Source organism: Amphibalanus amphitrite, unplaced genomic scaffold, assembly GCF_019059575.1.
Source record: "Amphibalanus amphitrite isolate SeventyFive unplaced genomic scaffold, NRLGWU_Aamphi_draft 000544F_arrow, whole genome shotgun sequence".
NCBI lineage: Eukaryota > Metazoa > Arthropoda > Thecostraca > Balanomorpha > Balanidae > Amphibalanus > Amphibalanus amphitrite.
This window is the reverse complement of record NW_024882038.1, coordinates 106,524-228,419: the sequence shown is the minus strand read 5'-3', so window position 1 is coordinate 228,419 and position 121,896 is coordinate 106,524. Positions and strand designations below refer to the sequence as shown.

Genomic DNA, 121,896 nt, shown 5'->3' with positions numbered 1-121,896 from the left:
GTGTGGGTGGTCTCCCGATGACCGGGGAGAGGGAGGAGAGAGGGAGAGAGCAGGGAGGAAGTGACGTAGCTGTGGGTCACATGATTAGCGAGGTTCATCAGTGCGGGCATGTGGTGATGGCTGGGCTGTTGGGAGTTGTTCGTTCCTCTAAGAAGACGACGTTTGAAAATGTGCTGAAATGTTCTGACATCTGGGCTTGTTTATGCCATCGAACTACAGACCTATCCATCCTGCATCTATTGAAGTGAGGATAAACTCGACCTTCTAACTTTATAGAAAAGCTACAATGGTTACCGTACAGATATCTCTCAATCTTCTTCTTTCTCCTCGAAAATCCCTTCCTGTTTGCGCCCCTGTCCCGTCGTTAAGTGGAGCATATAATCGAGGCACGGGTCACAAACATTCCTCCAACCTACAGACCACGTCTCATCACTGAACGCGCTCGTCTGGATCCTCAACTAAGCGCGGCTCTGAGACAGGGGAATGTGCCGTCAGCCAACAGACGCCGGTTCCTAAGTACTGAGACGGAAGGAATGCTGTCGAACGAGACAGGCTCCATTTTCTGGTCAATTTAGATGCTTCCTTAGACATTTGCCCTGGGGATGTTTCGCTGAAAGTCCGAACAGTTACAGAAGAAGATACCTTACGGGAAAGCCTGACCTGATAGCTCGCTGACATGCTATGACCGCGTAACATTTGAATAACTGCAGTCACATTGCTTGCATTCACACTACCTAATTATGCTGGAACAAGTCTTAGTCAAGCCAATAATATTCGATGCGTAGTTATTCGGCTATACGGCTATACGGCTATTCGGCTATATGGGAGCTTCCCGCATAAGATGGGTTGAGGCATGGAGGAGAAGGCTTTGACTATCCTGAGGATGGAAATGACGGAATGGTGCAGTTATGATCAGCCTTTTTGAACCAAGTAGTTCGATGGTTAATACAAATATCGACAAATAGCGATCATGTTCCGATTAAAATCCATCGAAAGTTCCAAGACAATACATCCGCTAAATCGATACGAACAGACTTGAAATTTCGCCCATGTGTTTCTTATAGGTACAACTCCCGAGGACTACAGCCCACACTAGGAGCATCTCCCCGTATTTTTCTCGGCTGCCACCGCCCGTGCTCGACGGGCACCCTCAGTATGCAAATGGGCCGAGGTGCGTTGGCCGACCGGCCCGCCGCACCGACCGTAAGGTCGCTCTCCGGCTGGAATGTGAACAAATTACACCCTTGGTGCTCCCGACCGGGCCCGGTGGACAGAGGGTAGAGAGAGGAGGAAATGAGGAGAGAGCGAGGAGGAGGGCGAAGGACAAATGAGTGGACCAAGAGAGAATGGGAGGGAAGAGGGGGGATAGGATGATAGGTAGAGTGGGAGGTGGGTGAGAGTGGTGGAAAGAGCGGAGACGATTGTTGGGCTCGTCGAATGGCTTCCGAAACGTTGATCAGATTTCTTACCGGAGATCGATTATGGAAAGATTAATGGAAATGGGTTGGCTGTGAGGATGAAAAAGAAGAGTGATCTCCAAAAGTTTAGATTCGCGGTCACAGTCTCAAAAACGCCGTGAATATCGAGATGGGCAGGTGCAGTGCAAATCACAAATGCAAAGCATATACTCGGAAGCTGATCGGCCGGAAAACAAGCAGGCCAATAACCAGCTGAACCGAATCTGAATACAAATTAGGAGTGAAATGAAGTAAACCGAATGATCCGTCCTCTTAGTCTTCACCATCAGAACCAGCTGTTTTTTTTCATCCAGCTTCACCATCTAATCCAGTTCCCTGCACGAACTGGCGACTGACCTCACAGACAACCCGTGGAGGGCGGTTCAAAGGAGCATACCCTCCGCCGGACGACTACTGGCCATCGAACTGTTCAAAAGTCTATCCAAAACAGCGCGAGAGGCAGGGGTCAAGTCGAAGCTGGAGTGCACCGACCGTTTTCGAACCAAATGCCAACCTTATCTTCCCGTCCCTGTACGCGGCCTTTACATTGCTTATTAGTCCGAATAAAGGACCTTGACCCAGCAAAAGCGGAGAGCAAATCAAAGAAATCGCAGAAAAGATATAAATCTGTAGCTGTGGGATGCATACAAAAATCTTCCAGAAGTTCGGCTAAAGCGGCAGCGACGGAACACCTTCAATTGAGGGGGGGGGGGGCACTGCCGACTTTTGGTCCCATTCTTTCCATGCAACGCCCATAGGGCTAATGTTAAAATGCCAAAATCAAAGGGCCAGGGGGCACGATGCCCCGGTGCCCTCCGGCCTCCCCGTTCCGCTGCCTATGGGCTAAAGCCTTAGCCACTCACCAACCACTGTAAATACCTCGTTGCCCTATCGACTGTCCATTGTCCATAGGAACTGCCGGCCAGTCGCTCTAGTTTCTCCGCTCGTAGTGGAAGCCAACTGGTCATCATGTGAGCTAATGATTCACATAACAGGGCCTCTGCTGACCTCCCTATGACGCACATACCTGACCCTAATGACCGTACTGACGCATCGGTAGCTCGAAAATGGGTGATATTTACTGCCACCTAGTGAGAGCCATCCGAAGCTAAGGTAAAGATCGGCTTGAGCCTCTAGCCTAGAGGGAGCGCTAGGGTTGTTCAGCGACTGAAACTGGTGGCTTAGTCGGCATTCAGATTCTAGAGTTACTTAGAAGAGGCTAGTGCTCTTCTTTGAGACCGAGAGAAAGAGAGAGAGAGAGAGAGAGAGAGAGAGAGAGAGAGAGAGAGAGAGAGAGAGAGAGAGAGAGCCGTTCGTACGTTCCTCCTCTGAAGACTGACCTGACAGTGAGGAGTGCTCCTCGGAGCAGGCCGAGCATTGGCACGGCTCGGCTGACCCGGACCGCCTCCTCCTCCTCAGACCGGCCTCCTCCGGACACTCCTCCGAACTCCTGAGGAGGAAAATAGAGACATATTAACTCCATAGACACTGATTGGTTCGATCTCATCGTTTGTTGTTGGTAAGTTCTTCACCATTATTCATATCCCATTTTATTTTCAAAGCAGTATAAAACGTACTATCTTTGCTTGTCGGAAATCTCATTTTGTCCGCTACGAACGACTGCACTAAAGTAACCTAGCCTGCCAAAAAGGAACATGACAACATCAGAAATGAAAAACGGCCATGAGGAGCATGCAGTTAAAGTTGATAAAATATGATTGGCTGAATTTGAATACCTCAGTAACAGAATGGTATAAGAAAAATATCTCAATTATAACTTATTTCCCTTTCATATCGCCTCACCTGTCCGTTCCAACAGCCCTATCGACGCTGCGAGTTCTGGCCTTCCTCCTGGCGTAGCTGCCCTCACGGAGTCGGGCCGCCCAGCGTCCAGAGGCCACCCCCGGCTTCCTGCGCTGTCCGCCCCCGCTGTCATTGCTGTCACCGCTGCCACCGCTGTCACGCCTACTGTCACCTCCGCGAGGGATGGTGTCTCGATCGGAACTGTCCACCAACCCTCGTAGCTCGTCCTCCGTGTAGAAGTTTGTGTAACTTCGTCGCAGGCAGGCGTAGGAATCCGCTGGGGTGTTTGAAGGCTCGTGTGGTAATGAGGCTAGTTGAGTATGTGACGTCATCGGTGGAGACTGTGACGTCAGCGGTGGCAGGTCGGAGGAGGCGGGGGAGCAGTTGGATGACGTCACAGGTCGGTGGGAGGACACAGTGACCTCTGGAGGGGGACGGTAGGCGGGGCAGGGGGTGCGCACCGGTACCATGACACAGTAGCCCGGCTCCGGCTCTGGTCCCAGCACCGGCTCTGGCTCCGGGCTATGACTGCGCCGCCGAGGGCTCGATTCCCGTCCGATCCAGTTGTTACAGAGGTCTCGTTGTGCTAGTTTGCGGGGCTGGGCGTACGGGGGCTCGTCAGGAGCGTCTCGAGATCGTGCAGCGATCTCCTCGTCGATATTTCGCTCGTTATAGGGCTCATTGTTCATACATAGCACGTGGACCCCATTCACGTAAACTTGCGTGGTAGCCCCGGAGTCGGCGTAGATGGCAGCACCAGGCTTTGGCAAGGTTTCCGTGTAGCTGGGATTGTAGATGACGCTACCATCGCCGTCATAGAAGGCATTATCATAGGTGTCGCCTCGGTCGAGCGAGTCCTCATGTGGCGAGTATGAATCATCCCCATGCCAGCTTTTACGCGGTGGACCGACCCATATCGAATCCACAGGTGGATGTGGCATCGTTCCATTTACCGACACCGGTCCATATCGCTCAGCGAAACGCGACACACAGTCCTCGACTGCCCTGTCCTCTGGCGGCAGTTTGGTGACGCCGTAGTTCCGTCTGCGGCCGCGACGTGGCAGCACCTGTGTCTGGTCGGCGGAGCTGGGTCGGGGCACTGTATCGTAGAGCGGCCCGCGCTGACCGCGGTACAGCCAGCCCGTCTTCATCCCCTCGTCTCGTGTCTTGCCCCGCATCTTCCGTCGGAGGCTCACGGTGCGTTGTAGCACCGACGACACTGGAACAAAGGAGAAAAACAGTCAGATCGGTGACGAAGATTCGTTTATAGGTACCCGTTTACCCGTCTATACCCATGTACCCACGTGGCTACATATTTCCATAAATGTAGGCAGGACACGAAACTGCAGACTATACCTATAGTTGACCTCTGGAAATAGTACGACCGCACTTTTGTCGCGCTACATTTAGGCTTTCATTGGCTATTTCCCGGGCGGATTTGAAAATAAATGTCATCAGTGTGTCAAAACACGAAAGTTTTCCAAGCTTGAAGTGAGGCTAGCAGTGCTGTAGGTAAGACACGGCGGCGACCCGAAAAGGCGTTTTATAACCCAAGATTTTCGACATTTGCACCGTCCTACAAATTATATCCTCTTGTGTGTCAGACGAGGAAATGGTAAGATTAGGATGAAGGAAAATGGTTACAATAGTTTATTTAGTTTTATTTGTCCATAATGAAGTTGCGTTCTTTTCCAGCTCCAAACTTCATCTTCGTGTTCATCACCATCATCTCTCGCAACAACATCTTCATAAGCCATCCCAGCAGAGCATAGAACACGGATGTAATTAGTCTAATTGGCCCACTGTGCCGCTGCCCATCAGCCGCAGTTATACAATTTATCATCCCCTCCCCCCAGCCTCTACCCGCTACAGCCTCGTCCCAACCCACTCAAGACTTTCATAACAACCGTGTCTTGGGGATAACTAACAAGCTTATCCACGCCTCAAACCCACATGGTCCACATCTCAAGCCATGCAGGTTCCCATGGTTTGCCAGTGACAACTATGTAGAGCACCGTCCTAATTCCCCAACACAGTTGTGCAATTGTTCAACTGTTCACTGCGTGAGACACCTTGTGAGGTGCCGTGTCCAAAGTGCGTGCATGCGTCACCGCAACCTTGTGCTTGCTCCACGACCTCTGGACCATCATCCCACCCTCATACCCACTTTGACCCCCCCCCCCCGGCCCCCTCCACCGCCGCCGCAGCAGCAGCAGCAGGAGCCTCCCGCTGGCCCGCAATTACTCGTTCAGCTTTCGCGGTGCGAGCAGTGCACTCGTATGCGAGCCTTCTCGGAATGAAACTATGCCACTTGGGGTCAAACCGTACGCCAGGCTAGTCTGGGCGGTTAGTCGGAGGGAGAGAGGGAAGATGTCGCTGATCTGTTCACTAGAGCAGCAAAAGGTCGCCAAGAGAAGTGAATTAAACGTTTGAAGGTCAACACGAGAGATGACCATAGAGCTTAGAGACCATCACAAGAGAGTCACCATAAAATGTGATCTGTGAGTCGAGAGGTCAATTGTAGATTGGGAGTCACATGTCAATGACGTTAGTGGGTGTCAAACCAATCTGAATTGCCTGACTCAAGCAACGGCCCAGGCAGCTTTGTAAACTGTAAAATGCAGCACAGTAAATTGTGCTGCTGTTACTGCCACCTCGTTGTTGGTGTGATGTGGCTTATGACCTCAGATATGTGGTCGCATAACTCGCAGCTTCCCACATTGATCGTATCTTCACTTGGGCTATGCTTGCAAGTTGCAACCACCGTGACAAGTTTATGCATTCAGAAGTTCGTTGTTGGTTTATTCTTAGTCTACATGTTCACTTAACTCAACGTAAACATGACATTTGACAACGGTGAAACGTGTATCGGAAATTACGGTCAAAGGTTTCACCATCTACATATTGGGGTCGTGGATCTCGCATAATTATTATCAGAAAGTGCATTGGTACCATGTCCGTACTGGTCAAGGCACATTGTTTATTGTTGATGCATGAAAAACTGCGTAGAAATTACGGCATCGCTTTCTTTCCCATTCCGTCGGAGCTATAACTCAGGTTGGACAATCATGTTCTTTAAATTCTTATGTTACCATAAGGAAAAGGAAATCGAAGAAGCAGCACATAGGCCAAGCTGTGTAAAATTCGCACATCCCCAATGAAGTTCAATGGTCAACAAAGTGCCAGCTTACTGAGTAGCGTTCTCAGTTCTGACAAAAAAACGCATCAATAAAAAATCAGAACATTCGCACATCTTCGAGGAAGTCGGTTCAAATCATTGCCCGCAGCCACACCACCTGGACATAGCCGCCACCCCACACAGGCATGGCAGACTGCAACCGTTTAGTTCATCGCTTCCCCCTCCCCCTTCCATTTGTTGACCAGATTGCAAGCGTCTGGGCACCACGTGACTCGCTTGTCAGCTGTTACCCCCCCCCCCCCGAGCAAGCTCGTGCGGGCGCGACGGTTAGAGGGGGAAGGGGGGAGGCAGACAGCTGAGCATACGCCTCAGGCCACGCTACCGATTTAGCAGTGTCTTCCTTCACCGCCTTACTTCCACACACTCTCGCACGAAACCCTGAGGGTAAATCTGGCCATACAAGTCTGGTCGCTGAGCGCTGGGCACGGTTAATGCCGCTCCGCCCGGCGCTGTGGTTTCCTGTCATTATGTCTGGGTAATTACAGAGGGAGAGAGAGCGGGCACGTGCTCTCTGCGGGCTGGGACGAGAGGCACCAACCGCGGCTACGGGCTGGAGCGGCGGGGTGGGGCGGGGAGGGAGGTTTGAGACGTAGAGTTCACGGCCAGAGCAACACTTCTGCTTCTGAGACAAAACGCTTCTGCGGAGCATGGGTCAAACAAGCTTGTATGCTCTAGTTCACGATAAAAACAAAATGTTTGGGATTTTGAATGGTTCACTTGATTGATCAGTATAGTGAAGCGGCTAGAAGGAGAGGGGAGGGGAGGGGGGGCGGGCGGCTAAGCCTTTGAACCGGACCGAGAGCAAGACTGAGCTTAGCTTGCACAGAAGTCTCCAGTTACTACCGAATGCTTCACCCTCCTCCCCCCTTCCTCCCCACAACAGCTACAATATGTTCATATTAGATTATTAAGATGGCCACAAAAACTTCTGAGTCTTCTGAGTCGTTCTCGGTCATTTTGGTTAAACTTTATATTCAATGTAACAATCTAGTAGGCATTGTTTTGTCAAAATATAACTGACAGCTTCTATGAAAGGGTCGTTGCCCTACTGCTTACCAGCGTCACAACAGCTCACGGACATCTTACTCGATTCCATAAATAACTAAATATATTTCATATTTTACCTGCAGCCACTACCGCCTTTGATGTCTATGATGTATGCCTGCGAAAACAACCTCGCGCGGTATGCTTAATGCTGCATCGTAAATTATGGGGTCAGAGGCTAACAAAATTCCCCTGCAATTAATCATGTGTGGTTGGTATTCTATCAGTTTGCTTTAATTAAAATAATAAACCCACAAGAAGGCGGAAAAGGTACGCCACGAGTATGAACGGCATTCATGCACGAATGACCTGACAGTTATATCATGTTGGCAATATAAACGCTCCTTTATTGGCGATCGTCATGTGTCATCATGTCAGCGGCCAGCGCTATTCAAAAGGAATTGAAGCTTTACATTGAAATAGCATAGCTACACTACAGCCCTAATATAGAGGCACTGGAGTATAATCATATAATTAAATTTAATCCAGTTATTTAATTTATTCCTGTTAACAGGAATAAATTAAATAACAGCTGTTATTTAAATACAATCTAATCGAAAATCGTGTTCGTAAGACGGTTTCAACGGGGACGAGCTTCACTTTTTCACACGGCGAACCTCAAATAAGGCCACGTACTGTCCCATTAAATCCACAGAAAATTAGCTATTCAATGCGACGTCGAACTGAAGCCCCGACGTCGCTTCTTTCCGCCTCGGGGTCCGTCAGTGTCCCACGGCAGAATTATACGGCCTGAGAGCCACGGCTTTGTTTTCTACCATCCCCAATTGCCCAATTAGGGCGAGTGCTGTTTTCACGCGGACTACCTCCCCTGCAGGACTTCAGTCAGCAGAAAGCACACCGACCGCCGCCAGTGCTACCATATGACCGGTGGTGCTGCCAAATTATACGAATTATGTGCAGCCAGACGCTCGGCGTTATGCGTTCCTCGGGGAGAGCAGAAAAACAGCAAAGCTGTGATGACCAGAAGTTGCCCTGGAATGTGACCTTGTGATTGGGGAAACAGGGCCGCTGTTGATTTGGTAGCACGTAATTAGGGCTTCTGCTGGTCTAGGAGGAGAGGGAAGAGGTGTTTTTCTCACCGGCGAAGGCGAGCCTACAGGAAGTGGCGAGGGAAGTAAAAAAGATGAACCAACATAGAAAAAGGTGTGATGGGTTTCACAGAAGCTGAAAAAGGCGATAATGGACACGTGTAAAAGAACACACCACCGAAGCATTTTCAACACAAAATAGCCAACAAATTACCATATGAGTAGAATGTACGTTTGCTTATCCAGCAAATCGTTAACGAACTGACAATGCCGGAATAGTAATTTAACTGGTCTATGGCACATTGTTCCTTTTACCGGTGTTTTCACGCACTTATCACCCATCTAATGAACCCCTTCGAATAGAGACAATACACCATCACCCTGAGGATTCCACCGACAAGCTGTCCCTTACTCCCCATTACCATATCGTAAAGTTCGTCCAGTCCCAAACTCCGCTAAACGATGCATTGTGTTCGTCGTTTGAGAGACCATTGAGTTTATCATTCAATCGCCACTGAAGTCTAGCCAGCCTATCCTGCCGAAAGACCCAGTAAATGTCGTGCCTACTTGCTATCGACGCATGCATCGATGTGTCTTTACGTGGTGACCCAGCGCGAACTCGAGAGGTTACGCGCCCGCCGGGGTTGGCCGGATCACGGCGAGTGCCCGGAGGTCCCCAGAGGTCCCTAAAGGTCCCCACGGGTCACCTGAGGTCACCAGGGGTCACCACGGAGCTGGCAAGTGGCGTCGGTCGGGCGGTCTACGCGCTCTCGGCCGCACGCTTTCTAATGGCGACGATAATCATAAGTGTCTCGTATAAATCGGCCCCAGGGTGCAGCGGAGACCCAACTACGGTATCGGATCTGGCGCTGGCATTGGTGAAGTTTCTGGTTACTGATTCTACAGGAGTTGGGAATTTTAGCTGTAGTCCCAAGCTGAAATCAAATATGAACAACTGTCTCTACGTATTGGAGCTGGAATGTTAAACGAAGGCAAGGTAGGGAAAGGTGTTTGCTGTTTATGACGAAAGGGAGGGAACTTGAGATGAAACACAAGCAGCCATTCATAGTCCAGATCACAGAACAAGATTACCTTGCCAAGCCGCCACTGTGACCTCACCCGTCAAACTGCTCAATGCTTGTCAAAGGAAGTCGAAGTGACCGTATTGTTTTCATTGGAAACGAAGCCTTCTCGAAAACAACACCATTTAAACCAAACCAATCACAGAGGTAAGCAAGACAATGCAGTACATTATCTTCGATCTCGTCTCAGACTCAGGCATTATCTGACCCAGCGGGACAGAAGACGTCTGGCCAATACGTCACGCGTTCGGCTGAAACTGACGGGAAAGTCGCACGTTCTGCGTGACAACTAAAGACGAGTGATCGCACGCGAGGTTAGTGATCATATGGAGGGTCGCAGCCATCCATCAAAGCTCTAATAACGAGACACGCTTACTTTCAAACCATCTGACGTCACAAACGCCAGAATCGTGTACGAGAGAGTACTTTGTGAATTCGACGTAGGACGCGGGTCAGCCATGAGGCCACCATAAATGTTTCAAAGTTCGTGGCGTTTTCTTTTGAAAGTGTCCTCATGAAGTTTCCTTTTGGGCGAAAATGTTGAAATATGCATAAATTTTCAGAGTTGGTAAGGACACCAACATTTTAAGCGAAGTTAAATTTTAAGCGAAAAAGAAATTTTACCAACATAGTATTATTTGACAAGATACAGCCAACAAACTGCCTTACACACATCAAACATCGCGTGTCCGTAGATCGGTCGCGTCGATTCGTCAGGTTTGTTTAGCATTCATCCCCAGATTTGTTTCGTTGTGCCATTTAAACGCGACTATCTTTCACAACTCAGCGTATGTTCTGACTCGCCGCAGGGTCTCAGCTGTAATAATGCCCGTGAAGCTCTGTTATCTGAAACGAATTAGTGACAGGTCTGGACCAATTAGGACCAGATCGACTTCACAGTCACGCTATCGGCTCATTGGTGGATCATGTGGAGGTTCTGGAAACAAAACACGGGAACTGATGTCCCTGGGAGCGAAAGATCGAGCCTGATCATACCAGCATGTGTTTAAACATCGTGGCTATTTCATCACCATGAAATTACTCTGTATAAGTGCGTCTTAGCCAGATCATTGGTACAGAGATTGCGTGCTGAAAATGAACGCTGCGTGCAGTGATCCATACACTGGTTACATTACTCATAAGTGGGTGAAAACCACAATGTTGTGATATTGGAAAGTTCTTGGAAGCATCCTGTTTATACAAAGCCATCATCACAATATTCAAGCATTACCTACATTAGCTGCTATCACTTACATGCTGCAATTTTCTGTGAAACTGATAACCCAAAGGCGCATTCTAGTCTTATCTTCCCCGAATCCCACGTTTATAATCTCGTATTACTCCAGATTCACATCAGATTATCTATCACCGCCCACTGATCCCTGAAGTGAGGGCGGCACCCACCTGGCCGATCTAGACTCACGTGGGCACGTGCAATCCATCAGACCTTCCCGCGCTATCCAGCACCGATTAGGACCAATAATTTGATTACACAAACAACAAACCCGTGTTTAGGGTGTCGTGGGTCCGAACCAACCGAATAACGGAGCACAAAACAGCCTGTCTTGTGTATATTTAGTGCCATAGCATGGGCGAGGGGCTAGCACGCGGGCGGCGCGACTGCGGGGGCGGGGGCGGGGCGGGGGCGGGGGCGGCGGCGGGTCGACCGTGGGAACCCAGCAGTGCCGTGAGGTCCACTGCAGCGTCTCAGCACGGTACCCAAATACAAACCACAGTCAAGCCCGTCAAGCGTGACCCACTGGTAAGGAGGTGGGCTCAGGTACTGGACGGATGTGGGAAGGGAAAAACGAGTCCGTAAGAAGGTTGCTGTGGTAGAGGAGCAGAGATATCGACAGATATGATCGTGTATTATTGCAGTTTATATTATGTGATCTTGCATAACCACAGGAAAGTTAATGCGTATAAAAAATACGCAAGTTTTAGGAATGAAAGTGATGCGCACATTCATTGAAATACGCAGCGTAGTTTGAACATGCACGTTGTGTATCCAAACAAAGTAGCATGTTAGAGTGGCAAGGTTTCGGGAAAGAAAACAATCAAAAACTATCATTAGCTACAAAAGCATAATGCGACGGGCAGTTCAAAATGAAGCCAACCCGATTCTGACCCTTCCCCACAACGGCAGCTTTTTCTCATCAGTCCCGGATGGACCCGGACCATCTCTCCCGATTACAGGACATTCAGATTTCGTCTGCGCGGCTCGTCTTAATAACCAGTCAGCGGGAGTCCCTTCATTCTCCTCACCACAAAACGGTGAGCGTCGGCCGCAGCCCCCGCCAGCTCCGACCCATCACTGCGACAAAAAAACCTCCGCCGACCCACACAAAGGCTCGTTGGGACCATCAAGTGACCATTGGGTCCGCATGCTTCCGGAAAACCGATGACCTCCGCCTGACCCTGAGGCGCTTCAACAGCGTGACCTGCCGGCGCGGCGGTGCGCGTGACCTGGGGTCACGAGACAGTGCCCCCGGGCGGGTCGGGGTCGGGAGGGGTCACCGGTACGCAGCGGCCGCCAGAGTTGATGAGTATTCATGAGGTTAGGCCGTGTGCGACTGGGGTGGGGCCGAGAGCTAGCATATCACGCGTGGGTGGGACCAAACGTCCCAAACTGTTTGCTTGGCGTGTAATGAATTCGGTTTGGGGAGAGATGAGGTCACCTACAACAGTTTTTGAACGTAAGTAGGTAAGTATGGCGCATGTTTGCCATATATTTGGAAAATGTAAGAGGCAGGAATGCTCATTTTGGCTATTTTGAGATCACGAAGCTCTGATTCAATTATAACCAGACGTTAACATTCACTCAACATTCAAAAGCTAGTCACGATTGCACGTTTGTTTTCGTTCATGAGATATGTAAACGTAGACCAAACGGTAGCAGTTTCCACTCACTATGTCACTATGGGCGGTGCGACCGCCCAGGCTGAGCTGTGTGCTAAGTTTCTGTGGTTTGGTTGCAACTTGCAGTCCCCTCGAGAAGCCAGTCCGACGATGCGCTCTAGCAACGGCATGCAATCTCCCACACTACGATACGTTCATACGAGCATGCTAAAATGCAGTCACCCAGCCTAACGATACGTTTATGTGCTAAGATACAGCCAACCAGCCTTGTGATATGTTTGTGTGCTAACGTGCAGTCACCCACCAAAGTGATACGTTTATGTGATAAGATGCAGTCACCTAGCCCGATGATAGTTTCCTGTGACAGCATGCAGTCACCAGCGATGCAATACGTTTATGTGCTCAGATGCAGTCTCTCGATACGCTGATGTGCCAAGATGCAGTCACTGAGCCAGCCCGGTGATACTTTCCTGTTCTGAGATGCAGTCACCATAGATGCGTTTATGTGCTCACATGCAGTCTCCATGCCCGATGTATTTTTATATGAAAGAAAGCAGTCACCAGTTATTATATGGTGAGTCACCAGTGCTGCGTTTCAAAGACGCAGTCATCAGTATCTCACTTTCCTAGCCTACCGGAAACCCAAATTAGCCTTCCAACACCACTATTATCTTGAAAAAGCCGACAGTAAGACGGATGCGTTTCATCAATTCAGGCCGCCAGGCACGCATGTTTCATAATATGTAAATGGTTAGTGAGGATTGAAAGGGTTCCGCTTCAGTCATTCACAGATAGGGCGGTGCACAAAAGATGTCAATAGTGAAGGATGTTCGGTCGAAAGGTGATCAATATCAATCAGGACTTGTTGAAGATAATTTTCAGCCGTCTCAGTAGTCACTTTGTAGACTGATTTGCAGACTATCATGAATTTATCGCCTTTCGTGTGTTTGCATACCATCCCTCCTTCTTCTCTCCCTTCCTACTCACCACCATCATCCGTCTGTCTCTCCCTCTCTCTCTCTCTCTCTCCCTCTCCCTCTCTCTCTCTCTCTCTCTCTCTCTCTCTCTCTCTCCCTCCCCCTCTCTCTCTCTCTTTTCTAACCACGCAGCTCGCCACGTGCCGACCCTATGCAAGTAGTTTTTGTGACCTGTCCCAGATACTCCCAACGCCACCCTATCCGCTAACACCCCTGTGACGGATCCTTTGACAGACCGTGACACGCGAGGATCAGTTGACAGAACGTCACGTGTTACCAGACATAGGTGTAGTTTTATAATGAGTCATCGCGTATGATCGTCAGCAAGATCGTCAGTGACAAATACTATCGGTATGAGGATGAAGTGATGCGATATCTTGTAATGTCTGGGCATATGAGCCGGAGCGGCCTTTGAGAGCGAGGACAAACTGGTGTTTACAGATGTAACACATAACGGACAAGATGTTACTCGTGAGCAGCGCACCGGCTCTTTCATTCTTTGATGAATCAGCAGAAATAAACGCAGAAATAAACACACGTTTCTTCTGTCTTATTTGTTGCATGTCCTGTAAAACATCCAAATACTCGATATATCAATGTTTCTTCGCAGAATAAAATAATTTATTCGCAGAAGAAAATAAATCAACTGGTCTGGAAAGCTGTTGACGTCGATGTTATCTCAAACCATGCCTACATCTCACCGGAAAACTTCAAAGTAAGTCCTGGTCATTGAGTGTCTGCTCAGCTTCTCGAAAAATTACGACATTTGAGCTCTTCAGTGTCGGGTTTTCCATCGTAGCTGCCCGTCATTTCTCAGCACTTCACTTGGCACATCCGGTGATAAGTGTCAACATGGACTGAGCTCACGATGTGAGTTCATATTAGGATACTTTTTCAGTCACTTTGACCACTATCAGGTCATGAGTCCCCGTCATTTCCGTAGCCGTCGCAGTCACCCAAACCCCGATTCACCTCTGCTTCCAATTTCATCCCCATCAATCGCAGTACCCACCAACGAATCGGGCTTCATTTGAGTGGAACAGAGGAAGAAATGAGCATATAACAGACGGGCAGAGACGCACACAGGGATAGAGAAGCAGCCAGACAGACACACATTCATACATCCGACAGACCAACATACAAGGAGACACACGGACAGAGAAAGGAGCAGGACAGAGGGAGGGAGGAGTCTGGCCGGCTCGTTGTGTCCAGGAACGATGGACGAGCCAGCCTCAGACCCAGCCCAGTCCAGCCCAGTCCCGGCCCAGCCCAGCCCAGGCCAGGGAGGCAGGTAGGCAGTGACCGATGTGGTTCCCCGGGCGGTGGCTGGCTCATTACCGCCCTAATGTGACAGTAGGAAGCATACGGGGGCAGAGGGGAGAGGGCAGGGCGAGGAGGGAGGAGAGTAAATGAGATCAGATGGAGAGAGAGGTCAGCGCGCTTTTAAATGGCAGTTCCGTGGGGACGGATGATCGGTACAACTGGCCACTGCCTGTAAGAGAATGACGGAACGAGCCGAAATGTGCAGCTGCCTCTCCTGCCAAACCCTTCGCGATCTTACTGAACGCTCTTCACGTGACCGCTTCTCTTCACTAACAGCCTTCTACTCGTAGTTCTCCTGCCTAGCAGCTAAGTTTTCCAGGGATCACTCGTCTCTAAGGCACCGCTTCTCGTTTCTGACCCGCATTCTCGCCAGTCCAGTGAGTTTGTGCCGCCCCGTTGGCTCTCAATAGAGGCGAGCCGGGAGACGCTCACGGCTTATTTCGAAGGAGAGCTGGTGGTGGGACAATCTACAGTTGAAATGCTAAGATGGTGGGGGAGATATAGCGTAAACGGCCGGTTATTGGTGTTGGAAAGAGGAGATTCGAATGTGAGAGAGTGAGAGAAAGAGAGGGAGAGAGAGGAATAGAGAATGACAGGGAAACATAAATATGGAGGGTGGTATAGATGAAGAGAGAAGAAGGAGGGAAAAGACAATAGAAACTGACACAGATACAGTATGAGAAAGGTAGCCGAAAAGTGAAGAGGACATAAGCGGTGGGATACATAGTACACACCATAGACTACAAGAAAAGAGGATATGAGTACGGGAGGACGAGGGAAGAAGGAAGAGCGAGAGGGAAGAGATAACACATCCTGGATGGGTCGGCATGCCAGGCCTAAATGAAGACCCATGATTTCGGCCCCGGCTATTTAATCACGCTCGGATGAAAAAGCGAACGGCCACATAAATGTCATCATCAGTGAATAATTATAGGCCGTGGCGATCTCACCAGAGGATCGCTCGCGGGACAAAAGCCGACGAAATTTCATCCGTGTCGTGACACTTTCGCCAACAATACACCACCAACAGGCGGGCTCAGAGCGGGCATAAAGGCCTGGAATGTGAGGAAGCTGAGTGAGCTACATTGCTTAAATGGAGGAACCACGAAAGAAAAACCACGAATCACGGACCACAAAGCACTGCTAGCTACTGCGTACTGTACGCAGCAAGTGTAAGTTTGCATTCATGTACAGGGTGTCCCATAAGTTCGTTCTCACATTATATTTGCATGCAAAACAGAGTACATTGCGGTTTGATATTATTTATGACACGTCAATGTGCTCCTCATTTCATGGGCAAACACATGAATACATGCTGCGGCATGCCAACCAGCATGTTTGGCAGCCTAGCAGGCTTGAAGTTGGCCCATACTGACTTGACATTCGCCGTGAGCTCCTGGAGGCTGGAACAGCGCTTCGCTGCGACCAGCCACGATTTCAGTATCCCCAACGTATTTTTATGAAATTTGGATCCAATGAGTTGCCTGACATGTGATCTTGCGACAGATGCCTGTCACACTCTTCTGGCACCGCTTTTGAGCTTTCCTTGACCTGTTCGCCGATGCAGTGTCTCGCTTGAAGATGGGCCTACGACCTCCCGGGTGCCATTTTCTCCTCCAAAAATGTGTTCATATTTGCGGTTTGAGTTAAGCTAGAGCGCTGAGATTCCATCAAGATCTTCTTGGAGAAGCATTCTGCGTCCCAAAACTGTTTCTGGAGTACCAACCGCATCCTGGTCAGCGTCTGGACGCCTATAACCCCACACTACCATGACCCTGGCCTTTTGCATAGGAACAAAGCGGGACAAAACGGAGGCCTTCTCTTTCGCCTTTATGGGACCGTTTTAGGATTTTGACGAGTGTGTCATCTCGAACATGGAGTAGGTAGTTCAGGTGACCACATTGATGTCATCGGCCCTCCAGATTTTTAGCCTCAGGCGTAACGAAGCACATGCTTGGCCATTTTAAGACATTTTCGACTGTTTTGAGTCCTCCGGTAAGTCTTAGGCTTAAGTCACCTCGAGTTATGTACCCCGAAAAATGTTCTTCGACAGCTGATAATCCATCCTGAAAAGCCAGCCTATCAAGTTTCAAACATCCTTACCTTTTTGACGGCCACTTTGACGCCAGACAGTTTTGGCCACATGGCTCCTTCCTGAGGGCTGACTGGAAACAGGATAAACTTGCAGTTATTGACTCCCGACAAATCATCGGCGACCCTTGCTAACTGTGCGTACAGTTAGCGACAGACATTGGCTACAGACTGGGTGGCTTCCATAACCCTCAATCGTCACGAATGGTCACGTGCCGACTAAATACCGAGACGTGCCCGTATCGGAGACCTCTATGTTGCGGCGTTAGCCGTCTCTATAGGAAGTTGACTCTCTAGCAGAAACTATTTTGTTTAGAGAAATAAGTTACTGTGGAGCATACTGCTACCAGCCATGGCAACCACATAAGCTCAGTTACGAACCAAATTCAGCGTGCCTTTAAGCAAGAGAGCCTTTCAACGTAAAATTTAGGTGAGAACGAACTTATGGGACACCCTGTATGTGTTACAGGGAGTTTGAGAAATCAGTGAGTTTGCAAACTCCCTAGTATTGCAGTGTAAGTACTTCACTCCAATGTCAGAGAGCTCTTGAAAAGCTGCACGGGATTCGGTAGCTCTCCCGAGCTGCAGTGATGCACTTATAACCCGCCGACAGTGCACGCAGCTCTTATCAAAACCTGCGCGAGAGTCTGTCCTCTTTTCAAGAGGGCTTCACAGTCGGGACAGAAACCTGTCCTTTTTCAAGAGGATTGACACAACGCAAACATCGGCTTGACCACACTGCCTTTCATTCCAGCCTCGCACCCACCCGCGAAGCCTATTTTCCAAGAGCACCGTTCCAAATGTATGCCAATTTTCTCGAGCAGCTTCCCCGTTTCACGCTGCTTCTGTGGACGTAGCATTGCAGGAACTTGCCTCCGGCCGACAACAGGCCGTCATCTGGAATGAATGACCGTTGACGGCGTGCCTTCGGCATCGTGTGACGTGCCTACGGCTACGGCGGCGTGCCGGTGCGTGGCTTCGACCCCGATGTGAGGCGCAGCTGCCCGGGGCGGCTAACTGTGCAGCCGGTTACCGAGAGGCTACGAGTTGACGGCGGCGGCGCCGTAGCGGCGGGTGGGTGGTTGTGGTGGGTGGGAGGTGGGATGGTGGGTGATTGTGCCAGTAGTGGTGGGTGACGGTAGATGGGTACGGTGTCGATGCAAATGCAAAATAACGAAACAAAAGCACGCTGGACTTGGTGAAATAATTAATTACTCGGGAATCCCAAGTTTCTAGATTGAATTAATGTATGTAGACATTCCTCGTGCTCAATTGAGCATCTGGTAGTCAGATTCAGCGATATGGTGTCTCTTCAGGCAGAAAATGTTTAATTTGAAATGCAACGCCACACCTATGTCCCAACTTCCAGCAAGATAAATAATCAGTCATTTCGAAGCCTTCCAAACACGCATTCGTCCAGGAATGTTCAATACCTGAAAACTTAATATGCACCGCGCGCCAGCACGCGTCCCTTTTTATTCCATCATTCATCAACGTAACCTCTTTCCAGCGCGTTTTTCCATCGGTCAGCTGAATGCCTCACCCAGCTAAATTTATGCCGTGATAATTCCTAGCATTGCCGACTAACACACCAAATGACACACTCACGCACGGCTCAGCACAATAACCTCCGACTGTGCCCGACTGTAAACTCCTCTATAGCGCGCGCGAGTCGAGTCGGACCCTCCTAAACCCGTTCCGGGTTCGTACCGAACACCCCGACGATCAGTCTCGGATAGTTGATAGGCCATACGTGCGCCGACCAAGGCGGAACCGGCCACTTACTACAAACCTGATCGCATGGCACCACACCGCGCCGCACCACGCTGGGCTGGGCTGGGCTGGGCCGGGCAGGGCCGGGACGTGTCGTATTGGGCCCAGGTGTCCCAGTAAAAACAGCTTCGCCTCAGGCATGGCATCCAACAGCCCGGGTAGCGCACGGCACTGGAGATAGTAACTGAGCTCCAGGCGAGGTGTGGACGGTGGAACGCGGGGCATGTTTGGCCTCAGGGTATGGGAGATGATGGGTAAGGCGGAGGTATAGTACGATACCGTGCGGTGTCTGTCAAACGTGGACAGTTGACCCAGATGTGCGGGGTTTCACACGCGTGCAACACATGCAGGTTGGTGCAAAGTGTGCGCACAATATTGCTGATGGTAATTGACCTCACGCAGCCTAATGATGACGCATATTGCATAATGTGCATTGCACAATACATGCAGCACATAATTCAACACTGGTATGGGTCCTATTACCAGTAAATTCGATCAATCGAGCTCGATCTCGATCAAACGCAGTCCCAAAGCTCGTTTTTGATCGGATGGTGATAAGAAGTGTACTTCATTGTGCTGCTTTCATCATGACAAATGCGTCTGGCAATAATCCGATTACAGTTTACACTTCGTTTCAGAAGAGACGTTAGACGTCATACGTTGGAAGACAGTTGAATTCTTCAAATAGTTTCATTCAAAGAGTCGTTGTGACCCATTGTCCTGTGCCCTTGTTATGAGGTCTGAGAATAAACTAGCCAGAGGACCACTCATAGGGCAAACGTAGGAGTGCCAAGACTTTTCATTGCTCCTGAAACGTGAACCCGGGGACGGAAGAATGGCATTACGTCCCTTATCGATAGCGCATTCCTAACATGACGTCATCAATTTATTCGATCGCGACTACCAAGCAGACAGCTCGGAATAACTGTTCGAAAATGAGCTTCGCTCACGCATCTGGTATCGGGATGCTCCCTATATGGAACCGTTTCGATGATTTGGAAATGCTAATGGACAGGCCAGTAATGCTGCCGGCATATGAGAGCGTCAGCTCTACAGGCATTTAGCACGATATATCACATTTGAACATAGATGACTAGTGATGAATTAGCATAATGTCACTCCCTGAATGATCCTTTTCATAGTTAGCACTCAGCGTTGAAACTATTGGCCTAGCTTTAAATGTAAAACAGCAATCTTCGCCGACAGACTACACACCAAGCAGCATTACCAACTGAAAATTCGTGATACTGTTAATGCTTTCAACATAACCTAGCCGGCGCCCTGGTCATGTTCCAAAAATATTACCTTCTTTGTGAGACTAGTGACCACAAATTAGGACCAAGGACTTTAGAATAACGCACGGGATTAGACTAAACGCAGCTACCTACCATCTAATGCGTGGGTACAGAACAAAAAGCATTCAAATACCCCTCCTTTTCTATTGTCTTTCAGCCGCGATTATTGCTAAGTATGCTAATTGTACAATCTCCCCAGCACCTCCAGACATATTCAGAAGACCGCCTTTATTCACGTTCGGTGTCGGTTTTCCTCCGATCCATCTCCTACCCGTCACGGTTATGTGCTTTAGACCAAGATTCATGCATAGCCAGACCCCAGACGATTCCCACGTTACTATACCCCACACATGCGAAAAGCCCAAATCATGAAACCACGAGCTGAAAAAGAAGGGCGAATACAGCACTGCGTGCCTAAGGTGATCAGGAAACGGGCGGGCGGACGATCTGGGCCAAAATTACCGTCGAAAGGAAACCCCGATGGCTCTAAAGCATGATTAATTCAACGCCTAATGAATAGTCACCGAATTGAAAGGCGATTTATTACATCCCTCAGGCTGGTGGTTAGCTAAGATCTCGGACCATATTTCACGGTTTCCTCGGATCTGATAAAATTTCACCCATGTGTAAGCATATGGCATTTGGGACGCTTAGTGAGCGTCTGTGCATCATCATCATTATCATTAAGACCTGAGGTCATGGGTCGTGCGATACTGGGGAAGGAAACCTCTCTAGACCGGTAAAAACGAATGCTAAATGATGTACGGAAGATTTTCAGATATGTGATTGATTTATGGTTAGGCCAATGTGGAACACTGGCTGCGATTGACGTGACTGACGTGAGTTATGGTTAACTTTGGACACGAATATCAAGTTAGATGTCTTAATAGATTTCTCCATTATTGAAAGATTTTATCGAAAAAAAGAAAAGGCTGAAATAAAAAGGGTCGCCGTTTTTTGCCAAAATTAGGCATTGAGCCAGAGCTTAATTTCTTTCATGATGACACAAAGGGATAGGGCACACCTAAGCGATAGAATCCCAGCACCCTTAAGGGAGATGACAACAGCACCCTTCTAACCGACTACTCTAACAACCCCTCTCACCGACTTCTAACCGCCACTGCCCGGAGCTACAACCCACCGTCACCCTCTGACCCCATCAACCTCAGTAACCCCGCTCCCCTCCATCCCGCCATAATGGAATATATCCTGCTCCGGCCACCAAATTTGCATTCTTCCACACACCCCAGCCCTCACAACAGCTGTTCGCCTGTGCCTCCCGCTCCCTCCCCACGAGCACCCCTCCCCAGTCTCCGCTACCCCAAACCCCGCGGCAAGGAAGTCTTCAGTTAAGCGGCGATCAAGTTGCATTTTGACCACCCTGGCCTTTCCGGTGGTGTTTGAATTTTGATCTCGCTAACCAGCTGGGGTGTGGCTACGAACACAACACAGCTGGTTACGACCAACGCCAGGGCGGGACACTCTGAGCCTGTTTGTTTGTTCCCGATCCCGTTTCTGCAGTGGGTGTGTGTCCCGATGAATATGGAAATGGATCGCGCGACGGATCTCTCTCCGCGCTGGCTCGAACAAGAAGTGGCGAAAACAGAAGGTCAGCGCCTCACGCGAGCCGAAGATTAACCTGTCAGTCGCCAACGAGACATGGCGGAAAGTGACAAAAACGGAATTGGCAGCTGTGGGAACATTCTAATCCATTTTGATCAAATGCCAGATAAGTCAGGAATAGAAGGTGAGGAAAGGTTATCTGTTGACGAAAAAAAACATTAATTTGGAGGAAGATATCCCGCGCCCCGCTGGGGGGGGGGGCAGAATCTGCCCCCCCCCCTCCCGTTTTTCGCCAATAACTTCTAAACGCGTTACGCCAGCGACGTCAAACTTTCAGTACCTTATCATACATCAATTTGACACGTTCCCTGAAAATTTGAGCGAAATCCGTCGGAAAATTTTTGAGAAATTGATGTTTTAGTGACGTCATGTTCGCCATTTTCGCCTAAAAAACGGCAAAATTTCAAACGCCGCTAACTTCTTCATTTTTAAAAGGAATCAAGACGTAACAAAAAAGGTTATACGTGATTCTACTTTGTCTATCAAATGGCTATCTCGGTTTTTTGAAAATTTTGGATTTTGGCCAAAATTTTTCCAAAAAACTGACTTTTTTGGGATCATATTTATAAAATCCAAAATTTTGAGTTTATCGAAAAAACCGGAATATATGTCAGAGAAGTGGTCTATGTGCACCTACATACCAATTTTTAGAAGAATCGGTTCAAAAATGTGGGAGTTATTCAAAATTTTATGACGTCACAACACACAAAAATTTTGAAAAATGATTGTTTTGGAAGTTCTAGACCTCGTACGGAAATAAAAATAGCACCATTCGATTCGCCGTGAAAAACTGCATCGGATAGACACCTTTTTAGGCCTTAACAACCAACTTCAAAATTTGACCTCACTTGACCTGACCTTGACCTGACCTCGACCTGAAATTCATCCAGAGGTGGTCCATATCACTTATTGAGTGTGCCTATTGAATTCCATGAGTAAAATGACCCATAAAACATGTGTCGCACCTGCCCTTTTCTATATTTTGTTTTTGGTGACCTGACCTGACCTGACCTGACCTTGACCTTGACCTTTGAATGACATTGTGTGCAACGAATATTGTCTTGGTAGTCTAAGAACACGTTTTGGGCAATCAGTCTCAGTCCATTCTTCGGCAACTACGGTGCAAGGCCAATACTGTAGAAACTTGCATTTTGTACCCTTGACCTGACCTTGACCTGACCTCTGACCTACTTAAGCAAAAAAATTTGGGCTCTTAAGATCCGCCTTGTTGAGAGCTTTCGATTGCCGTTTTCCCCGTCTTTCTACGACCATCGGTTCGGAAGTTAGACAGGGGGGCAGAATCTGCCCCCCCTAGCAGGGCGCGTATGGCTGAATAGCCCAGCGGGGCGCGGGATATGTGATAACCGAAGAGCACTTCAAAAGAGGTGCCACACAAACAGCCGAACTTTTTTAATATCAAGGAGAAAAGTGATTATTTGCTGAATGGCCAATGGCCATGAGAAGTGATCGAATATCTCAAAATGCTTACGAATTTTGTTATAAAATCCCTACCATTAGTTAAAATGAAAGGAGGCACCCGTGTTCATGATCCATTGTCTAACTAACAGTTTGTAACTACAGATGACTTCTCGATCAACTCAGTTATGTACTCCTAATCAGCCTGACCGATAGAAGAGCCCATACACACGCTCCGTATCAAACTGTTTCGTAACAATTTAGATCAGACGAATTGATTAACCACGGTGTAGAAACCGAAGTCGGTTAGAACCAATACCGTTTCACGGCTGGGACGTGTTTTGACGAGTGAGTCGGGACACATCTAATCCATCTCGGGAGGTTATCAGTAGCACTTTCACTGAACCGGGTCCTGAGCTAGGAACGCAAGCTATTCAATTAGTTTGTGTATCGATGACGATTCCGATCGGAATTTAAACAAGTAAACTTAGAGCCCTTACTAATCCGTCTACACATATAGGCAGGCTCCTTCAAATGCTGTCTTCCGTTCAGCCCTATAACCTACCAAGCAACGCAGATGCTATTTTTGAAGATTGAACGTTCACTGAGCTCCTCTGAACCCGTCGTCTCCTCCATCCTTATTCCTTACGCCATGCGCTAGCCGCCGGTCGCTATTCCGGCTCTCCGCTATTATTCGCCTGCCCCTATCCATCGTCACCAAGCGGGTACCCGTGAGCCAGAAACTGAGACACTCCCTGAACCATATCCCGCGCACCGACGGGGGTCTGCGCCAACTTCGCACCGACGGGGGGGGGGCGGATGACCGCCCCCCCCCCTGAGATCTCGAGAACGAAGCAAGATAGCGACAAGCGGTAAACGGCATCAGATACGCACGGACAAGGTCTACAATTTTTAATTAGGCCATTTTCAGGTCAGGTCAAAGATGACGTCACAGGGGTCGAAAAAGTCAAAATGGCGGCGCTTGATATGGATAGAGTTTTTCTCGAATAACTTTCGAATTAGTCAAGATAGGAACAAACTAAGGGCATCTTCGTGATCCTCTCGTCAATCCGCATCGAATTTTGACCTTGACCTCGAAAGGTCAAGGTCAAAGGTTGACCTCAGGTCACGTGACCTCGAGGTCATCATGTATATCATTCGATGCGTCTTGACGAGCTGAACACAATGAGACCATCTGCGCGGCTGTATCTTGTTCCTGTACGGAGTTATTGGCAAAAAACCGCTGGCGACCTTTGATGACGTCACATGACCTTATAGCTGCCCAACAGCAAAACAGACCTCAAGGTAGTGAAGGTTGATTTTATATGAAGTCATGTATGGTATTTGGAACCATTCCGACCCGTTTTAGTGGTAAAAACAGGGAGTTGATTTTTCCCCCATTGACTTATAATGGGGAGGTCGCGAAATTGACCTGACCTTAGGTCACCGACATCAAAATTCCGAGATATACAAATTGTAGCTACTAATTACCTAATAACATCCTGCGACTTTCAAAGGCCTCCGACATCTACTGTAGCTATGGCACGGTGACAAAGTTGCAAAAAAGTGACTTGAGGTTGGGTCATTCAAAGTGACCTGGTGACCTGACCTTAAAAGTTAGGAGGTTCAAACTTGCACAACATGTGTAAAATTGATGAGAGAATAGTCGCACCCAAATGCTATCCGCGAAAAACCTCAGGGGGGGGGGGTGGATATCCGCCCCCCCGTCGGTGCGCGGGATATACATCAACCCCCAGTAGACCCCTTGAGGTAACCGAACCATATACGGCGACACCCGGTACCATATGGAAGCCAGCGACAATAATTGGCTTTTCTCCAATTTACAAATGTGGCGCGCCCATGGATAGCTCCATTATGGAAATGGCGCGAGCGGGGCGGTTCTGGCGGGAGCGGATGGCGGGTTCGGCGGGGTCAGCTGAGACGGAGACAGGGGGTACGCTTACCTCACTGCGGGAGGCATAGTGACCTGGCGGGGGGAGAGGGAGGGGAGGGGAGGTTCTGGCACGGGGTGGGTAAGTATGTAGATTGGGTTACGGAGATGAGTTTGAGGTTGAAACTCGCCGAGCGATCGTGAATGAATGGCTGATCTGGTTGTATTGGTTGGAAAGTAGGCGCTATTTTGGTGATATGAAAGCTTATCCAAACACATAAAACGGCAGATTTTGCCTTGGCATAGGCGGGGTTTCACGGTGATGAAACCCAACTTATGATAAAGCAAAAGAGTTTTACCCCAGAAACTAATTAACGTAGTCATGTACTGAATGAAACCATCATGCACGAATGCAATTTTACAGTTTCCACAGCTTACCCAGCCCTGTGCAGTTAATCACACTGTGCCACTCCCCAGGTCAACGGGGGCCCACGTAGAGCCGGCGGCATCCCACGCCGTCAGCTGACCTGACCTGACCCCAGTGACGTAATCAGAGGTCAGACGGAGTCGTGGACCCTCCCGGCCGTCACGAACACCCATCATGGGACGGGAAGGCCGCGGTCGGGACCGATACTTATCAGGTTAGAGGAGATTTATCGGGTGCCGCTGATGGACAAACTCTCACTCCGGGGAGGGGTAATACGGGAGAGACGAGAGTAGAAACTGTGTTTGCGTGGTGGGTTATCAGTGCCCCGAAGCTGTGCAGAAGAGGGAGAGTGTCTTCACTGCTCTTTTAGATGTTGAAGGTGGTATGGTTTTGTCACCCAAACACTAAAACGAACGCAGTAAAGCAGAAACAAAAGAGAACAAGATCAGTACTGTTATTCTAGTGTGGAAAGTGCTCGTGAAAGTGTCACATGCGAGCCAAAAGTGTCAACCTTAGCGCCAAGACTCCAGTCACAGCGACTGAGAGGTACTCACCAGGATTGAAGACCATGTCGCCTGGCGGGGTACTTGACCCCGGTCAGGTCACGGGTCACCTCTGTCCGTGACCTGGTGACCTCAGAGTGAGGCTCACTATCCGCACCCGCTCTGGCGCGACTCTCTTCCACTCCACTCTCCACTTCACTGTCAGTCCTGTGACGGTGGCTCACTGTTAACAAGTCTTTTCTGTCTCTCCACTCGCACACTGAATGCTCTCTTCTTCTCACTTTCTCTTCGTTTGAGTCTGTGTTTGCTCTCCTCTTCTTTGGTCGTGTGTCCTCTCACTTTCGGACCTTAGGCGACAATGTGAAGAAGTCAGAACTTGGCTTGGCAGAGCTATATCGGACTGTTACTGACAGAGCACTAAGACAGGACTATATCGAGAAAATATAGGCCTGCGTTACCAGACAACGTAACTCTTTTTGGTTTGAAGACTTATTATTGGTTTGTTTTCCTTCAGAAAAGATAATTTGCAAAGTTTAATACCATCTACCAACCAGTAAAACAATCAAGACCGCATGAAACTGAAGAAAAGTGTTTTATGGTTGCTTGCATCTCGCCCGTTTCAGCACATACCAGTTATTCCCAGGACTGACTGCGAAATTCGAACACACACAATACAAGTAGATAGCATTCAACAGCATAACTGTAAACCGTTACAAGTCTGCTCACGCTTGAGAAGTCAGAGACAACAATGTAAACCATTGTAAACACTGCCACCGACGCTAATTTACTAGCCGAATCTCAGCAAAAATCGTAATCAGCGCACTAACTATGCCACTAATGCCCATTGTCCGACATTGGACTTGTTGTTACACAGATGACGTCATACAGCCCCCGGGCAACAATTAGCCGACAAGCCTAGTCTCAAATCAGCAAACATTTCTCACACACGGCGAAACAAACTCGGACACAATCGTCGAGCCATGTCGGGTCCGTTAGAAAATCCGCGGACACGACGGCAGAACTGTGTCCGCGGGGGCGGTATACGGACGGTAAATGACCGAAATTTGTGCGAATTAGTAGACAGGTGGTGTTTAGCGTGATTGATTGATTGACAATGTAGGGAGGAATATTCTGATTTAGAGAAAAGCGACACCTGGTGGCCCAGAATACACGCTATAGGAAATGGTGAGGAATTGAAAGCTGATCTACATAGTTTCTATCGTGTGAAGATACAAGTTTTGGGTAAAAAAAGCACCTCATGCTCGTCAAACACACCAGATATACAGCTGTCTCTGCGATGAACTAAGCGAGTCATTCTTTGTGATTTATCTGAACAAATCACCGACAAATATCCAACGTAGAAACTAGAAGCTCATGAAAGGAAGGCGGGACCTCGACCAATTCCACAACAGACTCGTCGCCTTTTACGGTGCTACATCAAAATCCGACAGGGCCTCATCATTTCCGCCAGAGTGTATCAAAGGACGTCTATTTACTGCGCCTCGCTGTCTCTGATTTTGGAAATGTTATTGGCAGCGAGCATCCATCTAAAGCAGACGACTCTAGTTGAGGTATTGTGACTTAGGCTCCTCGGGTGATATGAATTGTGAAATGACCGAGCATCTGAGTTTTGTTGAATGTACCAAGAGTTGTTTCCCCATTGAGGCAATACAAGATAACAAGTACCCGACGGAATAGCAAGGCAAATGAAGCTAAGTGACTGAAAGCCCGATGATTTCATACATGCATATAACGTTACTACCTATTGGATAAAACTGCGTGCACTGCCATCACAAACTATACGTTAACTTCTCACTCCTGCATCTCTTTCTACCAAAACCACCACCGCCCTATTCTCACGGCCCACCTTCCCAAACCATCCGGGGCACCTCCCAGCCATCATCGACCAACAGCTGTGCTGCGTCCAACGACAGAGAACAGCTGCCGAACCCATACCCAACCATAGCCGGGCCCATCCCACACCCACTAATCGGCTTTCACGGCTCGACGAAACTAAGCCACCGGAACAAAGGAGAGCGAATGGTGGACAGGACGGAGTGCCGAGCGGATTTGGGCGCGGACCGGACATCGGATGTTGGAATATGGATCGGGGATGTGGGGATTGGGTAGTTCTGAATTGATTCTAAACAGCAGGGAGACTTGGCGGTGGAATGAATTACTGACACAACCAACAGAATTACAGATGATCGCCATTACAAATTACTTGGCCCGCGTGAAATTTGAGCAAACTGTCCAGCAGCATTTTAAACAGAAGCGGTATGTTGCTCTAAACCGATAGGTGCAGTTCCGCATAAACTCGAAGCAGAGTGGAAGCCAACGGCTACCAATTCTGATCATGGCAAATCACATGTTTGGCCACCGTGAACACGGAAATTTGTCAAGCTCACAAACCATTCTACCAACTCAAATGACCATGTATGCGTCTTTCAGCTGGATTTCCGCGTTGTATAATACCACCATGACTACAAACTGAAAAGCGGCGACTACAAACTCGAATCGTGCTCAGAGTCTCACCAACACTGTGATCGTGACAGAGCAGCAGCGGCAGGGGTGTTATTGGAATCTAAACGGTTCGCCAAACACCGTTACAACGAAATTACCGGCCTCTCTGAGATGCAAATCACGAGTCAGAACGCACAAGTCACGGCCATCCCTTGGGATCGCTGAGGCTGCCGTTAGGTGGTTAACCGGTGGCATTCAGAAAATGATCGCGTGATGTCAAATGAAAACGAGATATTTTCCAAGAGTCATCGCGAATATAATGTCTGGCATGTTCATGGGTCGCTAAAGGGTACGTTGTAAATTATTCATTCTCTGAAAAATACATCAATAGCATCTATAGCATGATCATTTTTACTGGTTTGCTTTCGCTTACCAAGCGATTCACTCGCCCATGTTATACGCATAAAATCGACAGCTCAAGCAAAACTGCACACAAACATTCCGGTCAGTGAAAAACTTGCTACATTTACTAAATAAAGCACTTGTCTAATAGCCCTCGCATTTTATCTCTCCTCCCTAACACCCGTAAAGCACCCGAGCCAAGTCCGTTCGTGTTCGTGCTGTACCGGAAGCCCCGTCTCGTGCGTCACTGTTCTGTTGTTGTGCCACAGGCTGTCGGGCCACTTTCTCTGGCCGCATGGGTTGGTAATGAATACCATTACCTGCCGGGAACGGGTTCGGGTGAGGAATACAGTGAGAGGGTGCAACGGGAGTACCTCGGGAGGAGAGGTAGCGCCGGAAACGAACCAGTGCAGGCTGGGTAGTGAATGAAAAGGTTTGGAGGAGATAGAGAGATATGGAAGGTGAAGAACGAATATTTGAGACACCTCCAAAAGCAAAAACACTATGGATGTGCTTCAGACCGTAATAGCTCGTTCAATGTCTGGCAAAACACCCCGATGAAAAGGAAAAACAAATCAGGACTATGCGATCAGTCAGTTGAATGACATCACATATTCGCTTCCAGAGAAGTCTAAATTCTGATTTGCATTAATTAATTGGACCTTCTCCGTCATTGAGCCGTCAAGATCATACGAACTCTATATAACAGATGTACCCAGAAACGAGATGAATGAGCAGAACGGTGGATCTATAAACGAAGAGGCCCTATATGATCACTGCTTCCGCGGAATTTCAAACCTCAGCCTCACAATACCACCCTCCTCCCAACAGCCAAAGCCATCCGTTAGTTTCCTCGTCCGGTAAAATTCCTCAGAGCTTCCCTCCGGCGGAGGCGGGGACAGCTGACAAATAGAGCCATTGACGACGCACTCAGCGCGCCGCGTTAGCCGCACCGCGCCGGGCCGCGTTAGGACTGTCCCAGCGGCGCCAGACTGTCGCCACACGGAATGGCAGGACCATACCGACCCACAAAGGCCGGAGGAGGTTTATCTGAGGTAATTTGTCCAGCGGGGTGAGCGAGGATAATGTGAGGGAAGCCCCGCGGTAAAGTGGTAGGCTCGTACCGTTTGCGTTTGGGATGGTCTCCGCTCGCAGGAAGAATCTGTGCTGGGGAGTGGGGATAGACTAGTGGGACGGCATTGTTTAAAGTGGAGCAGAAATGTGCTGCCAATTATGTTAATAAAATCAAATAATTTACCAAGAACATAAAGAAAACAAACGGTATAGCAATTCAACACCAGGTCAAGGCATGGAGTCTTCGGGATAACTACAAAACTTCTTTACGAACTGAAATAACATCACAAAAGTCTAACTGATATCATGTAAAACGTATCGACTCACATAGCGCCCCTCTCGCATATTCACAGGACCCTCGACACAGAGGTGAGAGTTGGCCAAACGGCACTGCCTGTGGCGGAGTGCGGTGACAAAGGTCAAGGGTTCGAGGCCCGCCGGCTGCATTACTTTAGGGCACGCCTCTCAGTTGCGGTGGCTGTGACCTACTGAATGTCATTTACCGGGATGACTCAATTGGGAATGGAGTGACAGTGCGTTATGTAGATGTCATCTGAGGCAAGGTTAGGTAAGGCAAGTTTCCTAACCTTGATCTCGCTATCATCGTCGTATAACCTTTACGTACTTGAGAGTGATAAGGAAGAAATTGCAAGGCGCATTAATTTATGGCATAACTACCGGCACGCATCGTTTGCTCTACTGTGCTGACTGCATATATCGGAAAACAGACGAGTTCTTAGTTCCTACAATATTTCAGAGGAAATTCGCATTATATAAATAATGACTTTATTTCAAAACAGCAGTCATAATTCACTCTCACACGACCAGAGGCTTTGAAAGGAAAAAAATAACTCACACTTCATCAATTTAGTATCATGAATATTCAAACTGATACATTAATCTGATAGAGCGTGTGGCGGCTGGCGATGCGTTGCTGTATTCTGAAATTAATTTCAATGGCAGAGAGCCTACGCAATAACGCACCAAATCGTCCTCACGCATGAATTCGTGATTAAACAGCGTACCGTTCCAGAAAGACAATTTGTCGTCACTCTTTCCGTCAAACATGCTAAGCCGGCGATTTAAGTTTCCAACTAAAGGGTAAGGCAAATTGATGTCATATGAGTTTCCTTGGTATGTCAATTAAGCTTGAGAAATGTGCGATTCAATTAAAGACGTTCAGCACTTATATATAGCTCAAAGTGTTCAGTGTTCACATATGGAAAAAACATGGACTCTTCTTCTCATAACTCTGTAATAGATTTGTATAACGTTTCAACTCGAATGAAAAAGTTTGCCAGGCGACAATAACATAAAACAACATTGATTTAATAAACAGTCCGATATAGCTGCCAAGCCGTTCTATACAACCAGCAAATGTCATATTCCAGCTCCCATCGAAGTTAAAGCTGACCAACGTACCGAATCAACCCATCGTCTCTTCAAGAAGTTCTTGAAAAAGTGTTGCCGTGAGAGTTCCTGTCAGCTCACAAACACAGCACGGTGGTCCTCCAACACACGCACGGGCTCTCCTGCACTGACCGCGCCTGACCCACCCCCGTCGCTCGCGCGCCGAAGCAGAAGACTGAATCTACTCAAACGCCCACCGGTCCTAGTTGGTCAGGCCGCCGCCAGGGGCGCGAGCGGCGCTAGTGACGCCGAAGGAAGCAGCAAGTGGTGAAAAAAGTGTTCGGTGTCGGCGAAAGACGTATCAAACCCAGGGCAAACAGTATGATGATATTGGCCTAATAGTTTGTATCGAGCAAAACGACGGGTGGTCCCAGCAGTGGTGACGGAAATAATGTCACCTCGATTTGTAAGTGAACAGAAATAATTTAATAACAATATATAAAAAAAACCTCAGCAGCGGGAAACGAAAAAAATTAGAATGAGTGGAGTGGGAGTTGGGAACTAGGCAGATAATGCATGACTGCCTATCCTCCCGGAGTTCTTCGAATTAGACACCCATCTTTCATAAACATCCACAAATGGCAAGTCTGTGATTTTTGTTATATTATTGATGCATCCTGTATTAAATCAGACACAATTGCTATCCATCTAAGTAACGTAAAAAACAGAAGGAAGGCAACATCTTGCAGACAGCCAGACCGCTGTCAAAGGGAAGCGTTTCGGCGAAAAACCGTGACAACGTCTCGTCAACAATCAGCCAACTTCCTTGATGACAGACCCGGGCCATAAGTCTCCACAGTAATGTCTACCTTCCCACCCAAGTCGGGCTAGTGCGGCCCCGCGACTGCTTCCTGTCTGAAGCACGTTTTATAACAGTTAAACGCCGAGCAGCTAACTTTGCGGTCGGGCGGTGCTCACGACTTGTGGAGTAAACATGACGGAGAGTTTAAAACGATGGAGGAACACGGCAAACGAAAAAAAGTGATGTTGAAAGGCTGAAGGGCCCATTATTTCAGGTTGACCTAGTTGAGCGATCTATTGACCCTAGTTTAGCAAAAAGTAAGTCGTAAACAAATTAGAGATTAGGCCAACACTCGGCAGCATGCAACTTAAGAGCATCCATGGTTTCACACAGTTAACTTTCTTTGGCATCATGAAAACGCAGAGGTCTTCTGTGACCTCCATGGTTCTACGAAGCTCCCCTTTAAGCCATACTGTCTCACAGAGCCTTTCTTTGAGCCGCCCCATGGCCCCACATGGCTGCTCTCCAAACCCCGTATGTATTTAGTGGCTGAGCTGACGGTGTCTATGAGCGTCATGATCCCACATGGCTCTCCTCTTCTCTAAGTCCCATGGTCCCGCCTGGGCCGTTCACCGATCCCCGTACTCCCACCCGTCCCGTGTCTCTGAAGACTGAAATGTGCCGCTGTGTTTATGACTGACAAACAGACCCTCACACCGGGGGCTGACCCGACCGGACTGTCTGCCTGTCCCACTGACGAGCAGAGATTGGAGACGAACGCTCAATGGGGAAACCAGGGAATACGCGAAGTGGGTAGTACTGCGGCGTTAGAGAAATATCAAAAATATCGAACGATGGAAAACTTATTTCTTTCGATCGATCTATCAAGCCAATACGTTTTAGAGGAGGTACAAATATGGTCAAAAATAGGAGTAAAATGCGATGTGTCTTCAGTCACGGAGACGATGTTCAGCGCTTTTACGCGGGTGTAGGATCTAAAGCGGATGGAAATTAAACGCCACAAATTTACGTGACACTAAACTGTGCGTCCAATTAACTAAGTATGCACATTAGTAGACATACTTTACCGTCTGGCACCGCCTAAACCTCGCACAATACCACCTCTGTGTCATATAAAACCCACCACCCGTCCTCAGCAACTCATTGCCAGTTCTCAGAACCCTGTCATATATCCCACACATCTCACACTAACTCACACGCTGCTCACTCTGCTCACACAACTCACAGAACTCACAGCCGGAGTGTGATATCGTGACAGTGAAATGGCTGCAGAGAGACTCCCAGTTGAATCATTGCCGCCTGCAAGGCACAGACAGCGACTAATTTGTCTCAATGACGGTCATAAAGGCGCGGTTTGCACGAGGAAAGTGACTAAACGAAATTCGAACGAAATAAAGAGGATGAGAAGCTCCCACGCAGGCCCATGTCACTCCACTTTTGATGACATCATATGGGGGCCTCAGGACAATAATGGCGCGGCGCGCCACAATCGCTTCAAAGCTACTTGCCAACAGTTGCCATTTTTGAAAATATTATTTTGAAATAAAGTTCTAAGTAATAAAAATATTGTAATAAAATTGTTGGATAAATCGATACCATATCTAAAAACTTACTGAAAAATGATTTATTCATAGTAAAAATATAAGCTCGATGCGTTTTTACGTTGCTTTCCTGCAACTGCAGAGGGTTTTTAAATCGTCTATATCTTCAAAACCGGCCATTTCTTAGCATATTGCTGCTCTTTTTTATCGCTAGAAAATTAGTTGGACTTTCCAATAACATCAATGGTTGAGCGATATGTGTAGAGTGTCACCAACAATCTTCAAATGAAGTTAGTCATTTTTACGTTGTAAAGGAATGGAGTACCCCTTTCGAGCATCAGGGGTGACGTCACTCAGGATCTGTCTCTGATTGGTCGGCGGGGGAGTGACTGTACCTTCTATAGATGGCCTTGCTCCCACGTAGCATCTGTTGCCGCATGATCACTGACGGATGGATGGGACGGTGAGTAGCGGCGGCAGAGATCGTCCCAGTGGGACGAAAATGTCCCGATGGGACAGCCCGCCCTGTCGCTCAAACGGTCACCAGGGAGGGTGAAGTCCAGAGAGGGCATTCCTCACCACTGGTTGTCAGGTGAGGTGACATTCAGCACGGAAAGGGAAGCGTGAGGGGGATGCGGGTGCCAAGTGGGCTTGTCCTGGGGAAGAAAAGAACTGATGCGTGCTGAGGTGGACTGAAACTGCAGGAATCTGACCAAGAGACAGAAATGAACAAAAAACAGTGATGAAAGAAAAGTTCATGTGCCCTATCATTCTGAGTGTAGGTACTGAATGTCATTTCTAGGGCGGTGTTCACGATACTTGCAGATTCTGTCCGAAACCTGCCTCCACATCTACATACATTGAGAGCGAGCATAGCTTCACATTCAGCCACCAAACGCAGATCTCAGACCCCGTCATCAGCAGGTGGAGCTCTCACCGAATCTCGACTCGGATCGTGGACCGTACCTGACACCTGGCGGCCGGACGTGAAAACACTGTGTGTGGTTGGTCGACAGGTGGCGCGCGGTACCGAACTTCGCTGAAGTCTTCTCCGCCCATTCATGAGCTCTGGCAAACTGGTCGCCGAAATTATAATAGCTGAAAAATAAGTAAGTTTAAAGCGAATGCGAAGAAAGAGCCAAAAAAGACAAAAAGCGAGAGACAGAAAGGACGGGTAGAAAGAGGAGGAGAAGTCAGGGAGAGATAAGGACCGAGGGATATTGACTATAGGGGGAGAGATAATAACGATGGTCACCTATCCGTGCTTCTATCCTCAGGATACTGAAATCCTTCTCCTCCACGCCGCAACCCCCTCCGGGCTGGACAGGCAACTTTATCTCATGCGGGCTGCTCCCTTGGAGCGGCACCGCTGCTCCTGAGGGAGCGCACCCCGTAGCCGGGTGCAGTGAGTGCCTTGGGGCTGGATGGCCTGTCTTCTGGACGGGCTCAGCCCCGGCGACTCACTAGGGTGCCTGCCCAGACCAATGTCTCCCCCTAATTCCTATCATCCTTCCGGCTCTGCAATGGTCTTGTCGACCGAAAGGGCCTAACCCAACAAAACAAAACAACAAACAAACAAACGATGGTCAAGGTAAAATTTTCCACTTTTACATCCGAAATTCGGCCGTTTTTATATAATTGTCCCTTCCAAGAACAGCCATCACCCGTGGAGCTCGCCAATAATTATCACCATTTTACCGTTACATTTTACGGCTACCTGTCACTTGTCAGCCTATTTATCTATGTCTGTCGCTAAGAATATATCTCCTTCAGACAACCCGTTCTAGCTGAGTGAATCCTAGTACGTCGTTTGATTGCCCACCTACGTTTAAATCTTCGTCTGACATCTCTGATTGAACGCGATGGTGTTCGATTTCGTCGTCATGAGCCGTTAACGGCGTGATCGTGACTCCATAATCTATCATAGTTGGGTGGTAAATGTGTGTACAGTGGTTAGTGGAAGTGTTGATGGGAGTGTATGGACACGATTGTTCACTTAGCAGTAATGGGTTAACGATGCTTGCTGTTTTATTTGGGTGTAGTGCCAGTTCGATTGAAGGTAGAACATTGTCTCAATTAGGCTGAGATGGGGTACCGTTCGGGAATTATTTCAGTTCCTTTTGCTAAGCTGAGATAACACGCCCTAAAGTGTAAAGAGGTTTGCAGCAAGGTGCTTCAAGTGTGGCACTTGTAATCAAGGTGGTCGTTTTGATCCAGACTTACGAGTCTTTCGCCTGCAATAAACCAATTAAATGTGAAAGTAGCGACCGATGTCAATCACGATTGCAAAATGTCAAGAAGGGCATCGAATAAAAATCCCAACAGCTGGGCTTTAGCGCAACCACGTGCGCAGCATGCATTACAGTGCACCGTAAAACCATTCAGGACACGCATTTATACAGCTGGTGATAGTAAATTTCCCAAGAACATTGAGGTCTCCGTCTACGAAGCTTATAAAATGGCCAATTGCTTTACGTTACAACGTCTCACAGAAGTGCGTCGTTTTTACACTTTGATAAATTAAATCGAAAGGTAAGCTGAAGCAGCGATGATTGTGTGCGATTGAAGCATTAAATTCAGGCATATTTCGAAGTTAAAGAAAACCATACGAGAATAGGTACGGAACAAACAACACGATACCGAACGTTGAGACTGCAGCGCGCGAGCAGTGGAGACTGCATTGGACAGTTGGACAGTATAAACATAACACCAGTACATATACCGGTGACTGCGATGGAAAACAGCAGCATATCACCAACTATTCGCTGTTCGTCAAACGTTCTCTTGGTGTGTCTGCATTGATACTGCATTGAATACTGCAAAGCCCTTTACTCATAACAGCACTTCTGCAAAGCCCTTTACTCATAACAGCACTTCTGCTGCAAGAGCTGCGTCCCACACTCCAGTAAGATCCGTTTTAGCCGGTCTAAAAAGTCACACATCGGCTTCTTTGGCAGTCCTTTTCCGAACCGTCTTGTACCCTCTCAGCCCAGCAGGCTGCCGTTTCTAGCGCCTTGGTTCTATTATAGCATAGCTTGGTTCTATAGGCAGTTTCGACTGCAGTAAAACGCAGCTGTAAAACTGAGCCCAATTGATCGTAACTCACGTGAGATTTGCAACATGTCACCTCGAAACTATCACTGAGTTCGCTCGGTCGGTGCATACACCGTGAAACCTGAGCTGGATGTAGATCGAGATACGAAGAGAGATTCAAATAAACAGCTCTTGTCTCGCTCTTGTGAATCAGTGTATGTGAGGGAACTTGAAAATTGTTACCAGCTGGTGAGATGAGGAATATTTATTCAGCTTATTCATGAGACAAATACTTTCGTCGTGTCTAGCACCTATAAAATGTTGTTTTGCAGTATAAAGAACAGTCGTAAAAAGCTGCAAAGAAGCATAAACAGCGCCATTCTAAAATCATTCTACCCAGGTTTACACACTATCAGCAGCCTCCAGTAACCGTTTGCCACTTGAAATATTGAATGATTCTTGTATGCTGACATAATAAAACAAGCTCTCATGATTTGACCTGTACTGAACCTACAGGCTACAGCCCGTCCAAAACTGGATGTCAGGAAACGATCCAACTCATCTTGTAACTAATCACCGACTGCCACTCAAGAATGTTGTCAACTGACCCGAAAATAGCACTGCGGCAGGGCCAGACGGATATACGTTATGCGATAACGGTACAGCCCAACAACCCGCACAACTTATAAAAAGAAAAAAATCTGATAAAAAACACCCGTGCGTTGCAGCCGTGAAGCCGATTCAGGACTTGAGCCTGGAAATATGTGTAAATTTAACACCGCAAGACGGGTGCTTGTCCGGGCGGTTGCTTTTAAGTGTGACCCCGGATAAGTTAAATGACCCCGGACAGCGACCGCTTAAAGGTCATGAACCAGGCAATGGTCCGTGCAGTGGTGACACAATAACTAAGCAGGGATGATTTACCTCTACTGGAATGTGTGCGCTATGTGACCCCCGTGCTGATGCGTTTTTTCGTGCATGGGCTTGTACTGCATGGACCTATACTATAGCAAGTTGCTATAGGTACATGTAATTCAAGCCCATGCACGAAAAAACGCATCAGCATGGGGTATGAAAAGTACGTTTTAGGATATTTGCCTGATGTTGCTATTAAAACGTACCTTTTGTGTCACTACTGACTTCTACTTAATAACAGTGGTGGCGGAACACCTCCAATTAACGGGGGAGGGGGGCACTACCGACTTTTGGTCTCATTCGTTCCATGCAACGCCCATAGGGCTAATGTTAAAATGGCAAAATCAAAGGGGGCATGCACGGTGTCCCGGTGCTCCCCCGTTTCGCCGCCTATGCTTCATAACGTTCGTTGAAAGCTCGGCTTGGACAGGCAACTGTGGTCTTTGGGAGATTCAATTCACATCTGTATTACATAAAGTGATACATGATTGTGTGCCACTCAATGATCATATGCATCATAGCATTCTTCCCTTTAACAGCTTACAACGAGCAACAAACCATCATCTCATGAAACACAAAGGCTTCAGCACAAGCAAACAATAAATAAATAAACCAAATCATAATATTAAGACATCAGCGGTGCAACATGACATGTGTCTCTCCAAACTAGAATCTCCCCTTGCACCGCTCCGATGGCTACAAACCTGATGCCAACCCACCCGGTCGAGACACCGGTGTTATCTCATTGCCTGGGCCTCGTGCTGGGTCACAGCAGAGGTCCTTCACCCGGCAAACTCCGTGGGTGACACTGCGGGCCCCACAGCGACACCACAGCGGCAGCGAGCCGCAGCGTCAAATCTAATCCGTCCACAAATGACTTAGTCGGTCACAACAATCCAGTGTTGGCGGCGGAATTTCCAAGGGTTTAGCCCAGGATGGAGCTAGGCCTCAGCTGAGGAAGAATCAACTGTTGTGAGGTCCGAGGATTGGAAACGACCGCCCAGACCAGCTACTTGGAATGACGCTGTTTAGCATGCTAATACCATTGTTGAAGAAGCATGCTACATGACACAGTTTCGTGTTATTCGTGTCGAGACAAATTGCATTATGATAGTTGCAGTAGTAGCCAGATTGTGGTATGACAAGCATCATTGCAGAATAATAGCCTGTAAGTTGCTGCAGTGAATTATGTTATGATTCGTTTGCTTTGCCGCAATCACAACCAAACAATCCTACACCAGAAATATATATATGTTACACAAATAGTATGAATAGTATAATGCAACAGAGCTAGTCATCATTCGCCTAAGAAGCGGGTGACTGGTAAGGATCATAACTCTAAAAACGGATGCAATTCAGACTAGGCTAAAGCAAAGAGCGTTTGAAAGAGAAAAGAGAAAACAGAAAATAGCTTTTCACTTTATCCTCCATTCTGCATTTTTGACGGCAGCCAAAAGCCCTTCAAGTATTTGCCTTTTCAGTAAGGCAATCTCAGCTTGGAAGCTTATAGTTCAATTATTTCGAGCAATAGGTATCATCTTCGGACAACAGAGTATTCACGCCACCTTGCCGCCTCGTGAACCACGATAATCAGTCTCCGACTTCCTGCACCCTCCCATGACCTCCCTACCCTCCCCCCCCCACTGCAATGAATATCTCCCTCCCTGGTGGTCGCCGCCCCTCGGTGCAGGTCCCCAGATGCCGCAGCTCACACCCCAGCAGACTGGGTGGGTGCCGTGAGCCTCACCAAATGCCAGTCACCGCCCGTAATAAGATCATTTAACGCCGGCGACGATTAAAACAGGCTCTTGCGGCGCATTTGTCGCCCCTGTGCAGAGGCGGAGTTAGCGTGGAGAGTGGGTGGGGTGCGACTGGAGGTTTGTGAACAGGGCTCTTCACGAGGTAGGTGCTTATAATGGGCGCTGTCAGGGATGATAATGACAAAATATTGCCCAAGGATTGATCAGCATGAACCTACCGACTCGCTTCTCTTCAGAGCTTACGAAAAATAAAGTTAGCGTTGATCCGAAATTAGGCATGCCATGAGAATATCATGACGTCACTACTAAAATAATTACTTTTGAACACTGATGAAAATCGCTGAGTCCTGAGCAAAATCTTACAGGACAATGATTCTGAGGTCTTAACAATCTCTTTCATTCCAAGGCGCTCTACTAAACTTTTTATCCAGTCACCTCCAGTGTCCACTACAGCATCCAGTCACCTTCCGTCAGAGTCTCTATCCCATCTTCTCTCCTCTGAACACGCCTCTGTTCTGCACGTGTACACGTGCAGGTCATTGCTCCCTCGCAGCACAGCCACAGGTATCACTGTTCACTGCACTGGTCCCTGAAGCATCATCTTCCACCACTACATAACAATGCGGGAGTGTCATCATGATGAACAAGAGTGTCTCCTGATGAGTGCCAATGATAGCTTTGTAAGCGAACATTGACGCAGATGCCGACGCCGGCAAAGCTCCCTACCAAAGGAGGGAATGTTTGTAAAACAGTCCCGGCCCGGGCGGAGTGTGATGTTTGTAACGGAGGCAAAGTGGTACAGCGGTTTGATGGGCGGTGTGATTGGTTGGTGGTTTGGATGGTGGCGACACGCATTAGCCATTTGAGGAGGGTGTTTTGGACTGGGGATGCCGCTGAGGCGGACAGCAGCGGAAGGGACTGCTAAAGTAACTGACAGACGTAACTGCAAGGCGGGGATGCACTTAAGGCTGAAACAGACTCTTTCCGCGTTCAGGAAATCGCATGCGAGAGCCTATTCAAATACATTATAATTCTTCTCGCATTAATCGCTTGCGGGAGGTGCGTGCGATTGATGCGAGCGTGCTTCCATGTATTTGAATAGGCTCTCGCATGCGATTTCCTGACTGCGGAAAGAGTCTGTTTCAGGCATTACACACGGTGTTCGCAGCAACACCAATACAGTTTTATGCGTAGACGGAATGTAAAAGGAAGGAATGTAAAAGGAATGTAAAAGGAAGGAAGGAAAGTGCGGCAGATGAGATAAATGTTCAATATATTATACCATACTTATGAATTGCAGTGGAGAAAGAAGCAATTATAATACCTCTGTCCAATATTGCTAGAGGAAAGAAGAAAACAAAAAGCGCAGGGCGTTGATTGACAAGTATTGAATCCAGGGTTGCATTGCCCAAACACATCACCAACTCGATTCGCTTTTCGAGAAAATAATCAAATTATCAGTGCGGCAGTTAACATCAAGTATGTCAGCTTATATTTACATTTAGACCGTCCGACCACGATCTATTCCTGACTCCGCCTATTATCTGGGACGATCGGTCACCGTCAGGTAAGGTGACGCAGCTGAGACGAAACCGTCACCCATTCACTCTCCACGTATTTGTCTTGTCACCCTTACCCTGGCTATGTTACCTGGCCCCTGGGACTAGAATTATCCCCATTACCAGCCTTGAAATAGCCGTTTTTGCTTGATGAGTTCGTCAGAATGTGGCATTGCAACTGAGGTATGGACTGTTAGATATGGAGTTTATTGTTTTATCGTGAGTGGATCACAAAAACTCGATGCTAGAGAGCGGAGTACATTACTGTCAGAGGGTTGATCGACACTTCCCTGACGCAAAGTTTCTGTAAAGTGATACCCTGAATTTTTATTACTTCCCGTGCTCTCGCATATCGCATGTCAAAGGCACACACGTCAGGGGCGGATCCAGAAAATCTCCAAGGGAGGGGTCATTAGAAACCAGGAGGCCCCCCCCATAATCCCACCTGTTGGAGGCCCCATCTTCCCACTTGTTGGGCCCCCCCCCCCAAAAAAAACTGCGTCTATTGAGCTTATCTAGCTGTTCAGGCAACATCTCAACATCTGTGCAGGCTTGGAGGCCCTCTGTGCAGGTTAGGAGGCCCTGTAAAAGTGGTCATCTCTGTGAGTATAAGAGACCTCCAAGTTATGAAAAGCTTTACCAATCTTCTAACAAAGAAGTCTTCTCAGCTAGTCTTCTAAGAAATAACTAAGTGGGTAGGTTAAAAAAAAAACTCATCGGATTTCGGCCACTTTTTTTTCAGGAGGCCCCTTTTTCAGCTTTTTAACTTTTTAACTTTTTATTTTATTTTTGAAAAAAATCGGCCAAGGGGGGGCCATGGCCCCCATGGCCCCCCCCCTTGTATCCGCGCCTGACACACGTAACACGAGATCAATGAAAATCGCCAACCCATAGAGAGCAAAATAGAGCCACAAAATCGTTACTGCTATCGCCTCTAGCGACGTCCCTGACACCGCCCTTGCCCCCGTTCCCACGAGACCTGCTCTCCGCCCCTCTCATGTGTCTGTTACCATCAGTGCTGGCTTCCTTTCATGGCCGCAAGTCAGCCGAAAAGCCGTCCGATATCAGCCGCACGGCGCGGGTCGGTAGGGATCACATCACTCTGATTTCACAGGGAAGTGACTGGGCGAGACATCCCTCCCTAGCAGGGCGGATATGCAAGTAATTACAGCCCGGCAAAACATCGTGGTGTAGATTGCCAAAGTAAAAATACCGCTGTTGTGTGCGGGTCAGGGTCTAACAGTCTACAAGGATCTAGCAGCCTTCTAAGTGTTAGGAACAAACAGTTTGATGCAATACGATGTGGTAATGTTCGCTATGAGTCAGAAACGCCTGGTGAGCGATGAGCTAAGCTGCGCCATCAACTGCAGATAAGTGGTGATAAAACTAGTGACCGAAATGGGCGCTCAATGTCTGACGAGCCCTATTAGCATAATAATGACTGACGTTTATTTGCTGAGCAGTCAGTAGTGAGTCAAATGCATCATCAATCAAACCTGCTGAATGCTGGGAGGCCCGCAATATGCAAGTACACTATTCTGGGAATGAGAGAAATTTGCATTCATGTTTTAGTCATTATATTGCATCATCCAATGACATAGCTTTAGCCGTTCTCCGCCATGAAAAAGTAAAATCAGATATTTCCAGCACAATCAACAACAATAGCTACAAAACTGCGATAATTCATTAAGTAATATTGAAAAATGCCTAAGCATTTTCATCAAAATCCACTGACGATTCACGATAAAATTTCGTAAATGCTCCAAACGTTTTGCCTCTGTCACACACACGCAAATAAAATCAGTGTTCTCTTAACTTCAGTCCATCATGAGATTCACACAAACTGGGCTAAAATTTGTCTAAAAACACCTCCCTCGCCACAGTGTGTGTGGCACACACACTGCCTCGCGGCAGCCCCGTGCGCTACCACAGGGCGGTCCACCAGTCCACAGTGGCCCTTTTTCAGAATTAGCGCGCATAAATTCAAAATATTTTTTCTCTTCTTTTGAGTAAAAAGCAGTCTAATCGTGTGCAAAACATTCCAAACTATCCGATGGTGCCATTTTTACCTCCTAAAAAATAATTATTTTTGGTAAAACTGACCGCGAAATCGAAGTTTGTCGAGAGGCGCGCGGACACCACCGGCGGACCCTAAAAAGTAGGGTGAGATTAAACATCAATTTGTAAGACTTCCGATGAGAAAATATTAAAAATTAGTGGCATGGCTGTGAAGCTGAGTTTACGTAGAAGCCCTAGAAACCACTATTTTCATTGCATAAACTTAAATAGACCACTTTTGCCGGATATTGTGAAAACAATAACAGGACAATTATTAACTGGAGATGGCGGCATACATATGAAGCTTTATGTTAAGTAGAACACTCTGGAACATGTCGTATAATGCATCGTTCGAATCGCCGATCTCTTCTGACCATGTCCACCAAAGGGCATCGCGCCATTTTGCGCCATTTTGCTTCTACGGTGGATAACGTGAGCCAGTTCAGTCCGCGAGCGGCTGTGGCTCCTGGGGCATTCCACGTCAAATCGAACAAAAATCGGCTGTTTTGCACCTTACCATCAGCGATTTCATTATAAATTTGTGAGCGAGTTCCTGTGTGGCCCCGGACATTACATTGATGTTTTTTGCACATTCTGACCACAGGTCTTCTAAATATAGGGCATCAAATTTTTACAAAATGTTGCATCTTTATATTTTTGAACGACCATAACTTTGGTTGTACTTGTTTGATTTGAATGAAATAAACCTTACTGTTTAGGTTATTTCTTAAGCATTTGTTTAGAATTGCACCTAATTAAATATTTGACCTTGAAATTTGCTTAAATCTGTTCTTAAGCACAAATATTGAAATAGCAAAAAACACGTCACCTTCGATTTGGCTCATTTTCATATATTTTATTGCCTACCATATTCTTAACAACCTGTGAAAAAATTAGAGTGGGCCATTCATAAGTTTTGAAGAAAATTGCACATATGCAAACGTATGTTAGCACGCGCAGTGGAGGGGGAAGAGCGAATTTCGCCCACCCCTCCTGTTTTTCGCCAATATCTTATAAGATTAATGCGAAATTAATTATGGCTACCTGTCAAGAATTGAATTGGACATCTCAGCGTGCAAGCAATAAGAAAATCGGTTCACAACTGTTCTAGTAATAGCGGTGTAAAGTGAACATCCTGTCGCCGCAGCGACGCGGCGACTCGGCAGCCGGCGCCGACCGCTACGCGCCGCCTGAATTGTAGACTGTGCCGGGACGGAACGGAACGGTTCCGTCTTTACATCGCGCTCCCTGTCCCTTATACCGCTGATTACGTTCGATTCGCGTCAAATTTTGCGAGAAGACCAAAAAATGTACAGGCAATCTTATGGTGAAAGAATTTTGAAAATCGGTTGGTAAACAATTGAAATATGAACGTGTAAACACAAAATTATGATTGCTGCGTTTCCCGCATCGGCCGAGCCCGCCTCAGCCGGCGACATGTTACTCTTAGCAGGCCTCTAACTGCCATATTTATTATTGGATTAACTAGAAATTCCTCACACATACTAAAAAAATGTATGTTCTTTCGTATAGTGAAGATAAAAAGACGTGAAGATATCGTTGCGTGATAATGTTTTCGTTGAATTTACTTCATGATGCATTTCCACACGGCTCAAAATTCACCGCAAAATACCGTTTGCCTGAGACACTTTTACTATGGAACGTGAATGCTTGACTACGATGACTATGCATTTCCATTTTCGCAGAGTTTGGGATATCACTAATCAGCAATCATTCATTTCAGAAAGTGTACACAAGCAAGCATGTCTTGACTCTGTCTTTCAAGGTCACGCGCGGTTGCGTGATGTTGATGCATGAAAACGGCGTTTGCCGCGAAAGTTATGAATGGCCCACTCCAATTTTTTCACAGATGGTTAGGAACATTGTGACGGACATAATATGTAAAAATTACCCAAATCGAAGGTGACGTGTTTTTTGCTATTTAAATTTTTATGTTTTAATTCAAGTTCAAATGCATTTCAAGGTCACTTCAATTTAATTTTATAATTAAAAATCAAAGCCTTATCAATTGCCTATAAGACCCTGTTAATATCATTTTGATACCAGAAAAGGAACCAGAGTTATAGCCATTTAAAAAATTGATGTGTGGCATTTTTCGCTATATTCGATGACCTATATCTCAGCGATACGTTATCAAATTTCGAAAATATTATACGTAACTCAGTTTTGAACCATGCCCAGTCTGCCTACAAATTTTCAGAAAAATCGAAGGGGATGACGGATTTCGGTGTTTGATTTGACGTGGAATGCCCCTCCTGTTCGATACGACTAAGCTCATTGACCTGGCTCGAAGCTGATGTCACCTGGTGTGCGCCTAAATGTGGCTGGACTTTTGCCATAAGATGTGCTAATTGAAATGTCATGTAGGCATAACGCTGTGCCCAAGAAAAACTGTCCGATTTCTTGTCGCGTTTGATGTCCAAGCCGCACAAGTCCCGTGGTCGGCTTAAGATCTAACGTTAAAAGCGCCTATGTGTTTGTATTGTTCGCGTCGCGCTGACCTTAGTTGATGCCCGGCCGGGGCCGACTAACGGCGGCTGGCAACAGCTGTAGATGCGGTCACGTGACGCCCTGGGGCGTCCTGGCGGTCAGTGCAGCGCAGTCGGCTGGCGGGCTTGCCACATTTGCGTTCGGAGCGGCCTGGGCCGGCGGGCGAGCCGTGCGAACGTGCGCCAAATCTTGGGCCGAGCGGCCTGTCGCTGTTGGGCCGAATCTCCTTTGGCAGTTCGTTTCTTTTCTTCTCTTTGCATTGGCAGGGAATACGTCCTTGATCACGTGGTGATGTCTCAGCACCACTTTCAGGTAACGTGGGAATTAATGCGTGCTAATTCTGAAAAAGGGCCACTGTGCAGTCGTGTGGTCCCGTAATTGACAGGTGTCAGCTGGTGGTGACTGATGGCCAGTACCCGTCACAGGTGTAAATAGCTGTCATCGGCTGACAACTGCGGATTGAGTCCGGGTTGATCCGGTGTCAGTGACCGGGAGGTGTCCGTGTTTCTGAGCGTGACGGGGTGCAGGGAAGGCTGAAGGAAGGCGGCTGGGAGGCACAGACGTAGTGCAGTAGGTGCTTGACAGTCGTGTGGTGTTTGACGTGGCTTGGGATAGACGTGGTGGTACTATAAATGTTGCAAAGGCGTGGCAATGGAAGCATGGTTTTACACGCTAAGCGTGGTGCACACCTGGCGCCACCCGTAAAGCAGTATGACAATAAAGATGCAGAAAGGTAAAGAAAACTCGGTATATCCTTGGTTCATTTTTGAAATATTTATTGATACTATGGTACTGAGGTTTTTCAATTATCTTACGAAGCCAAAACAATCCTCGCAACTTTAAGAATGGTTGGATGAATGATATCAAGCTAAAAAAGACACTGAACATCTAGATTGTCCTTGATCTATGCTAATCACAACGCTACCAAAGCATGCCCAATGTCAAGTGAGAAAACATTTGGAATCCTGGAGAAATCAAGGACATTCTCCGGACCCTCGGGTGCGCTCTGAACAACTCTTGGTATCCGTTAGATAATCATCTGATCTGTCTCTCCTGTTCTCATTATACTCCTTCACAACTGATCAAGTGATCAGCTGTCGCTATGAATGTGAGACTTTCAGCGACTGGAGGGACGTCAGCTATGTGGATTGTGGAAATACAATGTGGGTTGTGGATCGTTGAAATACTGCTGAAGACCACCAGCAGCTGTGGGTTATAGCAGCTGCACCACCCCACATGCTGCTGTGGAACTCGGCAGCTGCGTGTGTTTCGTCTGACCTTTTCACCCTTTACTATTCGTTTTTAATTATATGTACAGATAAGTGGTGTTCCTTCGTCGATTTAATTATCTAAGTCAATTTGAACTAACCAAAACACATGCCGCTTTCTGTCACAACTTTCACTGACTATCTGTGCACCTTTTTCTAGCACGGAACTTCTCACATCATAATAACCGAAGGTTTGTTGTCAATAGTTAAAACACTATTCTTTAGAATTGTGTTTTTCTATTGAAATAACCGAAGGTTTGTTGTCAATAGTTAAAACACTATTCTTTAGAATTGTGTTTTTCTATTGAAAAACAAATCTGAGTTCCCTGACAATTTGGCAAAAGCTGCCTGAGATCAGTACAACTTGATGCTCTTGAAAACGGCTGGTCCAAATATTCTGATTTTTTCAGGATTTCTAGTGGGCCAGGTGATCTACGTTCTGGTATGGGTCTCCCCTCCGCGGACCATCTGGTGCACGTGCCACGTGACTTTAAAAATTCCCGTGTTAAGCCAATGGGGAAAATGAAAAAATGCGTTCCACGGCAGATTGCTCGAAAACGATCCAAACGACCCCCCATTTTCTTACATGCAGATCAACCACCATTCGGTGCACTACCCATGGGTATGTCGCAAAGTGGCCGGAAAAGTCCAGAACCACGTGCCACGTGCCGTTGAAAATGACCCTGCACACCGGAAATTGGGACTTTTGGTCATTTCGGCGCACCCATGATGCATACTATGGCGTGGGTGACCAAACAATGGGTGTCATCCGGTCGGCAACTGTTTAAGGTGTCGTCCAGTGGGCCAAAGTGGTAGTTTCAAACTTTTGGGATCCACCACTCTGGGGATTCTTTTTGACAATATAGGGGAGAGTGGGGCAAAGCGGCCACCCGGGGCAAAGCGGCCATCCATCGTTTTAGCCCTCCACAGCTGGCGTCAGTTCCAATTTATGATTTCCAATTATACTTCTCTTTGCGGTCGTTCGAATGAGCCAGACCGGAGTTTCAGGCCCATCGCCATTGTTCTGTGAAACACGGAAAAGCATTTCTTGCCAGGTTACCAATTATGTCTACAATTTTTAAATGTTATTTTATTCCATAACCGTTTGGAATTTTTATAAGCGTTTTTGTCCATGCATTGCGTGGTTATCGTACATGCCTTCTACCAATTTTAATGCTTTTTACCCCACTAATAGCTGAGCTGGAATATTTTTGTCTCGGACGGTATGCGCGGGGCAAAGCGGCCGGGGCAAAGTGGCCAGCCCCCAATTGGCCATAAGTTGTTTCCATCTGGATAAAAACATCATTTATATTCAAATGTGTCGTCATGCATTCATCTTGGCCACTTTTCGGTTACATGAGTTACCAAATTATGCAATTAAATGTTTTTCCAAGAAAATTCTTTCTTTGTTTAGCAATAGGTGGGAAGATAACAAAGTAAACATCCATCTTCCCTTAAACCTTGTCACCATCAAATACCCTAGTCGTGCATGAGGCAACTATTCTGTTTCTCATATCGGGACTTGAGAAGTCGCCAGTGGCCGCTTTGCCTCAGGGATGGGGCAAAGTGGCCAATATGCTATAGGTTTAAAGTTTTGTCAATATCTCCCATATGTGAACGCCTTTGGAAATGAAACGCAGTTGGAATAAAAGACAATTTAATAGGGATCACATTGGTATAGAAAGAATCTTTCCAAGTTTAAAAATCAAGCGTCGGCATCGTTAGAAACGTTAGGGTGGCCGCTTTGCCCCACTCTCCCCTACTTACGTTTCTTGGCGCAATGTTCATTCCACCCAGCCGGTCGTCAATGCGTTAGATGACCCAAATGACGACTGACCTGAAGGAAGTTGGGGGCGAGGAACACGCACGTGCCATCCGTTTTTTACTCGGGCGCTTTCATCTAGGAGATTTTTGCAGATACGTCAATGCGTTAGCTGACCCAAATGACGATTGACCTGAAGGAAGTTGGGGGCGAGGAACACGCACGTGCCATCCGTTTTTTAATCGGGCGCTTTCATCTAGGAGATTTTTGCAGATATCTTTTTGATTTGTGAAAATGACCAGCCTAGCGGTATGCCAGCCGCTGATAAATTATTATCTTGCTGCGGCCGGGCGCTTATTTGCGGTGTTTGCGTTTGGCGGCTGGCGGGCGACTTTTAGTCGTTTTCGGTTAGCAGTTAGCGTCGGTGCGGTGCGGGCGGTTTTATTTTTTTCGGCGTTTCGGCGTTTTTTTTGTGTGGTTTGCGGCGGTCGGGTGATTTTTTGCCGTTTGCGTTGGCTTTTCGGGCGTGCGTTTTACACGTTTTGCGGTGTTTACGTTTTGCGGCGGGCGGGCGTTTTGTGTTTTTTGCGGTGTTTGTCTTTGGCGGCGGGCGGGCGGGCGGGCGGGCGATGCGGCCGGTTTTCTTCTTTTTTTGCGTCGTTTGCGGTGTTAAATTTGTTTGCGGTTGGCGGGCGGTTTTATTGTTTTGCGGCGTTTTTGCGTTTTTTATTTGCGGTTTGCGGCGGGCGGGCGTTTGTTTATTTTTTGCGACGTTTGCGTTGGCGTTTCGGGCGTGCGTTTTGCGCGTTTTGCGGTGTTTGCGTTTTCCGGCGGGCGGGCGTTTTTCACAATTCAAAGTCCAAACCTTCGGGCCACAGCGCTCCTCGAAAAGCGCTGCCCTCGAGTAGCCGAAAAAATCCACATTTTTTCTTTTATACCAGTAGTTAGGCAACATTCATTGCAAGCCAAACGCCAACTTTGACTTCCTTACACCTTACCCTTCCCGATCTAAACACAGCACCTCTGCTCTCTAATGACTGACGTCATCTGAGGGCCCACGCCCCCATTTTTCACGCGCCGAGGCGGCGTGCCGGGGCTGAGACTAATGAATGGCCTGCCGCGCCTCGGCTCTGTGACGGTGCCACTCACAAAGGCCGTGACGGCCGTCCTTACAATGGGACTGGATAAGAATGGGCGCGGGCTGGGCCGTCACTCCCACGCCAGGGATTAACACGGACGGTAGTTTAAGACTGGTGGTGGAACTAATTGTTTGTGAACCGTGATGAATCACGGAATACTCGGCGAAATGCTTCAGAAATGAAGGCTGTGCTGGGCGTGTGGGAAATAGAAGACGCCTCAGTGGTTCGGGTGCACCCACGCGGCAAGAAGAAAATGAATTATTAATCCAATTTCCATGAGAACAGAAGCTTCAACACTTCGTTTAGCATGCCACTGTCGTTCACTCCACGAATATCTGCAAGTCTGATATCTGCAGATAGGTATTTACCACAGATACCTACAACGCTTTCGTTCCTTTTATGCAGAGGTCCAGCCATTCATATAGCTCGTTTCGCAATAGGTATATGAATGACTCACAAATGATAACAATCTCCTGCACCCCATGCATGTCCCACAGTTTTGTTTCTAATCTGCATAGCGGGAACACTCGTGACCCCGTGTCAAAAATGTTTATGTCTCCATAACGTGTCTTCACGGCTGTCGCGTGCTTGAAACAATTGCAAGCGCATTGCAAGCGCATTTAGTTGCAATCTGAGAGCGAATCAAGCGTCAGCTGTAGATGCTACAAAGTGAGAGTGCTGGAGGTTTCTAATGGGACACAACGTTCGAGCATAGGCTGAAACTGTGGAACGTTTTCTCCCTTTGCTGCTGCTGGCGAATAGTTTGGGGGCTATTAAATTCAATTACGCCATGGAAGGAAATCGAACTGCTGTGAGCTGCCATGGACGCTTTACATATGCAGATACTTTTTATTTCAACGGTTTCCTCTACCAGTGACTACATGCAATAACCAAAATTGAAAATCATATAGGAGACGTTCTGAGAACTTGCTCAATAGATGTTTCATGAGCTCCTTGACGATTCGGCTTCGGACCAACACTTGCTTTTGCACGAGAAAACATCTGCGTTCGTCATCCCTAGCCTACACACAGAAACCTCGGCCCGCGAGCCAAGTTTCCGATCCACACCCAGCGTCTGGTTCACCTACTTGACCTTCCGCGGACATTGCTGATGACCCCTGGCGGCCCATCGCGGCAGAAAACTGTCCAAAGAATGTCTACCCACCCGCACGGACACATGAATACTGATGAAGATAGCTCAGTGAGGCCGTCAGCTCTCGAAAGGCAGCCGGTCCCGCCGGGTCAAAGCGCCGAGCCATGTGGCTGTGAATGTGGTTATGTAGTGTCATGGGTGATATCGCGCCTATTTTCGGAAGTGATGTGCATGTCATCGCTGTAGATGGTAAAGCCGACTAAAGGGGACTGTTGAATGGTGATAAACATAAAATGTAAGTGGACATAAAACTCAGTGTCATGTGGCCATGCGACATAGATTAATGGTATAAAGATATCAGTTTACTGAGAAGGGGAATACTGTGATTCACTCTTCCAAGAAATGGTCGGAAATACAGTCTTTGACTTACAAAGCTAATGCAATGGCAGTACTGATACTGTTTTCAAAGCCATACCTACATTTACTACACACGTCAACTTCATACAATGCATGAAAAATGCGTTTGAATATTCGAGATGGCGTATGCTTACAAACACTTCACAAACTTATATGTTTGCCGTGCGTTCAACTCGACTGCCAGTTGCGGCCACTGTCTCGTGTCCTGTCATTTTTTTTTTATAAATTTAGTCCGAATGGCTGAATGGGCGGATTTGAGGAATCAGAGCCCGCACTAAGCATAGCTTGTTGTGCTGACTCTGACCCCACCACCCGATCGCGCAATTCCAGTTGTATGGCAGAATTTTGTCCGAACGTTTAACGTGCCCTCACGACTGGACACGGTCCCCTCCGCTCACTCACGTTACCTGGCTTCTGTGCGGCCCCTGCCACAGACACGCACGCCATTACACGTAGGAGCTAAATGTGGCCGCCCGCATTCCAGCGGACATTAAATCCTCACCGGCTGGGCCGTGCGGAGACAAATCCCTCCAAATCCCCCTGCGCCAAGAGCTCTGTCCCGCTCTGATCCATAAAGAGATCTGCTGTAAGCTACTTGACGTCGCACAAAGAACATTACGCAGCATGCGGCGGCACGAGGCACAAAAGCACGCGATCTAGAGACGAAAAAGTCACCGTCTGGCCGAAAAACTTGCCCATGAGCGGACGGAGCGGACAAAAGTCGCCAGGGTCGCCAGTAGTTACAAAAAGTCACCGATGATCATGTTTCAAATGAATGGAAGCCTCCAAACACGACTACCCCCGCGCCAGTAGCGGCGGAACACCTTCAATTAAGGGAGGGCACTGCCGACTTTTGGTCCCATTCTTTCCATGCAACGCCCATAGGGCTAATGTTAAAATGCCAAAATCAAAGGGGGCACGGTGCCCCGGTGCCCTCCCCGTTCCGCCGCCTATGCCCCGCGCCGCTCATAAAATGATAAAACGTTAATGTATCATCCACCGCGTAGAACCCCGTCATGCAAAGGTTAGCGGAGCGTGTGGTTCGCTTAGCAGTAGCGACGCTGTTGTCTCGAACGGACACGACACTGCGGACGGCCACGGCAGCGCTCTGCAGTTTTTGTGGTGTGCGAGACAGCGGACCCGTAGACGGATAACAGTTTTTGTTGCGGTGAGCTCAGAGGTTCAGATAGTACGTCCACCAGCTAAGTGCACATCCATCTTTGTTTCGTCAACTTCGGCTCAGAATTCTCGACTATGTGGTCTCGAGTTTGAAAGGGAAAGGAAAGATGTGTCATATTTTCAAGTAACTATGTTATCTAGCTTTATTTTATTGCACAATGCACATATAGGTTATCACAAGCCGACTGTAGCCCCAGTTAAGACGACTAAGGCTAATTTGAAATTATGATCGAGCAGCTTATCGATTGTCATATGTAAAATTTCGACCTGCTAAGGCTATTCACAATTACGGTTACGGAGCTTCTCTTTACCTGCTGTTCAAACCCCGCCCGTTGTGTTGGACGGTTAGCCGTTCCAGCCCCATGCCTTGGCGATGACTAAGCCAGGGTTACCGGCAGACTGCATAAACGATTAGCAGGACACTGGTTGTATGGATTGCAGCGGAGACATGTGACTCGCTTCATGGGCTCAGTCAAGCGGGAAGGGAGGTCATATTAGCGTTGGAAGAGCGATCCTTTTACTATTCTGTAATTGAATGAGCTTTTGATATTTAGTGCGTTGGTCATTTTTTTATTTCTGAAACATTATCATGCTACATAATTCATTGAAAACGTATGGCGATATGACTTTTCTGGTAACCTGATCACCGACCTGGCCTTACAGATGACTGAGGAGGACTCTTGCGTTCATTTGAATAGCGCTTGACGCGTATAGCTAGGTGGCCCACGAGATGAGTAATAATTACAAGTTTGAATCGCTTGGATTTTCCAAAGACCAAAATATGGCCCGCTATCTGCTCGCTAGCGTGAGGCTCAATTTCGTCAAGTTACCCATGCGTAGTGAATGGTGGAACATTCTGCACTTGATAATCAACTTTAAGTACCCTTTTAATCTATTCATATTACAAATAAACGCTCCCGTATTACTAAAATCATGCATGAACTCCCTGATTTAAAAGAACTAATTAGGCTAAATGTGTAAAAACAGCACGCTTCAGCAAATATAACAATCACCCCGAATTTTACAAACACCAGATTCGCGAGGTATTTCCACGGCCCGGGTTCACAGCCTGTCAGAACCGTCATAAGGTCAATGAGGCGTGGCACGTGCTCATTTCCCGTGACCGTCAATAGTCCTGACCCACGAGCTTCAAACTCCCGTCCCGTCAGAAGCGGCAGGCATGCGTGACATTTGGGCTCGCTTGCAGATCTGCGTTAGCTCTGAGACCGCAGTAACTCGCCCCAGGGATAGCCTTGGGGTGAACCTGAGGGTTCTAGCGAGACTGGCGTAATTATGCTATTGAGTTACCTCTGTTCAAAGATGTCCCGAAAACAGTTACAACAGTTACAGGCTTCCCCAGCCGTGAAAAGGTGCAAGAAGTTGAATAAGATGTAGCCAGGGTCGAGTTTCAGTTCACTATACGGAGATACCGTGGTATCAGATCAGATGTTAGTTGGCTCTTTGCAATCTGAGATAGGTATAACCATAGACCTCTGTACACCTGGGCCCAATCTTACCAATGCCGTGAATAGGATTTGGCAGCACTGGCCGGAGTTTACGGCACTGATATCAAAGATATCCTTCTTATTTACATCCAGCTAATCTTGTCCAATGATTTTGATAGCGTGAATGATTATGAATGTTGCCTGAACGAATGAATAAGTGAATGCGGAATAGTTCTGAATGTTACCAAATGCCGTGAATGCGCATTCACGGCATTTGGTAAGATTGGGCCCTGGTATGGTATAACTATGGTAAATACAATGCAGCAAATCCTTCATAATTTGATAAAAGTTTAAATCGACATGGTTTGCTGCTTGCCAACTTCACTACGTCAGTTTTTGTGTAGTGCACAATGACGCAACGCATACCATTCTTTTTCTCGTTCCATCCGCTCCATCATGGAGCAGAGTCTAGGCAACACTTGAACATCATAGCACGGCATGCGACATCACGACAACGCCTCACGAGTCACGACATCGTGTCACGATTCACAATCGCTCCTTTTTGACGCCCCCACTGCTAACACGAAAAGCCTTTAGTTTTCCGTTACACCAAAGGAGACAAGATAGGACGTGATGCAATCAAGAGCGACGAAACTCATCGACGTAGGAGGTGGTCACGGGAGATAGGGTGCAAATTGAAGCGGAAGTACGGATATTTTGTAAGTCACGAGCTGTTTCGGCAGCATGCTGAGCGTGCCATTTTTTGCCATTTTTGCAATGTTACCAGCGATCACCAGCAATTTACAGTAGCTGGACTTGATGGAGTTTGTAGAAAAGGATTGGTTGTATTTGGGGCCTTGAATTGGTGACTTTCCGACGGTATACTGCAGAAAATAAAAAGCAAATTAATTAGTGTTTTGTTTTATCAGCAGCAATAAGAACCTCATATTTGCGTCAGTGAACAGCTATCCACAGAAACACTTCATCTCTTCACGCGAAGAAGTTCCGTTTTCTCACCCGATCTCGGCCGGCAGAAAATATGTCAGTGTGCCGACCAGCTGTCGAGACGCAGTCTCAACCAAAAGATAGACACGATACCGAGTCACGGTTCTGTCACGGTAGGCCGGCAGAACAGTTTTGTTACCCTTCGTCACGGTATGGTAGACACAACAGCCGAGCCAACTGTCGACTAAGGCAGACGACAGTGAAGCCAACTGTCGATTGGGCCAGCAGCCACCGACCCAACTGTTGGATGCATTGTCAGCCGGCCCAGCTACCACCAGACGCAACCGTCGGACGACCCAGCTGTCAGTTTATCCAACTGCCTCCTGACCCAACTATCGGACTTGACTTATCTGTCAACTGAGCCACACCACGTGGAGAAGTAGTGGCATTTGAAAAGCTGTTTAGACTTTCTCTGATAGGCTAGGACAGTCTCTGTACAAAATGGTTGCCCCAATAGCTGTCTAAACTAAATACATTTGATTTGTTTAATAGTACCCTAGTAACACAGTAAGCAGCCATCAATTTATCTAAATCACCTAAGCGTAAGACGAATATCTAAAGACATCTCATTGACGGCTAAGTAAATGAACAAACGTAGCCACTGCCCAACAGACTGCGAGACGTTTTAGGTCAGTCTCAGTTCACTGGGGCGTTAAAAATGACACGACAACGCGCCGCGACAAGCATCACCAGAATCTGAAGGAGCCGGGTGGTTTTCTTCAGCTGATTAGTAGTTAGACAGGTTATCGTGGAGCGGAATGGTTCCTATCACAGCTAGATCTGTGTCTGATTTGTGTATGCTAAAAGACACCTGTCAATTATTCAGGGACTGAAATATTTTAGGTGAGGCATTTGATGGTGGTGAAATTGACTTGTGGAAAAGATGAAGCCGGAACGCCAAAGCTACTGGTCTAATGTATATTTATTGTAGGCATCACGAAGTCTTGTGAAGCAAAGTGACTTCATTTGCACCCCGTCGTGTGTATCGTGATCTCATTTCCTGCCGTGAGACGCATTGCCCAACTACATAGCATTGCCGACACGGAATTGAATACATGACACAGACACGTGGACGGTATTTGCACGACACTGAAACGATGCTGCAATGCATTGCCACTGCATAACATTGACAATGACGCAATACTGATTGACACTGACACAGCAATAACATGGCCAAAACACGGCACTGACCAAGCAATGGCACAACCGAAACACAACACTGACACAGACTGACACCGCCAAAACACGACACAGACACCTGTTGACACACCTCTATGCTCCCCCTGCTGAGCAGATTCGACAGAGCGGAACTCACTACCGATATGCAGCCGACGCCTTATCAAGACGGACAATCGCCGGGCCGGATAGGTGACTTTAGAATGGGGGATACCGGTATCTCTCGGCACCTCCTTTTGAGATGGACGGCTGGACAGGATCGTGTGGTGTGGGGAATGAGAAGAGAAGGCACGAGGAAGGGGTCAGAGGGTACGCACCCAGCTCGTTGGAAGGGGAGGAGGAACATGGGAATCAAGTAACACTTCTCGAAAGACTACCTGAAGAGATGTGTCTCAATGATGTCAATGGGATTCTAACACATCCCACTTACAGAAAATACCGTTGGTATAACGGAATGAATTTCGTCTTGTCTTCAACACCATCACCCAAATCCTTTCTTTCCACATTACGCACAAAACCACCATGTTTCGGAGACCCGTTTGACCCCGGCTGAACGGAGCAGCTAGGCCCGTCAGCTGCGCTATTGAAGGACCTGTCACGGTTCGCAAAGCCACATTTATCTCCATACAGCTACACATTCCCGTCTATGGAGAGATGTTCTGACTGACGTCCGATTCCAGCGTTGGAGATTTGCTGACGTCACATACGGCCGGCGAATGACCTCATATCGGTGAGTGACGTCAGAGTTCGTCGAGAAGTGACAGGTAAGGGAAGTTATAGGTAGCAACGTTATCGCAGCTTGAATAGCTTTAGTTGGCTTCAAGAGCAACATGAGCCTTTCAGCCTTTCATGAGCGTTCAAGAGCAGCATTCGTGCAAAAGCAGACGAAGTTAGCTCGAATAAATGTGATGTGAATAGGTGTGATAAAGGTTGAATGCAGCGCATTAGTTGTGGTTTTAGATTAACACCAAACGCCTACCTAATACTATATTAAGACGTCACGTGATCTCACACCCAGTGTTGACCTCATACATATGACGTCAGACATAGCCGAGCATCGACCCCCATGACGTCATTGTTCCTCCCGAGATGACCAATCTCCCAGTGCAGCGCCAAATCGGCAGACGCCTGCCCAAATTTGATCACTTCAGGAGGAGATACGATGTCGTCTGGAGGAGCGATTACCAGCGATATCCGTCTCGAGTTGACAGCCAATGTGTGGTGATGGACAGATTGAGCCCATCCCCGCTCAAGGCGGCTGGACGGTGATCAGTTAGACTCGTGTCAGTTTCATCAATCAGGCAGTGTCATGCTGTCAGTGGTTAGATACGGGTCACTGACCTGACCTTGGTGAAGACCAACGGTATCGCACCAGTCCGGAATCGAATGTAAGGGTTGCTATAGTTAGTAGCAAAGGGTTGCATAATGTCTAGTCTACATACACGTATATCTCGGCTGTTTGACGGAAAGCGATGCATGAACAATAAGGTATCTATATCGTATCTGAAGCTCCCGTCTACTCTCTTTTCAGTTTATAGCTAAATGTTTAAAACAATATCTCATAAATGCATTAGAACACAGGTCCATCACTATAGTAAAGGAATTGTTCTTGCAAGAAAGCGCACTGCCACATTTCCTACAGTACTCTGTCCCAGCATCAACCGCATATCTCACGCATCATTCCACGATCTCCCATCTCTCGAGATCTTTTCGACAAAACAGCCATCACCGCTCATCCCTGACCCCTCATCAGTCACCGTCCCATCACCGACCGAAGATCAGACCAGTCACTGCGTGACCTTTCATTTGGTGACATCTGGCATAGCTATGCACCTTGAATCGTTCTGGTCTAGCGACCAGCGACCCGCGCGTACTGTCATTTGGAGACGGTCGAACTCAGATAGAATCGGCTCCACGAAAATATGGCTGACGGGCTGATTTTGGAGAAGATGTGTTCGGGGGAGAGACGTTGGTGGACGGTGGACTGTGGATAGACGATGGACATAGTCTATTGTCGAACAGATCACGGGACACAGGTCACTCGATCACCAACAGCTGATTTTACCTAAAATTAGCTGAACAAATGTGATAGTAAATCAATATGCTATTTTGTTCAAAGTGGTGTATGTAGTTATAAGAAAGATAAATTGCGGGCGGCAGCGATCAATAGATTGGACCTCTGGCAGCTACTCTATTCTGGTTAAAACCAACATCACCATTGTCAATACCTCTTCTCAGCCCGGAGAGCTGTATAATATGCAGCGCGTCTCGACATGTTAGAAAGGCTCAACCACACAGTGTTTAGAAATAGCGGTTAAGTCATAAAAAAAAATGTTTTCCCTTCAGTAGTTAGATAATAAGATGCCAATGATGATCATAATCCCGGCCATAATGTCCAGACTCAGAAATGACCTACAAAAGTAATCACTTCATTCCCCTCGATACCGCAGAGAGTGTAAACTGTCGGTTTTCATATGGGAAAACGTTGGTAAACACTCAGCAATCATGCATGAGAACAAAACCATTGGGCAGCCCTATGGGATCGCCCTAGGGGTACCATTGGGAGCTCACATGGGAAAACCTATTGGAACACACATGTGAACATCCTTGAAACCGGCCCAGGGCAACGTGACTGGGAATAGGGATCGGGGAAAGGGAAACTGCTAGTTTGCTCTATACCTCTAAAATACATAACTTGAGCTGTGTTACTGCCTGCCTTACTCTATACATTGCTCAAGGTCGAGCTGTACTGCTCAACGAGAGTTGAGTTGTGTTGCTGGCTGGTTTACTCTAGAAGACTAAAACACATGGGTTGAGCCGTGTTACGAGCTGGCTTGCTTTAGGACACTAAAATCAAAAATGCATGAGTTGAGTTGTGTTACTGGTTGGCTTGTTCTAAAAGTATTAAATACATGACCTGAGGAGTGGTAGCGCCTAACTTGTTCTGGAAGCCTAAAATACGTGAGCTGATTTGAGCTAAATGACGTGAGTTGAGCTAACGTTCGGCGGCGTCCCGCACCCACCTGTTTCCGGGTTTCCGCTGTCGTTGGACGCCTGAGGACTGTCAGACTCTGCTCCCAGCTCGGAGAACGCCGAGTCGCCGCTGCGCCGACCCGTGCTCAGTCGTCGCAGGTCCGGCGTTGACCTTGACCTGACCATGCGCAGCTGACCCCGGGCGGTGACCGGCGCGGCAGCCGGAGGCGGCGAGGGCGGCGCCGGCTCCTCGGCCGATTGCCGACGCTTGCGGGTGGTAGGAGCGGGGTCTTCGTGAGATTGAAAAGATAACCAGCACGGTGTCCCACCACCACCAACTCCACCGCGGAACTGACAAAAGAACTCTGGTCTAGCCCGGAACGTCCGTAGAAGTTCTCGACACCAGAGCATGTGACGCATTTGGCGACGAACATGACGCTCCTGCGACGAGACGCGCCGTCGCTCTGGAGAAGGCTGACGTGTCGCTCCTGATCCTGCCTCCCCTGACACTTTCTCTGGAGCTGGTTTCCTTGCTGCTGACGAAGTTGCATGTGTATCTCCTGAAGGTGATGAAGACGGTGGCAGAGAAGTTGCTTGAGAGGATGATGGAGCTGAACCTGCTTCTTCATACTGCTGGTCCGGTAGAAGAATCTGATCTGCCACCACATGATGCTCTCCCACTATTACACGTTCTTTCATCGGCACTCTTTTACCACTAGTCACTCCTGGGCTACCAACTTTCACCACTAAGTTATCACCACTTTTCGCGGCCGGACCTCGCGTCCTCGACATCGCACCCACCTCACGTGGGGAGTGAGGTTCGGGCACCTTCACTTCAGCATGTTCACGGAACACTACTCCACGAGCTTTGGTGGGGGAGAGCGACCGCCGGGGTGTCCTGTCCGGATGCTTTGGCGTCGAGTCACCCGCCAGCATTGCGCCGAAAGCCAGCTGGAACGCAGAGAAAACGGTGGTTAGACGCTTAATTGGTGACATCACACAGTTCACACTATGATAGGCAGGCCAGGAAGAGTGCTAAATATCGAACGTCTGATGAATGAATTGCATTTCATCTGAGAGCGTCCGCTTTTTAAAGTATGTATGGGTCAAGTATCTAAAAATAATAAGCGTGGAACACATAAACCTTCCCAAAGACTTTGGGCTGACACGGGATAAGGTTGTTCATGTTTGGGAACTTTCGGTCAGAACATATCACTGCACGCTCGTACTTTCAAACAAACACCAGCTCGACCGACCAGCTTATCAGCCACCTTTCTGTGCTAGCTAAAATCCAAGAGAGAGGCTCCTACGCAGGCCGAGTTCTCCACCACAGTCCCTCTAAAACGCAGCGCGATTGAACACGCCATCCATCTCGCCGCCGGTCATCGTTCCTCTCGCCGACGACAGTGACGACTGGCGCGGCCGTTAGATGTGTCAGAAATTAATCTAGCCGTTAACAGCGGTCGTAAAGGTCCGCTAATCCCCGGCGCTGACGGGACGCAGGGACCGGTGACACTTGCAGCGGTAAGCTGCGTCAGCAGTGACCGCGAACGGCTGGTCCTGCGTTTGAACACATTGCGGCTACATATAGTCACCTGCGGTTCTGCGAACGCTGGTCTTACGTTGGAACACATTGCCGTGCTTTCAATTCTACGGCATTTTAAAACATTGGGTAGTGGGTACTAAACTTGGCGCCACGAATACCACCAATGTGAAAGAAAGCAAAGAGAGTCCAAAAGTCTTACTTCTACGCCATCCTTGACCCAAGTTCTTTATTCGTAAAAACATTGCCTGGCACATGGTCGTAAAGCTGGTTTAGCATATTTTCAGTTTCTATTGTGTTTTTTCGTCAGAAAATAAGAGACATCAGTTTGATGACTCTGCCAATCGTCCAATGCCTATTCCAATCGGTCAACAACCTATCCAATCAACCGCATCGGCTCTTCAATCGACCAATGACCCTCCAAATCCCACTGACCCACAACCGTTACGGTATGGATTTACCGAGCAGCGATGCCGTTGTTGGGATTTTAAGTAGTGACTAGCAGTCGGGAATATCAGATGTTGGGACCGTTTGCGGTTAAAAACGGGAAAGATGCCAAACAACGACCGGTGGTGTACGATTAGCAGAGCCTTTAAAGGAAAAGGGTCACCTTTAACATGGGGTTTGAAACTGAGATGGCCATCTTGTAGCCCGTGTCCGAAAACCCCGAGAGTGCCCCACCTTACGGCCGATTTCGGCCTCCATTTGTAGGTATCGGCAATTTTAAAAGAAAATATGCCAGGAATGCGTCCTTATCCCAGGAATGCGTTCTTATCCTGTAATACAGCCACCCGCGGCGAGGCTTTGGTTTTTAACCAATCAGCTCCAATCAGCTCAGCTTTAACCAATCAGCTAATCTGACACAACTTACCTGGTTGACTTACCTGGTTGGGTTCCTTTTGCGTCCGGGGAGGAAAGTGGTGGAGAAAGTGAGAGAGGAAGGTACAAGGAACCCTGCATTTAAGAGACGCGCCAGTCAGTAGGAAGTTTGTGCTGTAGATTATATATGTACAAACTGACTGGAGAAGTGAGTCTCCTTCACAGATTTACAGGAAGTAATTACTTAATGCACAAAAGTTCAGCATGGAGAAATGTTTGGAACTGTCCTAGTTCTTAGTGTAAGTAGAGCTTTCACATTGGGTAAGAGTACAACGCATCATTGATATCGCGATCTAACATAGATTTAAACGTGTTGACATCGTGAGCACACACAGTTTGAGCGGGGAGGGCATTCCATACAGAAATACATCTTTGAGAGAACGAGCGCTTCCTAATGTCAGTGTTTATGGCAGAGGGAAAGCCGAGCCGACGAGCCGACAAGCCGACGAGACTGTCTTCTGAAGGCTGATTGGCTTGAGTGTGATGTCATCGCTATGACATCATACAGAAGGTGCGGTAGAGAGTACAAACATAGTACCAATATGTTAAATAGTTTGACATACTTTTTTACGAATTATGCACTTCTGGCACCAGATTTAAAAAGAACATGAAAAATAATAATGTCAAAATGAAAAGCAACGATATCTTCATATTTCACGAAGGTGGCACTTTTCCTTTAAGTGGCATTTTTGACATGGTGCTACGAAATATTCAATGGCGAGTTTTCTGGAAACATAAACTTTGACATTCCGAGCCTCAGCCATAGTGTTTGAGATAATTATGTGCTACGCTATGATGTAGAGGACACAAAATTGGAACGCTAATATAATGCAGTATTTATCTATATCAAGCGATGTTGGGACTAACACAACGCTCTGGTCTCACTACATTTTTCCGTCGTTTTGGAAACTAATGGTTCGATTGCCTTAGCTATGGCTTCTGACTGTATGCAATCACGCTTAGTCACCAGTAAAACAGCTCACTCGAAACCGGCCATGCTTGTCGCCTTTTCCCAGCCATTAGATGATACCGCTCATTATAACAATGACACCGAAGTCCGAACCGAGCTACCCTCTCAGGGACGTTCCCTGCCTGGTGTGACCCTGCACCCCTGCACCCCTGCACAGTGCAGTGTCACCTACACCGCGGGGCCTGAGAGATGGCCTCTACATTACCGTACCTGATGGGGCATTGTCTTCAGCCCGGTGCGCCCAGGGGAGGGGCGGGGGTGGATGTCTGGATGGGATTGTGGGGGAGGGGAGATGTTGGTATTAAGCGTCGTATATAGCGAGGAATGCATGCGGTAACAATGCAAGACCTAACTGTCCAGTGAGGTAGCAGACCGTATCTTGCGGGTGTTATACATTTTGGGGATATGTGATACCTCCTCAGTTCAAAGGTGATTTACGTTGGTAACGTTTGTCAGTTCTTTCACCGTTCAGCCTACCGGTTGTTTCACACACAGCCCAGCTAAAAACCATGATAGGCAAAAAGTTCAACTTCCTATTATTTCCAGCAAGATCTAAAATCCAACCGCAGTTAATTTAAGTTGGTGGCATGCATTAGTACTCTGTGTATTCAAACTTCAAAGGCTATTTCGATCAGCATCTGATTCAAACTGAAAACAGCCAATTATATTCCAGTATTTCCCACAGAACCGTGCTACAACCGTCGATCGTCGCCCCGAAAATGCCGCAACAAACCGCAATAATGCAGCCGTACGATGGAACAATCACAACACGGCCGCCCAAATCCATACAGCATGCAGGGTAGTTCGATTGGAATTCAGAGCTGAAATCTCCGGAACGACAAATATTTAATGGCTCTTTCACGTATCCATATAGGAACTAACCCATCATGAATCGATCAGAAAAGGTAACGGCAGCAGATGATTCACATTACATAAATAAATACTATTGGATATTATCATGAAATCAAACTGTTCAGACGACTGTTCAGACAGACGACAATCCAAGCTCCTCTCTTCCCTTTCCCTCTTATCAACAACAAAAACACTCGACACAATCTTCCAATTTCTCGCCTCGCCTACAGAAGCCTCCGAACACTTCATCCCTCACTTGTCACAAAAGCTGCGCTCTCAAAGCACACTCAGTGGCGTCGCAACCGCGTGACGACATTCCCAGCACACCTCAATCTCGGAGAGTTGACACAGTTTTCGGTGGGAGCTGACAGAAACGAGCACCCTGGCCGCTCTCCAGCGGTCACCCGATCCTAATGACGGTCTCACGTTTCCCTTTCACAGAGAAGTCACCGCTCCGCGTGCTGAGGGGCGGGCCGGCCGGGACACAAGGAAACGAAAGCGGAAAGGAGATGGGTGGGAGGCGGTCGTTAGGTCTGAATCTGAAACTCTGAATAAGGCCGGGGGAGTGGGACAAATTACTCGGTAGAAAAAGACTGGTATGCTTCCTTTCTTGTCGGAGATAATCGGAGTGGTGTGTCTCGTGTCAGGTAGCGGGAAGATTTAAGAGAATGTCGTAAGAGCAGGTTCGGTTGAGAGCAGGATCCCGGTTTTAGGGCAATCATTTCATTATTGAACTTTTCTCCCAAGAGACCGCTCTAGTTTACCACACAGGTCACCATTGTCGTTCTAACAGAGGTCACTCAATCCATCAAGAGGGAATTAAGGATTTGAGACTTCGGTAATTTCAATCTCATTTTCTCTTCGTTTTTTTTTTCTTTCTACTCGACTGGACTCTAATCAGCAAACTTATATCAAATTCCACTCACATGGTCCCAATACACCAGTCACCGTTTCAGTTCCCTATTCCATCACGTCCATTCTATAAAGCCCACCTTCGTCACCTCGATTTTGTCTCATCCTGCTCGCCCTCCACCGTTCCCTTCGATTCCAGCTTCCTCCCAGCTTAGCGTCTTGCCACGGCGGCGTGATAGTCTGTTTGTAGCAACGGCCACTTCATTTCAACGCATCCAAACTGCAAGTCAGGGACGCCTTCAGAGTCGACCAAGGAAGCCTGGCGGTGGTCGTGGCGCGCGAGGGGCGGGCGGTGGCGCAGGAGAGGCGGGCAGTGGCGTGCAGTCACAGCGGCTTCTGATGGCTGCAGGAGTTGGAAATCTGAGAAGTAAGAAGTAAGAGGATGCTGCTGGCAAGTTGAAATCAGGCTCAAGCACCTTCTAGTCGCAGAAAGAATTACCCCAGTGTTATAAGAAAAAAAACAAATGTATCAAGTCTCAAGGAAAACTGAAGACATGAACATTGAACATGTTTGCCAAACAACTGAGCAGCCACCCCGTCCTCTCACAAATTCATTGTAATAAAATTCATTATCGACACCACACGCACCCGTCCTCAAACCCGCACCTCCGAACCACTCCCTTTCCCTCCCCGTCGCCCCAGCCACCGCCGTCCAGCTCCCAGCCACTCTGGTCCAGCCCACCTCGGCCATTGAAATTGGACGCCGTCGCCGGCGGGGGTGCCGCTTTGTCACCGGTGGTGGCACCTCCACCGGTGTCAGATTACCACGGCCCCGGGGCGATTTGGAGGGCGTGGCTGACTGGGCAGAGGGACGGAGGGAGGGAGGGCAGAAGCCAGAGGTGACGAGGACGCGCGGTCGAGTGGGTTTTGATACCTAGAGGACAGTGGACTTTTTGGCTTGTTGGAAACAATCCATCCCGCTAAATTTAGAAGAAATCCGGCGTGATTTTTTTTCAAGGTGCAATTGTTCAACGCTTGTTGTGAGCACAGAAGCGTTTTGATAAAAAATATGAAATCCTGATCCCTTTTTGAATCATATATTTACACATTTTTAACAGACAACCATTTCGTGGTCAAATATTTAGTCACCAAAATTCAAATATTTAGTCAAATATTTAGTCACCCCATATATTTGTGACCCCGCCCCCTCCCCTCTGCCCATTGCACGGTGGGCGTCCCCGCCCCCTCTCCTCTGCAGTGGCCCGACCTCGGCCGTCCCAGATGCGAGCCGATAGCATTGTTTGGACGGTGGACAACACGCACGGCCCCCGTCGGGAGCGGAATTTATTGTCACTGGCGGAGGGAGAGCGAGTCGGGCGGACCATCTCAGGGAGAGGGGAGTGGAGGGGTGGGGTGGATAACAGGCTGCAGGGGCGCTACCACCGCCCAGTGAGACGGTGAGCTTCACCGCCCACCGTCCAAGGACCAACGGTCACCGGCTACGGTCCAGTGTCAAATAGGATAGGGCCGTCAACGCCCATTGGGACAAGGAGTTTCGTCGCCCACCGCCCACATTGACAGGGAGATTCGCCGATCGCGGCGTCTCGCTTCCATTCATCGCTTACACAAACTTCCAGCTTGAATTGTATGAGTACTCTAACCCACCATCCACCGTCTTTCTCCTCCCATCCAGTCAACTCCATATATGATCCACAGAACAGTCTCACACTCGCTGTCCACACAAATGTCCTTTGCCTACTCGTAATGCCTACAGTATCCACCATCAAAAGATAAGCAAGTAATAGCCTTTGGCTCATTGTATAATAGACAAAAGAAATGAAAAAGTGTCGGACACGAAATATCGCACATATATTCTTTTCCATTTCTTTTGTCTATTATACAATGAGCCAAAGGCTATTACTTGCTTATCTTTTGATAATAATGGGGCTCATTTTCAAAGAAACCCTCAACATCATTCAACAGTATCCACCATCCACTGTAACTCCACGTCCCATCGTCCAAGTTCCAGTTCGGAGCTTCCAAGTTCCAGTTCGGGGGTCATCAGCTCTGCCGAGAACGTTGCCGCCCACAACTTAAAATTGATGTGTTCTGCTCACCTTAAATTTATTATTGTTCTCCGGACGGCATTTGCTATGATGAATATTCCAGCTCACCTTTCATACGAACATTAATTGATATGTATCCACTCATGCATGTCGCTTCAGACATGACCAATTAATTTCCCACCCTTACAGACTGTAACTGAATGATGATTCGTATTTACAACCTTTTGTTCCGGGCGGCAAACAACAGCTAAGCGTCGGGCTGCGTCACAGAACACATCCATCCTATACGACACACGGACACCTTGTGAGGGCGTGGGACTCCAAAAACGGTCTCTGCCACTGCGCTCAGTCATTGGTTTGGGAGCGCGGGCGCGGCGCAAGTCACCTCAGGAGGTGTTGGTAATTTGTCAGCCCCCAGGCAGAGGTCATTCGTCAGCGGAAGAAGATCGGGTCAGTTTGGGAAGATCGGGCAGCACGGGAGCTGTGAAAGGTATAGAGAAAGATCGGTCGGCGGAAAGCAGTGCTGGTGCGATACTTAGGCGAGCTATTATTGGAAAATGCAAAGTCAGTTGTGTTATTAGCTGACGACAGTGAACCAGATGGTGTTGTAAGAACACCGACGTTTTACTAGTTCAGCGTCTCACTTTACGAGACATTGCGACGCTTTACTTTCGGTAGGTAGTCTAGGAGTTGGCCACAAAAGAAACAATCCCATGGTTTACATATATCTGACTGGCGGGCCGCAATTGAAGATTGTGGCATTGATGGCTGTTGGTGCCGTCGAGTTGCGATATTTGACAGGAAATATTTGCTAACTTCATCATCAACTTTGAAGATGTGTGGGATGGGATCTGAACAAAGCAAAAGTCTCGGACTTCAGAAGCGCCACCTTTGACACAGTTCAGACCAAATCAGACCCAAATCTGGCGCTGAGTTCTCTGCTGATGGAGTAGAAAACAAACAGACAGTCCTGCCTAGTTTCGTTCAGAGCTCCGGCCAGTTTATAGCTTTACGACTGTGCATTTACGCTCGTGGTTATAGCGTCATATAACCAACCCTGGTGTGTGCGATGCTACGGCCAATCAATCTTGCAACAATAAGAAACGTGGCCTTTAAATTATACGCCACTGGTTGTAGTGGCATGTGGGCTCTCAATATTTATTTCGTTTGTAAAACTTTATCTAAATTATGATTCCGATGTTTCGCAGTTGGTCAGTATGCACTGAAGAGTAAATATGCCCCATATGCAACGAGCAAACATCAATCGCAGTGCACCGGTTGAGTGCAATTACCGATACGGCTTCTGGCGAGGCTAATGACCCGACTCAAGTTCTCGGAAAACTGGGCTGGCTGTCGAGATCGCTGTCCGCACGGCACGGACAATCTCGCATTGAATTTAGTTTCGGCTGACTGCATAGCTGACTGACTGCATAGCTGAACAGTGAACAGTACTGACCGTGGCTATTCGCATGGCAAGTTGAAACGGTGTTCTTCCAGTTATTGGAGCTTCTATTCGAGCCGTGTGCTTCTTTTTGTAAACATGTGTGCTCACCAATCAGCAAATAATGTGTACAATCATTAACCCTCGCCCGCACATGGGGGGGTGGTTGCCACCCCCCCCCCCCCAGGTAGTCTTTCTGCTCTGCACTCAACATTTTTAGAGCTATAGGGCTGATTTTTCGTATAGCTGCTCCTCTATCCTATCTTGATGTCCACTGAAAATTTCAAGTTTCTGTGATTTTTGGTTTCGGAGATATGACCTTGTTTTTCAGGTCATGTCATGACCCAAATGGCCAATTCTCAACATCTTGCGTTTGCCATGGGCCTTGTGAGCTTTTGACACCCTGATTTCGGCCTTTTTTGCCAGTCGTACCTCCCACCTATCATGGAACATGTTGTTCGAAGATGTACAGGGGTCAAGGTCAGGGTCAAGGTCAACCTAGGTCATCTAAGATAATTGCGTTTTAGGCAAGCTGAATTTACTTTTTGTGAAGTTTTTTGACTGCATTTTTGGTAAAAGCTTCTCAGATCATGATTTCATGTAACATGGACCCAAAAACAATCGGTGCACACATCAGTATACACACAGACACACACAGACATACAAACACATATAATTGACCTTGACCTAACTTGACCTGAAATGACCTCAGCAGCAAAATTCTGGTCGGGTAGTGTGACAAAGAGGTTCTAGCTGGCTTGGCACCAGAAAATAGCATCGTCATCGGTATTTGATAAGCAGCGCACTTGGTATCCAACGGTGACCCAAAACAGCAACATTTTTTAGTTTGACCTGACCTGGAAGGTCAATGACTGACCTGAGAAGGTAAAACTGGGTATCATTGGATTCGTCTCTTCCCAAAGAATCTTTTTGGTCTTTACCGCTAAGCTCTATCTCCAACAGGAACGAAATGGCGCGGGGGGGTGGCAACCACCCCCCCCCCCCATGTGCGTTCTAGGATGGGGAAAATGGCATGTGCGGGCGAGGGTTAAAAAAGTAAACATTCACAAAAAGCAATTCACTAATAAAACGAGGGCTTACGCTAATGAAACAACGTTACGCACAGTATGGCATGGCATCTAAGGTTATGTGTGGAAAAATATCCATTTACGGGAGACAAAATGCCGTTACGAATTCCCATATCAGTCATCGCATTCAAGGAACTGAGAACTTACAAGCAAAAATGCTTGTCTGCAGTGTGACAAATTACATCTTCCTCTAAAAAGCAGCAAAGTAGCCAATGCGCGTTCACCAACGAGCGCAGGGAAGTGTGGAGCGGCTAAGCCCTGTTCAACATGTGACGATAACATCTTACACCGTGGGATAGCTACTGGATGTTCAGCTCTTCTTGGGACAGCTGAGAAATGATCTAACACAGATGGAAGTGCACATATGAGTAGGTACCTAAGACTGCCCCTTATCTGATATTTGTAGGAACGGCCAAAGTAGCAGATCCGTCGATAGAGCTAGCGATTAAATGTGATGATTGTTCAAATAATGTGCGAAAGAACAAATCTAGGATTTTGTGTGAAAAGTCATTTCATTGAGACGAGGTCAATGCTGTGTCGTGAGCTGATCATAAGTGATGAGCTACCTAGAATATTAGTTTGCTTTCTTCGAGTGGGTATAGCGATAGATAAGCTTTGGCTTTGGTTCGTCCTACACCACCGGCATTTTGATGATTAGTTTTGACTGGTGTCATCCTGCTTATAAATAACGGCCAGAAGATGATCCTCAAAACCTGTTGTCACCATAAAACACCGTCTTCAGTTCATTGCCCCTGAGCCGTGTCAACTACCTTGGCGTTTTACCATCTCGAAAGTACGCATATTTTGGCTGTAAGCGACCTCCTAGCAGAATTTCTAGAGGTCAAGAGTCTGATGAAAGCCAGCAACCATTTTCAGATAAGCAGACCTCAATTTAACATTGCATGGTCATTTGCCTTTCGGAGATCTACCAGAAACGAACCTGACCCTAAGCAAATCACTGAGCTGATGAGCGGTCTAGCTCAGCCCCCGTGGTCACGTGTCTGAATATGATGCCTTTTATGTCGTTGGGCCCTTTTGGAATGGAAAGACCATTCCAGGGCCATGAGATGAGAGAATAAGGGGAAGATATTGGACTGAGTCGACAATTATAGTCAGGTGTACCACAGTAGCTGAGCCCATACCGTCGGAACGGGAGTGCCCCGGTGGGACAAGTCAAGACAGGCCACCCCGCCACCCTCAACACTACAGTCACCGCTGAAAGAGATGTTCTTACTGGAGCTGCTACTCACCGGTTGTCGCGAAGTGGAGTGATCGTCAGTCCGGATCAGGTAGGGATGATCAGGATGAGTTGATCCTGAGGATAGAAAGGACGGACGCGTGTGATGCGAGTAGCAAGTTGCAATAACATGGCAGATCTTCAAAGAGAGTCAAACAATGATGCTCCTTGCACCTTCTTGTCGCCAAAGGGTTATGACACGCTTGAAGCACCATATGGAACTTGAAACATCTGATGAAAAGGTATTTTACGATAAAAATCTCACTTTTAGCATTTCTACAAGTTCCCAAATCGAGAAAAGGACACGTTTAATGACGGAGTTTCGATTCCAAAAGCCAGTAACGATGTGATTGCGAAATGTCTTTCTTTTCAGCTCTATAGAAGCATTTCTACATTTGTTGATGATGAAATTAGGTATTGAATACGCGATGCAGAGGCGGTTATTCATTCCACGCACGTGCCATCCAAAGCGACCAAATGGGTTTGGTTTCAAAACCGGCCCGGCCGGCGATCTCAGCTCGACGAGATACCGCAACTCACCTTCATAATTCTTCAGTCGCCGAGGAGAGAGAGCGACAGCGAATCCGTCTTGGCCGCGTCACCGAAAGGGTTCCCAACCGGTCACTGAGACGCCCGGAGTCATTTACTGTCACCGAGGGGAGCGGAGGCCATGTCACTTCGTCCAGTCGCCACTCAACACTTCACTGAGATGATGAGGAACCTGAAGGAAATATACCCGGCAGAAAAGAGTAGCGTGTGATCTTTCACTTTGCCCTTGCATGTACTGTTGCAATACAATTACATAATCTTCAACGATCCAACATTGTTGTCATCAGTATTGGTCCGCGGCCGCAACAACTATGTTCGATCCGTCAGCTACTTCTGTCAAGTTGTTCTCGGACAGCAAGTAACAGTCCATAAAAGCACCCGAAACACTCGGAAAAGGGATACCATTCGACCCGTAAGCACTTCTCAATATTGTCAGTGGCTGTCCTGTCACCTCACCATAAAACCATATTCACTTGCTATCCCGCACATCACGCACCAATCCATCCACACCACTCACACACAGTGGTGCACGTCACCAATAGTTCCTGCACCACGCTCTCACGACACCCCGCTCCTCACTCTGTGCCACTCGGGCGGCGACTGGCTCCCCCCACCACCGACCGCCGCCGCTGAGGAGACAGCGCCGCGGCCGACGCGTGCGACGCGACAGGTCCACTGGCGACCGTCCCCGTCCAGCCAGCAAAAACGCCGCAGCGTCCACCGCAGCAGGCGCCGCCGCAGAAGGCACAGCCCACAGCCGCGGAAGGTCGCAGCTTTGGTCGCAGCAGCGACCAAAGCAGCCCCAGCTTAGCGCTGGCCAGAGCAGAGCGTCTGTCTGCTGGAACGGTTCAGTCACGTGACAGGCCTGAGATGAGTCTTAGATAGGCCGGCGTGAGGTCACGTGATATCTTCTGGCTGCACTAGCGACGGTCGCGGCGCGCTGGCGGTGGCGGTGACGCGTCGCGATTGTATCCCAGTCGTCGATTAGAAGCCGAGGGGGAGTGTGGTCAGGTGGTGACTGGTGATAAGCGGCTGAGAGGTGCCGAAGCGAGCGGGCGGCCGGCGGGCGATTGGAGACGATATCGGTGAACTGCCTGCCGCCGAGGGAGGGGAGGGAAGGAGAGAGGAGAGGGAAGAGGAGACCCATGGGGAGGGGAGAGAGGGTAGGGGTCGTCAGATGTGCCGGGATGGAAGGAGAATTGACCTAACGGGGAGGGGAGGTGTGGTGACACGTCGGGAAGAAATGGACGAGGGGGCAGGGTCGCGGAAAGGTGATGTCCATAACGCCCTGCTGAGTAGACCAGAGAGGAGGGGTCATGAGGGTTATTTTCCAGAAGAGCCGTGTACGATACGAAGGACAGAAGACTGAACAGGTGGCTTGCTTAGCAATTGCATTCTCGACTGGTGCATCAATAGGTTCGCCGACCGTTTTCATCGCAACTTTCATTTCAATGGAAAAGAAATCCGTTTAAGTTTGATGGCTGATGGCTGTCTCAAACTGCGCATCTATCATATGAGGACCGACAGATATTTCTGAGCTGAATGCCTAGTCATCCATCTAGCACAACCGCAACCGCCATTGAAACATCCTACAGGCATCTCATCAGTTGCACAACACAATCCTTACCCGTTCTGTTGCGTTGCCAATACCAAATGTGCCTTGACCAATGTCGTGGTCTATGTGACCCTAGAGCCAACAATCCTGAGGTGGACCTGATGTGGACAAATTGACATGATATGTGGAATGATGTGGACATTATGTAGGCGGCTGATTTGGACCTGTGGTATATTAATGTGGATCTAAAGTGGATGCGATGTAGTCACCACTAGCATAGGTGGCTAAGGTTGTGCCGAGCTGGGGGTGCTCGACCTCCCCAAATCCCACTCCGGCTTGGCTTGGAGCCGCGACAGACGGTCGAGGTCAAGGTTACGATCAGAGATAGACGTGAGGCAGATATGTGAATTATCTACATGCAGTTGACCTGAAGAGTCGAGCCTGAAGTCTTTAGTTGAGATGGAGTGGACCAAAGGTGGTCCCACTTTGCCCATGACTGGTGACGAGCGCACGGTGTGCCAATAGCGTGAGTCGTGACTGTAGGCTCTATCGGCTTCCGCGGAGGCACGCGCAGTTGTCCCAACCCCTGCCGCCATCTGAATAACTAAACATTCAATAGGGTATTAGGCCAGTGGTGATTGCGTTGCCCACCGGTTTACCAGTCAGTAGCCGCTTCAGTTCGATGTTTATGAAGGCGATTGCAGTCAACATGCTGCATATCCAATACAATCAAATGATGTAGTAAATTCGCAATAAAAAATCAATAGATACCGTTCAATTAGGATTCTACTCTCAAGCCGCCCTTGAGTTGGGATTTGAGAATCAATGAAAGTTTGGTTCATACCTACATATGCTGACAAGGGAAGCGCTTGAAGCAGTCTATTCGAAACCATTATGATCGACGAGCTTGTTCGATTTGTACCGTACCAGTGAACCTAATACCTCTTAGGACCGATCTATAAAAATCACTGTTCTCTAAGCAAAAGCTGTAGTTCCAGAATCCAGCCACTCGACTGTCCGAAAGCACCCAAAACGTGCGACTAGGTATTCGTCACGACAGTAAAGCCACTAAACGTCAGCAGAGCGTCAGGGTTAAAAGCTTAATCTTGTTTGATCCACGAAACCACTTTATACGGTGTTAGTAACTTAGCAGCAGGTCACCAGGTATCATTCATTATTCAATCAGAGCCCTGACAGTTTTTTTTTTTTTAAGGGACAGTATCACCATTTTGATGAAATTTGACATTGCATACCCAGTAAACATGCCGACGTCGGCCCGACGTCGGCCGACGTCGGGGTGACGTCGGCAACTCGGCATCGGCATGCCGACGTCGGCCCGACGTCGGTCCAATCTCGGCACGACGTCGGCTGGATGTCGGATATGCCCGCATGTTCCGACGTCCAGCCGAGGTCCAGCCGACGTCGGGCCGACGTCGGACCGAGATCAATTGCTGAGGTCCAGCCGACGTCGGGCCGACGTCGGGGCGACGTCGGACCGATATCGGCCGCTGTTTTGACCGTTAAAATAATATAAAATACATGTTTCATGTTTCATAAAGAGCTTCTGTATTCAAAATATCCTCAGGAAACTCAAATCTTCCTCCACGCCGCAACCCCCTGATCCGGACTGGACGGGAAACTTTATCCCATTTGTGATTGCCCGTAAGCCGAGCTCGCCCGTAGCCGGGTGCGGTGAGTGCTTGGGGGCTGCTCGGCCTATCCTTTGGTCAGGCTCAGCCCCGGCAACTCACCAGGGCCGGGCCCAGTTCATATAGAAAGGCCAGTCGGCAAGTGTCACTTTGCCAAAGTGCCACTTATCAAAGGGACACTTTGGGAAACGTTGGTGCAGGTGTGTAAGAGTGGCTATATGAATCCATTGTGGGGTCGCCCTTTCCAATAAGTGTCACGTAACAGCAATGGGACCAGGGACTCTATATGAACTGGACCCAGGGTGCTCGCCAAGAAGACCAATGTCTCCATCCTATGATCCTTCCGGCTCTGAAATGGTCTTGTCAGACCGAAAGGGCATAACCGAACAAAACAAACCAACTTCGTTAGCTGGCTGCGTGGTGTAGTGGTTAGCGCACTAACCGCGCGTTCGAATGGCAATGGGTTCGATTCCCAACGCCGGCTGATGGTTTTGGCGTGTTGTCCCAGTAAACATGCCGACGTCGGCGACTGGGGGCTCGTATCCCGCCGCCGGTTGATATTTTTGGCGCGTTGTCCCAATAAACATGCCGACGTCGGCCCCGTCGGTCCAACGACAAACGATCTCGTCAACCTCGGCAAACGATCTCGGCCCGACGTCGGCTCGAAGTCGGCTGGACTTCGGCTGGACGTCGGAACATGCGGGCATATCCGACGTGCAGCCGATGTCGGGCCGAGGTTGAACCGACGTTGGGCCGACGTCGGGCCGAGCCTCGGCCCGACGTCGGGCCGACGTCGTCATGTTTACTGGGTAGGCCCCACCTTTCTGGTCCGGGAACTGAAGACCGATCCTCGAAGCTCCACACCGTTATCCCGCTATCGCCGCTCAAAGTACGAAAGGTGTACTACACTTTGAATCGTGCTTCACTATCTTCACTGTTTAAATTTTTGCGCCGTTTTGAATTGACCGCCAGTAATAAAACTTTTACTCTGGTCATTTCATCAAATTTTATAAAGCCAAAACGTTTTTCGCACTTATTCATCACCGTTAAATTCATTAATTAGTCGTAGGCAATTTCCGCTGTTTCCTTCGGATTCTAGCGGCTCAACAAAGGAATTCCTCCATCTTGAATCACAATCTCCCTCCAATGTATGACGTATATGTATGACGTCATCTCATCAGTCTCGATCTCAACGACAACTCAATCAGAAGAGCGGCCGCGTAAGCGTAGCGTCAATAATGTATTATCTGCGCCAGTTCTGTAGTAATTTCGCAGGCTTCCAAAGTGGCGGCCATGCTTGTAGTGGTGGTTCGCTCATGAAAATGACTCGCTCATGAAAAAATATTTTTCACCGAGTTCGGTCCTCAAACTATGTTTTTCTGATTCAGAAAAATAAGAAATGCTAGTAAAAAGAAAAAAATCAGCTCCATACATTGATTTTTTTTTCGATGATACTGTCCCTTTAAGTGACGGTATCAAGTAAGACATTGTTTCGGTGGACAGATTTCGATGTTTCGGTCGGGAAAACGCCGGACTAGACTGGGGCATTTTTCGCGAATCTCCTCCACTACGGAGCGAGGACTGACATGGGCATGTAGAAGGGTCGACCCAAGGAATGGCACCCCGTTGGGAGTGCCAAATAATAGGAAGGGCTCAGCCCAGCAACGGGACCAAACTGTGGAAACATGACCAAATCACCGCTAAGCCCAGTGCAGATGACCTCCATGAACTTAACCCGCGCCCTGCTAGGGGGGGGGGGGGTGTTTGAACACCCACCCCCCTTGTGGTTTTTCGCGAACGCCGTTTTTTGTACACCTTATCATACATCAATTCTACACATGTTGTGAAAATTTCAGACCAAGGTCATTCAAGGTCAGGTCACCAGGTCACTTGAGGTGACCTCACCTCATAAAAAGTTGCAATGTCTGTCATAGCTACACCGAGTGACCGATCGCTTTGAAACTTTCAGCGATTGCTAAGAGCAATAGCATGTACAAAATGTTTATCTCAGAATTTTGATATCGATGACCCAAGGTCAGGTCAATTTTGCGACCTCCCCATTATAAGTCAATGGGAGAAAATTGAAATGCGCCTCTTTTGGACCAAAGACATTATAAACACTCCCAAACACCGAATTACAAGTGGTTTAGACACACTGAACATGAAAATGGTGTTCGTGACCCTTGTTTATGCCCTGAGGCCATCTTAGGTCACGAATGGTATCTAACAGTTTTTCGCAAATAACTTACAGAGGCATGCTAGAGCGATGAAAACGCCTTAGATGTGTTCAGCTCGACGATACGGATCGACTGATATGCAACATGACCCTTTCCGGTCAGGTCATGACCTTGACCTGAGGTCAAATTTTGAAGTTGACCTTTCAAGGTCAAGTTATAGTTCATTCGATGCGTCTTGACGAGAGTAACACGATGCCAGTAAAAGTAAGCTCGTACAAGGCTTGGGTCAAAAGTTATTGCAGAAAAACTGTTTCCGAAAAAAACGGTTATTTTTGTAGTTTTTGCCCCCTGCAGACAAAACCGTTGACGTTAGGTCAAATCTGAGAGAAATACTCAGAAAGGGCGTTAATAGGGCTATCGAATGCGCTTTTCCGCGGCGCTGTAGCTCTATTGGTTCCCGAGTTATGCGTTGGCTTCTTGGAAATTTTCGACATTCGACCTGGAAATCGGCGAAATTTTGCCTTCAATGACCTCTGGTGACCTGACCTTTGACCTGACCAAAAAATGGACTGAAATGATTTCGTCATTATTTTTTACGCTCTTTCGAACGCCGTCTTCCGTGTATCGCTACGTGGCCCAGAAGCCGAGTTACCCCCCCCCCCCCAGCAGGGCGTGGAAATCCAGGACCCCCAGCCGGGCGCGGGTTAAGGATTGATGCTGAGCGTAAGCATTCTGAAAAGAAGTGTTGAATCAGATCAAAATCAGCGAAACTAAGGGAAATCGATTCTGTAGACCACCAAATACTCTCCATTCCGGAATCAGCCTCGAGATTCCATTGGCTTTCAGTATTACACGAAAGGCAAAACCAAAAGTTTCGCTACACTCCAGCCCCGCCGGATAAGAAGCTACGGCAACGTCACCAAGAGTAGACTCCCTGCGACTCACGGCTATTAGAAGCAGTTTAGCGAAAAGCTTTTCTCGCGCCATTTTATGACTCTGCTGGGCGTCGAGTGACCAGTCTCCCTTATTTATCGGCACACTGCTCCTTGCACCGTAATCAGTGTATTCCCAAACCTAAGGTCTTTAATCCACCGTGAACGGTTGAAGCAGTTTTGTTTCTAAAACTCTGATAATGGTAATCGACAGACTCCACTTCGAACACCTTGATAGCGCCTAATAAGCGAAAGAGTTACGTGTTATACGTGTTACCATTCGGATAAGGATTATTCCCGTGGGTTCATTTTATCTTTCATACGCACGCACCTTATCGCTATGCATCACAAAATCGAGTTTTTGTTCCACATTTATTGCTCAACCGACACTGATGATACAATTCACAGGCAGTTCAATGACGCGTTCAGACTCCTCAGTAGCCTTTGATTGTTTCTTTCCTTGCAGCTGCAGCACTCCGTCGTTGACTCGATCTGTGAAGGACAGAACGGTACGATTAGGAGGGGACGATAGCTAGCGACAGGGCGGTGGAACGGTGGGCAGTCAGGAAGTACGTCAACACGGGAGCTTCAGTATTAACCCGCGCACCGACGGGGGGGGCGGATATCCGCCCCCCCCCCCCCTGAGGTTTTTCGCGGATAGCGGGAAAACCGCGGCGCGTAGCGCCGCGAAATTTGGTATGACTATTTTCTCATCAATTTTACACATGGTGTGCAAGTTTGAACCTCCTAACTTTTAAGGTCAGGTCACCAGGTCACTTTGAATGACCCAACCTCAAGTCACTTTTTTGCAACTTTGTCACCGTGCCAGAGCTACAGTAGATGTCGGAGGCCTTTGAAAGTCGCAGGATGTTATTAGGTCATTAGTAGCTACAATTTGTATATCTCGGAATTTTGATGTCGGTGACCTAAGGTCAGGTCAATTTCGCGACTTCCCCATTATAAGTCAATGGGGGAAAAATCAACTCCCTGTTTTTACCACTAAAACGGGTCGGAATGGCCCCATATACCATACATGACTTCACATACGATCAACCTTCACTACCTTGAGGTCTGTTTTGCTGTTGGGCAGCTGTAAGGTCATGTGACGTCATCAAAGGTCACCAAAGGTTTTTTGCCAATAACTCCTTACAGGAACAAGATACAGCCGCGCGGATGGTCTCATTGTGTTCAGCTCGTCAAGACGCATCGAATGATATACATGATGACCTCGAGGTCACGTGACCTGAGGTCAACCTTTGACCTTGACCTTTCGAGGTCAACATATATATCATTCGATGCGGATTGACGAGAGGATCACGATGATGCCCTTAGTTGGTTCCTATCTTGACTACTTCGAAAGTTATTCGAGAAAAACCCTCTCCATATCTAGCGCCGCCATTTTGACTTTTTCGACCCCTGTGACGTCATCTTTGACCTGACCTGAAAATGACCTTAGTAAAAATTGTAGACCTTGTCCGTGCGTATCCGATGCCGTTTACCGCTTGTCGCTATCTTGCTTCGTTCTCGAGATCTCAGGGGGGGGGGGGCGGTCATCCGCCCCCCCCGTCGGTACTAAGTTGGCGCAGACCCCCGTCGGTGCGCGGGTTAAGTCCCTGTACTGAGTTACTCATCATTTGAAACGGAAGCAATTCACCTGGAAAACAATGCCATTCAATATATCACATGCACGAAGCACCTGTGAAATGACCGGCACATTCTGCTCAAAACCGCACACAATCATAAACCATGCACTTTTATAGCTTAAATTTTTCAGCCACAAAGCCTGCCGAAATTAAGATATCACGACATGAATAACCTGGACGAAACTCACCTTCATTTTAGCTCGGTTTTCATCCATTAGGGCCATCGCTCAATATTTAGACTGTAACAGCGGAAAAACGCTATTAGACGACAGAATTACTGAAAAAGTAGCCTGAATAAAGAAAGGCATCACGTAGTACGTCAACATAGGGTTTCAGTATTAAGTCCCTGTACTGAGTTAATCATCACTTGAAATACGATATACGACGCATTTGAATTTTCATTTCGAATGCTGACAAAGCAACGCACGACTATTTCCCTCGTATGACAACTCACCTCAGCTTGGATGAATATCAGATGATCAATGGCCACGAGACGTTGCAGAATGGGTGGAATTCTGAAACCGAAACAAGGCGTCGATAAGCGAATGACGACAGGATGAGAGTAATTAGCGAGGCGCTATAAATATCAGGAAGTACGTCAACATGGGGTTTCAGTATTAAGTCCCTGTACTGAGTTAATCATCACTTGAAACGAATACACGTCCTATCAATACTTTAAATGACTGCTTTAATTGCGTGACTTTTGTATTAAATGAAAATTATAGATGCCATAAGGTGAGCTTGGATACGCCAAAATGAAATTAACCCGCGCCCCGTAGGGCTACCGGCGGACCCTACCACCCGTAGGGGGGGGGGGCGTTTCGGCCCCCCCCCTAAGATCTCGGAAAGTTACCGTCCGATTTTCAAAATTTAAACGGCGTTCGATAGCCCCACCCGGGAACTACCTTGTGACCAAATTTCATTGACCTAGGTCAAACCGATGACGTCACAGGTCAGGTCAAAGGTCAGATTTTCACCGTTCACAGGCATTTCAAGAAATGTGTTGTGAAATCGAGTAAATTGGTAATTTATTGATAACCATCGATGGTACATTGTTCGTCAAACACATACTTTGCTATCTGAGGTCACTGATACCAGGTCAGGTCACAGCGAGGTCAGGTCACCGGGGGTCATAATATGAAAGTGTCGTGTGATACATGTTTTATGGTCCATTTTACATGACAAATGCGATTATGTGGGTTAGGCAGCCTTTGGGGCCAGCCTAGGTCACGTTTTGGTGAAGGTCAGGTCAAGGTCAGGTCAAATTAGGTCAGATTTCAAAGTTGATATTTTTGCATAAAATGGGTATCGATTCGATGCAGCTCGTCACGGGAAGTCTAATGGTGGTCTTTGTTTTGCTCTACGAGGTCTAGAATTGCCAAAAATTGAGTTTGAAAATTTGACGTCATCATTTTTGAACAGTTTTTTCGCTATAACTTGGCCAAAAAACGAGATATCGATCTGAAATTTGGTATGTAGATAGAAGACGGTAGGTACTATCACATATATTCCGGTTTTTTCGAAACTCAAAAAACTTTTTGGATTTTTTGGCTAATATATCCAAAAAAATGCTTTTTTGATTTTTGGGGGTCAAAACTCCAAAATTTCAAAAATCCGAGATAGCAGTTTTGTAACCCTGTCAATTCTACACCTTTTATGTCTTGATTATTTTTCTGTATCTTCAAAGCTGTAGGCGTGACAGGTCTTCTCGCGAAGGTCTTTTTTCGGTCGAAAATGACAGAACATGACGTCACTCTGACGTCATTTGTGGCCAACCTATCATAGCCTCTGGAAAAATTTTTGGTCACAATGTGTAAAATTGATGCCCGGAGGGGTCCTGAAAGTTTCGTGGCGATATCTCCAGCCGTTTAGGAGATATCGACCGAAAAGGACAGGGGGGGGGGGCCGTTTTGGCCCCCCCCCCTACGGGGCGCGGGTTAAGACTGCATTGTGCTGAAAAAGGTCGGGAAAATTGGCTTACCATTCAACACAGACGCATCATTCGACGATCCTCTTCCAGCTAGTGATGTGTATCCGAACAGACCACCACGAGGGTCTTCTAGACCAGACCAGTCTTCTAGACTTCCTGTAAGAGACAGTAGAACAGTCAGAAAAGGAACCATTTGAGCACCGCTGAGGGTTATCCAGACCATCTCAGTGTACGAATACAATATAGTCATCGTGGTCCGTATGAAGATCTTTCATCATGATAGTGCAAGATATCGCAATAGCCATAACAATTAATGCATCGTAGCTGGTTAAGTAGTATTAGGATGGTTCACTAGAGTAGTTTTGAAAATGCATTTATTGCGAAAACGGTACCTGCCATAAATCCTATAAAAAAGACGAAAGATTCATATAGCATGCAAACACTCACCTCAGAAGCAGGAGACAACAGGAGTTGTCATTTCAGAGGCAAGAGGATGACACTGTCCCCACCTATCGGCAAAGACAACCAAAGGTGAGCATTTTGTACGGCATATTTCGATAGCAAACGCTTCTATCAATCATCAGGTAGTACGTCAACATGGGGTTTCAGTATTAAGTCCCTGTACTGAGTTAATCATCACTTTGTAGGTGGTACAATGTCAAACAGTGCAGGCCAAGCAGAAGACAAGCAAGGCGAAGCATCTGCTGTTTGGAAAAAAAAAATATTTGACCTTATGGCTTATACTTATATCGGCACCCAAGTAGCAAACAGTTATTACACACAGCAACAAACTTACATTTAAACTTGTGATGGACGATTAGTACAGCCAGATGAGAGGACACGCTGAAAAATGGAAACAATTTGTTACTAATCAGATAAAACACCAATCACAATAATAATAAATACACGAAATTCAGAAAGTACGTCATCAAGGTATTCAGTATTAAGTCCCTGTACTGAATTAATCATCATTGAAACGGGCACTCGAAAAACAGGTCCAACGTCGAGCAAAATATCGGACATCCTTACATACTGAGGCAAATAAGCAACACTAACGCAAAAACCGTCGGCAATGTCAAAACGTCTCACCTGATGACGATGATTGAAAGCTTCAACAAGTCCAGCCCCGGACACTAGGGCGTCCACATCGGCTCGGCTGGGACGTGAACAGATTGTCAGACAATAGACTTGAGCACCTGCTTCATACATACAAAATTAGCAAGAATGACAATGTTATGTGGCTAAAATGGTTGAAACAGTGATTCAGAATGAATAGCATAACGCTCTGAATCTCCCATACGCACACAGGTAGTCTCGTCGGGATATAATTGGTCTCAAATACAGATATTACTTACCATATAAGTTCAGCTCATCACCCACAGCATTCTTCAGTTATCCCACCCCACCTGCCATCCCCACTCCCCAGAGACACAGCCAGTTTGTTCGATTGGATAGGTGTTTATATTGGCCCTCAGTGTGGCGAACGGATGACTGACGGCGCCCGTAGATGGCAGCACCGGCCGGTGGCAGAGACCGCGGCGACCACACCTGCAAAAGAACAGATGCAGAGTTTCGGTCAGAAAACACGGAAAACCTGTAGGTGGACTGGGACGTGCTGGAAGCACTGGAGTTTGGGTTGGCAATGCATTCATATACTTGCATGAATTTTCATTGAAAGAAAAATAAAAGTTAGAGCAGAAATAAAAAATGAAAATACGACTAACTTTGCAATCAGATTTTTCACAGACGGCGACACATCGCAAAAAAAACGAGATTTGTGGTCCTCATTTTCGGCACAGCCCCGTTCAGGTAACAAACAGGACTGCTTCCTATGGGACCCTGGTAATATAGTCCATTACAGTTCCTATATAAAGGAAACTGGCACCCGAACGGCCGAGAACTTGACCCACGAGCGTGGCGATGGACATGCAGAAAATAATAAAACATCCAGCGAACACGTACCTCAGGCACACCCGACGAAACACGGCTGGATTCCCCCGGCTGTGAAACAGAAACAAAACCTAGTGTAAGAACACACTCGGGACTAGGAACACTGGTGGTGTGGTAAAAGTATATCAGAGTAAAGAATCGTCACAGAAGTTCTGTATTAAGTCCCTTTATATAATCATCAGTGGAAATAGGTACCTTTGATCACAAACAGTTCGTACTTCATTCAAGTATCAATGCTTACAAGGTTTACGCAAAGGCTACCTAAAATATGTAAAAGCCGAGCTCTTAGCTGAACGTAATAGCTCATGAGTAGGTACAGGCTTGTGAAAGCGCCGCAATATGCTACTACCATGTTACAGTAAAATGTGCCCAAACCGTACCTGTAATGGAAATGTCGGTGTGCCCTGGCCAAATCACCTGCGAAGAGAAGAAAAAGTATAAGGCCTGACGCACGAGCACCCTGGCATGATAATGTGTTTCGCTATCACAATCGTGATTCGTGACCATCACAGTCAAGGCAGTCCCGAAAAAAAACTATCGTTGGATCAATAAAACAGGTGTGGTCCTCATTTTCGGCACAGCCCCGTTCAGGAGACAAACAGGACTGCTTCCTATGGGACCCTGGTAATGTAGTCCATTACAGTTCCTATATAAAGGAAACTGGCACCCGAACGGCCGAGATCTAGACCCACGAGCGTGGCGATGGACGGATAATGGTGTCACGAAACACGGAGCAAATGACCAAAATTATCAAGCAATGCAGCATAAAATACATATAACGTCGCTACCATTCAAAATGTGCTATTGTATGGCAGATTAAACTAAAAGGGGGGAAAAACTTTATCGCGTTGTAAAAAGGGTGATTGATATCAAACAGACATGAAGTGAAAAGTATGCACACGAGCCGCCGCTATGCTCACTAGAAACTGAGAAAACATTTCACAGCCCCATTCTCTTCCCAGTATACCCCTCCTCTCTCACCTGGCCGCGTCTAGGCCCAGCTCTGGTCGGGCGCGGCGGCGGCCCACTCGCCGGTGGCTGCTCCGGCCGACCACTCCTCGGTCCAGTCGGAGGCGGCGGCTGGCACCGGCGCGCCCGTCGGCACCGTGCCGAAGTCAGCCGGCACATCCTCCACAGTCGGCGGCAGGGCGGCCTGCGCGGCGGCGGCGGCGGCCGCCTGGGCGGCAGCGGCCTCCTCGGCGGCTGCCTCCCGCTTCTGCTGCTCCTCCTTCTCGATCTCCTCCGGGTCACGGTAGAAGAACAGGTCGGGCATGATCTCCCAGTCGCGCTTGCGGCCGATGGTGCCGCGCAGGCGGAGCACCTCGCGCGCCAGCATCCACCACATGAGTCCAATACTGTGGTAGCCCTTGTTGTTGCAGGGGATAGCGATGTCCACGTAGCGGGACGGCGAGTCGGTGTTGGAGAAGGCAATGACGGGGATGTTGACGTAGGAGGCCTCCGAGATGGGCTGGGCGTCCACGCGCGGGTCCGTCACGATCAGAAGGCGCGGCTCGCGGAAACCGGCCTGGAAACGAGGACGGTGGGTCAGTGTGCAGTCATAACAAAGCGGGATTTTAGCAGCTGTGGCATTATTGGCATGAAGCGCATAGAAACTGACATGAATGCTGCTAAAATGTGACTTTTAATTTATCCAGTAAGCGCTCGTACCAGTAACTCGAAAGAAATCACGTAAGTTCAGCTAAGAGCATTTAAATAGCAAGACAGCAATCGTGAATCATGCCAGTCATCCCCAATGCAGTTGGGATGGAAATAAATGTGGTCCTCATTTTCGGCACAGCCCCGTTCATGAAACAAACAGGACTGCTTCCTATGGGACCCTGGTAATGTAGTCCATTACAGTTCCTCGAAAGGAAACTGGCACCCGAACGGCCGAGAACTAGACCCACGAGCGTGGCGATGGACGGATGACCGGCATACATTTGATTCTGAAGTACAACGCAACTAAGCCTTTTGCGCTAGCCATATGGCTAGTCCGCCTGGAGACTCGAGGCATTTGAAATTTACCCGTTTAAATACCCCCCGTTGTCCACTTCAGCAACGTTCAGATGAAGCAGATGAAACAAAACGCCGTTAATCACTGGCAGCATCGCATATTCCCGCCACAAAAAAACTATTCTACCAAGTATCGACATGCCACATATGCCTAAATGATCACAACCAGAGATCCAACACAAACACCAGATTCACATCTTCCCAAGGTTTGTCAATCAATGTTTCAAGGCCTAACCATCCCATTCACTCGACTGTCCCACATCTTTCCTCCTCGCGTCCTACTCACCTGGATCTGGTTAGTGAAGCAGCCGGGCGTGAAGCGTCCAGCGATGGGCGTGGCGCCCGTGTAGTGCGAGTACTTGAGCACGGCGCGCTGTCCCCAGGGCCGAGCGCTGATGGCGTACACGTCGGCCGGGTTCTCCACGGCCACAATGGCACGTGCGGCCAGCAGCAGCTTCTCGTAGGTACGGCGCAGGTTGATGATGTGGATACCTGGCGAACGGCACGGATCAGGGTTGGAGATAGACTTGGTGCTGCTGATCACGAGGGTCTGTGCGTTGGCTATGACGACTGCACTGAAAGTTGGTTTTTACTTGGTCACCAATCAATTTGGCTCAGTTCATTAGTGATAAAAACAGAACAGTGAACGAATTCAATGGTGGATCGGAGCAGCCCTGGCTCTCCCCCCTCATCCTGTTCATTTAACATGCTTCGCTAAATGTGTGTCGAGTGTCCGTAGTTACGTGACCCGCCGACAGGTGGGACCGGTGGCGTTCGCCCTGCCCGCCACCGGCAGTGCGTGCTCGCTTTCGGCAGAGCTCGGAGCTCCCTGTGCGTGGCCCAGTCGCCGGTATTTGAGGCGGTTCGGGTCTCCGCATGTGCTTTGAGCGGTGCGGAGATGGAGGAGGCTATCCGCGAGTTGGCGGAAAAAGTGAGTGCCATCGAGGCATCAGTGCGCGTCATTGACGCTCGTGTGAGTGAGCCCAACGCCGGTCGTCGGCACGTGGCTCCAACGGCTCTCAGTGCAGCCGAGGCTGCTGAGCCCAGTGAGAAGCAGGAGCAGCCGAGTTTCGGCGCGTCAGCAGATCTGCAGGCTGACTTTCGAGCGATTCGGGACAGCCTGAGCAAGGTCAAGCTCCCTCAGGACTTGGTGGTTGGTGACTCCCGAGCCGGAATCGGCAAGGCTGATCTAGCGCGCTTCCAGGTCATCCAGAAGTGCGCCCGTTTCCAGGAAACCGCCTTGAAGATACTGTCTTCGGCGCAGGTAGCTGATCCAGTGATTGACCAGCTCACAACCGTGACGCTGGCTCAGCTCAGGTTCCTACAAGAGGAGTACACTCATCTGATTGTCTCCAACCAGTTCGACGACTCTACGGCGCAGCTGTTCAAAACGCTGCAACACAACCCGGCGACCTTCACGCCTGGAGCAGTGGAAAATCTCCAGCGCGCCGTGGCCATTGCCGGGGCGCGGCAGCATTCTCGTCAGGTCAGCCAAGTTCCTGACCGTGGTCGCTGGCGAGGTCCAGCGCCGCAGGGCCAGCGGTTATACGGCGGCCCGGTGTCGTCTGATTGGCGGAGCCGCGGTCGTCCCGGCCTGCCGCCGTCACGTGACCTGCCGAGGTCGAGGCAGTCTGGTGGGGCGGGGGCCGGAGCTGCGGACTGATAGTGAGAGTGGACATGGTGCTGCGGCCGGAGGCCTGGGCGGGGATCGGTGCGTCTGATACAGTACTTAACTGGGTGACGGAGGGCGTGCCCATCCCCCTCGTGCGTGAACCCGAGCGTAGAGTGTTCACCAATCCAGTGTTTAGTGGTGCAGAGAAAACGTTTTTGGACCAAGAAATCAGTGCGCTGGAAGAGAGGGGTATTATTCGGCGGGTTCGCGACATGCCCCATTGTGTATCGCCGCTGAAGGTAGTGCCCAAGAGTGGCGGCAAGTTCAGACTGATATGCGACCTCAGGTACGTGAACTCGCATTGTGACACGCCAAAATTTTCTTCTGAGGGTGTTGATGTGCTGCCGGAGATAGTGCGCGGTGGTGAGCAGGCTGTCACCGTAGACCTGAAGGATGGTTTTTATCATTTTCCGATCAGGGCTGAGTTCCGAACGTATTTAGGGTTTCAGTTTGGCGGTTTTTGGTGGGTGTGGTGCTGTCTACCGTTTGGCTTGCAATGTTCGCCGTTTTTCTTCCACAAATGTATTCGTGTTGTCGTCGAGTATTTGCGTGGTCCTACTCACTCTCTATCCCTGATGGCATATGTGGATGATTTTTATCTTTGCTCGTCAAAAACACGAATTCAGGAGGACATGCGCGTACTGTTGGATACCCTCAAGGCTCTAGGGCTTGCGGTTAATTTTAATAAGTCCTGTCTCACGCTGTCAGATTCAGTTACGTATTTAGGGTTTGACGTTCACTGTGCGTCTGCGTCTCGACCGCCTTTGATAACAGTTCCGAAGGCTAAAATCCGCAAGCTAAAACAGGACATTTCGAGGTCACTGAAACGTTCTAACGTGTCAGCTAGGGTGCTGGCTCGAATGGCCGGTCGTTGCGTTAGTATGCTCGCCGCGGTGTTCCCCGCAAAGTTGAAACTTCGCAATGTGTACCGACTTTTGAATTCCAGGTCGTCTTGGGGGTCGCTGCTGACGTGGTCCCCCGGAGCCAGGGACGATCTGTCGTGGTGGGTGTCCTCTCTGGACAGCTGGAACGGCCGGCTGCTGGTGCCGCCAGCTGCTTGCGATCTGCAGCTCGCCACCGACGCCTCGGGCTCCGGCTGGGGAGCCGTTCTCTCGGCGCACAGTTGTCAGCTGGCGTCCGGGTTCTGGGACTATCGGGTGAGTGGCGAGTCGGTCAACTATCGAGAGCTGCTCGCGGTATATTTGGCACTCCTTTCATTCCGTTCAGCGTTAGTTGGGAAAACAGTGGAGATTCTGTCTGACAATGTTGCTACTGTGGCGCACATTAATAATTTTGGATCTTCCAATATTCGCTTGGATAGTGTCGCCCAAGATATATGGGCATTTGCGTTACAGAATGGCATGTCGCTTGTCGCGCATCATATAGCGGGTGTTTCAAACACAGGTCCTGATGCTCTCTCGCGTGTTTCGGTGCGTCATGAGTGGGTGATACATCCGTTCATTTTCCGGCAGCTCGACCGGATGTTCGGGCCGCATACAGTGGACCGGTTCGCGTCGTTCAATACGGCGCTACTTCCCGCCTACAACAGTCGGTTTGCCGACCCCTGCTCGGCGGGGATCGACGCGCTGGGCCAGACCGATTGGGGCGCGGAGAACAACTGGGTGAACCCTCCGTTTCGTCTAATCTCGAGGGTTCTGGACATCGTGGAGGCACAGCGGGCGGTCGCGACGCTGATAGCACCCATGTGGCCGGGGCAGCCGTGGATGGCGCGGCTCCGCCGGCTGTCCACGGCGCCGCCGCTGCGGCTGCCGCCGGTGACGAGCTCGTGTCTCCCCCTGGCCGAGCAGCAGGAGATAGAGCCGCGGCGCAACTGCCGCTGGAGTCTGTTCGCCTGGAGGATATCTGGCGCGAACAGCTAGCCGCTCGTGGTTGGTCTCGGACAGCGAGCAACTGTATGCAACTGAGCCTGGCAGGCAGCACGTTGCAAACTTACGACCGTTACATTCGTGATTTGTTCACATTTTGCAGCGGCCGGGGAGTTTCTTTTCCGCCGGCCGATCCTGCAGTGATGGCTGACTTCATGATCCACCGGTGTGGCTCCTCTTCTCGTCCACACTCCACTGTCCGGTGCGTGTCTGCCGCCGTATCTGCGCTGTATGAGGCAGTGGGTGCTGCTAACCCCGTGCACGACCCGTTTGTTGCTCGGTTGTTGCAGGGTATTGTGAAGAGTGGCACGCGCGCGCCGTTGGCCAGGTCGGCCGTCATGGATATTTCTGCGTTCATGCGTCTGTTTCGTGCCTGGTCAGGTAATGACGACCTGTCCGTTAAACACCTTAGGTTGAAGACCATTGTTTTGTTAGCTTTAGCGTTGATGTTAAGACCGTCAGACGTAGCGCCACGGGCTAAAACGTACGACACTAACACAGACCTTGTATCTTCTTTTGTGATGTCGACTGATCAGTTCTTGTTCAGAGAGGACGGCTCTCTCCAGGTTACCTTTTTGGGTGTAAAGAACGACAGCCAGAGGACGGGGTTTCAGGTTACCCTGCCCGCCTGTCCGGATCCCCAGGTAGACCCTGTGGGGGCGCTCAAGTCGTATTTTGCGCGTACCGACTCAGTGCGATGTCCAGTGGAGAAGCCGGCGTTTTTGACGCTTGTTAAGCCCTTTACCGCGGTGTCTGCTAGTACGGTGTCTCAGATTCTCCGGGAGGCGATTTCGTTGGCTGAAAAGTTTGGATTGGCACCAGGCCATCAGCCGAAAGACTTTAGACCGACGGGCGCGACGCGTGCGGTGCAGCTGGGCTTTGATACTGATGACATTCAGCGCCTAGGGCGATGGAAGACGCGATCAGTGTTCTTGGACCACTATGTGCACGGTGAGGTCGACCGTGCGTATACTGACACCCTCTTCTCCTGAGCGTCGCTCGTTAGACGATACAGTTCACACGGGGTACTGTGCGCTTGGTTTGTGCATTCAGTTTCGCTGTTCTCGCTCAGTTGGTGTGTTTTTCTCTCCATGGCGGTATTGCTGTTTTGTTTACTTGTTTAATACATGCTGTGGCGGGTCACTGTAACGTTGGTTTAGCAGAAACCGTAGTTACGTGACCCGCCGACAGGTGGGACCGGTGGCGTTCGCCCTGCCCGCCACCGGCAGTGCGTGCTCGCTTTCGTTAGTGGAATTGTGTGGACTAGATATGTCGGGCCCGGTGGTGGGCTGATGGGTTTGTGCAGGGAGTTCAGAGGCCGAGAGCGGACGTGCTATGTATTGCTGTTTTGTTTACTTGTTTAATACATGCTGTGGCGGGTCACTGTAACGTTGGTTTAGCAGAAACGACGTTCAAACATTGCAACGAGATATTTGTGGTCCTCATTTTCGGCACAGCCCTGTTCAGGAGACAAACAGGACTGCTTCCTATGGGACCCTGGTAACGTAGTCCATTACAGTTCCTATATAAAGGAAACTGGCACCCGAACGGCCGAGAACGAGGCCCACGAGCGTGGCGATGGACATGTCACAGAACAAACTATTTTTTTTCCTTTGTAAATGGCTTGCACGTATCATCGATCAAACAACTTATCAGGGTTTTTGACTGATAACAAATAACAATAACCATAATAAAATACCTCTCATACTCCAAATGACACGCTACAATTGACCGTCACCCAGCAGCTTACCGTCCTTCTTGCGCTTGTAAGCATACTGCATCATCTGGTAGTCGGCGTTCTGAGTGCCGAGATGGGTCGATGCCGCCAGCATCTTCATCACGTCGGCCTCCTTGAGGGCCAACACCTCCAATCCTCCCGACATCGTAAGGTGTCAATTTGGGGCTACGATTGACAACCTGCGAAAGAAGGGAGGGGAGATGGTCAGTGTCAGCACCTGAAATTCTCGCAAGGTTTGACACGCGCACCGACGGGGGGGGGGCGGATATCCGCCCCCCCCCCTCAGTGTCCCAAAATTATATTTTAGCTTGGGTGTAGAGGGGAAAATTATTCCGTAGACAGGGTGAAGAGAGTGGAAAATTGCCGGTAAGGTAAAGCTAACAACAGATGCGAGGGATAAGAGTGGAGTAAAAACAAATTGATAGCTTACATTTTCACAAAAAAAAAAAAAATATGATAGGGTATAGCGTGTAATGTAGGAAGCATCGATATGTTGTTTAAGATCAACGCATATGCCCTTTGCTTTTTACGTTCGGAGTGGAAAATTGATCTTGAAAGGTTGAATTGAGAGTGGAAAATGGTTTTCATTTGGATGTCGTTTCACACCCAAATCGATTAATTTTGGGACACTGCCCCCCCTGAGGTTTTTCGCGAATAGCGGGAAAACCCCGGCGCGTAGCGCCGCGAAATTTGGTACGACTATTCTCTCATCAATTTTACACATGGTGTGCAAGTTTGAACCTCCTAACTTTTAAGGTCAGGTCACCAGGTCACTTTGAATGACCCAACCTCAAGTCACTTTTTTGAAACTTTGTCACCGTGCCAGAGCTACAGTAGATGTCGGAGGCCTTTGAAAGTCGCAGGATGTTATAAGGTCATTAGTAGCTACAATTTGTATACCTCGGAATTTTGATATTGATGACCTAAGGTCAGGTCAATTTCTCGACCTCCCCATTATAAGTCAATGGGGGAAAAATCAACTCCCTGTTTTACCACTAAAACGGGTCGGAATGGCCCCATAAACCATAAATGACCTCATATACGATCAACCTTCACTACCTTGAGGTCTGTTTTGCTGTTGGGCAGCTGTAAGGTCATGTGACGTCATCAAAGGTCACCAGCGGTTTTTCGACAATAACTCCGTACAGGAACAAGATACAGCCGCGCGGATGGTCTCATTGTGTTCAGCTCGTCAAGGCGCATCGAATGATATACATGATGACCTCGAGGTCACGTGACCTGAGGTCAACCTTTGACCTTGACCTTTCGAGGTCAACATATATATCATTCGATGCGGATTGACGAGAGGATCACGATGCTGCCCTTAGTTTGTTCCTATATTGACTAGTTCGAAAGTTATTCGAGAAAAAACTCTCTCCATACCTAGCGCCGCCATTTTGACTTTTTTTACCCCTGTGACGTCATCTTTGACCTGACCTGAAAATGACCTTTGTAAAAATTGTAGACCTTGTCCATGCGTGTCCCTTGCCGTTTACCGCTTGTCGCTATCTTGCTTCGTTCTCGAGATCTCAGGGGGAGTGCGGTCATCCGCCCCCCCCCCCCCCCGTCGGTACGAAGTTGGCGCAGACCCCCGTCGGTGCGCGGGTTAAGGGACCCTCCCACCTTCAAAAAAGTTAATGAATTGGCATGAAAGTGATGTCGCTCGATTTAGGAAGAGCAAAAACGAATATCTACAAAATTTCACCGAAAAATATTCCCCAGTTTTCAAGGTTTTTTACTTCTGTTTACTTTTTGGGATCTCCACTGTTCCTAGCGACTTCATTTTGGAAGTGCGGCGTTTGCGGCAGATGTTGCGCGCAAATAGCATATACCACCACTGCTTCACAAAGATGTTAGTATAAGGGTTTAAAATCGTTAGATCACCGCTGACGTCACAAATTCTAAGGGGACATTCCAATGCATTAGCCCCTTAGAATCCTAAAACTGCAAGGTTGAAATTCCATATCTCCGAATTAAAGGGACTATCCCACCTTTAACATGGGGTTTGAGTTGAGATAACCAAGTTTGCGGCGAGGTTCAGAAACCACTATCTATCTAGGTTGCAACCCCCGCGGCCTCTTGGTGTTGAAGAAATTCGTTCCCTTCATTTGAAAATGGGCCTTGCGCAAGGCCCTATCTTCAACATGGAGCGACCGTTAGTGTGACGTCACCTCGTTTAGTCATTCTGATTTAAATGGATTTGTTCGTTGAAAAATCGCTTAAAACTTGGTCTGAACTTTGTTGTGGTGCCTACAGAGTAAAAAGAATCAGCTTTATGACAGTAATGTGGCCTGGGGAAGGAGGTAATTTTGGGCTGTGACGTCACATATTTGAAAGTTTGTGTTTGGAATATGGGAAGCCTAAGATGTTTAATGAAAAATAAATGCCAGAACCGTGTTCCTGGTCATCCAATCTATAAAGTCGGGCACAATTTAACTGGTTTTAACTACATTTTAGAAGGTGGGATAGTCCCTTTAAAGCATTTTTCGATGTTGTGAGTGCCCAAACCGGTATTTGCAGGCCATGGCCACTAATTTGGCTATCTCAACGCAAAACTAATGTAAAGGTGGGATGGGCACTTTAGTCTTTAACTCATCGATTTGTAATGCGTCAATTTGGGGCTACGATTGACAGCCATTGAAAAGGAGCAATTATGGTTAGTGAGGGTAGAGGCTAGTAGAGCATGAGACCCCACACTCATTACTGCCGAGTATTGGACTCCCAAATCCGAGTCCAATGACAGCCAGGGTTTGAGCCGCCCCGGCGCTGGACATGCGAGACTCCCAACGGTTGGTGGGAGAAGCAGCAGTCCAGTGAAGCTATTGGGACAGACCGTGACCCCTATGTAGCATGATTAATTTGAAATTTAGATTCACCAGCAATCCAATCAGAGTCAGACCATGAAACTGCCTACGAAAGTTCTGATTGCGGTGGAATTTGACTATTTGACTATCTCCACAAATTTCCAACTCCCCGAGTTTTATGATTTTTCTAGCCGTCTCTATCAGACCAAATAACCAAAGCTATCAACAGTGCCAGTTTTACTGAATGTAAAGATTAGTGTAAAGCATCATAATACAGTGTGGTCCTCATTTTCGGCACAGCCCCGTTCATGAAACAAACAGGACTGCTTCCTATGGGACCTTAGTAATGTAGTCCATTACAGTTCCTTCTTTAGAAAGGAAACTGGCACCCGAACGGCCGAGAACTAGACCCACGGGCGTGGCGATGGACAACTAAAAAAAAAAAAACACACACACACAACAAAGCTGCGGGTACCGCAACATTGCTGTCTAAAAGGCAAAAAAAAAAACTCAACATTTTGCCCCATTTTTGGCTGACATGTAGACAACCATGGATAAGACTTTCACAATATTTTGGACCATGCATTTAAAATCAAATTTTCACAAAGTAGTGCAGTTAACCTGTGAACTAAGAGATCACACCAACACCATCAAGGAAGAGCACATTTCAGAGACCCATCAAAGCCTGTTCAGTAACCTGCCTGAGATTTAACCTTCAGTGAGCAATTTTGCTGACAGAGAAACAAAACTGCCAAAATAGATATTTTGTCCACAACTTTTTTAGGCAGTAACTTTGGTATACAGCATTGCAGCTCGTATCATATCTGACCGCTACTTCTCTTTAGATGCATCAAATGAATAATTATTTCACATAATGGTTTTTTTAAATATTATCTTCAGCAAAACATGAAAATATTATTTCTTAAGTGATAAAAAATTAATGGCCGCAAGATAATTGAATATCATCTCTTATTTTTCCGGTGAGTCGTCGACTTAAGATCTTTCTGGATGTGACCTACTTTCTCTGCCAGCCATTGATCATGTCTCTAATTGTGAATGAGCTATTATGCTATATGCTCGCAAAGATTGATAGTGTGCCCAGGGACATTCTGACCAGATTGGTGAATGAAAACTTTTCTGACAGTGAAGTTGATGTAGCCAAGAATCTGTTGCGTGAACATGTCCACGATTCTATTAAGGCTGGACCGAAGCGCGGTCAACACAAGAAGAAACACGACTTGGAAGATATCATCAAGATGCTCATTCTTTGCGATCGTAGCATGCTACCAAGCTTTGTAGCTCTTGACATCTCTAAGCTTCCACCCATCTCCGTCGATTGCATTGATGTGAGCTCAATCATGCGCAAGCAGCAGCTGCAGGAAATTGAAATTTGTCACCTGAAGGACATGATGTAAGACATTCTGTCTGTTACTGCTGAGACATCGAAACGCCTGGAAACAGGTCTGTTGGCTCATCGTGGAAGCTTCTCCGGGTCTGCTTCCTGCCAGACGGATGAGCCGAATTCTGATTCCTCTTCTGGACCCGACTCTTCTAAAACATCTCCTCTGCTGTGTTCTTCTGCCAACGAAGTCGTGAGTTCTGAGCCCAGCTATTCGGCGGTTGTCCGTGTAGCCACGCCCGCTTCTGATCAGGACTGGTCCATCGCCAACAGAAAGAAAAGAGGGAAAGCTCCTGCTCCTAAGAGGCCAGCTGCAGCCCCTGCGAATGACAGTACCTCATCTACTTCTACTTCTGCGGACCATCAGAAGGTGAGACCGACGACCACCAAGACCGTGATTGGGTCTGGGAAAGTTGGTCCCATCAAAGCTGTTGCTGCAGTGAAACGTCTGTCAATGTTCATGTCTCGACTTCCGCCTGGCACTGGGGAGGAGGCTGTCAGGTCGTATGTGAAAGAGCAAACAGGTGCTGAGGACGTCACTGCGACCAAACTTCAGACTAAGTATGACTCCTACGAATCGTATCGTCTGGATATCGTGAACCCATCTAGTCCTGATATACTTGACCCCCAGCTTTGGGCTCAGGGCTTGGTGGTAAGACGCTTCTTTGTAAAGCAACAGTCGACACAATGGTCTCCCTCTGATACCGCTCAAGGGGACTCATCAGGTTTAGCGCAACGGCCAGTGGGTGGGGCAGCTGGACCGACACCTAGACTGGATGAGCGCAAGTGATGTGCCTGTGATCCCTCGTTAGCATTTATTTTCTGATGATTCGTGTAAGCTCATATAACTGTAAATCGTCTAAGCGTAATGTTGGCGGTATTTACCAGCTGTGTCAAAATTGTGATATTGTATTCCTTCAGGAACACTGGCTATTCCCTTTTGAACTTCCTTCACTGAATCACATTCACAAAGACTTCATGTCATATGGAACGTCATCTATAGACCCATCTAAGAATATCCTAGTAGGACGGCCTTTTGGCGGTGTAGCAGTGCTTTGGAAAAATACCTTGGCTCCCTTTGTTAAACCAATTTCATTTGGCGATGATCGAATTGTGGGTTTGGAAGGACGCTTCGGGGACACGAGAATCCTCTTTCTTGGTGTTTACCTCCCATATGACAACAAGCGTAATTTCGACGATTATGTATTTTATTTGGCAAAACTGAAGTCCATCGTAGATGACTATGAATCTCCCAATGTTTGTATTTTGGGGGACTTTAATGCTGATGTTATCAAAGGGACGGAATTTGGTATTGAGCTTCAGTCCTTTTGCAGCAGCGCCAACTTTAAATTGGCCGATATCTCTGAGCTGGATTCTAGCTCTATCACGCATGTTAATGACGGCAGTGGCTCTGAGTCTTGGTTGGACCATATTGTGTGTACGGGTTCAGTTTACCCTTTAGTATGTGACATAAGTATTGATTTTTCTATTGCTAGCTCAGATCATTTTCCACTGTGCTTGGGGATTAAACTGCCTAATTTAAATGTCCCTCTTGAATCACCAAGATCTACTGATAATGAAATCAGGTGGGTAGTTGACTGGTCCATGTTGGATGAGCTTCGTATAAATGAGTATGCTGAAGCGGCTAGCAATTTGCTTTCTAATGTAGACGTACCTTTTGATGCTCTGAATTGTGACTCCTCTTCTTGTACAGTGCATACTGAGGCCATAACTGCTTACTATGATGAGATTATTCATAGTCTCAAACATGCATCTCAATTACATATTGCCTCCAAGAAACGTGATCATTTCCACAGAGCTGTCCCAGGGTGGACTGAGCATGTGAATGAGAAGCATGTGCTCTATGGAGATGTGTATTCTCTCTGGGCAATGGTTGGGAAGCCTCGCCATGGTTATATATACTCTCAGTTGCGACTAGCCAGATCCCAGTTCAAATATGCTCTTCGTTTCTGCTTAAAAAATGAAAAAGCACTTAGGGCCAAGGTGTTGGCAGACAAATTTGCTAATAGCCCATGTAACTTGAAACAGTTTTGGAAGGAAGTTCAAAAACTCAACAGCAGCCCACCAGTTGCGCAGACTGTGGCAGGTGTAAATGGTGATGTAGACATTGCCGCGATGTGGAAGAATCACTTTTCTGATATTCTGAACAGTGTTCGTGCTGATGGTGCCAAGGAGGATGTTTTGAAACGGCTGCGTGCTGACAATCCAGCAATAGATCCTTTTACGGTGCAAGAAGTGCTGGGAGCTATTAATGAGTTAAGCGTTGGTCGCTCACCTGGCTGTGATGAGCTGTGTGCTGAGCACTTTAGAACTGCTGGAATTTCATGTGCCACTCACCTCTCACTCTGTTTTTCCATGATGATGAGGCACAATTGCTTGCCTCAATCATTGACCAATGTCGTTCTGTGCCCTATTGTTAAAGATAAAACATGTGACGTAACTGACAAAGACAACTATAGACCGATTGCCTTAGCTACAGTGTGTTCTAAAATCCTAGAAAAAATGATTCTGAAGCGGTGCAGGCTTGGTTTGGTTACAAGTGACCATCAGTTCGGTTTTAAGGATGGACACTCCACTGATATGGCTGTTTTTGCTTTCAAAGAAATTGTTGATCATTATCTTCGAAACAGTAGTCCTGTTTTTGTTTGTTTTCTTGATGCTCGAAAGGCTTTTGACCGGGTTAACCATTGGACCTTGTTTGATAAACTCTTGCGTCGAGGTGTTGATGCCACTATTGTGCAACTATTAGCTTCGTGGTATGGTTCGCAAACATTCCGTGTGATGTGGGGCACCTGTTTGTCGGAAGGCTTTCATGTGTCCAATGGCGTCAGGCAAGGTGGTATCTTGTCCCCATATCTTTTCAACGTGTACATTGATGAGCTGTCTAAAAAATTAGACAGTAGTGGTGCTGGTTGTCATTATTTGGGCAGTGTTAATCACCTTTGTTATGCAGATGACATGGTACTGCTATCGCCAACGCCTCAAGGACTGCAAAAATTGCTTGACATTTGTGCTAGATATGCCGATGCACATGATATTGTTTTCAATGTTAAAAAGACGGTATGCATGGCTATTCTGTCCAATTTGTTTAAAAATATGTCTTTACCAGATATAGTCTTGAATGGTACTGTGCTTACTTATGTGAATAGGTATAAATATCTTGGCTTTGAAGTGAGCAATGTCCCAACAAAATCTGATGATCTGGAGGTGCAGCACCAGTATCGTCTTCTGTGTTGTCGAGCCAATTCGCTGATCAGAAAGTTCTCTCTCTGTACTTATCAAGTGAAGAAGTATTTGTATTCCATGTATTGCTCGAATGTTTCTGGTGTTCATCTTTGGCATTCTCATCGTGCTGCTGTTCTGCGTAAATTCGTAGTTTGTTTCAATAACGCTGCTAGAATGTTCTTTGGTTATGACCGCTTTAGTAGTGCCTCATCTATGTATGTGAATGAGCGCATTGATAACTTCTGGGCTATGTACCGAAAAGCTGTTTTCGGCTTCATGACTCGTATCGGACAATCTCGCAATGGCATCATCGCATCCCTATTTCATGGGGATCTTCGCGTTTTGTCGTCAATTCGACAGACCTGGTCCACTGCACTGTTTGCATATAGCTGATTGTATTTAGCATATAGCCGATCACTGATCAGTGATCTTTTACTTACATGTGCCTGTTTTTTTTTTTTTTATTGGACCTCGAGTCTGCAAATGTAGAAATCTCTCTCTCTCTCTCTCTCTCATAAGATCTAGCCCTAGGTTATGGCCTCAGCCCTAACCAAAAAGACATGCTGCATATCAATATATTTGTATTGTTCATCTTAGCAAGGAGCTGTTACCATTCTATCAAGGTTCTTAAAATTTGACCTCAGGTCTCCCATCTCAAATATAAATACTGAAATAGGTACCTATATGTTTGTGCTGGTACCCTGAAGATCTCCCTCCCCTCATGGAGCAGTGGGCCTGTTCCAGCACCTCCAGAAACCTCCAGAAAACTCTAGAATTCTCCAGAGAGCATTCCAGCACCTCCAGAAAGATCCAGAAAGCTCTCACCAAAGCTCCAGAGACCTCTAGCCTCCAGAGAGTTCAGAGGTCCACATTTGATGATGATGAAGTCTTCAGGGTATCGCCTTAGCATCGGCACCCCTTGAGAGCCCCTTTCTTTTCTCTGGAGGCTCTGGTCTACAATTTTGGCACACATGTGACAATTATGAATGTTAACAAAGGGCTTTTGACAATTAATTTTACAATATGAATGTTAAGAAAATTACATCATAATTTTACGAATCTTACTCATTAAAATCAATAACATTTTGTTTTTCCAGAGTCAACCATCTTCATTCTTTTGGTATCTGTGACACAAATATCCAAAAATCTCCAGATTGCATTCCAGTGACTCCAGTAGAACTTCCGGTAGAGCCTCCAATCAAGAATTTCTACTGGAGCGCGGAGGCACACCTCCAGAAAACTAGGGGCCTGTTCCAGCACCTCCAGAAACCTCCAGAAAGCTCTAGAATCCTCCAAAGAGCGTTCCAGCGCCTCCAGAAAGCTCCAGAAAGCTCTCCCCAAAGCTCCAGAAACCTCCAGTAGCCTCCAGAGAGTTGAGAGGTCCAAATTTCTCTGGAGGCTCTGGTCTACAACTATGGCGCACATGTGACAATCACAAATGTAGGCAAAAGACTTTTTACTGTTAATTTCACAACTTGGATGCAAAGAAAACTACATTTTTACAATTTTGTTAATCTTTCTCACAAAAATTAAAAGAAAATTTTGTGTTTCAAGAGAGAACCAACATCATCCTTTTGGTATCTGTAACACCAACTTCCAGAAATCTCCAGATTGCGTTCCAGCGCCTCCAGTGAAACCTCTGGTAGAGCCTCCAGTCAAGAATTTCTGCTGGAAGCGCTGGAACGGACCCTAGAATTCTCCAGAGAGCGTTCCAGCGCCTCCAGAAAGCTCTTGCCAAAGCTCCAGAAACCTCCAGTAGCCTTCAGAGTTGGGAGGTCCACATTTCACTGGAGGCTCTGGTTTAAAATTATGGCGCACATGTGACAATCACAAATGTAGGCAAAAGACTTTTTACTGTTAATTTCACAACTTGGATGCAAAGAAAACTACATTTTTATAATTTTGTAAATCTTTCTCACTAAAATTAAAAGAAAATTTTGTGTTTCAAAAGAGAACCAACATCATCCTTTTGGTATCTGTAACACCAACTTACAGAAATCACCAGATTACATTCCAGCACCTCCAGTAAAACCTCTGGTAGAACCTCGTCAACAATTCCAACTGGAGGCGCTGGAACAGGCCCATATTTTCTGAACAGTTATCAGCCATAATGTCTGAATAATTACAATGTAACTAAATATCTTAAGCCCAAAAAAGATAGAGAAATATAACAGCAATCACACAAATTTTCACAAAAGGGGAGCAAGTTTATCAGGTAACTAGTTCCTGTAGCAACTTCCTGCAAACACGGGTGGAATCTGGGCCCTGTTTCACCGGTGATAGCAGCACGCTGCTTTTACACGTGTCAAATTGGGTTTCCATGGAAACATCAACAGGCCCATTGCTCCAACACTACCACAAGTGTGACGTCAGCTCGCGCAATTTGATAGCAGCGTCCCGTGAAACACCACCCTGAAAACACTGTGCCTGGGGCAATTTGATGAATGATCTTGAAAATCGCTTAACATTATCATGTGATAACTAGCCTGAACAGCACCAAGAAGGTGAAAATATCCTAATAATCATGTGACTAAAAATGCCCTCTGGCACCGTTTTCAGATTCCACCCAAACATGGCAATACCCAGAGTGCTGTTCACGGGCACCTGTGGTGACTGCGGTAGATCGCAGGCTGAAAGTCCCGCCCACTTGTGTATACGTCATCACGCGTTCGCCTGCGGCGGCTGTGTCAATTTTGCGCCCAAGTAACACGAATGCGCAACTGCCGCGCCACTTTGCATGATAAATGGTTCCTGCGGCCGCTGCGGTCGGATCGTTTCGACCGCAGGAGACGCAGGCGACCGCAGCCGTATGACGTCACACCACCCGCCCCATCCCCACTTTCTGTGACGTCATTACCCGGCTGACCGCTGAGCCGCAGCTACCGCAGGTGCCCGTGAACAGCACTCAGGTCACACAAGTTCCGGCATTCTTATAGCAGGCGTCTGACATGCTGCCACCCGTTTATGAAAAGTCTCTAGACTCTTAATTTCTTGAGATATTTACATGAATTTCTCTTTAGGGTGTAGGTTTGTAGGCTGTAGGTTTGTAGGTTTGTAGGTTGTAGGTAAGGTAATGTCAGGTTAGGTTATGTTTTTGTTTTGTAGACCACTTTAGAGATTTTAATAGCAAAATTTGAGGAAATATCTCTAGAGAGGAGAGACTTTTCACGAATGGTGGCAGCATGTGAGACGCCTGCTATAATAATACCAAAGTCCCTGTACAATCTAACACTGTATAGCTAGGGCTTGATATTTTTAAAATGATTGTATTTTTCAGCATTGTCATGAACTGACAAACAAAAAAATGAAGGTAATTGACACTGCAGAGGTGCTAAATCAACAGGGCATTTTTCGTCGAACAAACGTCAGGCTAGGTCGAAAAAATAACAAAGGTGACAAAACATGTGATGAAGAACAAAACATAGCATAGATTAAAGCTCAAATATCATGCATAACACCCAAAAATCTTCGAAAATCGATCCTTACCTCGCAAACGCCACTGAGAGGTCTCAGGTTCACTTCGAAGAGGATGTACAGCGTTGTCGTTTTCAACAGCAGAGTATTGAAAAAATATAATTTTTGACAATATATTTTCAGCTGAATATGCTTGCCTGTTTCATATTATTTTTATAACATCCAATTTTCAGCAATAAATCATTCAAAGATAACAATATTTTCGAGAGAATTGATGTGTTTCAAATAGCATACAGTAGCCAATCTAGCACTAAACTGTTTTCTCCCCTAAAAATTGTTATCGTGTCTAATGTAGGAAGTAGGTACAAATGAGCTACCCACTTGCAGCGGCTCTGCCACGGTTTCAGTATTGGGGTTTTCACCAAAAAATGCACACCCTTATGCATGAGGCTACATAACAGAAGTGAAATTATTTGAAGGATTGGGGAGAGGGTCCGGAAGAAACCGAAACCCCTGATGGCGGAGCGCCTAGTGCCTACTTGTAGAAAGGTCAAAGGATAGTAGGTAGTCGTGTCGGAGCTTAACCCTCGCCGGCACAGGCCATTTCGCGTCATTAGACGGCACAAGGGCACACGCGAGGGTGGCAACACCCCCCTCGCGTTTGGCCCCTGATCGAGCTAGAGCTTCGCGGAAAAAAAACGAGCGTGCTGCCCGTCACGAGAGGAAGCCGATGATCCCCCATTCTAAGGTCCTAGGTCATCGGGTGACCTTCCAGGTAAGGTCAATGATCCGAAAATCGGGAAAATCGGGACCTGTTAGAAAGTCGTAAAGTAAAGCTGCTATGGGGTTTTCCGGGGTGCTGATCACGGATATCGTGTTAGTTTTGATCAGAGATGATGTCTTTAAGCATTTAGACCAGGTCGGGTCAGGTCAGGTCAGGTCAACCGGTAGGGGTCGTGACGGGTATTCGTGATACGTGTCAACCGCCTCTGACAGCTTCGTAACATGTTACGAAGGCACCAAAACTACTTCGTAAATGTTCAAATGGTTGCTAAATTAGAAATCAGCTCCAAAAACTAGCCTAGAAACATGTAAAACTCGAAAAAGTGAACCGAGGTCATCAAAGGTCAATGACCTGACCTGACCTTCAGGTGACCTTGACATCCACCCTAATGCATGGGAGCAACATCAAATCACATGTTTGAACGTTTGAAACCACGAAAAGCTGGCAAACGCGCGGCTAATGCGAGCCGACATACGCCGAATCGCGATTCCGGCCAAACATGGTCTCGGAAAGTAGGTCACAGGTCAAAGGTCATTTGGGTCAGGGTCATGAAATTTTGAGGGTGGGTGTAAAATTGATTAATGCGAGGGTACTGAAAGTTTCGTCGCGATCGGCCGCTTTTTACGCGAGTTATTCGCGAAAAACCTTAGGGGGGCTGTATCAGCCCCCCCCCCCCTGTGCCGACGAGGGTTAAGAAAATAAAACGCTGGAAGATGAACGGTGAATATTGGCATTTGGCTATAACATACCTATATGTAACAGGCGAATAATCTCCACGTAATAATTTGCATTGGTAGCATGCCCAGTAGCACTTAGCTAATAGAAATGGTAACCGCAACTCTATTCTGATAGTTGCTGTACTAATGTCACTCCCGTTCCACGATGGTCGACTATCATGCTATTAGTGAATCAATTTCCATTATTATTGCGTCTGATGCTCGAGTCCAGAATCCAGCAGCAGACCCTTCCTCGGGGACCTACGGACTACGGTGGGAAGGTTGGTATATCCCCAATGATTCTGAACGTACACGAAAGACGGCGGGAGCATGCTTTAATGTTTCCATCAATATTTCATATTAGGATCATGTGTATTTCCCTGCCATCGACCGTGACGTCGAGCCTCTAGCTTGGCTAGTTGGCTTTTACCATTGGTTAACCCTAGAACGCCTAGGGGGGGGGGGGGGGGGGGGTTGTATCAACCCCCCCCCCCCCTGAGGTTTTTTCGAAGTGCACGCTAAACGGCTTGTCGTAGCGGGCTGAAATTTTCAATACCCTCTGGGGCAACCTTTGCGCATCTTTTGCCGAAAAAAAATTGATCGGGTCATGTCAGGTCACGGAGTTATGACGTCATAAGAGGTACAGCCTCCGGCCGACAGTTACCAAACGTGTGCGCCGAATCCCTAGGTTTTCTGCCGGTGATACCCACATTGTTTGATGGATCATGATGAAACTTCCCATGCATGTTGGGGCAAGCATTGGCTATCGTGTGGTGCAAGAAAATTGACCGGGTCAGGTCAGGTCACGGAGTTATGACGTCATAAGAGGTACAGCCTCCGGCCGGATTTTCACGAAGTGTGTACCGAGTCCCGAGGTTTTCTGCTGATGCTATCCACATTGTTTGATGGATCGTCATGAAACTTCCCATGCATGTTGGGGCAAGTATTGGCCATCGTGTGGTGCAAGAAACTTGACCGGGTCAGGTCAGGTCACGGAGTTATGACGTCATATGTGGTACAGCGTACGCCGCCATTTCTGAGAAGTGAGTGTCTGATAAATGCGCCCCCAGCTTTTTTACGATTGCATGTGGAGTAGTGCATGTATGCTAATAGAACTTTCCAGACATGTTGGGACATCTATTGACTAACTTTTGAATTAAACAAAATGGCCGGGTCTTGTCAGATTAGAGAGGTATGACGTCATGAGTGGTCCAACATCCCGTACGGTTATGTGCAGCCGTAAATTATTTGTTTTACAACGATTTTATGAGCAATGTCGGTATATTTATCCATGGCTAGCGCTAGTCATTATTACTTTGAGCTTTTGTATTGTGGCTCGAACTTTCAGAGGCCATCGAAGGTCAATGACCTCTTACTTTTATAGGGTAAATACACCAAAAACACCATATATGATGCAGAATTGAGTGGGGAATACGTTGTTGAAGGTTTGAAGTTAATATCTCTCACCGTTTTGCCGCAATCGTTGCGCAAAGTTGAAAAAGTTTGATTTTTTTCGGAAAATTTGACCTTTGACCGGTCATAAGTAGGTCAAATGTTGACCTAGGACCAAAAAATATACCACCAATCGCGAGATCTCGTTGAGAGCAATCCGTTGGTTTTTTCCGCTAAGCTCTACGACCTTCCGTTTCGAAACGCCAGGGGGGGGGTCGTAACAACCCCCCCCCCCCCTGGTCGTTCGTGTTATGAGAAATGGCCTGGTCGTGCGAGGGTTAACCAATGGTTAACCCTCGCCCGCACATGGGGGGGGGGGGTTACCACAACCCCCCCCCCCCAGGGGTAGTCTTTCTGCTCTGCACTCAACATTTTTATAGCTAGATGCCTGATTTTTAGTATAGCTGCTCCTCTATCCTTTCTTGATGTCCACTGAAAATTTCAAGTTTCTATGGTTTTTGGTTTCGGAGATATGACCTTGTTTTTCAGGTCATGTCATGACCCAAATGACAAATTCTCAACATCTTGCGTTGGCTATGGGCCTTGTGAGCTTTTGACACCTCATGATTTCGGTCTTTTTTGCCAGTCTTACCTCCCACCTATCATGAAACATGTTGTTCGACGATGTACAGATGTCAAGGTCAGGGTCAAGGTCAACCTAGGTCATCTAAAATAATTGCGTTTTAGGCAAGCTGAATTTACTTTTCGTGAATTATTTTGACTGCATTTTTGGTAAAAGCTTCTCAGATCATGATTTCATGTAATATGGACACATAAACACTCGGTGCACACATCAGTATACACACAGACACACACAGACATACAAACACAAATAATTGACCTTGACCTAACTTGACCTTAAATGACCTCGGCGGCAAAAATCTGGTCGGGTAGTGTGACAAAGAGGTTCTAGCTGGCTTGGCACCAGAAAACGGCATCGTCATCGGTGTATGATAAGCAGCGCACTTGATATCAAACGGTGACCCAAAACAGCAACATTTTTTAGTTTGACCTGACCTGGAAGGTCACTGACTGACCTGAGAAGGTAAAACTGGGTATCATTGGATTCGTCTCTTCCCAAAGAATCTTTTTAGTCCTTACCGCGAAGCTCTATCTCCAACAGGAACGAAATGGCGCGGGGGGGTTGCAACCCCCCCCCCCCATGTGCGTTCCAGGATGAGAAAATGGCATGTGCGAGCGAGGGTTAACCAACCAAATTGAATGTAACTTCTTGCACGTGTTTACAACATGGAAGACGCACACCTCCAGCCATCAAGAGGACTATACAGATGTTGACCATTGTTAGATTGTGGCTGGCGCGTCTCTGCGTAGGGTTCCTGTCCTTTCCTGACCCCTCCTTCAATAAAAAGCAGAACAAGGGAACCCGACAAGGTAAGAAGATCAGGTAAGAAGATCAGTAACAAGCCGGCAGTAAGTACTTCCTCCGGCGGGCATTGCCGAACGCATGCCACTGATAGGTGACCAAGGGAACGGATCCTGCTAATGAGCTACCGCACGGCAGCCTTTTTGGCTACTGGCTTCAGCAAATACGACCTGAGGCCTTTACTTTTAGCGCAATGCATGCCCATAGGCATGCAGTGCGCTAAAGGCCCGTCGTACCTATCCTTGCGAATGACGGTTTGCCTGTACCTATCTTCTTGCATATATCGACTATACCATACGATATACCTCCTTGTGACCTATTGCATATGTTTTTGCAATATTTGTATCTGTTTGACTTTTGAGCGTGTATCTCGTGTCATTTATCGAAATTTCATCGGCTCATCACCTTAATCGTTCGCTGAACAGCTCACGCTGCACATTTCCGGCTCGTTTATCGGCGCCGGTGCTGTGAGTGCTCTAAACGTTCAACACTCAACACAACATAACACAACACAATGCAGCACTCAGTCAGGAACTCAATAGATCAGACTGTCAGGCACCTGAGTGGTTTGCGTGCACTGCAGCGGTCCTCAGCGTATTGTGGAGGCCCCATATGAGTCGTTCTGTGTGGCCATGCCCGACCTTAAGGTGACTGGCAGCCATTCACTGAGGCTGAGCCATAATGAAATACGTAGGTCGATGTGGCGTTAGACCACAGAGCTTTGGTGCGCAGGTTATCGGGGTACTAATGCTTGACGGGAGTCGTGATATTAGGGTTGTTTATGTGACGACTGGAGATTAGCGTTATGGTGGGCGAGCGGCGAGCGCTCTTATATAGCGCTCTGTCCAGAAGTCTGCACTCCAAATAATAATGACAATAAATGAGACATTAAGTGATTCGGATATAAAATGGGTCCAGCATCACAAGTTGTCAATGAAAAGAAAATTAAGTATAATTAGGTTTAACCCGTGCACCGACGGGGGGACGGATATCCGCCCCTCCCCCCCCACCCCCTCCTGAGGTTTTTCGTGAATAGCGGGAAAACCTGCAAGTTTGAATCTCCTAAGTTTTAAGGTCAGGTCACCAGGTCACTTTGAATGACCCAACCTCAAGTCACTTTTTTGCAACTTTGTCACCGTGCCAGAGCTACAGGAGGTGACGGAGGCTTTTGAAAGTCGCAGGATGTTATTAGGTCATTGGTAGCTACAATTTTATATCTCGGAATTTCGCTATCGATGACCTAAGGTCAGGTCAATTTCTCGACCTCCCCATTATAAGTCAATGGGGGAGAAATCAACTCCCTGTTTTTTTTTCTCACTAAAACGCGTCGGAATGGCTCCATATACCATACATGACTTCATATACGATCAGCCTGCACTACCTTGAGGCCTGTTTTGCTGTTGGCCAGCTGTAAGGTCATGTGATGTCATCAAAGGTCACCAAATGTTTTTTGCCAATAACTCCTTACAGGAACAAGATACAGCCGCGCGGATGGTCTCATTGTGTTAAAGGGACAGTATCATCGAAAAAATATCAATGTATGGAGCTGATTTTTTTTTTACTAGCATTTCTTATTTTTCTGAATCAGAAAAACATAGTTTGAGGACCGAACTCGGTGAAATATATTTTTTCATGAGCGAGTCATTTTCATGAGCGAACCACCACTACAAGCATGGCCGCCACTTTGGAAGCCTGCGAAATTACTACAGAACTGGCGCAGATAATACATTATTGACGCTACGCTTACGCGGCCGCTCTTCTGATTGAGTTGTCGTTAGGGAAAGGCAGCATTAGGTATTGCCCAGAAGATATCACGTGACAAGCTGAAGGAATTCCTTCAAGCTGAAGGAATTCCTTTGTTGAGCCGCTAGAATCCGAAGGAAACAGCGGAAATTGCCTACGACTATTTAATGAATTTAACGGTGATGAATAAGTGCGAATAACGTTTTGGCTTTATAAAATTTGATGAAATGACCAGGGTAAAAGTTTTATTACTGGCGGTCAATTCAAAATGGCGCAAACATTTAAACAGTGAAGATAGTGAAGCACGATTCAAAGTGTAGTACACCTTTCGTACTTTGAGCGGCGATAGCGGGATAACGGTGCGGAGCTTCGAGGATCGGTCTTCAGTTCCCGGACCAGAAAGGTGGGGCCTATGCAATGTCAAATTTCATCAAAATGGTGATACTGTCCCTTTAAGTTCGTCAAGGCGCATCGAATGAAACACATGATGACCTCGAGGTCACGTGACCTGAGGTCAACCTTTGCCCGTGACCTTTCGAGGTCAACATATACCTATATGATTCGATGCGGATTGACAAGAGGATCACGATGATGCCATTAGTTTGTTCCTAGCTTGACTAATTCGAACGTCATTCGAGAAAAACTCTCCATATCTAGCGCCGCCATTTTGACTTTTTTGACCCCTGTGACGTCATCTTTGACCTGACCTGAAAATGACCTATGTAAAAATTGTAGATCTTGTCCGTGTGTACCCCATGCCGTTTACCGCTTGTCGCTATCTTGCTTCATTCTCGAGTACTCAGGGGGAGGGCGGTCATCCGCCCCCCCCCCCGTCGGTTGTAAGTTGGCGCTGAACCCCGTCGGTGCGCGGGTTAAAATTAGGTTATATTAGGCTTGGCTTTAATGACGCTACCTATATGCCTAAACTTATATTCCGATTGACGAAATCCAATTTATTTTCTTTATGTGTTCCAAAGCAAAACACCAACAGAGCTTCGCCCAACGTTCTACTTGGAAAACATTGTTATTCCCTGCTACACGCTTTCCAATCTTTCGTTATCGCTCTCCTTTCCGTGTTGGCAGTAAATTTTGTCAACCGTTCGAAATGTGGTTATGGAACCTAATTACATTTCATTCATGACTCACGCCCCCAAATGCAAATGTCTTTAGTTAGGTACCTATATGGCGACATTGAACATCAGTTTAGCCGGACGTAACCACAAAGTCATTAGCAACCCAGTTCTATTTGACGTTACTGCAAATGCTTGCTCATGCCTACCTATATTGTGTTGATAATGGATGCAACTAATTCATGGAAAGCTTGATATATGACCGACGTTTACATCTGTGCACATTACTGAAATTGCCCCTTACTGAGCTGAAATTGGGACATGGCAATTCTCGGGAACGCATATGCTGCAATGCAAGGATTGCGTGTATCGTATGAACCCTGTAAAAATGATTAAATAAGTTGTTGGAAATGCTGGGGCCAACTTTTCTCCCCTTTGGAATTGAGTTTGAAATCAGGCTGATATCACAAAGCTAAGAGACAAGATGAACCTCAAATGAATTTCGGAGTACGAAATAGTTGAATAACACATATTCAATAACTTTTTCTACGGCAAAACTCCAACGGTTAGATAGCTCAAAATCAGCAATGAAATTATACTGCATGCCCCTCATTCGCTATTATTCTAACTCTGTAAGCAAGGTTTACCTTCGTGACCGAGCACTGTCTAGAGCACAATGCATGCTGGTATAGAGGCAGGGGACGCTGCCATTGGTCCATCGATCTCCTCACGACGCTTGTTGTTGTGCGGTTAGGTCGCAGTCACTAAATCGGTGGGGCCGCACGGCACACACCTCACTGCTTCGTGGCCAGCACTACTGCTGTTTGTTCATTTCGCCAGTCGCCCTCGAAAGGTTGCTGTAACACTCAGCGCCAACGTTGATGCTCTTACTTCTGGTGCTGACAAAAGAAGTTCGTTTGACGTTTGTTTTCGCAAGAAAATTGCCGATGTTAATTCTTTTAATGCAATGGTATTGGTAACAAGCTGCAATTGCCAGAGGACAGAAATATTTATAAGAAAACAGTTGTGAGTTTGTTGCTAAATGGTTTGTGGATCTGACCCAAGAGGACCACAGGCGCTTCTTCAGAAACGTTGCTCTTTATAGCGAGAGTCTGCGATCTGTCATAACTTCAACCGGCACCGTCCTTCGATTCCGGCAATGTCGCAAGAAGGCAGCGTTTCTTCTACAAATCAAATATGGTCGTTACCCCTGGTGTCTTCTTCCGGCATTATAGACGACGAAGAGCTGCGGGTCACCACTGTGAACAACCCACCGCTTATGACGGTGACAGTGTTACCAAACGGTACAACCACGTGCGAGGGCTACCTCTACGACCTCTGGGACACCGTCGCTCACGAGCTCGGCTTGCGCTACCGCATGGTGCCGCTCTTGAAGCCGCTCTACGGGAGCATGGAAGCCAACGGCACATGGAACGGCATGGTCGGTGAGCTAGCCTACGGGAGAGCCGACATCGCCGTCACGACGCTGGATATGCGATCAGATAGGGCAACGGTGATCGACTACATTGACGCTGTGTCGGTGACTCGGACTCACAGCAAGTTCTACGTTAGGGCGTCGAGTCACCTGGTACCCGAAGTGACAACCGAGACGCTGAGTTCGCTCCTGAAACCGCTTCACCCAGATGTGTGGTGGACGTTGCTGGTTGCGCTGCTTGCTCTTGCTGCGGCACTTCGAGTAGTGGTGCGATGTAGCCATGCTGCTTCTGAGAGTCAACAAACGGTGGAGCGCATGGGATGGGTCGCTTGCCTGCTCGCCAGCTTTCGCTCGCTGGTTGGCCAGGGCTGGGAGAGTGCCCCAAACTCTGTGGCAGTAAGGATCGTTACCAGCTGTAGCTGGATGCTGGGCATCATCATCTACGCCAGCTACACGGCCAACCTCATTTCCTACTTGACCGTACCCAAGCAGGACCTTCCCATCCGCTCCCTCCGTGAGTTTCACGAACAGCCCGGCTGGAGACTAGCTGTTCAGCCGGGCCACTCGATTCTTAACGACTGGAAACGAAGTCGCAGCGAGGAGGAGCGAGCTCTATATCGGAGGTCGCAGACACGCGAGGGAATCATCGACATCTACTGGAATCGAGCTAGCACACAACGGACGCTGGAGACCAAAGTACTCACTTACGTCAACATCGACCCCGTCTTCAGGATCCTTCGCGAAGAAACTTGTAGCCTCGTGCCCATACCTGACCTTCCTGTGAAGACCAATGAAGTCTACATGGCCATCGCGAAGGGACGTGAAGATCTTCGTGGCAGAATCAACCAGGTCATGAGGAGGTTGAACGAAGAGGGACTGCTGAAACGCATCAAAGGCCAGTGGCTGAAGTCGAACGATGCTATTTGCGAAAGGCCTGCAGGTTTCAGGGAGATGGCATTCGGTGATGTGTTCGTTATCCTGATGATCGTTCCTCTCGGGGTGGTTCTTAGCTTTGTGGTCTTTATCGGTGAGCAGTTTTGGTGGAGGCATGTAAGGCACTGCAAAATGGGACGGAATGTGTCCCGCGCAGTGTATGCAAGCGGGGGCGATTCCTCTGCAGATAAATGAATGGTGGATGAGTCACAAATACTCGGCGTTCGCGTATGTGCTTGTGTGATGTGTGTCTGTGGGTGCCTAATGCGAAGTGAGACTTTTTTTAGTATTATTTCTTGGTAGAATTATTTGCTATTTCTGGGGTTGAACTGGTAGGTGTAGGCCTATATACATAGTTAGAATTACAAATCTCTTACGATATAGGGTAACTATTGAGCATTGATAGCATATGCTTAGATTGTAGCTATATGAGAGATGTATCTTTAGCAGGAGTGACTTGGCGCGAATTTTATGATACAGATTAACCGTCTTCTAAGTGATCGCATTACGAGATTACTTAGAATTAATATTGAGAAGATGAAATTACTATGAGAGTGTTACGCGACGTGTGTATTTGTGGCGTGCAAGTACCGTGATGAGCTCCAAGGCAACAGACAATTTAAGTACCCATGTAGACGCCCCAATATCCAAGGCATGCCAGTTTACAGCAATAATAATAATTTATCAATGAAATTGTAGCGTGTTTGGCAATTGTTTACTGTGCGAAGGCAAATGGAGTTCCCTTAAACATAGTTAATCATTGCTAAATTGCATGTCAACACGTAAAGCGGAGCTAACATTTTGGGGACATTCTGATCCCTTGGTATGCGAGTAAGTGACAGCGACAGTGTTTTTTCTTTCCTTTTCTGTAAGCTATGAGGACCGGCGCTTTGGAAACGGCACAAACAAGACAGGGTTTCTCCGAAAGACAGGGACATAGACTATTGTCCAGGGCACATGCGCAGGAGCGACAAACGCACGTCAAAATATCGCAGTCGACCCTATCTGTCATAAGCCTGCAACAAGTGCAACAATAAGTGTCAGTTTTTTTTTGTCGTGAATAGCTTCTTGACCGCGCCGTGACCTCTAATGGAAACTATTATCGAAAATGCGTCACTGAAAGAGAATGAACAGAAGTGGGGTCGCCTAGAGTTCAAAGGCCTCACTCATCATACACTCTGACCAAACAGCCCTGGAACTGGTGTGACTTATGGCCAAAATGGGCTGTCAATGGGTGCTCCATTATAAGATTGATGCTTGTGTGTGTTCTAAGTAGCCGAGCCATACCAGTCTATAGAAACTAATGGGGTATTCATGACGAATACGCCTGATGTAATGTGACTTGACGGGCCTTGCGTGAGTGATGGAGCCGTTTTTTTCTTTTTCTTTGACCAGTTGGTTTTGTTTGACTGCAAGTATTTCACCTCCCAAAATGACTTGGTTTGGTTTTCTCGTCTAAACCATTAACCCTTGCCGGCACGGGGGGTTGATGCAACCCCCCTAAGGTTTTTTTCGCGAATAACTCATGTAAAAAGCGGCCGATCGCAACTTAACCTTCAGTACCCCCGCATTTATCAATTTTACACCTACCCTGAAAATTCCATGACCCTGACCCAAATGACCTTTGACCTGTGACCTTTTTTTCCGAGACCATGTTTGGCCGGAATCGCGATTCGGCGTATGTTAATTTTGCAAGCTTTTCGTGGTTTCAAACGTTCAAACACGTGATTTGATGTTGCTCCCATGCATTAAGGTGGGTGTCAAGGTCACCTGAAGGTCAGGCCAGGTCATTGACCTTTGGTGACCTCGGTTCACTTTTTCGAGTGTTACATGTTTCTAGGCTCGTTTTTGGAGATGAATTCGAATTTAGCAACCATTTGAACATATACGAAGTAGTTTTGGTGCCTTCGTAACATGTTACAAAGCTGTCAGAGGCGGATGACAGGTACTACGAATACCCGTCACGACCCCTACCGGTTGACCTGACCTGACCTGACCCGACCTGCTTTAAACGCTTAAAGACATCATCTGTGATCAAAACTAACACGATATTCGTGATCAGCACCCCGGAAAACCCAGTAGCAGCCACACTTTACGACTTTCTAACAGGTCACGATATTCCCGATTTTTGGGTCATTGACCTGACCTGGAAGGTCAACCGATGACCTAGGACCTTAAAATTGGGTATCATTGGCTTTCTCTCGTGACGGGCAGCACGCTCGTTTTTTCCACGAAGCTCTAGCTCCATCAGGGGCCAAACGCGAGGGGGGTCGTACCAACCCGGGCAGGAATGTGCGCAGGCAGGAAACCTCGGCGTGGTCTTTGACAGCTGTCTGACCTGGGAAGCCCATGATCCGAGCTCAGCCGGAGGTGTAATGGGCCTGCTCATCGGCCTCTCCCATGTGCGGCTCTGTCTTCCCGATGGGGTCATCAAAACCATTGTCACAGCTCTAGTCATCTCCCGAGTAAATTACTGCCTCTCAGTTTACAGAAATGGTACAAAAAAGAACCTGAATCGACTCCAAAAGATCCTGAACTTCGCTACTCGAGTTATTTTCGGCCGCCGCAAATTCGACCACGTCACTGACCTGCGCGAGAAACTCAACTGGATGCCGCCCGAATATATGTACAAACTTCAAACCATGGCCACTGCACGTAAGGCGATACACTACGGCGAACCGGTAGCACTTGCCTCTGTTTGCCAGAAACCGGGACTCCTCAACCAGGAATAGAAATACACGTCAGGATAACCTTCTCTAGCTCCAGCGTCCTCGATTAGAAACCGGTAAGCGGCGTTTTAGTTACCGTGCCGCCGCGCTCCTAAACGACCTACCTCCCGAACTTTCACAGCTGCCACCCTCTAAATTCGCACGCGCTGTCAAGTCTCTGTGGAAAAACGATAGACCATGGTGATGACCTGAATTAGGCACTCGTCTTGTATATAAGTACACGGTATGTTAGAAATCGTGCATATAGTCTTCCTGTGTGCGCGTGTGTGTGTGTTGTTGTTGTTGTTTGACTGGTCTTTGTTCCTGCATGCATATACCCGACTCAGACTCTGGGCAGTAATCGCCACGCCATGTGTGGATCGCCCATGATCGTAAATACATACAAATGCATGCATACATACCCCCCTCCCCCTTGTGCCGTCGAAGGACTCAAAGTGGCCTGTGCCGGCGAGGGTTAAGTATCTTTTTTTTGCTTTCCAGTAGCGTTAGATGGCACCCGTCAAATGCAGTTTCCAGCACTGGAAGCCTTCAAGCGATATGCGTTTTGCTGCATTCATAACAGGGCACCATCAATTATCGGCTATCGAAACGTATGTGCTTACACACCGCTATGCACTCATCGTAACCTTTTCCCATAGGCATCCAGACTTTAGTTCCATTTCCCTCCACTTTTCCATTTAATGCCTATTTCCAATCTCTTAGGATAATGTATTAACCTTCCAGGCGGTGGGGGGGGGGCATTTTTTTGCCCCCCCCCCTTTAGTTTTTTCGATATATCTCGAGAACCGCCGCGCCGATCGTCACCAAACTTTCAGTACCCTCCCGGGAGTAGCTAGCGCACATGGTGACCAAAAATTTTCCCAAAGGCTATTACAGGTTGGCCGCTAATGACGTCAGAGTGACGTAATTTTTGCCATTTTCGACCCAAAAAAAGGTTTCGCGGGAAGAGCTGTCAGGCCTACAGCTTTAGAGATACAGAAAAATGATTCAAACATAAAAGGTGTAGAATCAAGAGGGCTACAAAACTACTATTTCAGTTTTTCGATTTTTTTTTATTTTGACCCCCAAAAATAAAAAAATAGATTTTTTGAAAATAATAGCCGAAAAATCCAAAAAGTTTTTTGAATTTAGAAAAAAAACCGGAATATATGTGATAGGCCCTACCGCCTTCTATCTACATACCAAATTTGAGATCAATACCTCTTTTTTTTGCCAAGTTATAGCGAAAAACTGTTTAAAATTGATGACGTAAAATTTTCAAACTCAATTTTTAGCAATTCTAGACCTCGTAGCGCAAAACAAAGACCACCATTAGACTCCCCGCGACGAGCTGCATCGAATCGATACCAATTTTATGCAAAAATATCAACTTTGAAATTTGACCTTTTCTGACCTGACCTTGACCTGACCTCCACCAGAAAGTGACCTAAACCGTACCTGATGGTCTTATAACCAATACCATTGAGTTGGAAATGAAAAACTGGCCATATAACATGCATCGCACAACCTTAGTGAAGTTGGGTTCATGTGGTGACCCTTGGTGACCTTTGGTGACCTGACCTGTGACCTGACCTGGTATGACCGGTGACCTCTAATAGCAACATATGTACTAGACAACTGACGCCTTATCGCTGATTTTCGACAAAATGCGTTTAACTCGGTGTTATAGCACTTTCCCTAGAAGCCCCGTGAACGGTGAAACATTTTATCTTTGACCTGACCTGTGACGTCATCGGTGACCCCGAGGTCAATGAAATTTGGTTTCCTTCAACAAATTTGACAGGGCTATCGAACGCCGTTTGGATTTTCCGGATCCGTCCAGTAGTTTCGGAGATACGAGGGGGGAGGGCAAAAAAATGCCCCCCTCCACCGCGCGGAAGGTGGCTCTGGTAGACCCACCGCCTGCCGGGTTAACTACGCCGGTAAGCGACCATTGCCCGCATACTCGTAAGTGACCTAAAAAATGTCGCGTCATATTGATTTAGAGACGGTGTATGTCCCCTTGGGCCGCTTACACTCGCCGGAATAACAGGTAAAAAAGAAAACAATTGCCCAACAAGATGGTCGCACTTCTTCATTCACCAACAGCGAAAGCTGCAGTGCTTACCAACACTACTTGTACATCAACTTGTTTGTCTGATGTGGCTGAAGTATTTTTTTGTGAATTATGTTTTTGTGATTATGAATTGCGTATATCGTTGACCACTTTACCGCCTTTAACTTTTTTGTACTGCTTGACATAATCATAACGTTTGACTTCCTTATGAAGTGGTAAAGGTAATATCTACATTCACGCACGAACAGTCAGTGCTAGCATGACATGACCTGACAGGACAGCATGACTGTGCACTGTGCAGCATGGCAGTCAGTCGCCACCGGGCTAGTCAAAACACCTGACAGTTCCCAGCCTCCCTTACCACACCTTGGGAGCCAGATAACCCATTAACATCGGCATGCAGTCTTATAGCTCAGGAGGAGAGAGTACAGGATAGGGAGAGAGAGGAAGAGGATAAGGAGAGTGAAGTGTATGTGCCTTTGTCTTCAGAAACCAAGCGAGTAACGCACAAACAAGTAAATGGTACTTCGAGGGCAGGCCGACCGAAAGGGTTCACTGACCTCGGATTGTTTGGCATTCGCACGGGCCTGGTGGAATGACGGCCCCCGGGGCAGAGACACACGTCCTGTTTACAACGGGAAGTGTTTGTGTTGGGTCGTGGGAGAGAGAGAGAGAGAGAGAGAGAGAGAGAGAGAGAGAGAGAGAGGGGGGAGAGAGAGAGAGAGGGCGTTGCTGCGGCGTCCACCTGGTTGTGTGGCTATGCTGGCTCGATGGTCGTAGAAGCGACGCGGGCGCCGGGAAGGGGGATGGGACAATGGGGGAGGGGACAGGGGGAGGGGACAGCAGAGCCGCGGAGGGGGGGAGCGTGAATGGTGACTTGACGTGCATCTAGTTTCTCTACAGCGATCTTGACACACCAGTTTACACTAACGACCTAACTAATCATATTTCTCTATCGCCCAGTACCTGTTATTGCAGTATTTGTTTTGCTGTCGTGTTAAACGCTTTTCAGGCATGTCAATTATCTAGTCACTGGTCGCATAATTGCAGGTCAGCAGAAACCAGGTCATGCAAATAAACTTTATGCTTAAAGTCAAAACTCCTAATTATCACCATTCATACGGTATGTATAACTGGACGATTGTTTTCTTTTCTAGCTTCAGCAAATGAATGATATTTGATGGCGCAAACATTAGTCTCGAACTCGATATGATATATGTACACATTTCTGAAAGGTAAAACTTGCTAAGATTGAATATTTAATACCAGTAAAGCGCCTTTTGGGGCGACTAACGGAGCGAGCGAGAGGGTGAGCCTTGCACGTGCGAAATTTCGAGGGGGTACCTCCAAATGGCTTGTGCACGGCACCCTACTAACCGGTCTCTAGCGATGAGCCAAATTTGAGCACAATCGGCCCAGCCGTTCTCGAGATCTGGAAGCGGCACCCTGCACGTGCGCACGTGCAAAATGGGTCCCAATTGACTTGTGCACGGCACCCTACTAACTGGTCCCGAACCGTGTACCACATTTGAGCGCCATCGGTCCAGCCGTTCTCGAGATCTGGAAACGACCCCTGCACGTGCGCACGTGCAGCAGCACCCCAACTCTGGCACATGGATATGCATTGCCTAGTGGGTGCCTACCTACATGCCAACTTTGAGCGCAATCGGCCAAGCAGTTACTGAGATATTGCAACAATTACAAAACTGACACCTCTTCGTTTTGCACGTGGCACGTGCATAAGGGGTCAGCCACATGCATCGGGAATAATCCAATACTTGGTAGAAGGAATGAAGCTACCCTACAAAAATTAGCTCGTGTAAATCGGTCAAGTGGTTGCTGAGATATAAGCCTCCCAAAAGCGTCCGCACGGCCGGCCGGCCGGCCGGCCGCTCATACTCAGAAATTTCCGTTAATCTAAGGAATATAAAATACCACACGGGGCCGGTAAATGATTTCTTGAGGTTAGAGGTCGTTGTTGATATTCCGCCCGAGGCCGAAGGCCGAGGGTGGAAAATCAAACAACGACCGAGGTCCTCAAGAAATCATTCCGGCCTAAGTGTGGTACAGGGGGGTGCCGTCCCGGCATTTGGAGCCGCCCAGGGGCCAATTGCATTACCCGGCGCGACTACGTCACTGGAGACCTGGTCTCCAACGGCTCTGATTGGTCGGTGCTTAAAACGCTGCAACGGCCATTAGGCTGCAAATTAACAGTATGGTTTGAAAAAAGCTTCTGCTTATTCGTTTCAAGGCCACCTAAGTGAATTTGTTTTGGTTTGATTTGAAATTGAGATTGGATCGTTATCGTTATTTGCTGTATTTTCTGCTATTTATGTCTTCTGGGGAAAGTAAAATGTAGTGTCAATAGTTTCTTATTCATGTATATTTCGATGATAATAAACAAGCGTTTGTCTTGGGATGGCGTAAGAGCGAGATTTGCTGATTTTAACCTCTTTCAACAGCCGTCAGCACTCAGCGCATCTCGCATGTTGTCTTCAGACAATAACTGATGATTGCCGTCCTTGCCCATGGTTAAGCATAAACTCAGAGTGGCAGCACAAAGTGAATATCTGGATATGGAAAGGATATATCTGTTAGGAAAAGGTATTGTCAGAACCTGGGTTGTGGTGGCTGTTCAGGAAATGATTGCCTTACTTTTTTCATCACGAAGTTAGGGTTCATGAAGTTCAGCAGGGGGACAATTATTTTCATTTGGCAGCACTTCAAAGGTTCAGGGAAAGCAAGACAAAAAGGTCATTCACTGACATACACGACATAGACCCAGCTTAAACCAAACACCGCTTGTTAATTCTCAATTTGAATTCTGTAAGTTGAGTGTGTTACGTCAGTTTAAATAAACTCAGAAAAAGAAGAATTGACTTAAAAAAATACAGTTGAGGATTTCACGAAGTTACCTCTTTTTACCCTATTTACTTTAAAACTCATTCAAAAGCCAGCCAGCTTGCTTCATGTTTTCAGACATGTCAAAGTGCTCACTGTTCTTTTTCTTTCAGCTTGTTGATTGAACTTAAGGTGATAAGAAATATGGGCCGATGTGCTGTTGGCAGCTGTTCAAACACTACTGCAAAACCAGGCATTTCATTTTTTCGCTTCCCACTTTCAAAGCCTGCTCTGCTGGCAACATGGAAGCATAGATGCTCAAGATCAGATAGCTTCAATGTGAAGACATCCAGAATATGCTCTGAACACTTTCAAGAATCTGACTATGATCCATCATTCCTTGTGAAGGCATCATGTATGCCAAATGTGAAGCCATGGCTGAAGGCTGGAGCGATTCCAAGCCAGAAACTGCATGGCTCCACAGGGTAAGTATCAGGGGCCATGCTCGATGCTCATTGGCCATTGCTAATGGATACCTAATACAGCTTCCTTCTTGAAAATGTATTTTATATTGATATGGCATTTTCTACTCAATATATATATATATATATATATATATATATATATATATATATATATAATTCTCTATACAATTACACTACTACAAGTCTGACATCAGCTCGCGAAATGTGATAGCAGCGTGGTAGCAGTGTCCAGTGAAACACCTCCCAGGTTAGATTATGTTTTGTTCTGTGAGACTATTTGATAAGAAATGATCATGAGCAAAATTTGTGTAAATATCTCAAGAATCGGCACGTCTAGGTACTTCTCCCAAATGTGTGGCAGCAACTGAGACGCCCGTTATAAGAATGCCACAACTTGTAGTGTGTATTTCACCTGTTCCATATGCTGCCCTCACAGGTCGGCTCCATCCAGTTCTCGAGAGAAGCGCATGGACAAAAAAAGGATGAAGATGCTGGCGGAGAATGCCATGTCATCCATCTCAGATGAGAGTGCAGCATCTATGCCATGGTGATTAAACCTGCATTGCTTATCTTTCAATTTATAGTTTGTTCGTGGGTTGTGCAGTTCACTAGGCTGTGAGATGTTTGACTGGGTGTGGCAGGCTTCAAGAGCACATATCCTAGTTCGAAAAGTAGTTTTTAGCCATGACAGGGTAGGTTTTTTATGTTTATAAGGCTCCTGACAGGTATGGTTGCAGTTGGTCACAGGTCATAACTAGGTAGGTATCTAAGTTCTAGGTAGGCTGGGCAAGGCAATCTAGGTAAATATAGACATTGACATTAATTTGTTTATTTTACAGTGGGCTGTCGGCTCAGGAGACTGATGGCGGAGAACAGCCATGGACTGCTGCCTCCACACTGCCGGGCAACACCCAGATCCTGACGCCGTTGGAGGAGGTGCACAAACTCTCCAAGGAGAATCGGCGTCTCAAAGTGCGGCTGACCAAACAAAGGCAGAAGTGGAAAATGGAAAAGCAGGCTCTGCTGAAGAGACTTCGTGCAGCTGAGCGAAAGGCTTCAAAGCTCGAGAAGCTGATGAGGCTGGGCGTTCTCACAGAGCGGCAGGTGGCCAGTGCTGATGCCAGTCGGCGAGTGAACTGGACGGCCGAGGATGTGTCAAGAGCTCTCGGTCTCCGTTGCAGGAGCCGTGGAGCATATGATTATGTGAAGGATGTCATGCATCTGCCGCTGCCCTCCGACACCACGCTGGCCCGATGGTCACGGTCATTCCGCGGCACGCCCGGTGTGATGGAGGCAGCCGTCACCGTTCTGGAGGGGGCTGTGCGCGGAATGAACGACCTGGAGCGGCTATGTGTCATCTCCTTCGATGAAATGTCGCTTGATAGCCGCTATTGCTATGATGCTGCTGCTGATCAAGTTGTAGCAGGGTCCAAGCTTCAGCTGCTCATGGTCCGTGGCTTGTGTGGGCCTTGGAAGCAGCCACTATACTATGACCTAGATGCACCGATGAAGAAAGAAACTCTGGACGGCATCATCGTTCTCCTGGAGTCCATGGGCCTGCGTGTCGTAGCCGTGGTATGCGACATGGGAGCCGAGAACGAGTCCCTCTGGTCACGAGCTGGGGTCAACGCCAACCAGACGTGGCTGACAAATCCTGCTGACATGGCCAGGTAATGTTTTTGCAATTATTTTAACAAAACTTAAGTGGTTCCATAAGTTGCATGCTGATAGACCACTTAATTTTATTGAATTTACTGCAGCTTATCATGATCTTCCTTCAAATAGTTTAATACAAATTGGGTGAATGGCAGATAGTATGCTGATTGCTGGTGGGCATTGAGTGTCACAGATGTTGTGGGTTCGACTCCCACCCCTGACAAATGATTCGGCTAGGGGTGTAGGGGGCAGAATCGTCAGGTGGCCCAGTCTGTGACACTCATCATATTAGTTATCTATATTTTGATTTTCAATGGGTATCGATTAACACTGTTCCGCTTTAAAAAAGCCTGCTGAGAGTGTTGCCCCAACTGCCAACTGCCACTTGCCAGTGTGTCGTTAACACGATCTTTATTATGGAAAATAATTCGAACAGTTTAACTCTTTAATCCCATGCCATCTAAATATGTGATATCAAACCTTTCTTTCGCCTTTCTTGTATCGCCTTTCTCAATCCAACTTCAGCCGAAATCCTAGCCCGGTCCTTATCCTAACCCAGTCCTACTCCTCTCCTTTTAGACGTGTGTGGGTGTTTGCGGACACCCCGCACTTGGTCAAGCTTCTGCGAACTCACACGGTGCAAGAGAACGGTGGTGTACTCGTCCCCGACGAACGTGGAGGCACTGCACTGCTCAGCCGCGGCACCTTTCAAGAGCTCCTGGATCTCGATAGAGGAGAGCTGAGGATCGCCCATAAGCTGACCAGACTTCACATCGAGGTATTTTTATTATACCGATTTTGTTTACTTATTTAGTCGTTCATTACTTGTTTGTTTGTGTGAAATGTGAATTGTGTGTGTTTGTGTGTGTGGGTTGCGCGCGTGCTTGTGTGTGTTATGAGTGCCTTCACGCCGCATGCGTGCGTGCGTGGATGTGTTAATAATTAATTGATCGTTAACTTATTAGTTACATGAACTGTCATGTGATTCCAGTACGATGTTCCACTTATCACTTCAAACGTGTGAATGTAATGAAATTCTTATGAATCCGTCACAATGGCTGTTTCGAGTTCGCTTGTTTATGTATAGTGCACAATGTGGTCTGTCAGACGGACAAGCCCGTCAAAACTAGAATACACATAATTGCACTGATTGGTGAGTGCTGGTTCGCCAGCATACTGGATGTGACCCAATTCTGATCATGCATTGTCGCTGTTATACGCAGGGTGCGAGGCAGGTGAGCCAGCGTGTCCGGCTGGCAACCCAGCTGTTCTCTCACACCGTGGGGACGGCCATCAAGGCACTGCTGCCGAGACGGGGAGCCCAGGCGGAGGCCGTCCTAACCACCAACGCCTGGTTCGATGTGATGAATAGTCGCTCCAAATTCAATCAGACGGTGGAGCGCTGTGCGTACGGTGCAGCGCCGGACATCAAGACCGCACAAGATCAGGCGCTGGCCAAAATGGAACGGCTCGTCACAAGTCTTCGAAAGGTGACTGCGAAGCAGCCCAACGGCGTGAAGAAGATGCTGCCCTTCCAGCGCGGTATTTTGCGCAGTACGGCATCCCTCCGAGGCCTATATACCGACCTAACTACAACAACCGAGCTGAAGTATGTGATGACGTCACACATAAACCAGGATCTGGTGGAAAACTGCTTTTCGCAGCTACGGAGTCTGGGAGGATCAAACACCACGCCGAACGCCGTAGAGGCGCGGTCACGACTTCGCGTTATGCTGATGGCGCGGGCTCCGACGGCCGCTGTCAGCGGCAAGTCGAGTAGCCGCGCCGTCCTGCAGCTGGAGCCAGACGGCGCCTTCCTCTCCACCGGCCGCGCTGCAAACCCACCGACCCCCAGCCTGTCCAACCAGGCATTGTAGGGCCTGCTCATCCAGGTGAGTTATGCATTGGTGAAGAGGGCCAGGCACGAATGTGCCAAAAATATGAGCTTCTGCTATTATGCCTTTAATTTTATACCCATTAATGAACGGCGTCTTAAAGTCACATGTCGACATTCAATTGCATGCCATCTGTCAAACTTACTGAGCCTGCGCCATCGTTGCCAAAATTTGTTTTGGATCACAGTGTACACTACAACAGTTGAAATTAGACACAAAAGATGCAGCTTGCGGGTGGATCGCAAATGAGTTGGTCAATGTTACCGACATGTAACCGATGCTGCTATATCGTCGTTTTTTCAGTTTGAGGACTCGGACGACGCTCAGACTGCTGCGGAGGAGGCGAACCAGTTTGAGCAAGCACATGCTTCTGTCGTGACCCTCTCACACACGGAGATGACGGCGCCGCAGCCAAACGGAGACATCATCAGCTCAGACTTCGAGACGTTCTCGACTCAGCGAGAGGCTCTGTCC

General features: G+C 47.7%; 4 protein-coding genes and 1 long non-coding RNA gene across 5 annotated transcripts in view; 2 read left to right on the top strand and 3 right to left on the bottom strand.

Annotated features, from left to right (window-relative positions):
- Window positions 1-429: 429 nt before the first annotated feature.
- LOC122393607 lies at window positions 430-70,232 on the bottom strand. Its single transcript, XM_043389813.1, has 5 exons — window positions 70,227-70,232; window positions 58,809-59,709; window positions 3,261-4,479; window positions 2,798-2,907; window positions 430-470 (listed from the first exon to the last, which is right to left on the bottom strand). Exons 1-5 carry the CDS (start codon window positions 70,230-70,232, stop codon window positions 430-432), a joined length of 2,277 nt encoding a protein of 758 aa, XP_043245748.1.
- Window positions 70,233-76,906: 6,674 nt separating this feature from the next.
- LOC122393621 lies at window positions 76,907-80,879 on the bottom strand. Its single transcript, XR_006258721.1, has 5 exons — window positions 80,569-80,879; window positions 80,173-80,277; window positions 78,646-78,706; window positions 78,380-78,430; window positions 76,907-77,040 (listed from the first exon to the last, which is right to left on the bottom strand). It is a non-coding gene; the product is annotated as an uncharacterized LOC122393621 (long non-coding RNA).
- Window positions 80,880-81,559: 680 nt separating this feature from the next.
- On the bottom strand, window positions 81,560-100,560 carry LOC122393620 (40S ribosomal protein SA-like). Its single transcript, XM_043389835.1, has 7 exons — window positions 100,316-100,560; window positions 89,393-89,559; window positions 84,371-84,576; window positions 83,053-83,596; window positions 82,452-82,488; window positions 82,084-82,122; window positions 81,560-81,669 (listed from the first exon to the last, which is right to left on the bottom strand). Exons 2-4 carry the CDS (start codon window positions 89,523-89,525, stop codon window positions 83,063-83,065), a joined length of 873 nt encoding a protein of 290 aa, XP_043245770.1. The 5' UTR covers window positions 89,526-89,559; window positions 100,316-100,560; the 3' UTR covers window positions 81,560-81,669; window positions 82,084-82,122; window positions 82,452-82,488; window positions 83,053-83,062.
- LOC122393619 lies at window positions 85,722-89,031 on the top strand. The gene is made up of 3 exons (XM_043389834.1): window positions 85,722-86,042; window positions 86,703-86,913; window positions 87,229-89,031. Exons 1-3 carry the CDS (start codon window positions 85,762-85,764, stop codon window positions 87,634-87,636), a joined length of 900 nt encoding a protein of 299 aa, XP_043245769.1. The 5' UTR covers window positions 85,722-85,761; the 3' UTR covers window positions 87,637-89,031.
- A 20,719-nt stretch (window positions 100,561-121,279) lies between the features above and the next one.
- The window catches only part of LOC122393618, a 1,089-nt gene continuing 472 nt past the window's right edge, over window positions 121,280-121,896 (top strand). Inside the window, exons 1-2 of the mRNA XM_043389833.1 lie at window positions 121,280-121,419; window positions 121,726-121,896. The exon at window positions 121,726-121,896 is cut by the window's right edge and continues 472 nt beyond it. Of these exons, the coding sequence (XP_043245768.1) occupies window positions 121,819-121,896 (78 nt within the window). The 5' untranslated portion in view covers window positions 121,280-121,419; window positions 121,726-121,818. The remainder of the gene's footprint in view (window positions 121,420-121,725) is intronic.

Bases quoted from the DNA above. Each gene is read 5' to 3' on its own strand.
- LOC122393619 (XM_043389834.1), top strand. From the start codon at position 85,762: ATGGTGCTGCGGCCGGAGGCCTGGGCGGGGATCGGTGCGTCTGATACA. The intron at 86,043-86,702 runs GTACGTGAACTC...TTTGAATTCCAG, and splicing joins AGACTGATATGCGACCTCAG to GTCGTCTTGGGGGTCGCTGC. The intron at 86,914-87,228 runs GTGAGTGGCGAG...ATTTTCCGGCAG, and splicing joins CCGGGTTCTGGGACTATCGG to CTCGACCGGATGTTCGGGCC.
- LOC122393620 (XM_043389835.1), bottom strand. From the start codon at position 89,525: ATGTCGGGAGGATTGGAGGTGTTGGCCCTCAAGGAGGCCGACGTGATG. The intron at 84,577-89,392 runs GTAAGCTGCTGG...GCCGTTCGCCAG, and splicing joins TTACAAGCGCAAGAAGGACG to GTATCCACATCATCAACCTG. The intron at 83,597-84,370 runs GTGAGTAGGACG...CCTCGTTTCCAG, and splicing joins GCTTCACTAACCAGATCCAG to GCCGGTTTCCGCGAGCCGCG.
- LOC122393607 (XM_043389813.1), bottom strand. The intron at 4,480-58,808 runs GTGGGTGCGGGA...CCTTTGTTCCAG, and splicing joins CAGCGGAAACCCGGAAACAG to TGTCGTCGGTGCTACAACGC. The intron at 2,908-3,260 runs GTGAGGCGATAT...TTTCCTCCTCAG, and splicing joins AGGGCTGTTGGAACGGACAG to GAGTTCGGAGGAGTGTCCGG.